This window comes from Gymnoscopelus braueri, assembly GCF_963280865.1.
Source record: "Gymnoscopelus braueri genome assembly, chromosome: 2".
Taxonomy (NCBI): Eukaryota; Metazoa; Chordata; class Actinopteri; order Myctophiformes; family Myctophidae; genus Gymnoscopelus; species Gymnoscopelus braueri.
The window spans coordinates 62,512,798-62,656,976 of NC_137604.1; the positions used below are offsets into that span (position 1 = coordinate 62,512,798).

The following is a 144,179-nucleotide window of genomic DNA, read 5'->3' on the forward strand; positions in this document are numbered from 1 at the left end:
TCATTACTTCATATTACTCCTTTGGTAAAGTAGAAGAGCACAAGAAAAAGCTCTCGCCTGACTTTTATCAGGAGACTTTCGAGGAGCCATTTCTGACACAAATGGGGAAGTTGTACGCACAGGAATCCAATCTGCTACTGCAAATGTCCAACTGTTCACAGTATATGAAAAAGGTCAGAGCCAGGTTGAAAGAAGAGGAGGAGCGATGTCAGAGGTACCTGCAACCCAGCACCACCTTGAAAGTTATCCAGGAATGCCAGCAGAGGATGGTTGGCGCACACCTGGAGTTCCTCCTTGAGGACTGTCAGAACATCATCCGGCAAGAGAAGGCAGACGACATGGCCAACATGTACACCTTACTGCAGACCGTGTCTGGTGGCTTATCCCACATGATCCAGGAGCTGCAGGACCACATCCACAAGGAGGGCCTCCGGGCCACTAGGAACCTCTCCCAGGAAGATCTGCCCACCCGGTTTGTCGAGTCTGTGCTGGACGTTCATGGTAAATTTGTTCAGCTCGTTAACACGGTTCTGAACGGGGATCGCTATTTTATTATTGCACTTGATAAGGCTTTGAATTATGTGGTGAACTACTCCTCTTTGAATTCCGTCAGTTCTGTACCTGCCCCCGAACTGCTGGCCAGGTACTGTGACAAGCTGCTGCGGAAGTCTGCAAAGAGATGGACGGGGAGCAAGGTGGAGGACAAACTGACCAGCTTCAGCATAGTGTTCAAGTACATTGACGACAAGGATATATTTCAGAAGATCTATGCCAGAATGCTAGCAAAGCGGTTAATACATGGCCTTTCGTTGTCAATGGACTCCGAAGAAGCCATGATCAACAAACTAAAGCAAATATGCGGCTATGAGTTCAAATACCAGCTCCACAGAATGTACATGGACATGAGCGCGAGCGCCGAACTCAACAATAACTTCAACAACCTTGTTTTTCATAAAACGACTGTGGTAGACATCAGCTTCAATATCAAAGTATTACGTGCAGGAGCCTGGCCTGTACAATATACCCTAACACGAGTACACTTACCTCAGGAGCTAGAGGAGAAAGTACGTATGTTTGAATCGTTCTATATCCCGCGTTTCAGCGGTAGAAGGTTGACCTGGATGCACAATATCAGCACAGGAGAGGTCAAGATGAACTACCTGTCCAAGCCCTACGTGGCCATCGTGACAACATACCAAATGGCCGTGCTGTTGGCCTTCAACGACAGCCAAACGGTGACCTACAAGGAGCTGCAGGACAGCACACAGATGGAGCTGGTGGAGCTACAGAGGACTATCAAGTCCCTGTTGGACGCCAAGATTCTCAACCATCACTTGCAAAAGGAGGAAATAGATGAAGAGTCTGTGTTTTCATTAAATATGGACTTCACCAGTCTAACAAAACAGTTCAGGGTTCCAGTGTCAATGAAGAGAACCAGAGAAAGTGTGGACCGCAAGTTTTATTTACAAGCTGCCATAGTGAAAATCATGAAGGTCCGCAGGGTGCTGCGACACAACACCCTCATCCAAGAGCTCCGCTACCAGTCCAAAGCCAGCATCAACCCCAGCATCAGATTCAACCCCCAAGTTAGCATGATCAAAAAGTGCATCGAGGTGCTCATCGACAAGGAGTACATCGAGCGCAGCCGGAGCTCGGCAGACGAGTACAACTACGTATTAAATTCTGAGAGTGTATGAATAGAACCAAATGGGTTTCGTTAATAAACTCTCAGAATTACAGACTTGTAGGCGCTCGGGGTGGCACAGTGGTAAAGTCCCCGCCCGCCACCTCGGAGGTTGTGGGCTCGAACACACCCTGGTGCAACCGGCTTTGTCAGGCGTCTATGCCATTGGTTCTCAAAGTGGGGCCCGGGGACCCCCTGAGGTCCTTGGGGGGGCTCCAGGGGGTTCCCAGCTAAATGTGTTAAAATAGCATCACAATAATCTTTGGCTATTCAAAAATAGCGGATATACAAGCTCATAGCGCTGCACCAAGTGCCGCACTATGAGCTTGTAGATCTGCTATTTTTGAAAAATCGTGAAAATGTGTGCAAACCTTTGAATACATAATATTTTTATACCGAACATTTGTGACTCAAATCTTTGCTTCTGGGGGTCCCTGGAACAAAATATTTGGAGATGGGTGTCCGTGGCCAAATACATATCATTTTGGGTGGTCCTTGACATGAAAAAGTTTGAGAACCACTGGTCTATACGAACACAATTGTCCTGTGTTCGGGGGAGGTAAGACGGGCGGGGACGGTGATATTGGTCATTGCACGTACTCCTACAGGCTGGGGCGGCACCTGTCAGATGTCAGCAGGATTAGTCCTTCCGGTGGGGGCTCCTCACTGGCAGGTGAGTCAACAGCACACAACAGCAGTGACAACACAGAAATGTGTGTGAGGAGGAATTAATCGGATGACGACTAAATTGGGGAGAAAAAGGGGGTAAAAATAATTGGCTACTCTAAAAAAAATGTTTAAAAAGGACTGCTGTAAGACCTGTAAGTTGGTATCCAACTATCAATCATTCATCTGGGGATCCCGTGGAACCCCCTCAGGGACCCCTTCTGAGAACCACTGCCCTACAGGTGGCAACCCGGAACCCCTCCTGAAAGATTAGAAATGTAATGTAAGCAAAGATCATATTTTAAATAATACTAATAAGAACCCCACAGCCAAAAATGGAAAAGACACTCATTCAGGTTAAGGATGGTTTATTCCAGCAAGATTCTCTCTGAGAAGGTTACAGTGGAAAAGTCCCCAGGACATTGTTGTGTTATCCTTTTAGCTCAAATGTTTGACTGCTCCTCGTGCTGTTTACATTTATGTCTAATAAAGTATTAAATCAATCAATAAATCAATATTACACTTAGTACAACAAGTAAAAGTACTCATTATGCAGAAGATAAACTATTTTTTTATTTTTTATGTTTTGAAAGGTTTTCAAAATGTGTCTAAATCTCAGAAGGAGCGAGTGCATTCTCCGGCAGCGGCAACAGCCGCGGAACGTCCGCGGAACTTCCGGTGGAGGAGCGGCAGCTCCCGGCAGTGACTGCCGGCGGTGGAGCGTCAGCTGCCGGCGGAGCAGCGGAACTGCCGCGGAAACTGCCGGTGGAGGAGCGGCAGTCGCGGAACTGCCGGTGGAGGAGCGGCAGTCAACTTCTTTTTCCGCCGATAAAGTATAGTTTTGGACCATGACGGAGCCGCGCCGAATCAGCAGACCTTGAGGCCAAGGAGTCGCGCCCGAGCGCCTCCAGGCGCGAGTGCCCGCGACGACCGGCCGATGGTCTGCTATTCGACTAAGCGGCGTCCGAGTTATGTACCGATAGGCACAGAATCGTAAATAATATTAGTGGGGACTGCGTTACACAAACGCAGCACACTCCCAAAGCTGACGCCACCGGCAGCTCCAGCCGCCGCCGCCGCCGCCGCCACCGGCAGCAGCCGCTGCCGGAAAATGCACTCGCTGTCCCTCCTAAATCTTTCGGAAATAGCTGATCTAATAGCAAATCTGTTTGCCTCTTATATATATTATTTGACCAGTTCTAAAATGATTGATGTTGCTTGTTGATGCAGTAATGGTCTTTTTCATTTAATTTCTTTTTTTAGGTATTCAAAAGGTCTTAAACGTCATTACATTTTCACTTTATATAAGTATAATGTGCTAAACACATTGTATTTAAGAAATATAAGCTGTTATTGTGATATATGAAGTTTTTTGCACTTTATACAACAGTTTATTTCTAACAATGTTTCTTTATATAAAGAAGCGCAGCACTTTAATTCAATGTTACTTTATTAAAAGTGAAAGGTTCAAACATGAATTTGCGTTCATTTCTTTTTCAAATCATGTTCATGCAATTTCAAGAAGAATGGGTGTTTGGAGGTTTGTAAGACACACACATACTTTCAGTATCTTGTTGATGTTTGTTCTGAACTGATATGGGATATGGTCCAAAATACTAAACAATTTCAGCCTCTGAATGGAACGCTCCACGTGGATCCTAGCACTGGAGTTGAGTTTGTTTTTGTTCACTTCTTCCTGTGTGAACTGTCCATTGACCAGGGGCCTGTTCCTCGAAAGGTGAATTAAATAAGCCTGGATTTAAGTCAAATCCAGGCTTGACAAAGTTGGGTCCGTATAGCCTGGTTTATTCGGTTCCTGGAACGCCAAGCCAGGTGAGGTATACTTTTCAAACATAAGCACATGTAGTGTAAAGACACATTAATGAATTTAAATGTTGGTTGGGGGTGTTTTCCATTTGCTTAGGCAGGCTGTAATGCGATCGACAATTTGCATTCCAAAGCACTCCAAGAGTTCCGGCCATTGTTTAAGTTATAGAAGCTCAGGTGAAGATGGGAGCCATGTGATCATAATGTAAGCAGTTGCAGGGGTCCGGGAAAATACCCAGGCCCCCCCTTTCAATTAGAATCTGCTATTGATGTGTTGATCAGTCAACCCTTTGAGATCCTGGTCTTTGTCCTGGAGCCGGAGCTCCCAGCTTTAAGTGTGAACCAAAACAAGTCTCTGAGCCAAGCCTTTTGTTACCAAGCGGCTGATTACAATACTATTGTCTTTATGCAAGGGAGATGGCTAGGGTGAATGCTTCTGTTCTATCTCTCTCTCCAGAAAATCTCTGTCCCTAGGAAGTCATGCAGACTCAAATTGAATTCTTGTAATTATTCTTATTTCACAGTAAAAGCTTATTTTGTAGTAAGTACACAAGAATGAACATTGGTGAAATGTGGTTGGAGAAGAAACCAGCTAATTGTATGTAACTTTTCTTCTTGAATCTAAGGAATAATGTCAGGCTATTTAAATCATCTCTTTTTGTCTAAATCACTCATACAAGGTGTAAAACATATATGTGTGGTCTTATATTGAAGCTAATAAGATGTTAAACAATGATTTCATAATATGAGTTTGTGCAAAAGTAAAGTTTGATAAATAGAAACAAGACAAAATTGGTACACTGTAAAGACATGTAAATGTATTTCAATAGAGTGTTGCGGGGGCTCGGCCACGACCCCCAGTATCATGTATTGTTAGGATTGGCTGACAAAGGGAGTAAGGGCGGGACTTAACTCTTTGGCCCTCCCATGTGAACCTGATTTGAAACTGGTATAAAGTAATGTGCTTGACTTGAATACTGTGTGCTGCTAATCAGACCCACCTGGCAGTTGCCAGTCGGGTGGAAATAAAATGATACCTGACTGAAAACCTTGGACTGGATCTTCCCTTCTTAAACCTTTCTCCAGGAAACTGATACAGCCACTCTTGGGATCATAAATATACATCACAGGCTGAAAAGGAGCGACTTTGTCAAGCTAGGCCTTGTCAAGCCAGGCTGTGAGTCCATATACAAACGGGACGGGGGGGGGGGGTTGACCACGACGGGGGCCGTGACGGGATGAGCGGGGGGGACGGGACGGGACGAGACACGCAATAAATAACCCCACATTTGCAAGACCACTTTGGTAGAGGTTTGGGTTGTGTAGTTACCTTGCCATCATGAGGTAACTCCAAAGGTGGACAAGAAATAAAAAATAATTTCTCCATTGACTAGAAATTGATAATTTAAAATATGCTCCTCATTGACTTACAAAGAGGCTCCTTTAAACCCGTAACTAATAATTTATATATATATTAAAATATATGTATTATATATATATATATATATATATATATATATATATATATATATATATATATATATATATATATATATGTATGTATGTATGTATGTATGTATGTATGTATGTATGTATGTGTCAGACATTTTTTATAATATTTATAATAAAATGGTAATATATTATCAAACATCTAACAACAAGATGAACTATAGTGTTAACTATAACAGAGTGACAATTACATATCACATGAGTCATTGTGAAACAATTATGATTATGATTCATGGTCATGCACTATTTCAGTAATATAATTAATTTGATTATATCTTATTGTATTTATTTCATTTTATTTGAATGGAGGGTCATTAAAATGAGTCCATATACAAACACATGTTTTGAATTAACTGTGGAAAAACTTGAAGAACAAGGCACTGGATTAAGTAAGCTTGGCTGTTAGCCTGCTCCTGACCAGGCTAACTTCACAGCTAAATTGCCATGGTAACTAAGGTAGGCTTGCTTAAATTCTCTTTCGTGGAATCGGGTCATGGCTAAACTTAGCCAGGGTGAACTGGCTAAACTAATCTTCAAGATAATTCAGCTTTCTAGGAACCGATTCAGCCCTAATCTTGGCTAAATTAAGCCAGGATAGGGGTTAAAGTCAGGCTTTAGCTCTAATTCACCTTTTGAGGAACAGGCCCCAGGAAATACGGGATGTTGAGCAAAACCCCTTCTGGCAAAATGTCCCGAATTGTGAAGCCCTTGTCTGCCATTACCATATCACCTGGTTGTAGATGATGGAGAACTCCAGAATCTGCCGTTATTGCCTTGTCTGAGGCACTTCCACCATACAGGTCACTGGCAAATGTAATCACTCCATTTAGTTAGGGAATTTTAGCAATATTTGTGGACCATCTGTGAAAAAATGTACTACCAATAGCTTTCTTCACCAATGTGTTCTTATAGGTGTCTAGAATCACCTCTCAATTAGTGCAAACCCAAATCCTCGTGGAAAATCCTGGAGAGCCAATCAAAGTTAAGGAGCCCAGAGGGCTTGGGTGAAAAACATTTAAAAAAAAAAAAAGTCTAAAATGAACTTGTGAGGTGTCTAACTAGGGGTTTTCAGGGGTGCTGAATCCATTCCAACCATTATTTTTGAGTAAAAATGTCTCCCTGGCCATCTAATATTGGTATATTGGTTATTGTTAGTGTATAATCAGTGTATAATCAATGGTAGGGGATTGGGGTGTTGTTGAATTGATTCTATTCTGAAAAATAAAATAAGAAAATATTGCTAAACACTTGATAAGAGTGTACACCTACTGTGCACATGCTCAGTGGGATACATTGTCTGCATGTGGGGAAGGAGCGGGAGTGTTGCATCCTGGCAAATATGTCTGGACGATTTTAAGGTACGGTAGTTTATCTACTTTTTGGCATTTATTTTCCTCTGCTGGCAAAACTTTTGATTACTGTGAATTTACATGTCAATTTTCTCTAGCCTATTGCTTACATTGAACAACCATTAGTTAAACAATCATGACACTTGTCTTTTAGTAGACAACATGGAAGAGGATTCTGTAGCTTGTGGCTTAAAGGTGCTTCATCTGTGGTGGTCCTGAGACTGAGATTCAAAAGCTCTCAAAAGTCACCCAAAAAGACTATGCACAGATTTTGTCTTATTCTGAGAGTGTGGATGATGCAGCATTAATCAGAAGACTTCATGAGGACTGGAAAAACTGAGATGACCCCAAACTAAGATACCATTTGGAATGCAAAACCGAGCTATACAGTTGTGCAAGAAGTTTTTTTTCATTGTGATGAAAGTTGCCACCATTTCAATCCTATTCTATGTTGTGAGTGACATCATAATTTAATAAAAACTTTAAACATAATCTATTCTTTAGAGCAAGATGAGCAAGACCAACGGCCAGACAGGAAGAAAAGACGCAGGGCATTGTCTGGGTCAAGTAGTTCAAGTGCTAGCTGGCACACTTGATCTACCATAATACTTGCATCCTTTGCAATGAAGGTATCAATGTTGGCACATTGAAAAGAAACCCTGGTAAGTCTTTTGTATGTAAGAATCAAATGAATTTTGATAATTGTTTGTCTTGCTCCTCATTGTAGGCTTCCACTCAAAGTCAAATAATTTAATCATGCACATACTGTATGTGGCTACCTTTTATCCAGACAGAGCTTGGCAGTTGTATCGTGCACCTGATAATGTCTACCAGGACCGACTGAAAAGGAGTTTGATGCAGAGAGCAAAGCGACGAGGTGATGACTGGGGACTTGAAGTCGCTGGTCGCCTGTCTGGTATTATAGATTTGGTGGCAGAAGAGGCAGTATATCATATTCGATGAAGAAGAGACTTTGAGAACCCTGTTACAAAGTCTGAGGTAACATTATATGGATACACAATACAGCTGTACAATACAACTCACATTTCTTATCCTTTATTAGTCCCCCTCATTCCTGGACCCATATCAATCTTGCAGAATAAATTATTTTGAAGTCAAAAGTTTCACTATTAAAAATTATATTTCTTCCCTCAGGATAAGAAATGTGAGTTGTATTGTACAGCTGTATTGTGTATCCATATAATGTTACCTCAGACTTTGTAACAGGGTTCTCAAAGTCTCTTCTGCATCGAATATGATATACTGCCTCTTCTGCCACCAGGCGACCAGCGACTTCAAGTCCCCAGTCATCACCTCGTCGCTTTGCTCTCTGCATCAAACTCCTTTTCAGTCGGTCCTGGTAGACATTATCAGGTGCACGATACAACTGCCAAGCTCTGTCTGGATAAAAGGTAGCCACATACAGTACGTGCATGATTAAATTATTTGACTTTGAGTGGAAGCCTACAATGAGGAGCAAGACAAACAATTATCAAAATTCATTTGATTCTTACATACAAAAGACTTACCAGGGTTTCTTTTCAATGTGCCAACATTGATACCTTCATTGCAAAGGATGCAAGTATTATGGTAGATCAAGTGTGCCAGCTAGCACTTGAACTACTTGACCCAGACAATGCCCTGCGTCTTTTCTTCCTGTCTGGCCGTTGGTCTTGCTCATCTTGCTCTAAAGAATAGATTATGTTTAAAGTTTTTATTAAATTATGATGTCACTCACAACATAGAATAGGATTGAAATCTACAAGTGGCAACTTTCATCGCAATGAAAAAAAACTTCTTGCACAACTGTATAGCTCGGTTTTGCATTCCAAATGGTATCTTAGTTTGGGGTCATCTCAGTTTTTCCAGTCCTCATGAAGTCTTCTGATTAATGCTGCATCATCCACACTCTCAGAATAAGACAAAATCTGTGCATAGCCTTTTTGGGTGACTTTTGAGAGCTTTTGAATCTCAGTCTCAGGACCACCACAGATGAAGCACCTTTAAGCCACAAGCTACAGAATCCTCTTCCATGTTGTCTACTAAAAGACAAGTGTCATGATTGTTTAACTAATGGTTGTTCAATGTAAGCAATAGGCTAGAGAAAATTGACATGTAAATTCACAGTAATCAAAAGTTTTGCCAGCAGAGGAAAATAAATGCCAAAAAGTAGATAAACTACCGTACCTTAAAATCGTCCAGACATATTTGCCAGGATGCAACACTCCCGCTCCTTCCCCACATGCAGACAGTGTATCCCACTGAGCATGTGCACAGTAGGTGTACACTCTTATCAAGTGTTTAGCAATATTTTCTTATTTTATTTTTCAGAATAGAATCAATTCAACAACACCCCAATCCCCTACCATTGATTATACACTGATTATACACTAACAATAACCAATATACCAATATTAGATGGCCAGGGAGACATTTTTACTCAAAAATAATGGTTGGAATGGATTCAGCACCCCTGAAAACCCCTAGTTAGACACCTCACAAGTTCATTTTAGACTTTTTTTTTTTTTTAAATGTTTTTCACCCAAGCCCTCTGGGCTCCTTAACTTTGATTGGCTCTCCAGGATTTTCCACGAGGATTTGGGTTTGCACTAATTGAGAGGTGATTCTAGACACCTATAAGAACACATTGGTGAAGAAAGCTATTGGTAGTACATTTTTTCACAGATGGTCCACAAATATTGCTAAAATTCCCTAACTAATTAGGAGCCACACCAATTAGAGTTTTCATTGTGGTCCGTCCTTTGTACTGGCTGTATAAATGACACTGTGTGTCAAGCTTATCTGTCTTGGAGACGGCAACCTCTGTGCAATCCAGCACAATCCTACAGTTAGGAAAGGGCCAGAAACAGTCTGGCAGCGATGTCTGATTCTTGGCTGTGGAGGGTATTTTGTTCTCAAGCATATTTACATACAAAATACGATTTTTGGGGGGTTTGGGCGGATTTTGAATTTTTTTTTGTGTTTTTTGTTACTTTATTTCGGTTCTAGGGTTAGGTTAGGGTTAGGTTACGGTTGTGTTATTTAATTCTTTTGGGGGAGCCAGCCCCCCAAACCCCTGAAATGCGTAGAAATCTATGAAATTTATATTAAAAAAGCCAGTCCCCCAAACCCCTAAAATACATAGAAATCTTTATATTGTTGTCTGAACACTATTTATTTATTTCTGTTTAAGTATTTGTTTATGTATTTATGTATTTATGCATTTATGAATTATATTATTTATGTATTTGTGTTTAAGTATTTAAGTATTTAAATACATTTATGTATTTTTATGAATTATATTATTTATGTATTTATTAGCTGTTATATAATAATCCATTATGAAGAATTCCGTTTTCCAGATGAGCATAACAACAACATAAGAGTTGTTCTTTAAATGTGCACACTATTTAATTATATTGATTAATATATATTAAATACATGTTTATTTATTAGACTTTAAAAACTCAACATTAATAAACAATCAACCATATTAGTCTACTGAAATAGCCTAGACTATGCCCACATCAGCAGCCAATATGTAGCCTGCCAGGGCAGATAAATAGAAATACTGACATCTTGTTAAAAACACAACCAGATAAATAAGATGTAATATCCCATACCGAATCGATCTCAGGAGATGTTTCATTCATGAAGAACTGTGACTTGGGTCTTTTGGGTTCTTATATTTTTGGAATGTTGTTCTCCTGAGGCATGCTGTCTGTCTGATGTCAGCCAGTCCACCATGCGCCACAGAAAACATACGCCGAGATACTTTACAAAGTTTACAGTTTGCTTTGTAAACATTTCCAAACATCACTGACACTGTTAAGCCAAGGCACAGCCGCACAGAACGTATCTTAGCAACGTGAAACGTTTCGGCATAACCTGGACTGGTCACCAGCCCGTCCCATGTCTTAATAGGGAGTGTCTAGATTAAAGTTAAGCACACAGTGTCAGTGATTATTCAGTAAAAAAAATACATTTGAATTAAAGCAGACTATCTGTGAATGGCAAGGGATTACATACTGTACCTCTGTGTCATTCACATCTTGTCAAACCCAATTGGTCATGGGTCTGCAGTATTTAATGTTTGTTTTTAATTACACATTAAATCAATTAAGACACCCCTGGTTCAAATTATGAGAAATTAAACCTTTAACATTGTACAGAATTATTGAGTATGGTGGGATGATTTGACAACCTAGCTGGATTGTCACTGGGGGCCAAATCAAAGTACAAAAGACAGAAGTCCTACCTGAGGTGTTTCTGGACTCAGGATCCACCCCATCCCAGTAAAACGGTAAAGCTGTGACAAGGATGCCACTGTCTATTCCATGACATCCTGGGTTACAGGTCCTTTGATTCTAGCTGAAATAATAGTATACAAAGCATAGTGAAATTAATAATAAACTAAGTGAGACCGTGTCAAGTGAAAATACTAAATCAAATCAAATCACCATCATTAATGGTACACATTTAAGCTTAACATCAATGTTTTAATGCTTCATAAAATCACTGACTGGCCAACTAAGAAAGGACCGTGTGTACACTACAAATGATGCAAATTAACGTTAATTACTTATCTAGTGAGGTGGATGGTGTCATCACAGACACTCTCTTGGCAACAATCTCGTCAGATTTCGGTGTCTTTGCCCTCTTCCACACACATTCCACGTCTGTACGGGACACATTTTTCTCCACCCAAATCAGCAAGGCTGCCATATGATGACATTTGTCTTTGCCGATTGGGCACTGGCAGGTGCTGTACTTCACTTTCTGACTTTCTACATGCACCTGTATTGAAAACAACTTAGACCTCACACCAACCCTAACATTTCTAAGACATCACAGTGCTGTTTATATTAGCCTACCATACATCTGCAACTAGCTAACATTAGCTAACAGCCCAGGGGGTGGCTTTTTCGTTTTATCCAGAACATATGTTCCCTGGCTTATAATGTTATAAACCTGAACATGATATGAAAATTGAACGTGGCATATAACGTTAAAATCCAGATCATGGCACATTTAAAGCTAGCCTTGGATCAAGACTGTCGTAGATTTATTTTATCGAGTCAACCGTCAGATAAAATTAATCTATAGATAAAATAAATCTATGACAGTCTTCATCCAAGGCTAATGAAAAGCCAGGGAACTTGGCATATAACATTAAAAGCCAGAATGCCTAAACATTACCTAGCTATCCTAGCAAACTCACCTCGACCTCGTACATTCTCTTTTTCATGGTTGGACTTTACCTTTTATTATACCCCCTGGGCGAACACTTACGTTAATAACTCTATTGGAGTTAAACGCATTAAGACCCTTTTTAACCCTCAATGGATCCTCTCTAAAAAAGGAGGTTATCGTAAAGAGATTCACACGCTCCGACATGTTTGTTTACAATGAGCAGTGGATGGAGCCTGGTGCCTTATGGACCCGGACGTGACGTTGGACTACAAAATGACGTCAGACTTAACAATCAAATAGGGCTGAAGTGATTAATGTATGTTTTGTAATAAGAATCAAAATCTGTGGACTAGTAACTAAAGTTTTATATATTTGCCACTGAGTTGATAATTGTAAATACTCCAGTTAGGTAAAAAAGACCTAAAAATTGTACAGTACTTGAGTAAATGTTCTTAGTTACTTTACACCACTGATGGTTTGTGTTCCAGGAACAGGAGCGAACTTCTGACCTTCATCCATCAAGCTTCCATCCATCAGAACTTCATCCATCAGAACTTCATCCATCAGAATACCCTGATGAAGATGATGGAACTCTGCGGTTCATCATGACTGGAGTTTTGCATGAACAATAAAGCTGATGCACTTGAAAAGCATAAAACAAGTCTGAATATTTAATGGAATGATGATGTTTTATCAAGCAGTACATCTGCGTGAAAACCTTCCACTGGAAACTATTGAAAACACATGATAACTAGAAATACAATGTCTTAAAAAGTGTGCCTGCAGCTCGTTAAGTCTGTGAAATAAATGAATGTATTATTTTAACCCCCAAGATCGTACAAAGTCGAGACCTACTGTAGCTAATTCCCTAGCTCAGTGAAATTTTATGGACCCAAAATAATGTCACTACAAAGTACCAGCAATCGACTCCAAATGGCCTGAAATGTGCTCCTAACTGTGTTTTTGGGTGGTCATTTTTGGCAGGGTAAAAAAACAAAGCAGAAAAGAAATGAATTCCCGGCCAAGCCGCACGTTTTGATGTTTATATTGCCGGGGTAGTGTAAACCGTGCGGGAGGAGTAGGGAATCTAATTTTGCGGGAATAATTATTAAGTATGGCGGATTACAATAAGTGTTTTGCTATTGCATGGCAGGCACACTTAACTAGTGCTCTTTGTAAATAATGGAAACACAATGTAAAGTCTGGAGACTTTAGTCATCTGTGAAATTACATTTGATATAAATATAAGTGCCATTTTATTTACTTGCTATATACTGATACATACAGTGATGTTGAGGTTTTCAATGTAATGGGTCCTGGGACCCAAGGGTGGTCTTTTAGATGGGTCCCAGGGACATTTTATGAGTCCCACAAAAATTCACACCCTACGTGATGCCAGGTCACGGTGCTTGGACCCATTCGGTGCCCCCCGGGACGGTTTTGTCAAAGGGGGGGGGGGGGGGGGATCAGTGTGGACCTGCTCCTGCTTCTCAAGACCGATACCGATAACCGATAATACAAATATATATATATACATATTAAAAAATCATAAATATTTTTTTTCAAATGTATATGAATCTGTAGTATTAGCACACCTTATGGTAAGAAATACTAGTAGTGGGCAAAGGTGGATTTAACATAGCTTTGACCAATAGAATACATTTAATCATAGAACCTTTTAATCATTATTATTATTTTATTTTGTATTATTTATTAATGTAGAATTTCTTTTTACTATTTATTGTGTAGCAATAAAAGACTGAAAACACTGGCTTACAGTGGAATTATTGGCAACTAAAGAAATAGGAATTCAAGAAATAATGAAGACAAATACTGACAATGCCTATGAACATTGGCTTGCAGTTATTGCACATAGCCAAAATGCAATAATAATAATATTAGGCTTGTCATTGAGAAAGGAAAATAAAGTTGTCTTTTTGAGGAGAAGTGGAACCTTATAAGTCACTTTAAGTTTAGCATGAGGGAGAGGGTCTACCCTCTTCAGGGAATTACTTGATATGATATCTCTAGGCTACAGAAAACATTCAGTTGGCTATTAAACATACACAAGACACAGATGATAGACAACCGGTTACTTACAGCTGCCATTAATTACTGCTTTTGATTGCCTTAGTGGTCAAATCAGGGTCAAATGCATAGGCTCAACGAGCCATCGTTAACCTACTAATGTTACACAGCTGATTGGCAACATGCGTTAAACGCATCACTCTGATCTCCAAGCAAGTTGGAGAACACTCTAAAATCGGGGATTTTACTTTGGCTGGTCAATTTAAGATGACAATAGCAACAAAGGTTAGTAGTAGACCTGTATGTATGATGATCAGTTTATTATTCCAGATAGTGGTCTATCCAAGACGTTTTAACACGTTTGAGACCAGGTCTCAACCAGCTCCTCATGCCGTCTCTCTCTCTCTCTCTCTCTCTCTCTCTCTCTCTCTCTCTCTCTCTCTCTCTCTCTCTCTCTCTCTGTGTGTAGCGTAGCCTAATCTCTCAAGAACAGATTCTGCTCTGCGTTGGAATCTGTCGGGGAGGTTCGTCTTAACATGTACGCAGTAGCCTACAAGTGGTCGTGCCTTCAGATCAGGAAGCAGGCCGCGCTTTACCCAATCAAATGTAGTGGGAGGGATTCATGTGTCCGTCGATCCTTCCCCACTCGAAACAAGCCGAAACTAATTTAACAATAGCGTCCGCGGAGCAGACAAAACCACGGAAAGATATTCACATTTTAACTTGCTCTTTCATCATAGAAACAAGTGGGCTTATAACCAAAACGATCCATGTTCTCTGGGAGAAGTGGTGTTAGTGTTCCGTGTAGAAATATTGTTAGTGGGAATGAAAACATAGTCGCACCACCGGAAGTGGAGCGGTGAAGGCAGACCAAAACCCCGGTTTCCTTGCGCACGGTGCTACGTTTTCTTCCGCCCGGGTGCTACGTTTTCTTCCGCCCAGAGCCAACTGACATAGTAACAAACAGTAGAGGTCGCTGTTTTTCCTTTTCAGTTGGCTTTGGGTTCCCAGATTGAGCGTAGCCTAACAGTGTGTGTGTGTGTGTGTGTGTGTGTGTGTGTGTGTGTGTGTGTGTGTGTGTGTGTGTGTGTGTGTGTGTGTGTGTGTGCGTGCGTGCGTGCGTGCGTGCGTGCGTGCGTGCGTGTGTGTGTGTGTGTGTATGTGTGTGGGGGGGGGGTGTCTAACCGAGAGTTATACTTCTCCAAACAACGGTGTCTAACCGAGAGTCCATGCAGATCACAGCTGACAAATGTTATATATTATCGGAGCTATTATTACCGCAAATTACTTTTATATTTTTCTCTGTTGTTGGTGACAACTCTAGTGCGTCCCATGGACGCCACGACGGTGTCATGAATGCGTCCTTTCACAATATTGTGCGTCAGCGACGCAGGACGCAGGCCTATGAGCATCTCTGTACATATTTCAATCAATCAATCAATTATACTTTAAGTACAAAAAGTAAAAGTATTCATTATGTAGAAGATGCACCAGTTATTTTATTTGAATTTTTTTCAAATGTTTTCAAAATGTGTCTAAATCTTTTGGAAATAGCTGATCTACAAGCTCACAACACGTCGCACCACAAAGCGTTTTGTGCTTGTAAATCTGCTATTTTTTAACAGAAAAATACAATTGTGCAGGTTAACGTATGTCTTTCAAATACAATCTTTGGCTTGTTTACTGTGTAAGCAAAGTTCACCTTGGCCCAGTTTGCTAATCTATTACGTACGAGAAACGGTCATCAAAAGATACGTCCTAGGACAGTGGTTCTCAACCCTTTCAAAATGACCCCCCAAATTAATCAGATTTGAACTGGGGACCCCTCCCCCCACCCTGATAAGCACTTGGAATTGTAGGAGCATTACATTTAGAGTGACTCGGTTCCACAGATAAATATTAAAAATAGCAGATCTACAAGCTCACACCGCCTCGCGACACGCAGCGTTGTGAGCTTGTAGATCGTCTATTTTCAAAATGTTTTCCTCTTATATAATTTGGCCAATGTTTGACCAGTTTTTAAATTATAGTTTGTTGATGCATTAATGTGCATTATGATGCATTAATTTTCTCCATACATTTTTTAGGTATTAAAAAGGTCTTAAAAGTCATTAGATTGTCACTTTATTGTCATCTGGGGACCCAAGAAATCATGTGGGGATCCCCTTGGGGGTCCCGACCCACAGGTTGAGAACCACTGAACCACATAGAGTCTGTAGTTCCAGACCCTATAGCCAGATTCCATTCCCCAAAGCTCGGTCACTCGCTCACTCTCCTCGCTTCCTCCACTCGCGCCTAAGCCCCGCCCCTGCGAGGAGCCGAGGATTATTTGTGAGGACGAGTGGTCGAGTGGTTGCCGTCAAAGGATCGGACTGCACTGGGTCCGTCATTTCAAAGCGACAGAAAATTCCGCGATCACTTATGACGTCTCAAACAGCTGGACCAGAGCCGTGGATGAAAATATACATGCATAGAATAATATGCAGGTATAGAATAATACAGAATATAAGAATAAACAATTCATCAATGTGGATGGCCACATTGTTATCTTTATAGTTAACATTTTGTGCAAAGCCATTTATTCCTGAAATAGTGAACGAAGCGCCAGGATGATTAAACATTTATGAATTAAATCCTGACCCGTCCCTCTTTTTGCTCTTACAGTCCCCAGACCCCCCACCCCCGCAGCAGCCCCGCACGGCACTGCTGCTTATAACAGCCACCGTATATTACAGAGTATGTCTGACTCTGAATTACATCATTCATGCAGGGTGGCCATACGTCCTCTTTTCCCCGGACATGTCCTCTTTTGGGGGGCTGTCTGGGGGGGTTTCATAAAATCCTTCAAATGTCCGGGGTTTTGAGAGCTTGGGTGATATCCCTCCCACTTCTGGGACGAAGAAAAAAGAAAAAGACGATTTTGTGATTTTGCTTGATATTGTTTGATAGCGAAATAAATCATGACTGATAGACATGAAAGAATACCCTTCACAGCTAATAGAGAATTTTAAATTTTAAGAATCGGTTCAGAATTGAATGAATACGGCTATAGTTAAAGCGTAAAGTGTCCTCTCCTATATTCAGTCTATATATAAATACAATACATTATTTTAAACATAATCTTTGTCACAGTAATTTATAGTAGTCCATGCACTGCATTGAGACATGCAAGGAGAGAAATGAACTATCAGCTTTTGAGACAGAATAAGTGTGCACAATATATTACAATGTATATAATTGTATTATACTTTATATCGTATTGTTGCGTCTTTTCAGTCAATTTACACTGTGTGTGTGTGTGTGTGTGTGTGTGTGTGTGTGTGTGTGTGTGTGTGTGTGTGTGCGTGTGAGATGCGCAAGTGATCGGCGGGGGCGAAGGGGGGGGGGGGGGCAGGTTTCAATCATTGTTTTTGTGGCCACATGTGGAGGAGGACCATAATACGTCACGGGAGAAGGGAAAAAACAAAAAAAACGTGTACACGTGATGCGGAAGTCTGCCGCGGAGGAGCTGTGGAGAGTCGTCGAGCCTACACTTGATGTACACTCGCTAAATGCGGAAGTAGAGAGCCGACTCGGCTCCTCCACTCGACTCCACTCGCCTCCTCCAAGAAGCAACTGAGTAATTGGAATTTAGCACATCCGGTTTGGAGTCGAAGTGACCGAGTGGGAGTGAGCGAGTGGCCGAGATTTTCGGGTTTGGAATCTGGCTTATATGACATCCAGGAGGTGTAGTTCCAGACTCTTGCCGTATGTTATCAGTGATAAGGTTGCTGGCCTGCCTTGGAAGAGAGTCTTGAGTCAGAGTTGAAGATACTTTGTAAGTCTTTATTTTCAAGACAGCGATTACAGCAAGGTGTCTGTCCTTGGATCGAATGACACAGAGCACACAAAATCAGATCAATCAATACATTTTATACCTTTCAGTCAAGAGATCATGCCTAATTTTCCAACTCCTCCCCTAGTTCTCATTTGACCAGTCACATTCAACCAAGCTGGAGGCTGGACAACCCAAAACTCAGCACTCCCAGTCAGTGGTTGAACCAATTTGCATTTACACCTGGACCTTCCATCCAACACAACCCTCCCTCTCCCGTCTTCTTCTTGCACTTTGATGTGCTTGAACTCAGTGGTGTGATCTAGTTTTTTTCGGAGGGTATACGATAATTATTCCCTGCGCGACATGCGTGATAAGCTATCGCGTTTTCAATGGATGAAATGGTTATTAGACTGTATATGCTTTCCCCCCAAAAAATCTGCACTGTATACGGCGTATACACCGTACCACGGTAGAACACATCACTGCTTGAACTGTTCCTACCTAAACTGTTGTATAGACCACAGTGGTTCTCAAACTTTTTCATGTCAAGGACCCTCAAAATTATATGTATTTGGCAGCGGACCCCCATCTCAAAATATGTTGTTCCAGGGACCCCCAGAAGTAAAGATTTGAGTTACAAATGTTTGCTTTAAAGAAAAAATATATATTCAAAGATTTGCTTTTTTTTTTCAAAAATAGCAGATCTACAAGCTCATAGTGCGGCACCGAGTACCGCGCTATGAGCTTGATATTAAAGATATTAAATATTAAAGGTAGGGTAAGTGATTTTCTTTGGTAAAAACAAGTGTTAAATAGCTCTATATTGTGATAGAACTCTGAGTTCTATCACAATATAGAGTGTTTGTTTAGTAACAGTCTCCATGTCTTTCCAGCTCTTTATTAAACAGAAAATGCATTTTCAGGTCAGGATACAGATTAAACAAGTGGAATTAGAAGTGTGGCACTAAGAAATGAACTGGAACACTATAAAAATGAAGCTGATAAATGGGTACTCTCTCCTGATTGGCTGAGATTTTGTCACCTACCTGAACATGTATTTTCTATAGTAATCATAGCAATGATTACTATCCGAATATAGAGTTTTAACCTTTTAACAAAAAACTTTTTGTTTTAACCAAAAAATATCACTTACCCTACCTTTAACTAAGGACCCCTGGGGGTCCCCGGACCCCACTTTGATACAAGGAGCACTTTTTATAGTTTATTTTTATTTGTTTGTTATTTGTTTCCTACGTCAGAGTGATTGTGGTGGCTCTCTTGTCAGCAGTGGCGAGGTGGTCGGCTCTCCGGTCAAGTTTAGGAACCCTTGTGGTTCTCAACCTTTGCAGGCCGTGACTCCCCAAAATAATCATATTTGAACTGGGGACCCCCACCCTTATACTCCAAGTACTTGGAATGTAGGAGTTCAGGCATTCAATTTTGTTTGACTCAGTTCCACAGATAAATATTGTGAAAATAGCAGATCTAAAAGCTCACAACACCTCGCATTGCGAGGCGTTGTGAGCTTGTAGATCTGCTGCGGATATTTTGTTACAGACCCCCCCCCCCCCCACCCCCGATATTGAGAGTTGTGTCCTTAAAATGTTTAAAAAATCTTCCAAATTTGTCACTGTGACCTTTTTATTTTTATTTTTTATATTATAGCAGCTTTACAACGTTGTGAGCTTGAAGATGTATATACGTTTAAAGTGGTTAAACTGATTGTTATGCTATACGAAGGCATTTTGCTGGGGTCTCCCTGGAACCCCCTCAATGACCTCTGGGGGTTCCCGCACCTCACTTTGAGGACCATTGATTTATACAGATATATCAAAGTACCTACCCTGATCAAAGATATCATGAGTAATCATTAGATCTGGTGGTCAATGAATGTACAACATGCTGATGTTTTAATACACTTGTATTAAAACATTGCATTGTTAAAAAATCTTTGTCAACTGATTTAAAAGTGCAGTAAGGGATATATTATTCCATTAAATTGAGTGCTGAATATTTCTATCAGTGGTGGAAAAATGTTTTACTTAAGTAAAAGCAATACTGCAGTGCAGAAATACTCCGGAGTCTAGAATTCAACATTTATTTGAGTAAAAGTACAAAAGTATTTGTATCAAAATGTACTTAAAGTACTAAAAGTAAAAGTACTCATTGTGCAGAATGTCCCGTTTCACAAGTTCAACACGTATTAAAAATCTTTTGAAAATAGCAGATCTACAAGCTCACAATGTGTCGCATCGCGACGCATTGTGAGCTTGTAGATCTGCTATTTTCAAATGGCCGAAATGCATATATAGGGCTGAAGTGGTTAATGTATGTTTTGTAATAATAATCTAAATCTGCAAAGTAACTAAAGCTGTCAAATAATTGTAGTGGAGTAGAAGTATAATATTTACCTCTGAGATGTAGTGGAGTAGAAGTATACTCCAGTAAAGTAAAATTCCTCCAAAGTGTACTTAAGTACAGTACTTGAGTAAATGTACTTATGCTACTTTACACCACTGATTTCTATATTCTGATAATAATCATTGCTATGGAGTGTTTGTCCAGCTCTTTAGTAAACAGAAAAGTTGGATATTCAAATCAGGAGAGCAAACTGCTGTGGCGTTTTGGGGGTCCCCAGATGATTAGCTTAATGTGCAACATTGTTTTCTCACTCAACAGTAAACAAATCAACATACAGTATACGTGTATACAGGGTATCTGCACATTTCTAAAGTTACAATTTAATGACTTCTAAGACCTTTTTAATGCCAAATTGGCCAAATTGCCAAGTATGACATAAGAAAGAGGCAAACACTGTGAAAATAGCCGATCTACAAGCTCACAACGCCTCGCAGAGCTTGTATTTTGGCTATTTTCGTCAAACTAAGCGTAATGCCTACAATTCCAAGTGCTTATAAGGGTGGGGGGGTCCCCAGTTCAAATATGATTATATGGGGGGTCGCAGCCTGGAAAGTTTAGGAACCCTTGCTTTAAACCAGTGGTTCTCAACCTTTTCAGGCAGTGACCCCCCAACATAATCATATTTGAACTGGGGACCCCCCACCCTTATAAGCACTTGGAATTGTAGGAGTTTAGGCATTCAATTTAGTTTGACTCAGGTCCACAGATAAATATTGTGAAAATAGCAGATCTATAAGCTCACAATGCCTTGTAGATCTGTTGTTGACACGCAGCAAAGGTCGTCGGGATCGGGATCATAACGCTGTCAGGCTGCATCAGCAGCCTAGGTGCCCGGACCGTTACGCCAGCCGTCCGGGCCACAACTTATTTTTAATCTTTCGAGATCATGATAATAGAAACAAAATTAGGAAACGAAAAAGGGATATTTACTCTTGACCTATAAAAAGAAATCCAACCCAAAAATGGATTCCGACCTATACTGTCTTTAAACTAAATTATATCATGCATAGGGTTGAGACAAGTAAAACAACAGAGTAGAAGCACTCATGGTGGATCCATCATCTTCTCTTTATTGAGGGCAAAATATAATCAATATTATCATAACGTAGAACCAGATAACAATAGGCACAGACGAGATGATCAATAATTACATGATAGGGTCCTTGTGTGAATGGATACCTCAGCTGTAGAGTCGCAGTAAATATGGTTCTCGATTAAGACAAGGAACAGTGCTAGGAATAACGCAACAATATAAAGGATCCTGTGAAAGTATATACTAATGGATAATGCCATAATGAATAACACATAGGCCTATAATAGAGATGCATATGTATTCAGCATGAAAGAGAAGTATGATTATGATAATCCAAACAATTAATAAGTGTTCATGGTATAAGTAGTTGGAGAGACTGAGACAAAAATAGCAACAGTATGAAAACTGGAAAATAATAAAGAAATTATCATGAATAAGGCAACATGCAACACATTTTAAAGTGTGTCTCTATGCCATCACTTGCACAGTTCAAATCCATGACGATGCTTCATTGTGTATCTGTTTGTAATAGTTTTTTAACCTACTTAGTATTTCATTCATATATTTTAGTATCTAGCTTTTTGCAAGCAGCGTTTGATGCTACTGCTGTGTTTTATTTTGTTTGCTAGTTGTCACTGTAAATGAGGGTAACCTCAGTGCCTTTCAAAACATATAGCCTTTGAAATATTCATAATCAGAAAGATTAAAAAATTGCACTGTGCTGGGTGCATAGTGACCATGAGCTAATTGAAACAAAAGGTGAGTGCACTAGAAACTAGGAAGGGCCTCATCTCTGCCAGGCTGGGTTGCCTAGCCAGGTCTGTGTACGTTGTGGGATCATTTGTACCTATTTGGTGGGGAGGACAACCCTCATGTTTCTGCAACAGTGACAAACAGAACAGTCGGTCTCCTGGACCCAGATTCTCCTGATGTGGATGGTGCGTACACTGCCTACTGCAATGTCCTACTGAGGGCAGCAAAGAAAACCATCCCACGAGGCTTCAACGAGAGCTATATCCCGGGTTGGGATGAAGAATGCTGCCACCTCCTGCTCGACCACCAGCAGGCTAGCTCGAGGGAAGAGGTGGATGTGACGGCATCGGCACTTCTCCAGAAGCTGGACGCCACCCGTAAGGCTAGATGGACTGAAACCGCTGAGTCAGTCGATTTCACCCACTCAAGCCGCAAAGCGTGGCAGACCATCAACCAGCTGACTGGTAGAAAAACAACTCCCCCCACATGTCCGGTGACGGCAGATGCCATCGCGTCTCAGCTCCTCAAGAACGGCGAGTGCCCTGGAGCAGACAAGAACTTTGCCCGCCTGACATCACGAGAGGTTTCTTCCCTTTCCAGGGCGGCCAGTGCCAATGCGAACCTTTCAGGAGACTTCATAACAGCTGAGCTCAGAGAGGCCATTAGCAAACTGAAGCAAGGCAAGTCACCAGGACACGATAACATCCACCCAGAGTTTGTGATCCACCAGAGTGCAACTACATCTGCCTGGCTCTGTGCGTTCTTCTCGTCTTGCTTCCGGAGGTCCAAGCTCCCCAAGACCTGGCGGCGTGCGTCTGTCATAGCCCTGCTGAAGCCTAACAAACCTGCAGAAGACCCCAAGGCCTACAGACCCATCTCGCTGCTCTGCGTCCCATTTAAAATCCTGGAGAGGATGATCCACAGCCGCATTGAGCCAGTGGTGGACCCACAACTCCAGAGGGAACAGGCTGGTTTCCGTCGGGGCAGGTCGACAGTGGACCAGGTGACTCTGCTCACGCAGGACATTGAAGACAGCTTCCAGGCCAACGATAAAGCTGGGGTTGTGCTACTGGACCTGACAGCCGCGTATGACACCGTCTGGCACCGTCTGGCACCGTGGACTCCACCTAAAGCTTCTGAGGACAATTCCAGATCGCCCTATGGTGAACTTCATTATGGAGATGCTGTCAAACCGCAGCTTCATCCTACGGACCAGCGATGGTCAGCGAAGCAGGCTCAGAAGGTTGAGAAATGGCGTCCCTCAGGGCTCTGTCCTTTCCCCGATGCTGTTTAACATATACATCTACGACCTACCGGAGACAACATCGGGGAAGTATGGGTATGCAGATGACCTGGCCATTATGCTATGACGACCAACCTGGAAGGCGATGGAAGATGGTCTCAACCAGGACATGGGCATCTTGGTTGCCTACCTCCGCAGGTGGCGCCTACAGCTCAGCACAGGCAAGACAGTGTCGTCGGCATACCACCTCAACAACAGGGAAGCCAAAAGGGAAATTAATGTGTTTGTCGACAACAAGCGCCTAGAGTTCCAACAAGCCCCAAAATACCTCGGGGTACGTTTGGATAGAACACTGTCCTTCAATCAACATCTGGAAGACGTGAGGGCCACGGTAACATCAAGGGTCTCACTCATTCGACGTCTCGCTGGTACGACCTGGGGAGCTTCCGCCATACGCTAAGAATTTCCACCCAAGCCCTGGTTTTCTCTGTAGCTGAATACTGTGCCCCAGCCTGGTGTAGGAGTCCACATGTCAAAAAGGTAGACACCATAATCAACACCTCCCTCCGAATCATAACAGGCTGCCTGAAGCCCACTCCTGTGTCCTATTTGCCAGTCCTTGCAGGAATTGCTCCGGCCTGCCTCCGACGAGAGGCTGCAACCATTAAGCTAGCAAGGAAAGCCCAAATACATGACTGGCACATCCTGCACAACACTACTGTGGAAATAGAGCCTCCAAACAGACTCAAGTCCCGCCACCCTTACAACAAGGCGGCACAAGAGATGCTCCGCTCCATCCCGGAGGACTTGTCCACAAGTGCATGGATGGCGGCATCCTGGAAGCAGGAGTGGGAGTCTGCTGGGCCATCCCGTATCCACAGTTACATCTGGGACCCGGGAGGTGGTGTTGAAGGAGAGGACCTACCGCGCCGGCAATGGACCCTACTGAACCGCCTACGCACTGGAGTCGGCTGCTTCAAATCAGCTATGAAGAAGTGGGGCTTGACAGACAGTGCAGCATGCGAGTGTGGCGAGCCTGAGCAGTCTGCCGAACACATTATTAACACCTGCCCCCTGTATCGACCACCTTCGGAGGCCGGCCTCTTCCAATTGGGACCAGAGACAAGGGCGTGGCTACACGATACTGAGTTGGACATTTGAGGATGATACACGAAAGAAGAAGAAGAAGAAACATTTATAGCATTCGTGGCACCACCTATAGCACCTATAGTTCTAGTTCTGCACAATTGACACTCACAGGCAGACAGGGGTGCAAACATAATCTCCGCCTTCTGGTCTGTTGGACATAATATAACTGAGTGGCATGTTCTTCTGTTGCTCTCTCATTTTCTCTCTCCAACTGCCTTTACAAGAAGTCTGACTGGGTCATGGACAAATACAGAATTAGTATTCCTCCATTAGCCTGTGTCACAGACACAGCTGTACAACAAAGTATTCTTGAAGGTACAATGTGTGATTTGGAATTCAATCAAAAATATATGTTTAAAAAATAAACCACAGATTTTGAAGCAAATGATATTATGTCAATACAATGTCCAGAGACTTTTTTTTTTTTTAAGAAAAGAAAACTTTGGTAGTAGTAGCAGTATAATATTAACACTACTGGTGATATTTTCAGTAATGTCCTGCCATGCTTGAAGGTACATTGTTAATGTGTCCTTATACAAAATACAATTAAAGTCGTATACATACAAATGTAATAATGTCTAAGAAGGCACTGCAGGAGCAGAAAATGTAATATATCAAGGCTATTGGAATGCATGGGTTGCCTGACCATTATGCAAGGAACCAGATTAAAATCTGACACCCGTCTTGTCTTGCATGTCTTTCCTTTCTCAGGAAAACAAGGGCACTTGGTTTCCTGTCCATCTACCCTTTCATGTCTGATATAAATCATGAATTCTCCCCAAAAAAGGTTAAAAAAACAACAACAAAAAAACAAAACAATGCTCATGCCTAGTAGCCTATGTTCCTATATACACCTTTATTATTGACAACAGGCACCATGGCCAACAGTATGCACCTGTGTCAATCATTAAACAGGTTACATCTTGGGAAGTTTCAAACTGTTTAGACCAGTGCAATACTATGTGAAATTATTACCCGATGACCCTCAGTATTAAGCAAGGCAAAGTAACCCTGTTTTGTCTCTGAACAGGTCACACCCCAAGAGGGAAGTGTAGCATAACGATCCTGTTCACCCTCTGTTTTGAACCTGGTTTCCACCACTCCTATATCAACCTCTCCATTCCACTCAACCTCCCAGTAGCAACGCCCAGTAAGCCCTTCCCTGCACAACAACAGACTGAAGTCCCGCCACCCTTACAACAAGGCGGCACAAGAGATGCTCCGCTCCATCCCGGAGGACTTGTCCACAAGTGCATGGATGGCGGCATCCTGGAAGCAGGAGTGGGAGTCTGCTGGGCCATCCCGTATCCACAGTTACATCTGGGACCCGGGAGGTGGTGTTGTCCATCTACCCTTTCATGTCTGATATAAATCATGAATTCTCCCCAAAAAAGGTTAAAAAAACAACAACAAAAAAACAAAACAATGCTCATGCCTAGTAGCCTATGTTCCTATATACACCTTTATTATTGACAACAGGCACCATGGCCAACAGTATGCACCTGTGTCAATCATTAAACAGGTTACATCTTGGGAAGTTTCAAACTGTTTAGACCAGTGCAATACTATGTGACTTAGGATGAAGTTGCTCTTTAATCGTCAATGACACATATTTGATCACAACTCCTGTTTCATTCCACTCAGGCTGTTGCTAATCAACCTGACAAAGTCTCACTTTGGAACCTTTATTCCTGAGTGCAAACCCAGGGTAAAGGGCCCGTGTGAATCTAGAGTGGAACGTGCGAAGATGAGTCATTTTGTCAGAGGACACTCTGTAGAATGACACCGTTCCACCAGGCCAGTCCAAATACACAGCAACTCGGTTGGAGTCGGATGTGGGGACAAATATGACACGGTCGGACTCGGTGGAACAATCAATTATTACCCGATGACCCTCAGTATTAAGCAAGGCAAAGTAACCCTGTTTTGTCTCTGAACAGGTCACACCCCAAGAGGGAAGTGTAGCATAACGATCCTGTTCACCCTCTGTTTTGAACCTGGTTTCCACCACTCCTATATCAACCTCTCCATTCCACTCAACCTCCCAGTAGCAACGCCCAGTAAGCCCTTCCCTGCACAACACCTCTGGTCTAAATTCATAGGGGGTCCAATGCTGTTTTTCCCCCTTGACCACTTTCACTTCCTTATTCGCACTGGACAGAGAGAGGGACTTGGAGGCTTTACTGGTGTCCAGTGTGAGCTCACAGTTGTCTGAAGGAGAGAAGACAGTACAAATGTCAATATTAATTCCTTCATAAACTCAAATTGTTCATGTGGGCTGGTGTGTGTGTGTGTGTGTGTGTGTGTGTGTGTGTGTGTGTGTGTGTGTGTGTGTGTGTGTGTGTGTGTGTGTGTGTGTGTGTGTGTGTGTGTGTGTGAGTGAGTGAGTGAGTGAGTGAGTGAGTGAGTGAGTGAGTGAGTGAGTGAGTGAGTGAGTGAGTGTGTGAGAGAGAGAGAGAGAGAGAGAGAGAGAGAGAGAGAGAGAGAGAGAGAGAGAGAGAGAGAGAGAGAGAGAGAGAGAGAGAGACAGACAGACATTTTATATTATCTGTGAAGTATATAAATGTATGCATTTATGTCGATGGCAGACATTGCAAATATAATAATGTTTAATAGTGTTTAGAGAAGTGTGTGTGTGGGGGGGCTAGAGGTGAGAAAGTTATTCATTACATTATAGTTTTGTTAAAACTTACACTTTTTCAGCCCTGGCTTCAGCCATTGCTTTCCACCTTGGTCAACACTGCAGTGAAAAGAGAAGGCTTTGAGGTTCTTGCAGAATAACAGTCAAATAATAGACATGGGGTCAGGAAGGGATTTTTCTTTTGTTTTCTTTTTTCCCCAAGACCAACTGTTTACATTTTCGATGAGGTTATCAGTTAGTGACTAAATAGTCATCACTGTACCTAAGAATCTCCAATCCACAGTGGGGGTCTTCTAGTCGAACGGAGAGCATCTTTGTTCCGGAGTCTCCTGCGTGGTTGTAGCTTAGGTCAATCTCTCTCAGATGGGACGGGTTGGAGCTCAGAGCTGATGCCAAGAATGCACAGCCCTCCTCTGTGACCAGACAACCTGACAGCCTGCACAAAACGGTATGAATTACTCTCTCTTTTATCACATAAGACTGAACAAAGATCAGAGGAAGAGACTGTCACTACTGCTAGCAGGCAAACTATACAATACATGATTACATCAATGACCACTGACGGACAATATGTACTGAAAAGATACACTTCTGTATGCTGCTGTGGAATTTTGTGTGAACTGTTTGCCCATACACAGTGATGTGATGTAATGTCTCTCCCCTCTGAGAAGCTTAAAAAAAATAAGTGGTCACAAAAAAGGAAGACGGGGGCTTAAGAAATTACAGCTCGTCCCTATTGGTCGTCTAAGTCCACATACCGAATTTCTACTCGGTAGCATGCTACGAACTGGAGTTATGGATGTTTTGTAGATCGGCTATATTCACTTCCTGTTTGGCATTGAAGTTTGACACTTCGCCATGGTCACGCCGTTTTACGAAAACTCAAGCTTTGCGCTGAGCGAATTTGAGGCAATCCGTCTAGGAGGAGTTTGTTAAAGTACAACCCGTGAAAATGGCGTGAAATGCACAAAAATGCCACTATAAATCCAAATGGCACTGGGGGCAGCCAGTAATCTGTTTTGTGTGTTTCAATCACTGACCTTAGAGTCTCCAGTTTGCAGTGTGGACTCCCCAGTCCACCAGAGAGCTTCTTAACTCCTGAATCGTGCAAGTCATTATTACTTAGGTTCAACTCTCTCAGACTAGAGAAGTTGGAGCTGAGAGCTAAGGCGATAGCTGCACAGCATTTCACTGAGAGCATGCAATGATTCAGCCTGTAAATAAAAATCAAGGTTAACTTAAGCATTTTACCTTCAGCAGGTTCAAGGTTCAACTTTGCTATTGCTGTTATGGTCTCTTAAAAGTCACTAAAATAGTTCAATCGACTTCAGGGGTCCCAAACAAAAGTGTGTATAATGCCTATAGGACTGTATCTTTGTTCTCTCTCACACACATTTGGATTGCAAGATCATTAACAAATTAACACGAACAGTAAGACAGAAAATGAGAGATGTCAAAGCATTTTTCATTTTTTGGAAATAAAATCACGAATTATGAACCTGAGAGTCTCCAGCTGACAGTGTGGACTTCCTAGTCCAGCAGAGAGAAACTCCTCTCCTGACTCGTGCAGGTCATTGTTGCTCAACTCCAGCTGTCTCAGTCTACAGGACTCAGAGTTGATAGCTGAGGTCAGTGCTTCACAGCACCTCATGGATAGATTGCAGCCATTCAGCCTGAGGATCAATAGAAGTGTGACCATGCAGGCTTTGCATTAACAGGCAAACAGTATGTCAAGAGCAGAAAAGACATATTGTGTACAAAATGATTTGACAAAGAGTATATGACACACACATTTGCACACACACACACACACACACACACACACACACACACACACACACACACACACACACACACACACACACACACACACACACACACACACACCATTTTGATCTGTGATTGGTGATACTTACAGAGCTGTTTCTGAGACTTTGACCACTGGCAGCAGCCAAATAAGGCAATCCGGAGATCTGGAGTATTCCTCCAGGTTGAACGTATCACTGCATTCCTCTGATGTTAGCAAGTGGAAGCTGAGAGCTGACCACCGAGCAGGGCCTCCAGATCCCAGTTTATACCGCAAATCTTGAAATGCATTGAGCTCTTTCAGACAGTGGAATAGATTGATGCTTCTCTCTAGAGAGGGATTCGCCATGATCTTCTCTCTGATGTACTCAGCTGTTTCATCGCTCTGTAGACTGCCTAAAGTACGTGTCACCAGCCCTCTAAGCAGAATCTGATTGGTCTTCAGCGAGAGGCCCAGGAGGAAGCGAAGGAACAGGTCAAGGTGTCCATTTTTGCTACCCAAGGCCTTGTCCACTGCATTCTCAAAGAAATTGGGCTCAGACCGTGTTGGAATAATCGTGGCTAACGCCTCTGCTTTTTCTTCTGAGTGCTTCAGTTTTCGTGTCAACCAGCTTTTTCTTGAGAATGATTGCTCAGATTTGTGGTGACTTGCACTGGACACAGATTGATCAGGCTGGTCAGCAGTGCCTGCAGATGTTTGCTCAGGCTGTTCACCAGTGGTGTTTGGACTTTGCAATGGTGATAGCAAATTGACACCGGTGTTCATGAACAACAGAAACGCGTAAAGAGCAGCAAGGAACTCCTGTACGCTCAGGTGGATGAAGCAAAACATCCTGTGCTGGTAAAGCCCGCGCTCTTCTCGAAAAATCTGTGCGCACATACCGGAGTATGTCGAGGCTGCACCGACATCAATGCCACACTCTTTGAGGTCTGCTTCATAGAAGATCAGGTTTCCTTTCTCCAGCTGTTCAAAGGCCAGTTTTCCTAGAGACATGATGACTTTCCTACTCTCTGCATCCCAAATCGGCGCTGTCTCAGCTCTCCCACGATACTTGACATTCCCCTGTTTGATCTGTAGCACCAGGAAATGGATGTACATCTCAGTCGAGGTTTTGGGTATCTTGTTGACCGTCTCCAACAGGTGGACACCCCAAGGGTCCTCAGGTATCTTCTCGTTGAAATCCGCCTTCATCACATCGTCTAGAACAGTAGCTGTGATCCAACAGAAGACTGGGATGTGGCACATGATGTGGAGGCTCGTTGACTTCTTGACATGTGAGTAGATTCTGCAAGCCACTGCCTTATCACCGACTGTCTTCATGAAGTATTCCTCTTTTTGTGAATCTGTGAACCCACGTAGCACTGTCACCCGGTCAACACATTCTGGTTGTATTTGATTGGCTGCAGCAGGTCGTGTGGTTATCCAGATGCGAGCAGATGGAAGCAGGTTTCCCTTGATGAGGTTCGTCAGCAGCACATCCACCGAGGTTTGCTCTGCAACGTCTTTCCACACCTCATTGTTCGGGAAGTCCAGCGGAAGCAAACATTCATCTAAACCATCAAAGATGAACAAAACCTGGTTCTTGTTGTAGTCGGAGATTCCTGATTCCTTGACCTCCTCGAAGAAGAACTGGATAAGTTCAACAAAGCTGTATTTCTGCCCTTTCAACACATTCAGCTCTCTGAAGAGGAACATGAATATGAACTGTATATCTTGGTTGGATTTGTGTTCCGCCCAGTCCAGAGCAAACTTCTGCAAAAAGAAGGTTTTACCAATGCCAGCAACTCCTTTTGTTAGCACGGTTCTGATGGGTTTCTCTTGTCCAGGTGTGGGTTTGAAGATGTCCTGGCGTTCGATGCGTCTATCTGGTCTTAGTGGGGTCCTGGACGCGGTTTCAACCTGTCTGATCTCATGTTCATTATTGAGCTCTCTGCTCTCTCCCTCGGTGATGAACAGCTCTGTGTAGATCTCATCCAGCAGTGTTGGGTTTCCCTGTTTTCTGAAGCCCTGCATCACATACTGGGACCTCTTCTTCACATTAGATCTGTGATCATGCCGGCATGCCGTAGGTATCATCTCTGGAGGAAAAACAACATAAACACTGATACTAATTTCACTGTGCAGTATATTGTAATTTATGATGGTGTGTACAGCAGTGGTTTTCAAACTTTTTGTGCCCAAGGCACATCAATGGACAAGTCAAAAGCTCAATCTCACGTTTGTAGATCGGATTTTTCACTACTTCTGAAAATAACAATCAGTGATTGTGAGTTTGCAACCAGAAAAGTGTGCTCCTTGGAGCACAGGTCTCCACCAGGCCGGGTTGCCTACCCAGGGCCTGCAAACTTTGGTCATAGCCACTTGGAATGGTATCTGAAAAATCAAACGTATACATCTTCATCACATGACCCAAGAGATAATGTGTACAGATTTGTGTGAGTTTTGGACACAATCTGTAGGAATAGTAGCAAAAAATGTGTTTAGAAGAAAACACAAGAAATGTATCAGTTGTGTCATGATCCAAGGAATCCATGGGAAACATATGTTGATTGTATGACCTACGGTTCAAGAGTTATAGGTCAAAATGTGAAGTGGGCTTTTGTAGCCCCACCATGAGGAGATTTGAAAAATGTGGGATGGAGGTTCTTCCTCTTCCTTGGCTTAATGGGAATGTACGTGCAAAGTTTCCCGGCAATTGGGTGCTGCATTCATGTGTGGCATTTCGTTCAAAATGGGCCACTCCTGAACATTTTGGAAGCTAATCTTAGCCAATCAGGATGGAATATGAAAAATCTGATCCGTCTTGATCACATGACTATAGAGATAATGGGCCTGATTCACTAAGATTAAATAGATTAAATAGTGTGTAAATAAAGTGACGGGTGTGTAGATTCTCTAAGCACAAACTGACGTGCGATTCACAAAGCGGCGTGTACAGCCCTGATATGTGTGTATAGCAGTTGTTCCTCATTTTTGTCAGAAAGTCAGAGGTGTGTTAACGTGGAGAATCATTTGTATTGCTACAAGCCCCATTTAGGAGGAAGACCTCGACTATGCAGATGACATTGCCATAGCCTCGGACACAGCAGAGAAAGGGAAATAACTAAATGGAGTGCAGGAAGATCGGCCTCAAGCTCAATGTCAAGAAAATAAAAGCAATGGCTTTTAACACAGAGGTGCTCAAGGTAGTCAAGGACTTCAAATATTTCGGTGCCTGGACAGCTTTGACAGAACAGGATTCGAAGGTCCGGAGGGCACTTGCCTGAAATGCCTTGCGCGGGATGAGGAGAGTGTGGAATTCTGACATCGGAGAAAACCACATGAGGCAGCTGTTCATAGCTACAGTGGTGTCCGTGCTGCAGTGTATGGTGCCGCGACATGGACGCTCAACGGCACAGCAGGAAAAAGCCCTGTGTGTACACAAGAATGGTACGAATGGCACTTGGGGTCACATCAGACCTCTACCGGGGCCTGACAAGGTCAGAGAGAGAAGGATGAGGCTGGCTGGGACACTGCGTCAGTTACCCAGAACAATTGTGGCAAGCAAGCTGACACTGTGGGAGCCAACCCAGAGCAAAGCCAGGAAGGAAAAGACGTAGACACACTTATTTTATTTTATTTATTTATTGTATATATATTTTTTTGAAAAAATTAATTGAAAAAACACGGCATGAGTCACCAGAACCAAGGACGGGTGTTTTTGATGAATCTAACATGGTTAAAATGGAGTTTGAAGTTACAATGGGTTTGTATAGGAAGGGGGCGTGTCTGATAAAATGAATATCAAATATCTAAATACTGAATCAAGCAACTTAAAAACTGTCTGGGGGGCTCACAAAGGCCTGAGTAGATGTTAAAGAGTCTCCTTTGTGTCTAAAAATCTCCATGGATTCAAGGCTTGCTTCATGGGGTTTGTAATTGATAGAAAATAAGTAATTTTTTTTGTGTGAACTACTCCTTTAACTCTTTTAACGCCATTGACTCGAACACGCGTCAATTGCTACTTAATCCACCCACGCCATCGACGCGTTAGACGCGTTGATAGCGTTTTCATTGTTTAATCTGTGATCGCGCTGTTCTGTTTAAATTTCACCATCGGATACTGTTTTTGTTTTTTTCACACTCACCCGGATCCGGATTCATGACGCAGATTCCGTTTCCGGTTTCCGGTTTTCTTTTTTAGGCATTTTAGGCGAGAATAGGGAAACACACGGTTTTTCACACGGTATAAAAAACGCACGGAGAGCTCTAGTTCTATTTTCTTTGGTCTGGATGACGAACAGTCATCTGCGTCGTGTATCACATCGTACTGCAGGCCGATCGCCGATCTGAGACAACGTCACAGCCGGATATGACGTATGGACTGTTGATCCTGTTTGGAGGGGGTCAAGTGAGTGAGCGAGTATATCAAGGTGTGGATCTGCTGCTCTCTGGTGGTCGATCTGTGGTGTGTGTTTAAAACTGCAGCAAGAGAAACTTAAATTAATTTAAATAACAAAATAACAAAACAAAAAAACACGAAAATCGCTGGCACTGGGGAGTACTTTATGAAAATACTCTGGCAGTTAAGTGTCTTGTTCAGGGACACTTTGACAGATCTACAAGCTCACAACGCTGGCGATTGCACAGAGCACAACACATGAGCTCCCGGAAACAATCTTTGATTGGACAGGGTTCTGTGACGCAAACCGGAAACCGGTTGGGTTATAAAGCCCCCAGCGTCACCAGGTTCGTCCTCTTCCATAACTCTGCTAGCAGCGAATGCGCACGAGTCCTGAAGACAACACGACTAGCAACCGCGATAAACTTTGACGAATCCCAACAAAACCCATAGCGAGGGCACCCAGTGTCGCTCTACGGGCGTTTTCGTTATCTAATCAGTTTATCGTTGTTAGATTAAAACGCTCCCGCGTTACTTTTCCTGTCCTCTCAGTCTTTCCACGAGCTAAGATGTTAGCTAACGCCGCTAGCCAGACTACAGGCCGCGTTAAGCTAATAGGCGGAAGCTAGGCTGGGTTAGCCTAGCTGCGTTTACCTGCCTCGTGGTGACTGGAGGAAAAGAAGATGGAGGCGCCCCGAGTCTGCGGTCTGCGGCCTACCAGTAGCAGCGGACGACCGCCATCGGCTGTGCATCCTGTGCCTGGGGCCCAACCATGCGTGGCTCGCCCTGCACCACGCAGGCGACGAAGACGCATGCAGACCTTGTGACGACTTCACGGTCCACCAGTTGGAGTGCCGCCTCAGGAGGGCCCAGGGCCTGGCGGCCTCCAGCGGTAGTGCTAACACCGACGCTGGCCTCGCCATGGGCCACACGGCGTCGGTGGGAAGCACGGGCCTCGAGTCAGGCCTACTGCAGGATGCGCCACGATCCAGCGGAGCCAGGAGGAAAGTCCGGGGAGAGGCTTCTTCGTCGCCTACGCCGGACCACGCAGCTCCAGCCGAGGCCAGTGGGCCACCAACCGGGGACTGCGTGCCTCCCTCCTCCCCCTCCTTCTCCGTCCTCGCCTGGGGCAACACTCCGACGCCTGAGGGGGGCTCGGATGGGGAGGACTTCGGGATAGGAGAGGCTTCACAGAACGAGGTGGAGGCCGGACCCTCCCCCCGTCGGGCACAGGAGGTCCCGAGGTCCAGTCCGGGGCCTCCTGTGCCTACGTCAGCGCGAGAGGAGGCAGCACCTCCTAGCCTGGTGAGGGAGCCTCTCGAGCCAATGTCGGCGGTGCTAAGACGGGCTATATCCAGGTGCGGCCTGGAGCAGCCGATGGAGGCGGCGAGGGCTTCAGTCGGGGCCCCCATCCCAGGATTCCAGGGCCTGACGCCCCTCGCTCCCCGGCAGGTCGCCTCAAAACTCCTGCCCGAGGCAGTGGGAGTAATATTAGAGGCGCATCGCACCCCGGTGGGGTGCCCTGTCCTCGAAGTTATGCTATGAGCCCTAAGTGTTCGGTTTGCACCCTGGACGGCATTCCGAACACTGCAGGGACAACTCATGTGCGTGCCATGAACATGATGAATCAATCGCAGGTAGTACCTCTTTCTGCTATGAATCAAATGTCTATAGAGTGTTGTTTTCACAATGTGAAACAGGGGCTTTCTGTGAGTAAAACATTTCCAACTGCGACATTGCAGTTCCCTCTTCCGTCCGGCAGATGGCTGCAAAGTTCATCTGTAGGACGGTCGACAGCCAAAATGGCGGCCTCCCTCAACTGCCCTAAAATGGCGGACGAGGGAGGGCGGAAATGCGTTTTTCAGTCAGCCCCGGTGTTACACCGTCAAAACTCCCCGAGTGGGACGGAAGGTTTGTTCCGTGTCGCAACAACGTCTCCGCACAAGAGGCCCGCCCCAGTTGACCTCCCTAAGATGGCGGTCGTCAAGAGGCGGAAGTTGACGGACCGACGGAACCTGGTGTTACCCCTTCAACTCTCCCCGAGAGGGACGGGAGTTTCGTTCCGGGTAAAACCTCAGCCGCGTAAGGGTTCCGCAGTCTCGTCGAAAGGAGTGTCGACGCCTCCGGTTCCCATGGAAACGGGCTCGTCCTCCGAAGCGGTGAGTTCTTCGCGTCCGTTGAGACACGGACGGAGGAGGCCGCTGCTGCCCCCCGTGGACGCCCTCCCACTGGTTACTCCAGTCGGGCCGGCAGTTTCACCGGTTACCTTGGTAACGAGGCAGCGCTCTTCGGAGCTGATGACGTCATTGACCCCCTCCGGCCCCACGAACCCTCTGGCTCGTTGCCTGGCGCAGTGGGAAGCTTGCAGACCGAATCCTTGGGTACTACGTACCATTACGAGAGGATATAGGTTGCAATTTTCCTGTAGACCTCCCCTGACGGACGAGGTTATTTTCTCCCGAGCGTCAGGCCAGGCGGCTGTGACGCTACGGGAGGAAGTTGTGTCTCTGCTGAGCAAGGGTGCTATCAGAGAATTATCTCCGAATCAGAGCCGGCTAGGTTTCTATTCGGAATATCTCCTGGTGAAAAAGAAAGGGGGGGGGGGGGTGAGACCTATTCTGAACCTAAAAGGTTTAAATAGGTTTCTGACGACCTTCAAATTTCAAATGCTAACAACGGCCAAGTTGTTGCGATCGATACGTCAGGGGGATTGGTGGACGAGTATAGATGTGAAAGATGCCTATTTTCACGTCCCCATCTACCCCGCGCACCGGAAGTTCCTACGGTTTGGCTTTGAAGGCAAAATATACGAATACACGGTGCTCCCGTTCGGCATGTCACTGAGCCTTCGGGTCTTCGTGAAGTGCACGGACGCGGCTATCGCCCCACTACGCCAGCACGGTCTCCGCCTGGCGACGTACATAGATGACTGGCTGCTGGCGGCGGGGTCGAGGGAGGAGGTGGCGCGGCACACAAAGGTAGCCATTGCGCACCTGACGTCCCTGCGGTTTACGATCAATACTCAGAAGAGTGTTCTGATCCCATCCCAGCAGACCACCTTCGTAGGGATTTCCTTGGACTCATCCACGATGGTGGCGCGCCTGTCTCAGGACAGGTTGGCCGGTTTCCTGGCATGTGTGCGCTCTTTCCGTGTGGGGCGCAGAGTCGCGTACAGGACATGCATGCAGGTTGCAGGTCTCATGGCCTCGGCCATACACCTGATCCGGCTGGGCAGATTCCACATGAGACCTTTTCAAAGGTGGATGCGGAGGCTTAGGACACCGCACACCATGAAGTCTCGTAAAGTGGTGATATCTCCCCGGTGCGTGACGACGTTGCAAACGTGGTCACAGGCGTCCTTCCTGTCCGGTGGAGTCAGGATGGGCGAGGTGGTGTCACGAAAGGTGATTACCACAGACGCTAGCCTCTCAGGTTGGGGAGCTGTCCACGACGGCTACTCAGCCAGGGGGGTGTGGACTTCTGCTCAGAAGGTATACCACATCAACTATTTGGAGTTGTTGGCGGTCTTCCTCGCCCTCCGACGGTTCGAGGACCGCATTGTGGGATGTCATGTTCTGGTTAGAACGGATAACACCACAACGATGTGCTATGTCAATAAACAAGGGGGCCTGGGCTCTGTTGTTTTGGACAATTTGGCACGCGAACTGACGCTATGGAGCACATTGCGTCTAGCCTCGTTATGCGCCTCCCATGTGCCGGGTCTCCTCAACAGCGGGGCGGACCTGCTGTCTAGGGGCGAACTTTGGTACGGGGAGTGGTCTCTCAACCCGCAGGTGGCGGGCCTGATCTGGCTCCGGTTCGGTCGGGCTCGGATTGACCTGTTTGCCTCCGGGGGAAACGCAGAGTGTCCACGATTCTTTTCTTTGAATCACAAGGATTCCTCCTTGGGAGTGGACGCGTTGGCACACGTCTGGCCGGACGTTCTGCTGTATGCTTTCCCACCTTTGGAACTGATCCTGTCCGTTCTGGAGCGGGTCAGGGTCCAAGGCAGGACGGTCCTGCTGGTGGCCCCAGCATGGGGAGTGTGGAGGTCGGAGATCGCTCCTCTCCTCTACGCTGAACCCTGGCCTCTCCCGCTTTTCAGAGATCTTCTGAGGCAAGGCGGGGATGAGGTGTTTCACGAGTTCCCCGGGGATTTGGACCTGTGGGTCTGGCCCGCGAGGGGTCGGTGAACGACCGGAGGTGGTTGGACCGGTGATACATGTCCCTTGGGGACACAGTTATTGCCGCTGGCCGTCCGGCGTGGAGTATTGACAGAGGGTTTTACCTCTGTGGCCCTGGCTCGACCGTGATGGCACCTGGGGTGTCATTCGTGGTCGAGATGGGGTGGGACTATGGTCAGGGGAGACCGGCACTGGCTTTGGCTGGTTTTCTCTTCCCTTGACCGGTGGTCTCCTTTCTGTTTCCCTGGGGCCGGCTGGGCCAGGCCTAGAGATGGGAGGTGGGGACAGGAGCCTGACTCTCTTTCAGGGGGAGGTCAGGTTCATCTAATGGGCTCCTGTCTCGTTTCCCTTCCTTATGACCTTTTGGGTCATGCGTCTGGGGGTCGGGGTCTTGCCGGGAGGCATGGCCTTTTGACCTTGGGGCGTACAGGTTGGATAGGGTTGCTCCTGGGACTCCCCAGGGGGTGTTTATATGTCCCATAAGTAAGTTTCTTATGTAGAAACGAAAAGAACAGCTAGGGGTTACGTAGGTAACCCCAGTTTTTTTAGTTTCGTAGTAAGAAACTTACCGGAAACCCCTTCTGTGCGCTTCGACTAGCGTGCAGAGTGAAGGGTATCAGAGGACGAACCTGGTGACGCTGGGGGCTTTATAACCCAACCGGTTTCCGGTTTGTGTCACAGAACCCTGTCCAATCGAAGATTGTTTCCGGGAGCTCATGTGTTGTGCTCTGTGCAATCGCCAGAGGGCGATGATATCCCATAAGTAAGTTTCTTACTACGAAACTAAGAAAACTGGGGTTACCTACTGTACGTAACCCCTAGTTTTCAAATAATTGTAATGGAGTAAAAGTACAATATTTGCCTCTGAGATGTGGTGGAGTCGAGGTAAAAGTATAGACTCTTGGAAAAACTCCAGTAAAGTAAAAGTACCTCAAAATTGTACTTAAGTACAGTACTTGAGTAAATGTACTTAGTTACTTTACACCACTGCTCCTACCGTTCTCCAGAAGGTCAGCCAGGTGATGCTGCTTCATGCTCCTCAGGAAGTGCAGGGTGATCTTCAGAAGGTCCTTTCTGACACCACTCCTCTCCAATGTGTCCTGTACCACGGTTATTACAGTTAACTAAAACTAACAAAATAACCAAAACTAGAATTTGAACTAGAAATAAACTAGAAAAACATTATTAGTTAACTGAAATAAAAAATACAAACTGAGGATTTACAAAAAACGATAACCAACTGACACTGTATTGTGTTTACAAAACTAACTATAATAATTGAAAAGAATTCCTCAGTTTTAGTCTGTCAATATTTCGTACATAAGCATAATATTTTCAAAACCCTTTACAAAAACATCTTTCCGAAATATTGAGAAAATAATTCTCTAAAAGTGTTCTCAATTTATTATTAAAAATAGAGAAAATAGCAGATCTACAAGCTCACAACACGTTGCAATGCCATGGGTTGTGAGCTTGTAGATCAGCTATTTTCTCTATTTTCCACCCCTGACAAACTAAACTAAAGCTAAGCCTTTTGAGGAAAAATACAAATAATCTGAACTAGTAAACCAGCTTTATAAAAAAACTATCTAAATTGAAATTGAAACTAATGATACATGTTCAAGTATAACTAGAAAAAGTGCTCCTCGGAGCACAGGTCTCCGCCAGGTCAGGTAGGTTATTGTGGGCCAGCAATGTTCAGAATTTGCCAGTCAGGATGGAAAATAAAAAATCGTACGGAACCATCTTGATCACTTGACTATAGAGATAATATGTGCTGATTTGCATGATGTTTGGACAACATTTGTAGGAGTAATGTAAAAAAGAAAAATCGGCCTCCTGGTGGCGCTATAATAGGGCAATGTTAAAAGGGTGGCGTTTGTTCTTCAACGTAGTGCGAATATACGTGCAAAGTTCCACCGCAATCGGACGCTGCGTTCATGATTTGCGGCATTTTGTTCAAAACGGGCCACTCCTGCAAACTTTAGATGTCAATGTTAGCCAATCAGGATGGAATATGAAAAATCAAACAGATCCATCTTGATCACATGACTATAGAGATCATGTGTACCGATTTGCGTGACATTTGGATAAAATCTGAAGGCTTAATCTAAAAAAATATGTATTTTACATAAGTCGGCCTCCTGGTGGCGCTATAAAAGGCTAATGTGAAAAATGCAGGGCAGATGTTTTTCCTTGGCCTCTAGGGAGTATGCGTGCAAAGTTTCACGCAGATCGGTGCAGTTACAGTTAAGAACGCAATTTGGCCTTTTATAGCGCCACCATGAGGCTGATTTGAACATTTTCAAGTGGCATTTCCTCCTCGGCCTAGTGGGAATGTGCGTGTGAAATTTCACGGAAATCGCAAGCTGCGTTCATGATTTGAGGCATTTAGTTCAAAATGGACCAATCCTGCAAACTTTGGAAGCCAACCTTAGCCAATCAGGATGGAATATGGAAAATCAGGCAGATTCGTGTTGATCACATGACTATAGAGATACTGTGTAATGATTTGCGTGATGTTTGGATAAAATCTGTAGGAGTAATATAAAAAAAATGATTTTGCACAAATCGGCCTCCTGGTGGCGCTATAACAGGCCAATCTGAAAATTGTGGCCCAGAGGTTCTGAATTGGCATCCAGGGAATATGTGTGCACAGTTTCGCAGCTGTGCACACATTTCGCGGCCGGGCCAACGGTGCCGGAGATTAGCCGCTCGCAGACAGATGGACACACGGACACACGGACACACGGACGGACGGACACACGGACGGACGGACAGGGGGTAAAACATACTCTCTCGCCATGCCTTTCGGCCTGGCGGAGACAATAACCTTGTCCAGCTTCTCCGCCTCCTCCTCCTCCCTGTGACTGACGATCCTCTGGAACCTCCACAGCTCCTCTTTCACAAACCTGATCATGTTCGCCTCAAGAAGCTGGAGGTTTAGCAACAAACATTTCATTTTATTTTGTTTCGCACATGGTAGTGTATTACAGTACATATAGTTCATATCATAGGATATTAATTCATTAAATCAAATACACCCATGAGCGAAAAGGAGCAGGCAGAAGAATACATTCTTATTGATACCTGCCCCCTATCTAGTTTAAAAAAAGATATACTTGATGATCGGCGCATACAACCAGTACAGTACTTGCACTAAATGCAAGTTTAAACAAAAAATCCCAAACAAAACAAGCAAAACAAAACGAGCAACAAAATGTGCAACAAACAACTCCAAAGTCCAATCCTTTCCTATTCATCTTCTTCATATTGTCTAATAATCTTATGTTTATCCCATTTTTAAAATTGATAAATATTTGTACAACCTTTTAAGTCATTGTGGAGAGAATTCCACATTCTGACCTTTGAGTGGTCCGTGCAAACTGATGCTTAAAATCAAATTTCCTCCTACTGTCCCCACTTTCTGAACAACATTCAAACAGCTTTTGCAAATTAACTGGCAGCGTTAATTACGTTACATCAAGTGAATGTCATATTTTTTTTATTATTGTGAACTAAGGATGGGACCATAATCGTTATCGTTTATCACAAGAAAAAAAAACACTTGCAAAAATCATATCACAGAGATTTTAATTTGTTCGAGAAATTGTCATACACTGGTTTGAGTTGGCATTGTACTTGGACCGCTGTTTTCTGTCTACAACAAATCTCTTTGCCAAAAATAGCAGATCTACAAGCAACGAGTTGTGAGCTTGTAGATCGGCAATTTTATGGCTAAAGTTCCACCCGAAAATATGGATGCTAGGGTGGAGGTGGTAAACAAAAGTGTCATATTTTTAAGCATATTTTGATTATTGCGATAATATCGTTAATCACAATTATTTTGCCCACAATAATCGTGACACGACATTTTCATATCGTCCCATCCCTATGACTGTGAAGGCAAATTCACTTTTCAAAAGCAGTGTGTAAACAGACCTTGAATACAGAGTCCGGGTCAGACTGACCACTGAGAACTTCTGGACTGTCTTCATAGACTCTGTGAACAACACAAAAAAAAGCTTTGAGCTTGAACAATGTTGATTCTGCAGAGACCCAGAGATGCATGTTTCCCTTAAAGTTTCCATGCTGTCTAATCTTTCAAAAATACATTTCAAAAAGGCTTTCAGTCTTTTAATTTATCTTAAAACATCACGTCATAGAGGCAATATTCATACATTCTATATTATTCTAGATGTTTAGGCCACTTCATGTTATATTATACTAGATGTTTAGGCCACTTCATGTTATATTATAGATGTTTAGGCCACTTCATGTTATATTATACTAGATGTTTAGGCCACTTCATGTTATATGATATCATACTCGATGTTTAGGCCTGTAAATCTAGTAGCGCTGATCACAGCACTACAGTATGTCACACGATTCGCGTGACATACTGTAGTTCTGTGATCAAGATTTGATTGGCCAAGATTCGTGTGACGAGAATCTTGGCCAATCAAATCCGGATGTTACGTTTGTGACCGTTTAACCACTTTGTTGTATACAAAAATAGCCGATCTACAAGCTCAAGAGCATTGTGAGCTTGTAGATTGCTATTTTCACTATTTTTGAAGGAATGAAAGAAGGACATTTTTGATAATCATAATAATGAAATGATCAAAATGGGGGTGCCAGGGTTAAGGTGCATCTTACTTGTGTTCAGTGCGGTACTTTGTACCCTTGAAGTTGCATGGGAAGTCCATGGAGCGATCACTCTTCATGGACTCACACCTGGGTCCAGGGGAACGTGGTCTGTGTTCTGGAACACGACTAGAAACACATGATAATAATGCTCATCTAGTGAGAATGTATTATTTAAAATGTTATGTCCTGATAGGCTTTATCATTGTACAGTACTGTGTTGCAGAAAAGGAAAGCAAAGTGTCCATCTACTGTATCTATCTATCTATGTATCTATCTATCTATCTATCTATCTATCTATCTATCTATCTATCTATCTATCTATCTATCTATCATCTATCTATCTTTCTATATATTTGCCAGCCTGCCTGCCTGAAAAAGAAAATGTATAAGCAATGCAACTTACATGAGCTAATACAATTATTAATGAGCGTTTGATTCTGAGGCACCAATGCACTGGCATTATAACATTCTAACAATTGTGAGTACTATTGTTCATGCCTGCACCAACGTGGACTAAAGGCCAATACATCTGCCTTCCGACGTGAAAAAAACACAACAAAAGACCAAACAAACAAAAGAACAAACAAACAAACAAACAAAAAAAACACATTTCAGACAGCAAAAGCAGCAAAAATAGCCGATCTACAAGCTCATAACATGTCGTGATGTGGCGCGTTGTGAGCTTGTAATTATTATTTTATTTTTTTTAGTTTTTGCTAAATCAAGCCCTGGCTGCTATCATTTAACTGTTGGGTCTTGTATCCAGGGAGAGTCATAATGAAGTTGTACATTTGTCCATCTTTGAAGTTGTACGGTTGACCCATGGACCAGTCACTCTTCATGGACACACCGCTGGGCACAGGACTCTCTGATGTGTCCCGTTCAACCCTGATGGGAACAAAGTACCTTCACATTACAAATTTTACCTTAGAGATACTATTTGAAAATAGCCAATCTACAAGCTCACAGCTCGTCGCAGTTTTGAGCTTGTAGATCTGCTATGAAAAAAATAAAATAAATATGGAATAGTCACTGGCACAAAATATTTGTCTGCGAACAAATACATATTCATTCGGGGGTTCCTTGACATGAAATATTTGAGAACGACTGGTTTAAACAACATTAAGAGGGACGTCCCAAATAAACAACTACAATTTAGAAACAAGCCCAAAAAAAAAGAAAGAAACGTAACCTGCAACTAGCAATATTTACAAGCGACATTACAGAAAAACAAGCCCAAAGATCCTTATAAAAAGCAGACATGGCAACACCGCTCATGACTCATGAGATGCAATGCATTGGTTCTCAAAGTGGGGTCCGGGCGGGGACCCCCAGGGGTCCCTCGGGGGAGTACCAGGGGGTCCCCAGCTAAATTACTTAATATAGCTTCACAATCATTTTAACCACTTTAAACATTATTTTATACTTTGGCTATTCAAAGATAGCAGATATACAAGCTCACAGCGCGTCAGTTTGTGCCACGCTGTGAGCTTGTAGATCTGCTATTTTTGAAAAAATCTAGAAAATGTGTGCAAATCTTTTTTTTTGCTAAATGAAAAAAGTCATACGTTTGTCCATCTTTAAAGTTGTGTGGTAGACTCATGGACCAGTCACTCTTCATGGACACACCGCTGGGCACAGGACTCTCTGATGTGTGCTGTTCAACCCTGATGGGAACACAGCAACTTTGATTGATTGATTGAATATTTTTAGACAGAAATGTAAAAACAGCACGAGTACAGTCAAACACTTTGTCTAAAAGGATAACACCAAAAAAGTCCTTGCGGTCTTGTTTCCATTGGGGTCCTAGGTATTCAATTCATCAACGTGTAAAATAGCAGCAAAACATTCAATATCATCACACTATAAAAACACTATATGTACAAAGTAGAAAAGGGGGGGTGAGGGAATGGGGGTAAAGAAACTGGAGGGGGCGGGGGTCTTTCAGGGCTGTTTTAAAGGAGGCCAGCGATCCACATTTTTTGAGGGATGGGGTCAGGGCATTCCACACCTGGGTGGCAGTGCTGTAGAAGGAATGTATCCATGTTTGTTTTATGGGTGGGTGGTAGAGCTCTTCACGGGCCCCCCGATTCCGAAAATACCCGAGAGGACCCGAGACCCGTACGGGTCTGATCCGTGTTTTATCATAATCAATCGGGGGCGGGTCGGAATCGGTCAGTATTACCTCGGAACTCGGGTCTGTCTAACATTATGTGTAATACCCGAGTGGATCCGAGAAGACCCGTAGTATGCCTGCTGCGTGTGCGTGCGGCTGCACTTCTTCTTCTTTTGTATATCATCAGATGGCCAACTCAGTGTCCTGCAGCCACGCCCTTGTCTCTGGTCCTAAGTCGAAAAGACCAGCTTCTGAGGGTGGGCTGTATAGGGGGCAGCCGGTGATAATGTGCTCGGCAGTCTGTTCAGGCTCGCCACACTCGCATGCCGCACTGTCCGTTAGGCCCCACTTCTTCATAGAAGATTTGAAGCGCCCGACTCCAGTGCGCAGACGGTTCAGCGAGGTCCATAGATGGCGTGGCATGTCTTCTCCTTTTACACCTCCTCCTGGGTCCTGGATGTATCGCTGGATACGGGAGGGCCCAGCTGTCTCCCATGACCGTTTCCACGATGCTGCCAGCCAGGCGTCTCTGGACAAGTCCTCAGGGATAGACTGTAGCATCTCTTGTGCTGCCTTGTTGTAGGGATGGCGAGACTTGAGCCTGCCTGATGGTGCCGGTGTTGTTGTGGCTTTGTGCAGGATGTGCCAGTCGTATTTCTGGGCCTTTCTTGCCAGGGCGAGGGTAGCCGCATCCCGTCGGAGACTGGCTGGGGCGATTCCAGCTAGGACTGGCAGGTAGGACACAGGGGTGGGTTTCAGACAACCAGTTACTGTCCGGAGAGCGCTGTTGATGACAGTGTCAACCTTGTTGACGTGGGGGCTTCTGCTCCAGACAGGGGCGCAGTATTCTGCTACGGGCAGGACCAGGGCTTGCGTAGATATGCGTAGGGTCTGGGGGGAAGCTCCCCAAGTTGAACCTGCTAGGCGTCGAATGAGCGAGACCCTTGCTGTTGTTTTGGCCTTCACTTCATCCAAATGTTGCTTGTAGGAGAGTGTTCGGTCCAAGCATACGCCGAGGTACTTGGGGGCTTGCTGGAACTCCAGGCGGTGGTTGCCAACATGCACATCCAGTTCCCTTCTTGCTTCCCGGTTGTAGAGGTGGTAAGCTGCAGACACTGTTTTGCCCATGCTGAGCTGAAGATGCCACTTCTGGAGGTAGTTTGCCAGGATGCCCATGTCTCGGTTGAGGCCATCTTCCATCGCCTTCCATGTTGGACGTCGAAGCATGATAGCCAGGTCGTCCGCATAGCCGTACTTAGTGGATGTTGTATCTGGCAGGTCATGAATGTAGATGTTAAACAACATTGGTGAGAGGACGGAGCCTTGCGGGACGCCGTTCCTCAGCCTTCTGAGCCTACTGATCTGGCCATCGCTGGTCTGTAGGATGAAGCTCCGGTTGGATATCATCTCCATGATGAACCTCACCATATGCCGGTCCGGGATTGTCCTCAGCAGTTTCAGATGTAGTCCACGGTGCCACACGGTGTCGTAGGCGGCTGTCAGGTCCAGGAATACAACTCCGGCTTTCTCATTGTCCTGAAAGCTGTCCTCTATGTCCTGAGTGAGTAGCGTAACCTGGTCCACTGTTGACCTGCCTCTGCGAAAGCCGGCTTGTTCCGGGGGGAGTTGTGGGTCCACCACTGGCTCGATACGGCTGTGTATAAGCCTCTCCAGGATCTTATTTGGGACGCAGAGCAGAGAGATGGGCCTATAGGACTTCGGGTCTTCGGGGGGTTTGTTTGGCTTTGGCAAGGCTATGACGGAGGCACGGCGCCAGGTTTTTGGAATCTTGGACCTCCGGAAGCACGATGAGAAGAACGAGCAAAGCCAGTGGGATGTTCTTTCACTTTGGTGTATGACAAACTCTGGATGGATATTGTCTCAGTTTTTTCATTGCTGCCCTTAGTTCCGCTGTCGTGAAGTCTCCCGAAAGGTTAGCATCCACGTTGGCTGCCCTGGAGAGAGATGACACCTCACACGATGTCAGACGAGTGAAGTGTTTGTCTGCCTCAGGGAAGCGGCCATTTTTTAGGAGCTGGGAAGCAATGGCGTCGGCTGACACTGGACACCTACGGGGTGTTGTTTTTCTCCCTGAGAGCAGGTTGATTGTCTGCCATGCCTTCCGGCTGGAGTGGGTGAAGTCGATAGATTCCACTACTTCAGTCCACCTAGCCCTTCGGGTGTTGTCCAGCTTCTGCAGTAGAGTTGTTGCTGTTGCGTCCATTTCTCCCCTGGAGCTCGCCTGCTGGTGTTGACGCAGCAGGTAGCTGCACTCCTCGTCCCAGCCAGGGATATAGTTCTTATTGAATCCACGTGGGATGTTGTGCTTTGCTGCCCTTAGGAGGACTTCACAGTAGGCGGTGTATGCAGCATCAACATCGGCTGCTTCTGGGTCCGGGAGACCAGCAGTTCTTCTCTCCGTTTCAGCCATAAACATCTGCCAGTTCGCTTTCCTGAAGTTCCATCTCCTGACCGGTTTGCCAGCTACTGGCTGTACCAGTGATGGTACTTTGATGACTGATGGTCGATGGTGTGACCGAGGGAACCTGTCCAGGACATGTCTCTCCGATTTCAGGTCGTTATTACGACATACAGCAAAGGCAAGGTCTGGATTGGTGTACGAGTTCCAGCGTGAAGAGAAGAAGCTCGGGGGCTCTTTTGGGTCGAATAGCAGCAGTGCTTCAGTGTTAGAAGCCCACTCACTGAAGCACTGCTGCGGCTGCACTAATCAGGGGAGAAATGCAATGAAGTGCTGTTTAACGTGTGTGTGATGTTTTAGACTGACCTGGGATCAGGTTTAGTGCAGCAGCGACATGAATGGCTGTGCATCTTGCATGATGTTTTAGGCTGGTAGCTCAAAAAAGTTGAGCTACGCAATGCATGCGCACCAGCGGTGTTAACTTAAGTAAAACTATCAATACTGCAATGTAGAAATACTCTATTAAAAGTAAAAGTCCGGAACGACGCGACGCAGTGTGAGCTTGTAGATCGGCTATTAGTACAGTACTTGAGTAAATGTACTTAGTTACTGCGCACCGCACCGTACTGCAAGGCAAGCCAGCTGCCAGCCAGGCTGATTTGAAAACACCGGCGTGCATCCATGAATTCCTCTGACACCATTGTCCTCAATGAACAAGGTGAAAGCAAAGCTTTAATCATAAAATGGTCAGTGGTCAATAGGTCTGCTATTATTTCATAAAGTCCACATTTACAAAGAAAACCTTTTGTCACACATATTACATTAATAGGCTACCTCTGCGCATATTTATTTATTTTTGTATTGTTTCATATGCGCTTTATTGAAGGGGTGTCTGCAGGGTCGGGGTCTGTAAAATCTCGGAAATAATCGGGTTTCGGAACAAATTTCACCAGTCCAATTAGGGTCCGGGTCCGTAAAAAAAAAAAAAGGTCGGAACGGGTCGGACGAAATTGTAATGGGTCCACTCGGGTTTGGTTTTGTTATTGGATTATTTTTTCGGAACGGGTCGGAATTGGATCAGATTTCACATTTCCATTTCGTTTTTTTTGGACCCGTGAAGAGCTCTAGTGGGTGGTGCCAGATCGTTGTTTACGCTCCCTCTAGTATTGTTGCTGTGGGTGTCGCTAACTTTTTGGAGGTATTTAGTCAGATATGCGGGTATTGAGGGCATAGTCGCATTGACTACTTTAAAAGCCAATCCCATTTTTTGTTGTTTAACCCTGTCTTCTATGAGCCATCCTAAGCAAGCAAAATGTGTGGGACAAAGGTGGGTCATGGGCCCCAGGCCGAGAAGCAGTCGAATCAGTTTGTTTTGGGAGGTTTGAAGCATAGTCAAAAAGGGGCTGAACGAGGGCTCCGGAAAGAGTCCTGAGAGCACTTTTGTTGACAAGAGGAAATTCTGCCCAAGAAATCTGGTTCTCTGATTTACTCTTTTTATCACCTATGTTGCCATGCTTTCACCTGTCAGGTGTTTGTCAAGAATAGAGCCCAAATAGGTAATCTCTTCTTTGCTAGAGATTACTGTGTCATCGCCTTTTACATTGAAGTTATTTACATTCATCTTACTGAGGGAATGTTGGTCCCAAAGAGAATGGATTCTGTTTTCCCAAGGTGTAGTGACAGTTTACCGGTAAGCCAAGTATGGATTGTGGTGAGTTCAGAGCTGAGAGCTTCCTCAACTTGCAAAGTACTAAATTATTGACATAAAAATGTACTTAAAAGTATCAACAGTAAAAGTACTCATTATGCAGTACTTTTCAAAGTTTTCAAGTGTATATAAATCCTTTGAAAAATGTGTCACATCGCGACGCATTGTGAGCTTGTAGATCAGCTATTTTCAAATGGCCGAAATGTATATATAGCTGAAATGGTTAATGTATGTTTTGTAATAATAATCAAAATCTACAAAGTAACTAGTAACTAAAGGTTTTGAGATTTTTACCACATATTTTCACATCTTACCTCTGTTCAGTGCGGTAGTTTGTACCCTTGAAGTTGCATGGGAAGTCCATGGAGCGATCACTCTTCATGGACTCCCAGCTGGGTCCAGGGGAACGTGGTCTGTGTTCTGGAACACGACTAGAAACACATGATAACAATGCTCATCTAGTGAGAATGTATTATTTAAAATGTTACGTCACTTTGAGAACCAATGCATTGCATCTCATGAGTCATGAACAGTGTTGCCATGTCTGTATCTATGTAGTTGCTTCCTAATGTTGTTTAAACCAGTAGTTCTCAAATATTTCATGTCAAGGAACCCAACAATACTATGTATTTATCTGTGGACTCCCCATCTCCAAAATGTTTTGTGCCAGGGACCCTCATACAAGATTTGTGTTAACTAATTCAGTTACTGTAAATCTTCAGATAATGATATCTTGCCATTGCGGTAAAACACGTCAATGGCACTCAATGAGTTATGATTAATTCAATTAAAACATATTCCAATTTTATAATGTATTAATAATCAAAATGTACAAAGTAACTAGTAACTGAAGTTTTCAAAGAATTGTAGTGGAGTAAAAAGTACAATATTTGCCTCTGAGTATTAGGTATTGACAATTGGAAATAGTCAAGAAAAATAAAATGTCAAAATTGTACTTTAGTACAGTACCTGAGTACATGTACTTAGTTACTTGACACCCACTGCCTTAGAGTTACAGTAGTAGTGAAGTGAAGCATTTCTTTGTATATCTTTGCTGCCTGTCAGGCAGAAGTACTACATATTATAACTTTTTGAGTTTTTTTGTAAATTAAAATCCTACTTGATCATCCTACAGCGTCATACAAAAGTAGTAGAACTGCAAGTTCTAGAGTTTGTAGATGCTTTTGTTTTTAAATTGAATCCGGAAAAGTAACAGTTTTGGACATATGAGTTTTCCACCTGACATAGACGATATACAGTATAACCAAAGCTCTATGTACTTTTTCGTAGGACAAATAGCGGAAATTAACAAATCTACAAGCTCCGTATGCATCACGACGTCACAATGAAATGTTCACAACGCGTCACAGTGAGCTTGTAGATTTTCTATTTTCTCTATTTCTGAACATTTGAAATGTTTAACATTTGTTAAAACGTTTTTTGAAAATTTGAGGGGGGGAAGTGAAAAACATCATCATACGTTTGTCCATCTTTATAGTTGGGTGGTAGATCCATGGACCAGTCACTCTTCACGGACACAGCGCTGGGCAGAGAGCTCTCTGATGTGTCCCGTTCAACTCTGATGGAACAAAAAACATTACAAATGTTACCTTAGAGCAGGGGTCGGCAACCTTTTTGACACAAAGTGCCACATTTTAATTGTCTTGATAGTCAGTGTGCCGTATCAAGTTTAATTATGACACCACATCAAAATGTAATATTTCCAACTGATTTTGATTGTCCATAGGCTATACATAACATAACAACCTTTATTTTCTTATTTTTCTTCTTTAGAAATATTTTCTTTCACATCAGGATGTAATGACCACATGACACAGAGCAATAACCCACCTATCTAAATATATTAAAAATGAATGAAAAAAGTACAAAAAATGCACAGCCCCCTCACGCATTAGAAGGACATAAATATCCCTTTAATGTAACTGACTAAACTTGTTTTTGAATATTTAATTTTAAAAGAAAAACCTCTCTCTCACACACTTATGCCAGTGTGCCAGTGATCACCCTCCCCTGTGCCAATGTCGGCACCCGTGCCTAAGGTTGCCTCCCACTGCCTTAGAGTTACAGTAGAATTCAAGTGAAGCATTCTTTGAGTGTGTTTTAAAATATCTCTGCTGTCGGGCAGAAACCAACTATGTCCAAAATATTAAGTTGTCAGGAAATGAAAAAGAAAAGCAACGAAACAAAACTTTTTAAAACAACACAATACTGCCTCATCAAAGTTGGTATGGTGACTTTATACATTGTCAGATACTTGAATGTGTCACTTTGTCCAGAGAATGTGGAGATTTGGTTGTTTAGTCCAGTGGTTTTCAACCTTTTTCATGCCACGGACCCCCACATTTCTTTTTGTGCCAGGAACCCCCAGAAGCAAAGATATCAGTAAATTTTTGCTTTTAAAAAATATAGATATTCAAAGATATGCACACTTTTTCAAGGTTTTTCAAAAATAGCAGATCTACAAGCTCATAGCACGGCACTCGGTGCCGCGCTATGAGCTTGTAGATCTGCTATTTTTTTTTACTTTTTGAATTTTGATTTGTTTTTTTTAAATATCAAAAATGTTTGGAAGATTTTGAATAATTTAGATTTTTTTTAACATAAATCTTCTCTTCTGGGGGTCCCTGGCACAAAACTTTTTCAGAAGGCCAAATATCAATTTGGGAGTCCTTGACTTGGACAAGTTTGAAAACCACTGCTTTAAGGGCCATGGACCCCCATAACTATGGGTCTGTAGCTCACACTCTCAGAGATACAGATCTTTGTTATTTAATTTTTTTAATTAGAGGGGGAAGTGAACAAAGTCATACGTTTGCCCATCTTTAAAGTTGGGTGGTAGATCCATGGACCAGTCACTCTTCATGGACACAGCGCTGCTGGGCACAGAGCTCTCTGATGTGTCCCGTTCAACCCTGAAGAAAAAAAACATTATAATGTTACCTTAGAGTTTCAGTAGAATTCAATTTTGAGGTATTTGTACTTTACTTGAGTATTTCCAATTGTCAGTACTTTTACTTCTACTCCACTACATCTCGGAGGCAAACATTGTACTTTTACTCCACTACATTTACTTGAAAACTTTAGTTACTAGTTACTTTACAGATATAAACTATGATATAATGAAACATACATTAACCACTTTAGCCCTATTTTATACATAGGCTATTTGAAAATAGCAGATCTACAAGCTCACAACGCGTCGCATGGCGACACGTTGTGAGCTTGTAGATCTGCTATTTTCAAATATTTAGTACTTTTACTTTTGATACTTTAAGTACATTTTGATGCCAATACTTTTGTACTTTTACTCAAATACATTTTTAATTCTGGACTTTTACTTGTAATAGATTATTTTTATATTGCAGTATCGGTACTTTTACTTAAGTAAAGAATTTGAGTACTTTTCCCACCACTGCCGGGGAAGCATCTGTCATTTTAGATTTTATACTTTGGCTATTCAAAAACAGTGACAAAATAGCAGATCTACAAGCTCACAGCGTGTCACCTAGTGCTGCGCTGCACAAGAATATTGAAAATGTTTGGAAGATTTAGATTTAGATAAATCTTCTCTTCTGGGGGTCCCTGGTACAACACTTTTTCACCGCGGCCAAATACATATCAATTTGGAGGTCCTTGACTTGGACAAGTTTGAGAACAACTGTTTTAGGGCCATGGACCCCCATAACTATGGGTCTGTGGCTCACACTCTCAGAGATACAGATCTTTGTTCAATGTGTTTTTAAATTAGAGGAGGGAAGTGAAAAAAGTCGTACGTTTGTCCATCTTTAAAGTTGGGTGGTAGATCCATGGACCAGTCACTCTTCATGGACACAGCGCTGCTGGGCACAGAGCTCTCTGATGTTTGCTGTTCAACCCTGAAAAAAACCCATTATAATGTAACCTTATAGCATACATGGGTAACAGGCGGCCCGGGGGCCACATGCGGCCCCCACCTTCGTTTAATTTTTAAATCTCTGTGTTGTTGTACATGTCCTCTGTATTGCCTGATTCACTGCCCTTTGCTATTATTTTAATGTGTTTTATGCTTCTGCTTTTCTTATTTGCTTTATTGTTAAATTATTTGTAACTGTAATTGTATTCTTGCTCTGTAAAGCACTTTGAGCTGCATGTCATGTCATGAAAGGTGCTATACAAATAGTTTATTATTATTATTATTATTATTATTATTATTATTATTATTAATGCGGCCCGCAGGTTAATATCAGAATACTGATATATCATTGATTTCAGCTGTTACAATTCCAAACATGCAAACATGACCCGCTTTATGACTAGTATTACAATTCTATTGACTTTTGTTATGTCCAATGTATTTGTTTTTAAGTTCATAAAGTTAACATAACTAAATGCATTTGAAATTAAATACAAATGTTACTTTTCAGGATTCCAATTAAAAAATAGCACAACAGAAATCTGAATTCCAATTCAAAAATAGCAAAAATAGCAGATCTACAAGCTCAAAACGCGTCGCACTGCGACGCGTTTTGAGCTTGTAGATCTGCTATTATTGCTACTTTTGTGTGACATAGAATGGCCCGACAGTATATGCAATGTGAACCTCTGGAGTGAGTGTGTAAATATCTCTGGCCCTCTCCATCATCAAGTTGCCCACCTTTGCCTTAGAGTTACAGTACAATTCAAGTGAAGCATTCTTTGAGTGTGTTTTTAACCCATTAATGCCGGGAAAACATCTGTAATTTTAACCATTATTATTGTATACTTTGGCTATTCAAAAACAGTGAAAATATAGCAGATCTACAAGCTCATCGCGCGACACCCAAAATGTTTCAAAAATAGCAGATCTACAAGCTCATGGCACGGCACTGAGTGCCGTGCCATGAGCTTGTATAAACTTGTACAAACTATACAATATGGTTAAAGTGGTTAAAATGATTGTGACGCTATATTAACACATTTTGCTGGTGACCCCCTGGTACCCCCGCACCCCACTTTCAGAACCAATGGTCTAAACCTTGCGTGTGTGTGTGTGTGTGTGTGTGTGTCACCTCACCATGCATAGAAGTTCGCTACCTGGCATTGCAGAAATGTGCGGTCTGCCCTTTGCAAACGTGGGCCAGTGACACTAACTGCTGCTTTGACGGGTGTATAGCAGTGTTGATTTCGACAGCAAATTTTGATTTCGTTTTAGTCATAGTCTTCTGAATAAAATTCCATTTAGTTTTAGTCATATTTTAGTCATCTGAAATGTTTTAGTTTTAGTCGACTAAATATCATAAGATTACAGTCGACTAAAGCTACAGTTGATTTGGTCGACTAAATTGTATTTTGGCGGTGCCTTGATGGCATCGTAAAGGCTGATTTTACACTTGGTTGCATGCTGAAAATAGCAAATCTACAAGCTTATCTGCTACTTTAAGAGCGCAACACCCGAGCGCAACCAAACATAACATGACTTGTCTTTTAGTTCTACTGGATCTCTTCTCCACTAGTCTTAGTTCTACTGGATCACTTCTCCACTAGTCTTAGTTCTACTGGATCTCTTCTCCACTAGTCTTAGTTCTACTGGATCTCTTCTCCACTAGTCTTAGTTCTACTGGATCTCTTCTCCACTCGTCCCTCCCTAACATTTAGTCTTAGTTTTAGTCAACGTAGAATATTTTTTATTTCATTTTTATTTTGTTCCGTCAGTGAAAAAAGGTAGTCAACGAAAGATTTCCGTAATAGTTTTAGTCGCCGAAATCAACACTGGTCCATGGTTACACCATTGAGAACATCAGCCTTCGTTGGGCGTTATTCTACACACCCTCCTCCCATTCATAAAACAGCCTAGCGTGACAGGGGGGTCGGGGACAACTGTAACCATACGGAAACCGTGCTGCTTGATCTCGCCTTATATATGGTTTAATGGTTGTTGTCCAGTCCACAAAATACAGCTTAACGGCCAGAGCATTCGTTTATTCGACTCTTTATTATTTGTGATTTGTTGTTTTGGGTTTATTTTTGTGTATTTTGTTATTTTGTACTACCGGCAGTGGTGCAAAGTAACTAAGTACATTTACTCAAGTACTGTACTTAAGTACAATTTTGAGGTACTTTTACTTTACTGGAGTATTTCCAATATTCAGTACTTTTACTTATACTCCACTACATCTCAGAGGCAAATATTGTACTTTTACGCCACTACAATTATTTGAAAACTTTAGTTACTAGTTACTTTGCAGATAGATATTACATTATAAAACATACATTAACCACTTTAGCTGTATTTTATACATAGGCTATTTGAAAATAGCCGATCTACAAGCTCACAATGCGACGCGTTGTGAGCTTGTAGATCTGCTATTTTCAAACAATTTAGTACTTTTGCTTTTGGTACTTTAAGTACATTTTGATGCCAATACTTTTGTGCTTTTACTCAAGTACATTTTTAATTCTGGACTTTTACTTTTAACAGAGTATTTCTATATTGCAGTATTGATACTTTTACTTAGGTAAAACATTTGATTACTTTTTCCACCACTGACTACCGGGCACCTGTAGACCTATAACCAACACTATCCTTTAACTATGGTAACTGTTGATTGAAAAGGATGCCATTCTAATATATTTCACTGTGAGTTATTAACCGCTATTCCCATTGCAGGACTGGTGCTGGGGATCCACGTTGCAGGGACCTGATATTGAATAACTGAATATTTTATATTTTATATAAAAACCCAGTCAGTGTGACCTTACCTGTGAGGTTGGACATGGCCATGGACATGGCCATGGTCATCAGACAGGGTGATTTTAGAGGTGAGGGCCTCCTCCTCCTCTCTCGCCACAGACAGACTCATTATTACGAGACATCAACCTTACAAAAACACACAGAATACATTGTGTTATGGGATAGAAAACCATATAGATCTGTGTTTTTTTTTTTTTCTTAAAGGAGTAGTTCACCCCAAAAAATACTTATTTTATATCAATACACACCCCATGAAGCATTGAATTCATGGAGATGTTTTTGTTTTTGTTGCGTTCAATAATTTGATGACTGGTGGAGGAGACTCAGTGCCTCCAATTGACGCGGCCATCAAATTATTGGCATAGGAATGTGACAAAAGCAAACAAAAATCCCTGAATTCGAGGCTTCATTGCTTCATGCAATTGATAGAAAATAAGAATTTGTTTGGGTGAACTACTCCTTTAAGTGTCAGTACACTGAGCCACAATGTGTCCTCAACACCAAAACACTGACACACTATGTGCTGCAATGTCTTGTTTTACCAGCAGATGGCAGGCAAGAAGCCAAATCAGACCAGTATAAATGAATGTCTGTGAGAGAAAGGGCTAGTAAGCACACTCTCTCTCTCGCGCACGCACGCACGCACGCACGCACGCACGCACGCACGCACGCACGCACGCACGCACGCACACACACACACACACACACACACACACACACACACACACACACACACACACACACACACACACACACACACACACACACACACACACACACACACACACACACACACACACACACACACACTTAACCCGTTAAGACCTGAAAAATAGCTGATCTACAAGCTCACAGCGCAGTACAAAGTGATGGCCCTGTGAGCTTTTCTTTGTATATCTGCTATTTTTTAATAGCCAAAGTATAAAATAATGCTTTTTTAGCTCAAATCTAAAATGACATTCCTGATTTTAATGGGAACACACACACACACACACACACACACACACACACACGTGTGCTGTTATAAAAGAAAGACTAGACTTGCAAACTTTGCAACAACTTTGGTTGCATAATTTGCTGTTGAGTGGAAACCTTGTATGTACAAAAACATTCCTTTTTATCATTATTTTAAGCTGTGAAAATAGCAGCTTGTACTTAATCTTGAGTTACGCTACTTGAGTATTTCCAATTTTCAATACCTTTGCTTAGTTACTAGTTACTTAGATTATTATCCATGTATTAACCAATCGAGTGCTATTTATTTTATACTTTGCCTGTTTAAAAATAGCAGATCTACAAGCTTGCAGATCTGAATATGTGGTCCATTGTGAAATGCATGTTTGTTTGTTTTTTGAAAATATGAACATAGAATTAATGGTAGTACTTAACAATTTATGTCTTCACAATCATCACTGCTGTGAAACCGTATACATGTCCACTTGTGGACAGTGAAGTTTATACTTTTTGTAAAATCCACAACTATCAGAATTGTTCTTTCTTTTCCCTCAACATCAGCCCAACAATGAGGAAGTACTTTTCTTTGTGTTCTATAATCCTGTTTACCGTCTACATTTATATCGAAGCAGCTTGGAAGACCAAGTTTGTGAAGCACAAAGAATCGACAAGAACGATACAGTAGACTTCCAGTTTAGTGTCTTCACAATATTCTAAGCAACAATTTTATCTCAATATGAAGAAACCCTTTGAATCCTCTCCACTCATATCATGCAAAGGGTGTGTAGTGGCACAAAGCAACCTTTTCAGGCTGGGACCTGGAAAATAATCATATTTGAACTGCCCCAGAATACAATAAACAACAGGCTAACATCAACACTCGACTGAGAAAGAGACCAATTTTTCCCTGTAACTAACCCAATGTAAACTGAACCCAGCTGCATAGCATCTTGTATTATTAGTTAATATACTCTCCTGAGTTTGAGACTAAAACTATTTTCTCTTTCAATAAAAATGTCAACTTACCCACACAAACAATGTGGCGTAGTAGCACAGGCAATGCTTCCTTTTGGTTCTGCAGTGGTGTGTGTTCACAGGAAAATGAGTCAGGGAATTTCCCTAGTTTGGGCGGGTGTGTGTGTGTGTGTGTGTGCGTGCGCGACACACACACGCGCGTGCAAGATAGAGATCAGTGAATTGAAACTGAAACAAAGTAAATGTGCATAAACAAAGTATGAACAGGAAAAAGCAACTTAATAGAACAAACTTTATTTATTCATATTTTTTTTCTCTCTTTTTACAGTTTTCTCTGCAAAAAACTCTTTTAAGTCAACATGTTTTCACCCAGGACAGATCAAAGCACCACAAAAGAAAAACAAATCAAAAAGTTAAGGATGGACATGAAGCTGACAGATCAAATCGCATGGGGTGAGCCAGGCGTTTACTACCAGTGTATGGTTATTAATGGTAATAGACCAGGTTTATGGCAATTAATGATAATGGTGATAGACCAGGTTTATGGTTATTAATAATGGCGATAGACCAGGTTTATGGTTATTAATGATAATGGTGATTCGACCAATCAGCACTTTACTCTGGAGGATTACAACGATGGTTCTCAAAGTGGGGTCCCGGGACCCCCCAGGGGTCCTTGAGGGGGTTGCAGGGGGTCCCCAGCTAAATTAGATAATACAGCATTAAACTCCAACCACTTAAACCTTATTGGGATGTTTGAAAATAGCAGATCTACAAGTTCACAATTGTGAGCTTGTACTATTTAAAAAAGAATCTTGAATGTTTTGGAACATAATTGCAACATTTGTGAAACATTTTAACAACACACATCTTCAATAGGGGTACTCGGCACAACATATTTTCAGATGGGGGTCTGTGGTCAAATACATATTAATTTGGGGGTCCTTGACATGAAAACGTTATGAGAATTACTGGATTCAGCACAGCAGAGAAAGCAAAGCTTAACCAATTGAACCCTGTCGTCCTATTCTGAGGGCAAACATCTGGTGACCACGACAACAGATTCCATAGCCTGCGGGGACTGTGACTACAGATCCCATAGCCTATGGATACTGTGACTACAGGTGCCATAGCCTGAGGGTACTGTGACTACAGATCCCATAAACTATGGGTATTGTGACTACAGATGCTATAGCATGAGGGTACTGTGACTGAAGATCCCATAGCCTATGGATACTGTGACTACATATCCCATATATGGATACTGTGAGTGTGGAGATGCCATAGCTTGAGGGTATTACTACAGATGTCATTGCCTATGGGCAAGGGTTCCCAAACTTTTCAGGCCACGACCCCCCAAAATAACCATATTTGCACCCTGAGAAGCACTTGGAATTGTAGGAATTGTAGGCATTACATTTAGTCTGACTCGCTTCCACAGATAAATATTGTGAAAATAGCTGAACTATAAGCTCACAACGTCTCGCAATTGCAATCGCAATGGTCGATGTCCATGTGCAAGTTCAGATAGTTCAACCCACTGAGGAGAGAAACGGGTTAGAATGGACTGACAGTTTTGTTCATTAAATAGTAGGATAGGATGGTAGAGCTGGCATTCTACATTAGCTTACATTATATTGAAATGTCTATCTAATAAAAACATCTGGCTAAGGATCGCAAAATCTAGTGCATGGAATTAATCCATTATCATGCCCTGACGAAGACCTTTCTGTCAAAACATTGGTTAATTTAACAAATTATATTACATAATAATAATAATAATAATAATTATACGTTTGTTGTGGCCAGCACCTCAACTACCTCATTCATTTAAATACACTGCTCTCACACGGTCCTTGTTGGGTGTGTTTTTTCCTGTACAGCTTTCTTAAAGAGAAAAGCAGGGAAGATAGTAGACTCGACTAGGGCTGGGTGTTACATGAGACCATATTTTGGATATCGTAATATGGCATACTTTAAGTGTCGTCTTTCCCTGGTTTTAATCGCTACAATTGTGAAATTTGCAGATGTACAAGTTCCCAACTTGTATGTTATATTATCCTCACAATATATTATCGTCGCAATATTGATTATTATGTACCCGGTCAAAAATAGTGACCATTTCGTCCATATCGCCCAGCCCTAGACTCGACCGCTTTACTAATTGAATGCTGAAGAAAAAAGAAAAAAGAAAAAAGAAAATGTCCATCCCTGGTGGTGACAATGTGTAACATGTTTAGCAACAACAGCGTGTGGAACTTTGAACGGGTGACAACAGTAACAACAATAACAACAGTGTTTAAATAGAGGAATGACTCGTTTCTTGTCAGTCAGCTTCTCATCGTTTTAATGTTCAGCTACGGTTTGTTCGTCTTCTTGGTCTTCAGGAATTTCTGTCAAAGAAGGAACAAGAGCCAGAATTATCAAACAGACCAACAATGCTTTGCCATAGCTTCTTATAGACGCCTTAACAAACAACGTCACACTGATAAGAACCAGTATGCGTGCGCAGGCCGGCACCAAATGAACCTCACCGCTCATAAGATGCAATGTAAAAGTGGTCACAGCCTCACATGTAAAAATGCATCCCATCAAACTTTCAGATGCTGTTTTTCTCCCAGTGTGGAGGAAGAATGCTTAGGATTTGTACTGTGATCTCTCGCTCTTGAAATATATAATCCTTGGTTTCTGTTGTGTGTAAACAATAATAGCAAACCCCATAATTACCAAAACCCTCCTCCAGTGGCTGTCATAAGAACGGAGGGAGCGCTCTATGATCATGGCACCAGAACCCGTCAAGCCTAATTTATGCTCCGTCCCGCGCGCAGAGAACGGCCGAGAATAGCAGACCTCCAAGCTCACAACGGTCTCATCCGCGACGCGGTTGTGAGCTTGTATGTCAGCTGTTCTTGCGTTGCGGGTTCCAGGTTGGTACGTACCTCCAGGCTCTCATAGTGCTTCAGGCTCTTGCAGTGGCTGAGCTGAACCTCCTGTCCTCCGGTGAAGAAGCGGTTGCACACTTTACAGAAGAACCCCGTCTTGGGAACCAGGAACTCCATGCCTGCAGAGGAAGTGTAAGCGACCACCACACACACATTAACCACTTAATCCATTAAGGGCGGGAACGCATCTGTGTCATTTTTAGATTTCTTTGGTTATTAAAAAATAGCAGATATACAAGCTCATAGCGCTGCACTCAATCTGCTATTTTTGAAAACATCTTGAAAGTTTGTGCAAATCCTTTGAATATATATAACATTTTTAACTCAAATCTTTGCTTCTGGGGATTCTACAAATGTCTTCTAAATCTTTTTTTTTTTTTAACGTATGTTTCTATATCAGTGGTTCTCAAACTTTTTCATGTCAAGGACTCCCAAAATTATATTTATTTGGCCGCGGACCCCCATCTCAAAATATTTAGTAAGGGACCCACAGAAGCAAAGATTTGAGTCGAAAATGTTCCCTTTTTCACAATAATATAAAAAAAATTGCAGATCTACAAGTAGATCTTGTAGTATCTACTTGTAGATCTAGAATTTTTTAATAGCCAAATAAATCTAAAATGACAGATGCGTCATTGAAAGATTTAATCTATATATATATTTAAAAAAATGATAATTCAAAATATGCTCCTCATTGACTTACATTGTACGGTAAAACAGCTCTCAGAGTCACTCTTTTAGCACATAAATGAACCAAAACATAGCTGATTCAGACAATATAGAGCATCACCAAACCCAGTACTGTTTTTTTTTTTAAATAAAAATGTCAACTTCCTGTTGATTTTACTATTTGAAGATCTGGATCCGGATCCACGGATCCAGTCCAGGTTTTCTACTTATTAAAAATGGCAAAATCAACAGGAAGTTGATTGCGTTCGTTTATGTGCTAAAAGAGTGACTTTGAGAGCTGTTTTACCGTACAATGTAAGTCAATGAGGAGCATATTTTGAATTATCAATTACTAATCAATGGAGCAATTATTTTTTATTTCTTGCCCACCTTTGGAGTTACATCACGGCAAGGTAACTACACAACCCAAACCTCTACCAAAGTGGTCTTACCCTTTAAAAGCATTGTATTATTCTTTGACATAATATGGCAGTGTCGCGTGTCGAATAGAGCAGATCTACAAATGAGATGCTACGCATGATGCTAATGTTTCTAAGAGAACATCCCATGTACCTATGTATCATCAATAGCGTAAAAGACACATACAGGCCCAACACCAGAAGCAGCCCCACCGATCTCACTGAACCCAGTTTCGGCACAAAAATTGGGTCAAATTCGTTCTACTGCAATGCCGTTAGAATGTGGATGATTCTTTTTGAAAAATCGTGAAAATGTGTGCAAATCTTTGAATATGTTTTTTTAAAGCGAACATTTGTAACACAAATCTTTGCTTCTGGGGGATTCTACAAATGTCTTCTGAATCCTAACAGTTTTTTGAAAAAACGTACGTTGCTATAATATCAGTGGTTCTCAAACGTTTTCATGTGAAAGACCACCAAACTGATATGTATTTGTTGGACCCCCATCTCAAAATATGTCGTTCCACAGAGCCCCCAGAAGCAAAGATTTGAGGGTCAAATGAGGGGGTGGGTTCTCACCAACTGCATTGGTAGGGTCAAATGGAGGGAGGTCCTCCGCAGTGTCCTCTTGGTTCTTCTGCGTAGGTTCTTCCTCCTCTTCCTCCCTTCTCTCGTCTTCAGTCGTCGGGCGTGTCGCTGAAACAAACAGCATTGAGTGTTCATTTTTGGATGGTTAAATACAACGTTAAATATGCAATGTTTAATAAAACAAACATCTCTTATTACAACAAAACAAAAAACACTTTTGATAAATACCATGATATTACCATGATATAATGTCATATTTGTGTCTATGGTAGTTGAGACCGAAGCATATGGTACCGCGATGCTTACTTGGAACCTTTCATTCTTTTGGTTGTATGACTTTAGCCCATTTAGGGAGGGAACCCCTATTTGTAACTATACCTTTCAAGACGGGAACCCCTTTTGGGGTTCCTGTTGCTATGTACAGTATATAGAGCAACATAATTTTTTTGCAATTTTTGGATAAATATTTGAAGTTTTTCAGAAAAGGATTTAGAAGGCGTTTTTAGAATGGGCCTCAGGTCTAAATGGGGTTAGGTACCAGGTTCAACTTTTAAATGAGGTGCAAAAGTTTGTTTTATCTTTTATCAAATCATGATCTAAGAAACTTTTAACCCTTTCAATCCGGGAACGCATCTCTGTCATTTTTTCTTTGGCTATTCAAAAATAGCAGATATACAAGCTCATAGCGCGGCACCGAGTGCCACGCTATGAGCTCGTAGATCTGCATTTGTGCAGAATCTTTGTGTATATACTGTATTATATATTTTTAAAGCGAACATTTGTAACTCAAATCTTTGCTTCTGGAACAAAATATTTCACAAATATTCCCTTTAAAAATATATATATTCAAATATTTGCAAAAATGTCCAAGATTTTTCAAAAATAGCAGATCTACAAGCTCATAGCGCGGCACTCGGTGCCGCGCTACGAGCTTGTAGATCTGCTATTTTTGAATAGCCGAAGTAATCTAATTTTCCCGTGAAGGAGGTGTGTTTTAGAAAAGATTACAAAAAAAGTGTGCATCATTTCTAAACAACACCACAACTGAATTCCCCCTACCACAGGCAGAGGGCGCTGTGGTCTCTTTCTCCTGTGTCTCCTCTGCTTTCTGTGTGCTGCTGCTGTCCTCCTCCTGGCCCTCCTGCGTCTCCTTCACCTCCTCAGCACCCTTGGGTGGGCTGGATGCCGCTGAAGCAGATGCAGGGAGAGAGTCATCTGCCAGGACAGAGTCAAACGGGCTGTACTTAATCCATTAAGACCGGGAAAGCATCTTTGTGTCATTTTAAGATTTCTTTGGGCTATTCAAAAATAGCAGATCTACAAGCTCATAGCGTGGCACATGAGCTTGTAGATCTGCTATTTTCTTTTTCTTGAACATTTTTGCAAATCTTTGAATATATATACATTTTTAACCCATTAAGATCTGTGTCACTTTTTGATTTGAGCTAAAAAGCATTATTTTACACGTTGGCTATTCAAAAATAACAGATATACAAGTTCATAGCCGCGCTATGAACTTGTAGATCTGCGATTTTTGTAAAATCGTGAAAATGTGTGCAAATCTTTGAATATGTGTTGTTTTCAAGCAAACATTTTTAACTAAAATCTTTGCTTCTGGGGGGTCCCTGGAACAAAATATCTTAGATGGGGGTCCGCGGCCAAATACATATCATTTTGGGGGTCCTAGGCATGAAAAAGTTTGAGAATCACTGATATAGAAACATACGTTTTTCAGAATACTGTTGGGATTTAGAAGACATTTGTAGAATCTGCATCAGGTCTTAATGGGTTAAGCAAACATTTTTTAACTCAATCTTTGCTTCTGGGGGGGTCCCTGGAACAAAATATTTTTAGATGGGGGTCCGCGGCCAAATACATATAATGTTGGGGGTCCTTGACAAGTTGGAACACCCCTGATATAGCAACATACTTGTTAGGATTTAGAAATCATTTTTAGATATGTATTTGGCTAATACTTTGCCCATTAAAAAATCGTGAACATTTGAGGAAATCTTTGAATATAAGATTTTTTCACATCATGACACTTTTTAACTCAAATCTTTGCGTCTGAGGGGTCCCTGGCACTAAACATTTTCAGACGGGGGAGTCCGCTGCCAAATACATATCAATGTGGGGGTCCTTGGCACTAGGTGCTACCTGCTAGAGGTGGAGCCACAGGTGTAGTGGGCGGGGCCTCCGGCGTATGGACCAGGTCCGACGTGGACCCCACAGACTGCTGGGGAGCCGCCGTGGTGCTCTTCTCCGCCTCAGCAACGGCGGCGGTGGGGGGCCGAGGTGAACTGGAGGGGAGGTCGGCCGTGTCTCCCACCTCGTCCACCGTCACTGTGGTTTTCCATAGCGTAGTGTTAATTTCATCGACTAAAACCAAGCTATGAATGATGACTAAAACTATGACTAAATATGTTGACAATTCCATCAACAACTACAAACTAGACTAAAATGTTAGGGAGGGACTAGGCATGTAACGATGTACCGTAAATCGATTAAAATCAATTAAAACTGGTGACAATTTAAATCAATGTAATAAACAATGTATCGCTATGCAAAAAATAGCCAAAAAAATAATAAGAAAATAAAGGATCTTTGTAAGAGAATTGATAAAAATATAGTTTTCAGTGATTTGCTCATGTATTGAAAAGAGGATAAGAGAAAACACAGTATTGGTCAGTATTTTTGTCTGGAAAATGTTTAAAAATTCGTGAAAAATCGTATCGTGAACCTAGTATCGTGATTTGAATGGTATCGTGAGTTGAGTGAATGGTTACATTCCTATGAGGGACTAGTGGGACTAGTTTGGTTGTGCTCGGGTGTCGCACTCCAAAAATAGCTGATCTACATGATCGGCTATTTTAGGCACACGGATTGATTGATTGAATATTCTATTAGGCAGAAATGTAAAAACAACACAAGTACAAGTTAAAAACACTTTATTTAAGGACAAAGGTCCTTAAATAAATATAAATCAGGCATTATGACTCCATCACGGCCCGCCAAAATACATTTGTCAACTAATAGATTCAATCAACTGTAGATTTATTGAATAAAATCTTATGCTATTTAGTCAACTAAAACTTGACTAAAACTAAATGTAATTTCATTCAAAAGACTAAAACTAAATGGAATTTTATTCAAAAGACTGACTAAAACTAAATACATATTTGTTGTCAAGAGAGTAACGATGTCCATAGCAACCGTACCGGAGCTGGGGAGGTCGCTCATGTCTCCCGCCTCCGCTCCTCCCATCACCGTGGTGGTCTCCATGGCAACGGACACAGGTGGAGGAGAGCTGGGAAGGCCGGTGACGTCTCCCACCTCGTCTACCACCGTCGTAGCAACCGCACCGGTGACGTCTACCATCGGCGTAGCAACCGTACCGGTGCCGGGGAGGCCAGTGACGTCGCCCACCTTGTCCACCATCGCCGTAGCAACCGTACCAGTACCGGGGAGGCCGGTGACGTCTCCCACCTCGTCTACCATCGCCGTAGCAACTGTACCGGTGCCGGGGAGGCCGGTGACGTCTCCCACTTCTTCAACCGTCTAGAGATGATGTCACCGTAGAGATGATGATGTCACCGCAGAGATGATGATGTCACCGCAGAGATGATGATGTCACCGTAGAGATGACGTCACCGGACAAATAATTGTGATCAATGATTGAAGTTAGTTTCTGGTATGGAACATTGTTACATCCCTTTAACGACAATGGTGGAAATACCCGATCTACAAGCTCACAACGTGACACATTGTGACGTGTTGTGAGCTTGTATATCGGTTATTTGCAGTATTATGAAAATATTTGAAAATTGAAGATTTTCATACAGATGAATGAAAACAATTCCTACAATTTTGCAAGGAGTGGGAACCAATATTATTATTATTATTATTATTATTATTATTATGATGATGTCAAATAGTCACTTTCGGGCGATTGTGTAAATAATAATGATGACAAGCCTCCTACCGTCGCTGTGGTCTCCATGGGAACGGAGGAGGCGGCGTCTCCCTTCGCTGTGGTTACCATGGTAACGTCAGCAGGAGGAGCAGGAGAAGTGGGGAGGTCGGTGGTGTCTCCCACCTCGTCTACCTCCTGCGTGGTATCGGTGGTCTCCATAGTAACGGCAGTGGGGGGAGGGGGGGTAGTGGGAGGAGGAGGAGGGGGGGACCCGGGGAGGTCGGTGACGTACCCGACCTCGTCCACCGTCACGAACCCCGCCATGTCGAACGGGTAGTCTGCCGTCTGGTCCTCAGCCACCTGAGGATGAGGACGAAAAAGATTAACCCATTAAGACCGGGAGAAGCATCTGTGTCATTTTTAGATTTGAGCCAAAAAAGCATTATTTTACACTTTGGCTATTCAAAAATAGCAGATATACAAGCTCATAACGCGGCACCGAGTGCCGCGCTATGAGCTTGTAGATCTGCTATTTCTGAAAAATCATGAAAATGTGTGCAAATCTTTGAACATCTATTCTTTTAAAGCGAACATTTTTAATTGAAATCTTTGCTTCTGGGGGGTCCCTGAAACAAAATATTTTTAGATGGGGGTCCGTGGCCAAATGCATATGATTTTGGGGGTCCTTGACATGAAAAAGTTTGAGAACCACTGACATGGAAACAATAAAAAAAAAAGGATTTAGAAGACATTTTGTAGAATCGGCCTCAGGTCTTACAGGTCAGAGTGAGTTAGTTTTTTTTTATTTCTCCGGACCCCCATCTCAAAATGTTTTGTCTCAGGGACAAAGATTTGAGTTACAAATGTTTGCTTTAAAATATATATATATATATATATATATATATATATACACATTCAAAGATTTGCACCAAATACATATCTAAATCCTAACAGTATGTTGCTATATCAGTGGTGCTCCACCTTTTTCCATGTCAAGGACCCCCACATTTATATGTAATTGGCCGCGGACCCCCCCCATCTCAAAATATGTTGTTCCAGGGACCCCCCCAAAAGCACAGATTGGAGTTCAAAATGTTTGCTTTAAAAAATATATACATATTCCAAGATTTTGCACAAATTGTGAAGATTTTTCAAAAATAGCAGATCTACAAGCTCATATCGCGGCACTCTGTGCCGTGCTATGAGCTTGTAGATCTGCTATTTTTTTTAAACCGGTGCTGAGGATGGGGATGAAATGGATTAAAACAAGTGACGGGTCGCATTCAAGAGTGACAAAAGTGAGTTAAGCTTATATTATTTCTCCATGTCTTTACAAGAAAGTACAAACGCTTTGGCTATCCAGACCAGGTGTGACACAGAGCAAGACCCGATAGCGCACCAGGAGTCAGAGAGCGCGGTGGGAACAAAACGTTTATCTATCTATGAAATAGATTAAAACAGAGCAACTTGCAATAGTGTAGTACATAAGATGTTAATCAGACTAATCGATTTAGCCAATTATAAAAGTCTGTTCAATATTTTTTGGGGAGCAATTTAATGATATATTCGATTAACCTTCATGAGCAAGGTTAAGTTGGTTATTGGTTCTACTTCTAAATGTCGGTTTCGGATATATTTTGGGTTCATTTCTCTGGACTAAGCTGAGGTATTGATATATTTTGGGTTCATTTCTATGGACTAAGCTGAGGTATGGATATATTTTGGGTTCATTTCTCTGGACTAAGCTGAGGTATGGATATATTTTGGGTTCATTTCTCTGGACTAAGCTGAGGTATTGATATATTTTGGGTTCATTTCTCTGGACTAAGCTGAGGTATGATATATTTTGGGTTCCTTGCTCCCAGCTCTAAGCTGAGGTATGGATATATTTTGGGTTCCTTGCTCCCAGCTCTAAGCTGAGGTATGATATATTTTGGGTTCCTTGCTCCCCAGCTCTAAGCTGAGGTATGATATATTTTGGGTTCCTTGCTCCCAGCTCTAAGCTGAGGTATGATATATTTTGGGTTCCTTGCTCCCAACTCTAAGCTGAGGTATGATATATTTTGGGTTCCTTAACCTGGACTAAGCTAAGGTATGATATATTTTGGGTTCCTTGCTCCCAGCCCTAAGCTGAGGTATGGACATATTTGGGGTTCATTGCCCTAAACTGAGGTAAGGGGGAACTGACCTTTTTGACCTCACTGGGCGGCCTGTCCGGTCCGTCTCTCCTGGAGCTGCGTCTGTTGCCCTCTGACCTCGACCCGGAGGAAGAACCTTCCTGGTGGTTCCTCCTCCTGTCCCTCCTCTCTGCCTCCCTCCTCTCCGATTCCTTCCTCTCCGACTCCTTCCTCTCCTTATCCCATCTCTCCCGTCTCTCCCTGCAGGGGTTTGAAAGATTTGGAAAAAATCATTTTAGTTTACTGAAATGTTTTAATAAAAAACAAATAAAAAAATACTGAAGCTATTTAGAACTGAACTAAAATCATAAAGAAAGGCCCCGTTTAGACGACGACGGTCTCTACTAGTGCCGTTGCGTTCTCACTTTTTATTTTGGGTTTAAACGGAGACACAACAGTGATTGAAAACGCTGCAGTGTGCATGCCAGGTGGCTAGGTGGCGGTGACGTGTCTACTTCCTATCACAGCTGTTTGTTTGGTTGCCATGTCCGCTTATTATAAGCGACTTTGGTCTTGTTTCTAAAGTGTTGTTGCTTATTTTAGCTTGTTTCCTAATGTTGTTTAACCAGTGGTTCTTAAACACCTTCATGTCAAATTATGTATTAGTCCACAAAGCCCCCTTCTGAAAATATTTTGTGCCAGGGACCCCCATACAAGATTTGAGTTGTTAAAATGTTTTAAAAAATGTTCCAAAATTTATTTTCTCAAGATAGTTTTTTCTTTTTATGAAAATATGAAAATAGCATATCTACAAGCTCACAACGCGTCACAACACGTCGCATCGCAACGCGTTGTGAGCTTGTACATTTTCAAATAGCCGCATGCTGGTCGCTTCTTTGGACTTGGACTTTTCATATACCTGGTTGCTTATTTCTATCGCAGAATCTGGCACACATTTCCAAAATATGTTAATCGCTAATTCTTCTGACTTTCTGAATCTCAACCCTGACAATACCCCTAAAGATAACACTAAACCCTATACAAACTAAACTCCTACTTTTTTTTTGTTTAAGTGAAAAACGAAAAGAAAACAAATATATATAGTAACCTTGTCTCTCGGTCCTTCTTGGTTCTCTCTCTCCTCTCCCGCTCCCGGAGCTCTCTCTTGGCGTCGCTTTCTTTCTTCTTCTGGCTCGCTTCCTCCTCTTCCTCTTCCTGCGTTTTCACCCGTTTCACCGCCGCTTCCTTCTTCTTCTCCTCCTCCGCTTTCACGGCGCTGTCGCCTCCCTGTGCGCCGGAGGAGGAGGTCTCCTCTGCTGCTCCTGACGCTCCTTCGCCGCTGGGGGGCGAAGTTGTGGCGACGGCGGGTCGGCTGGCCGTGCTGGTTCGGCATTCCACGAGCAGCGCGTCCACCATGTCTGATGTAACCTAAAGCAACAGGACAGGACAACATTAGCTTTCAGAATCAGGATTTTATTTGGTGTAAAACAGTGGGTGAAATTAGTTTTTGTGCAAGCTAAGGTGCGTTAAGTACCTGAGGTAAGACATAACATGCGTTGTGCTTTTTCCTGAGATTAAAATGCATTAGAGATGCAACCGTTTGGGAAATTAGCACTGATTCATAAACAATATGTAAAATGATTTATGTTATTATTTATTTATTTTAAGCGATATATATATATATATATATATATATATATATATATATATATATATATATATATATATATATACACACACACACACACACACACACACACACACAGTGTATATATACACACATACACACATTTTCGAGATTTTTCTAAAATAGGAGATCTACAAGCTCATAGCGTGGCACTCGGTGCCGCGCTATGAGCTTGTATATCTGCTATTTTTGAATAGCCAAATGCATACCTTAGGAATCTCCACGTCGTCAGGCTTGCTGGACGAGACGTCTCCATCAACAGAGCTGGATGCCGCCTGGGTCTCCTTTGGTCCGGAGTTGGTCTTGTCCGATCGCTCTCCCTTGTCCGATCGCTCTCCCTTGTCCGATCGCTCTCCTGAAGCCTCCTTCTCACTGGGTTTGCTCTCTTCGGGTTCTTTGGCGATCGCCGCTTCGGTTTCACCGGCCGCCTTAGCGTCCGCCTCGGTGTTGCAGACCTGCGTGGGAACGCCGGTAGGAAGCTGCTCTCCAACCTTCACATCCTCCGGGTGTTTGCTCGGTTCTTTCCCAGCAGCTACACCATGTGTCAACAGTCAGGATGACATTTTAGTCGATGGTTAATTGTTAGGCATGTAACGATTTATCGTAAATCGATTAAAATTGATTCAAACTGATGACAATTTAAATCGATTTAATAAAACAATGTATCGGGATGCAAAAACCAGATGATGCGTAAAAGAAAACAGAAGAAAATACAGGATCTTTGTAAGAGACTTGATTAAAAAAAATAGTTTTCAGACATTTGCTACTGTATTGAAAAGAGGATAAGAGAAAACAAAGTATTGTAAAAAAAAAAAAAAAAAAAATGAAGAAGAAAATACTGGATTTGTGTAAGAGAAATATATTTATTATCAAATATTTATTCAAAAATGACAAAAATGTATGTTGCTATATACTGTACATAGCAACAACAACCCCAAAAGGGGTTCCCAGATTGAAAAGTACCACTGATATTACAGCAACATAGGTTTATATAAAAGAAAAACTGATTTTGAAGACATTAGTAGAATCCCCCAGAAGCAAAGATTTGAGTTAAAACAAAGATTATATTCAAAGATTTGCAAAAAATAGCAGATCTACAAGCTCTTAAATAAATGCACTCAGCGACAGGTCCTTACCGGCGGTTTGGTCCTTCTTGCCGCTGCTCTCTGCGTCGACGTTGTCTCTCGACTTCCCCTCCTCCTCCTTCAGCTCCTTGGCGTCGAATAAACTATTGAGTTTTGCTCTTCTCGCCACGGCTTCTTCGTGCGGTTTCCCGCTCACGTGTTGCGATATAAAACGGGCGGAGTCATCGACGACGCCGTCGTGGCGCCACTCACACAGCTCACAGCGCAGAAGGACGCGCTTGCCGCAGTCGCTACGGACCTCCTTGATGAATTCTGTCTTATTATCGCCACCCTCTGCGTTTCCGTTGTCCACGATGAGGGCAACGTCTTTTTGTTTTTGTTTTTGCGTCCCTCCCCCGGGGACGACCGTCGTGTGGTTCTCTGGAGGCGCCGCCGTGTCCTCCTGGTGTGCGGTGGTGGTGGCCGCCGGGTGGCTGTCCGTATCGTTGGCGGGTGACTCCTGGGGGACAGATAGAATAAAAAGGACAAGCTCAGTGTTGCCATGTCTGCTTATTATCAGCGACTTTGGGCTTGTTTTTTCTGTTAAGTTGCGGGTTGCGTTTTTTTTGACTTGTTTTTAAAGTGTAGTTGCTTATTTGGTACTTATTATGTTTGTACCAATTTGTGTACTACAAGCTCACAACGCGTTGCGAGTACATCTGTTATTTTCATTCAAATAGCCGACGTATTTAGGTTTGAAGTGATCATGTGGCCTATAGTCGCTTCTTGTGGGCTTGTTTTCATCGACCGGGGGGGGGCAATAGCCAAAGATATCTGAAAATGGTGCAGATGCGTTCCCGGTCTTGAAGGAGTAGTTCACCCAAAAGATTACGTATTTTCTATTGATTAGTCATCCCATGGAGACTTGAATTCATGGATATTTTTTTATTTTTCTCACATTCCTAAGCCAACAATCTGAGCGGTTCCGGTAGGAGACACAAAGGAGACTCTTTGAGTCTCCTACCGGAACCGCTGCTGGTCATCAAATTACTGTCTTAGGAATGAGACAAAAACAAAAAAATATCCATGAATTCAAGTCTCCACAAGGTGACTAATCAATAGATAAAAAGTCATTTTGGAGGTGAACAATCCCTTTAATATGTTAATAAGCAGAACATACATGTTCAGGTTGCTGCTTATGTTAGGGTAGCAACCGGTACCTTGGGTGTGTCCAGGTAGGTGGTGATGACCTTGCCCTGGGTGCTGGGCTTGGGGTCCGCCTTACGGCTGAAGGACAGGGGACAGCTCTGGATGATGCAGGGTCGCATATGGAAGCGCTTAGTGACGGACAGAGCCAGGGTGGCCGTGGCCATCTCACAGATCATCTGACATGAGGCGGAAAGAATGAGGGCAGATACATGAACAGATACAAGGGTGCATGAACAAATGTCTGACGATCATATGCAGTGTGAGTGTTTGTGGTCTATCCTTTTGACAGATACTGAATGCATGGATTAAAGCAGAAATGAAATCTCACGACTTATTTATTTCTTTGTCTGTTGTTTCATTAACAATTAGCACACTTTGTAGAATTATGATGTTTTGGTAGCCATACAGCCAAACAGTTGGAAGAAATTGCAGATTGATGCTTAAGTCGGCCATACCAGCACTGACAACAACAAACTAGACGCGTCGCAATTCAGGGCAATTGCAGAGTGTGGTTGCGCCGACGCGAGTCGCGGGTCGCTGCCGCCGGGACTCGAGGAATACGCTGGGAGAAATACCGTCGGAGGCTGCGCCAATTACATTGTCACGCAACTCCTGAGATCACTTGCGTTTCATTTTGAGAGGATTGATCCCCCCAACATAAGGTTTTTGCATCAAACGGTTACATTTTGAGCATTTGTGGCGCCCCCTATGGATCAAAGTGGAAATGCTTTTGGGGATTTGTTGAGTAAACCACCCTTGACATGTGATTCAAATTTGGGATTGACTGGACGTTTCGTTCGTGATTTGTGGCCTTTTTTGTAAAACGGGCCCCTTCCGCTAACTTTGGAAGCCATTTACGGACGAACGGTATGGACTATCAAAATTCTGTTTCGGTCCAGATTATCGCATGGGTCCCGAGATCATGTGTACCGATTTTTGTGAAATTTGACCAAAATATGTGGGAGGAGGAGCTAAAAGTGTGTTTTGAAGAAAATTCAAAATGGCGGAAAATCTATCATGACGCAAATGGGCGTGGCCTATATAGGGAGATGCGATTTTTATTCTAGGACCTACGGTTCAAGAGTTATAGGCCAAAACGTAAAGGGGGCTGTTATAGCGCCACCATGTGGCCGCATGATATAATTTTTATTTTAATAATTTCTCACTAAATTATGAACCTCCCCTCCAAGTCTCCAAAAGAATACTTGAATTTGAGTTTTTTCACTTTTCCATCAAAGTGGATGGGGACATTTAATGCACTAATAAATCAATATCAATTAAACTATGTAACCAATCTCTTAGCAAAGTACAAGCGCACGATTCCCGGTGAGGCCGGTCATTTTGACATATGGCACTAAATTGGGAAAAATTAACTGTGGGAGGAGTAGCAGCCTGAAATAAAGTTTATCTAGAATAAAGAAGAATAAAGTCAGTAGAGTACTATAGTCTGGTTGCCCATTCGGGCAACCACACTAAAAAGGAAAGGACAGTCATTTTGTATTTTAAAACAAAATGCCAGAGGGTTAACCTTTGCTTTTATGAAAAATCTGAGATCATTAGGATTTTATGGAAGATTGAACATGCATTCTATTGCTAGTTTGACCACTTCAAATAGTCTCCATCTTAAAAAGACGAATAAGCGAAAACAGACCGTCTACAAGCTTACAACGCGTCACGCTGCAACATGTTGTACGCTTGTAGAAGGCCTGTTTTCGGAGCATGGCACGCTTCCATAGAAGACATGCTGACCTCTGTGGAATCCAAATGACTTGAAATCAGTCATGGCGACGGAGAACGTTAATGCGTGTGTGTGTGTGTGTGTGTGTGTGTGTGCGATGTGTTGAGTCTCACCATGTTGTGGTTGAGGACCAGGCTGTTGTGCACCGTTCCGAAGCGCTGCACCAGTTTCTGGACCTCGGGCGGGCCGGTGGGCGTGTTCGGAACGTTGCCGATCACCAGCAGGCTGCTCCAGCCTACGGTCGCTAGCGCCCCCTAAAGGGCAGAGGGGGAGAAGAACACCATTCCATCACTAATTAAGCCTATGTAGTCAACCAAGTTCAAGTTCACCAATTATATCAGTGGAATCTGGACACCACTTAAGCCCTTACATACTACGTCATACAACAGATCTACACAGCAGGCAAGGAGGACTACTGTGGAAAATAACGCTTTTGACTTCATCTGTGCCCATAATACATGGAAAAGGCATGGAAAAGGCTGAATACTTACTAATGGGTCTTGCGATACCTTCAGAAGATTGTACAGCGCCACCTGCAGGGACAGTTAAGCATTCTTTTCAGGACAACAGGAGTAATCTTAGGCAGAAAACTGCATGGGGTTTAAGTTATGTCCAAAAAAAAACTAAAAACGTTATGCAATGTGTGTATATGTCACAGTACGATTGGGGAACCAGGACGATTGAAGACAGAGCGCTTGTTTTTAGGCGCGGGGCTTCGGCGCGAGGCGGTGCTTTTCGAGAGGCGGGGCTTTGATTACGACGACAACAACAACATAGGAACCAGGAAGCTACACCAGGGGAACGCTGAGGAGCGCTGAAAATAAAATGGATAATATGAGAGAAATATTCTATGACAGGTTGGATAATGAAGCGGTTGGCCAAACTAAGCAGAGTAACGCTGTCTTTTTAACTCGCGAGACGGAGAAAGACATTATCGCTACGCTCGAGAGACCGCAGAAAACATGCCCGAAGGACTATAGGTTGGGGAAAAAATACCATTTAATTGACTTTGGCGGCACAAAGAAGATAGCCAGGCACGGTGCGGACACTGTACTAATACACGAAGCCCACATCAGCCCACATCAGAACTGGACACAGTGGTCGTGACATTCTGTACAAAGAGCTGCGTCGGTCATTCTACAATGTCACGTGAGGAGTGTCGGTGTTTATTTGCGATTGTGTGAGGCATGTCAACTAAAACAAAAAAAAGTTAAAAAGTGGTCAAGCCTATCATTTCCAACTACATGAACTCGCGCTGTCAGGTAATAGACATGCAGAGCAATGCTGACCGGGAGTATCGTTTCATCATGGTCTATCAGGATCATCTGACCAAGTTTGTCTGTCTCCGACCTCTGAAAACAAAGCGAGCAGAAGAGGTGGCCGACCATTTACTTCACATCTTTAGTGACAAAGGAGCGCCACTAATTCTTCAAAGTGATAACGGCCGTGAGTTCGCTAACAAACTGGTTGAAAGGGTTGTCAGTATGTGGCCAGAATGTAAACTTGTACATGGCAAGCCCCGTCACTCTCAAAGCCAGGGCTCTGTAGAGCGTGCAAACCGTGATCTCGAGGACATTCTCGCAATGTGGCAACGGGACAACCACACGTCTAAGTGGGCTGACGGGCTGTGGTTTGTCCAGTACGCCAAGAACAGATGCTTTCACTCTGGAATAGGAAGGAGTCCATATGAGGTTTGTTGATGTTTCATCTTCTGCTATTCTTTTTCAGAATGTTGCCATTGTAGTTCTATGTTTTATCTAATAAAGTTTTCAATCAATCAAGGCCATGTATGGGAGGCCCATTGCAGTGGGACTAGAGGGGCTACCAAAGGAGGTCACTTCTAACATCACCACAGAGGAGGAACTTATCTCAGTTTTTGCTGATGGGGAAGAAGAAAATAAAGACCCCTGCTTGTGTGTGTCCTGTCAGCAAACGACCTCTGGTGGACATAAGTGCGCCATCTGTGGCCAGGTCAGTGTAACATGTCTTTAATGTCCATGAGGTGCATTATATTCATGATTGTGCAGAACATTTTACATTTCAAAGACGCCTGATTATGGAACCCACATGAGTTCTAGGACAGAACAGTCTCCCATTGTGTCTTGATTGGCTCCCTGGCAGGCATAGCTTTACTGAGGTTAGGTTTAGGGTTAGGCTTAGGCATAGTTTTACTGAGGTTAGGGTTGAAAGAAAGTCTTTTTGGGATCTTGCTATTTTTTTATTTTAATGCCCTTATCATTTCACATTCTGTTTAACTAAATCTTTGCCCTAAGTTCTTTTTAGCTGTTTTACCTTTCCTAGAGTTTTTTTTAGGATTCCCAATTAGGGTTAACCATTTTACTTTTATGTTTTAGGCATGTTTACAAACTATAAAATAAAATTGCCAGTGAACTTTGTGAGACATGTTCACTGGGGGCTGTGCATGGCAGGTACGTCCAACCACCCTGAGTCCCACCTTAATTGGGCCGCATACCAAAAATCATCCATAGTCTCATTATAAGAATGTACAGGACTAGGACTCAATAAATAATTAAGAATTTAAAGTATAGTTTTGGACCAGACCGCGACGGAGGGGCGCAGTCTCAAGCGAACTTGAGCCACGAGAGGCACCACCGAGCGCGCTAAGGCGCGCGAGTTGCCGTGCCGAACATTGCGAAGTTCGCTTTGAGCCTACTCAGCCCCGTCCGAATTATGTAATTATTACTGTAATTTTATTCTGTAGGTATGTCATGCGATTCAGCCCTTCAGTACTGCCAGGGGTGATGAGGAGGAAGGCTATGGGGCAGCTGTTGTGTGCTGTCACTGCCACACAGCTGAAAAACAGAAGGAGCACCGCACAGCAGCCAAGAGGAGGCAGGAGAAGCAAGCCGAGAGGATGTTGGAGATGTCGGCCAAGCGCTTTAAAGCGGCTGAGCTTGGGCAGTCTGTCAGGGTCTCAGTTCCTGATGTGGACCGGGCAAAAAATGACCCACGCAACGTGTTGGCTGTTGTGCTCAACATGTCTGAAGATGGGTTCTACAGATTGGGCACAAAAAGTGGGGTCCTTAAACAACTATATGCACGCAACCAATTTGACCCGTGTTTAGAGTCCTTTATAAGCATTGCAGATGTGCCCACAGATAAAGAAGTGTCTTTGCGTCAGGCAGCCACTGCCCAGTCAGAGGGTAATGGACAAGGTTTCCAGAAGCGTAACTGCAGGCAAACCAATTGTTGCACCACTAACAGATGCAAATGCAAAGCAAAGGGCCTGCTGTGCAATAGCAAATGCCATGAAGCAACCTCCTGCTCCAATAAGTAGGTTATGACATAGCGTAGCATCACTGAACATGTAGGCCTACCTGTATTAATGAATATTTATTTTGGACTGTTTGCACTTGTTTTGCACAATGATTTTGCTTTATTTATTTAGTTGATGAGTTATTTAATTTAAAGGATGAATTATTACATTTATGCAATTGTTTACAGCATGGATGACTTTTATTTATTTAGTTGATGAATTATTTGATTTAATGTATGAATTTGGTGGTATTCCAATAAATGAGCAGCATGGATCTGGTGTTGCTGTACTTTACTTACTTTAATGGAGTAATTCTTTGAATGCTCATTAATGAGCTATTGCAAAAATCTTATTATATGTTATATATGTTGTGATTGATGAATTAATTTGTGTGGGGGAAATAATTAATAACATTAAAACGAAATGAAGACCGGGGAATTTAATTTAATTCATGTGTGGGGAAAACATTTGACGGCGTCACCGGCTCGCCAGCTCTAGAGCAATATAATGGAGACAGTATGACACTAGAGTCGACTCCCCATAGTCGTATAATATAACTCCCATGGTAAGCATATGCAGTCCGGAAGTCCGCTACTCTCTCCATTATAGTGCTGTAGCCAGCTCCCAGTTTACATTAGCTGCTAGCTTTGAATAATAGCTAGCGATTTTCATTCATGTGTGAGTGTGTGTGGGGAACATTATTGCTACGGGACTACTTCTCGGCCGGCGGGGACTCGATCGATCGCCGAGAAGACCTCCTTCTTTCCTCAGCGTTTCCTAGTTAAGTCACGATAGGAACAGAATAGTAAATATTGTTTCCGGGGAGGCTGCTTGTTGTCGCACTAGCTTCCGGAGGGAGGGTGCGCACGAGCGCGTGTGTGCACACATGTGCGTGCGTGCGTGCACGTTTGAGCATGCGTGTGTGCGCGGGCGTGTGCATGCGCGCGCGCGCAAGTGTGTGCGCGCGCGCATCACTGTGTGTGTGTGCGTGTGTGTGTGTGTGTGTCAGGGAGAAAGTAAAACAAAAGCCAGAACACAATAAAAGTATCTTAACAGTCCTGCTTTCAATAAACCAAATTGAAAGCATGAGCGCGTGCGCATGTGCGCGCGTGCACGCTTGAGCATGCATGTGTGCGCAGTTGCGTGCGTGCGCGTTTGTGTGCATGCACGCACGCACGCATGCACACAAACGCGCACGCACACACACACACACACACACACACACACACACAAACACCACACACACACACACACACACACACCCTCCCTCTAGTCTGGCTTGCATTGCCCTCTAGCATTGGTTTTACAGAATTGCATGAAAACAAGCGCTCCTTCTTCAATCGTCCTGGTTCTCCAATCATACTGTAACATATACACACGTGTGAAACACAAAAAGACAAAAAACGAGATTAGGGCAGTGGTTCTCAAGCTGTGGCCCAGGGGGGTCCACAAGTGATTTTGGTGGGGTCCCCATATGACAGTGAAGTGACAATTTAAGGACTTTTAAGACCTTTTTAATACTTTAAAAAAAAAAGGGAAAAAAAGAAAAGACCATTGGTGCATAAAAAGTAATCAACAAACTGCAACATTGGCCTGACAATTATAATAAGAGGCAAAACAACATTAAAATAGCAGATCTACAAGCTCACAACGATGAGCTTGTAGATCTGCTATTTTCACAATATTTATTTCTGGAGTCACACTAAATGTAATGCCTCAACTCCAACAATTCCAAGTGCTTGTCAGGGTGGGGGTGTCCCGAGTTCAATATGATTTTTTGGGGGGTCCCCAGTTTGGGGAGTCGCGGCCTGAAAAGGTTGAGAAGCACTGTATTAGGCGAGTGGAGACAGAGAGAGGATGACAGATTGGAGTAAGAAGTGTACCGGTGTGTTGCGACTGACGGCCTGTTTAAAGTTGGTCAGGGTCAACGGAGAGTCGTTGATCTTGGCCGGGATGAAGCTGTGGACCTTCACCATCTCCTCTGCCGTCTCTGCATCTGGCATCAACAGCAGCGCCTGACCCACAAAACATACTACCTTTCAACTTCCACGGTGTCCCAACATTCTCACTTTTTAAACCACATGAACCCAAGCGTCCCTATTCTGGTCATGTCTTAACTCATACATGGGCAACTGGCGGCCCGGGGGCGACATGCGGTCCCCACCTTCACTTAATGCGGCCCGCAGGTTAATATCAGAATACTGATATATTATTTCAGCTGTTACAATTGCAAACATGACCTGCTTTAATTATTATCTATATTAGTAGTAGCTTAGTGACTAGTATTACAATTATGTTGTCTTTTTTATGTCCAATGTATGTGTATTTAAGTTCATAAAGTTAACATAAGTATAAGTAAATGCATTTGAAATTAAATTAAATTAAATTTTACTTTTCAGGTTTACAATTCAAAAATAGCAAATATAGCAGATCTACAAGCTCAAAATGTGTCGCAGTTTGAGCTTGTAGATTGGCTATTTTTGCTACTTTTGTGTGACATAGAATGGCCCGACAGTATACGCAATGTGAACCTCTGGAGTGAGTGTGGAAATATAGTGGCCCTCTCCATCATCAAAGTTGCATCACCCCTGTCTTAACTGCCATTGACTGAAAAACAAATTAAATTGTTTCTTTCTCATTTTAAATTATGTGAAAGACGGTGCACAATTAGAGACATTTCTTTTAACACATTGAGTGCCAAAACCGTATATATACTTTTTTTCAAAAAGTGACGTGGAGTGCCAAAAAGGTATATATGTTTTTTTTTTATCTTTTTGTTTTTTTCGTTTCTTTCCACGCGGGAGGGGCTAGAGCAGCTCTGGAATCACCCTAGGCGATTCTGAGAAGGAAGGGCCAGATGGATCACCGTGTCAAAAACTTGGCTCCCCATCCGCTTCCGTTCTATTTCCTTCTCAAAAACCCCTATAACTCCGAAACTTTTTACGCTGGGGAAAAAAACTCATTTTGTATCTGCGATCGCTCCGCCATTGTTACTCGCGTGAGAGATGTTATCGTTCCAGCCGTTAGCTGTATTCTGTTATTATAACATTCTGGCAACCAATGTGTTTAATGCAAATTGTGTATTTTCAAGTCAAATCTTTCACCCATACTTTTGAAAATTAAAACATAATTCGTGTTAATTTCATTTAATGTGCTTTTCCATTTGTATTGTGATGACAGGTTTTCCTGACCACACCCACCTTCCCTAGCTGTGTGGCCACGATGAGGTCAGTGGGCGCTCCATATGGCTGGGCCAGTTTGATGACATCACTCTCAGTCCAGCCGGTCTCAGGAAGTCCAGTGATCAACACCGTGCCGTTCTGAAACAAAACAAGATACACATTAACTGATTCACTGCCAATCACGTAGATCTACGCGAACCTATTTAAAGCCGCCACGTGCCAATCGCGTAGATCTACGTGAAGTAATTTTTTTTTTTCCCAATTTGACCAAGGAGATATGATTTTTCGAAGATCTAGACTCCTATCCACTTCCTTGTTAACCTGAAATTTAAAAATTCTGTATCTCGGCTCCTGAGTACCGGTACTTTTTTATTTTCAATGAAAAACTCTGGCACTGGCTAAAAAAATATGAAAATACCTCTGGCAGTTAACACATTAACTGCCAAGACCGTAGTCCTACGGGCCGTTAAATCCAACTGTTAAGCGCCGAGACCGTAGCCCTACGGGCTGCGGTCTTTTCGCGCATGCGCGGTCCGGGTGCACTTTCGGAATTTTTTTGATCCACTTCCGTTTCCGGTTTGATGACAGGAAATAGAATTATTTGGGATCCGGTTTTGACGCTCACGCCCGCTCCCATTCTACAGACGAAACTGAAACTCAATTCTCTTCCTGTAGTTTTTTCTCCTCGCATTTCACTGTTTAACGTAATCCGCTCTAACTCAAACATGGATGCCCCGTTTGACACGTGGTTTTCACTGGGAGATACAGGGAGATCGCGCGGATGTAAACAGACCGTGTAGCGCTCAATCTTAAGGATTTTAACAAGATCTATGGCGACATGAAAAAAACAAAAAAACAACAAAAACACCTTGGCACTGGTGAGTACATTATGAGATTAGCCCTTGGCAGTGGATGTGTTAATGGGTTAAAGCAGCACTATGCATCTGTACCATACCAGATTGGACACAGCGCTATGCATCTGTACCATACAGATTGGACACAGTGCTATGCATCTGTACCATACAGATTGGACAAAGTAGCATTTTAATCACATAAAAAGTTGCAACTTGATACAAAACGATACAACTTGAAGTCCTATTTTTTACTTTGTCACACAACAGTGTGTACATCACAACGTATCCCATCGCGTTGTGAGCATAAGAGTAATGGCAAATCATAAATTAGACATACATACCTCTTCTGTGCTCTTGGCAAGTTTGGGCCCATTTCCTGTATGGGGGAAAACAAACAATCAGAACTGGAGACAGAATGAGGATGACTGGCTTAACCCATTAAAACCGGGAACACATCTGTGTAACCATTTAAACCATTATTTTATACTTTGGCTATTCAAAAATAGCAGATATACAAGCTCATAGCGCGGCACCGAGCGCCAATTAATTTTCAGTGGAAACACTCTGAACTGGTTCAAAATTAGGCGGGGAAAAAAGAATGGAACCTGGTTCAATCCCAGTAGGAAAGCTCAGACAGAAATAATTACCTGAATCCTCACCATCTGCGGTAGACTTCTCCGGGGTAGATTTCCTGTGAAGACACAAACACAAGTAGTATTTTTACCTCTGATGTGTATGTGTTAGAGACAAGGGTCTTCCAACGTTTTTCAGCCCAAGGACCCCCTAGCTGAGAGAGAGATGAAGCAGGGACCCCCCAACTACATTGCATACAATTGTGTTGCAGATGAAACGTGTTCATAGATTTCATAGATAGCTTCATTGACTGTCATCAGTGTAAATTCATGTTTTTTGTTCATTTCAGACATTTAACCACATAAACCTTCAATACTTAGTACTTGATTTGCTCCTCCCCCTTACACCAAACCTCTTTGCCAAAAGTAGCAGATCTACAAGCGCACAACGCCTCGCAGCGAGATTGTAGATCTGCTATCTAGTACTCAGAATAGAGATGGTGGTTAATGTAAAAAAATAAAAATAATAATCCTATCACGAAAATTGGCCGGACCCTCTGGAGTAACTCTGAGGACCCCCCTAGGGATCCCGGACCCCCTGTTGAAGACCCCTGTGTTAGAGACGGGGGTCAGTGAGAGGGTAGGTACGTAGGCCTTGAAGAGAAGGGAGAGAAAACATCTAACGTACCCTTTGCTGAAGGTTGATTTGTCTGCCTCTGGTTTCTGAAAGAAAGGAGACAACGCCATGAATAAAATGCTTTAACAACAAGACTATGCATAAACTATATGTAACTATCACATGAAGCAGGGTTCTTCCAACGTTTTTTCAGGCCATGGACCCCTTAGCTGAGAAAGAGATGAAGCAGGGACCCCCCCCCCCACTACATATTGTATAATATTGCCATAATGTTGCCAATTAAACCTTTTCATAGATTTCATAGATGGCTTCACAGGGGGGTCTTCACAGAGAGACCAACTGAGAAGCAACTGGCGTAATCAAACGGTGTGCATTGGCACTGCCCTCACCATTCAATTAGATTACAAATTCACCAGGTAATAATTTGATTCGATTCGATGATGCATTGTGATGCATCCCACTTTTCTGTATTACTGCACAACATGGCAACTTTTTCATCATTCAATACAAGCAGTCAGATATACTGAACAACATATAAATCTGGCTGCTGCTCTGTGCAATTTAGCCTGAATTTTCATTTGGTTTCACTCCATTATTCAGTCTGAAAGCCCTCTCAGTGCAGCCGATTTCTGAGGTGGGGGCGTGGCCAAAATTGGACTCTTTGGCGATTGGTTCATACTGGATTATCCCGATCCCGATTCGTCGTACAGATTTTCAACCGAGAAACCCCCGCCTTCGACACAGTCACCAGACCCTGAATGCGAGGCAAGCGATTCAGGGGGTGGAGCCAGGCTATGTGCAATTAGCAATATGATCAAAATAAATAAATTATAATAATAATGATTTTTGACAATTGTGAATCGATTCATAATCGTCCATGTCCGCATCACGATTAATCTATGAATTTGACACCAATAACATACATACCTTGGCTAAGGTGGCAGTAATGGTCTGGTCTCTAATGGACAGGCTGGTAGAACGGGCCAGAGCCTGAGCATCTTCTGCCCATGTCATGCACACTGACGCCTAGCAACACAACACAATCACATCCCGTTATTGGACTGGTACGTTCATCAAGGGATTTGAACAATGTTGTCAAATTTAACCCATTCAATCTGGGAACGCATCTGTGTAATTTTTTAGATTTCTATTAAAAAAATAGCAGATATACAAGCTCATAACGCGGCACTGGGTGCCACGCTATGAGCTTGTATATCTGCAAAAAAAAAATCTTGAAAATCTAAAAAAAGCAGGGAGCACCCACCGTCTGTGCGATGTTCTTCTCCCCGTCGGCCTGGCTGCCGGACAACGAGGACAACAGAACCACGTTGTTGATCTTGCCGAAGCCTCCCACCAGGTCCTTGACCTGGTCCTCCGTGGCGGCGGGGTGGATGCCCGTCAGGTAGACCAGACGGGACTCCACAGTGGTCACTTTCATTTTCTTCTTGGCCGGTGGACCTTTGGCAGGCTGCAAAACACACAAGACTTTTAGATCGTTGAAAGAAGTACTAATTGTAGTTAATTAACCCATTAACCCCTTTAAGACCGGGAACGCATATGTATGTCATTTTAAGATTTCTTTAGCTATTCAAAAATAGCAAAGAAAGTTCATAGCATCTGCTATTTTAGAAGAATCGTGAACATTAAGTGCAAATCTTTGACTATATATATTTTTAACTCTGTTACAACTTCTGTGGGGTCCCTGGAACCACATATTTTGAGATGGGGGTCCACGGCCAAATACATTACATTTTTTTGAGCGCCACTGATATCATAGCAACATAACAATTTTTTCTTTTAACTGTTAGGATTTAGAAGACATTTGTAGAATCCCCCAGAAGCAAAGATTTGAGTTAAAAATGTTCGCTTTAAAGATATATATATATATATATATATATATATCCACACCCACGACAAAAAATAGCAGATCTACACGCTATGAGCTTGTAGATCTGCAATTTTTTTATAGCCAAAGAAATCTTAAAATGATGACACAGATGCGTTCCTGGATTGAATGGGTTAATAAATCAAATTGTATAATGTAGCATTTAAACAAAAACAAACAAAAAGACCCACCGTGTATAAAGGCTTGGAGCTCGCTGGCTTCGTTATCTTGGTCCCAGGCTTGGCTGCCGTCGTCGTCGTCACAGGGGACTTGCTTGACGACGGTAGTTTGCGTTTCGCCGAGTCGCCGCGTTTCGCCGAGTTGTCGTTTGTGGCCGAGTCGTCGCGCCGCGCGGAGCCGTCGCGTCTGGCAGAGTCATCGCGGGGACGCTTTAAGGCGTCGCGGGAAGAACTTCCTGTAGTGGTAGATTGAGGGCAGGAGAGGGAAAAAGGAAGGAATTAACACAGTGCCTGCCAAGGACGTATATTTACGTCCTTTAACTAAGTGGTTTTCAACCTTTTTCATGACAAGGACCCCCCTAAATTGATATACATTTGGCCACGGACCCCCCATCTAAAAATGTTGTGCGCCAGGGATCCCCAGAAGAGAAGATTTGTGTTAAAAAATGCAAAATTCTACAAAATTCTTCTAACACTTTCAAGATTTTACGAAAATGTAAAAAAATAGCAGATCTACAAGCTCGCAGTGCGGCACGAATATTCACAGGTTTCTGGACTGTCCACAGCCCTCCTATGAGACACAGACCGAGTAGGAAAAAAAGTACCATTTTGAGTGAGGACCAATTATGTGAAGATAGGTTGAAAATGGGTGAAGTCGTCCTTTAACTCCACAGTAAGTTGAGTTACTGTGGAACAGGTCCATTGCTTTATAGTGAACAATACACAAACAATAACATGTGTAGCATTAAATTACTTTTAAATCCGAATTTTTCAAGTCCCTCAATATTTGAATACAATTTGCCAGGACAGTAGAATGCTAAAAAGAGCTAAAGATTGGCTTACCGAACACCCCCCTTCTGTGACACACGCGAAAGCTTGCCTCCTCTAAAATGGCGGCCCAGATACGAACGCCTCAGAGCCGAAGGAGGCGTCTACCTTTATATGTCTATGTGTATAATACCATCAAATGAACAGAGTGTAGGGAGGAAGTGAAAGGAGAGAGGAGGAGGAGAAGAAGACATGCTGACCTGGTGATTGGCTGGCTCTCCTCTCCGGCCGATGACCGCCGGAGGAGGAGGAGCCTCCTCTGTGAGAGTGGGAGGGGCTGTGGACGCCGCCGGGCCGCGGCTCCATGCGACGCACATGCTCCTCTGCTACACCATGAACACAAGGAAACAATACTCAAACCTTTAACCCATTAAGACCGGGGAAAGCATCTGTGTCATTTGAAAGTTTAGCTATATACTATATAGCATTGATTTTGACAAATTTAGCAAATTTAGATTTAGTTTTAGACAGTCTTTTGAATTAAATTCTATTTAGCTTTGGTCATATTAGTCATCTGAAATGTTTTACTGTTTTAGTCGACTAAATACCAAGTCGACTAAATCTACAGTCCTACTAATATGTATTTTGGAGGTGCCGTGATGGCGTCGTAATGGCTGATTTTACACTTGGTTGCATGCTGAAAATAGACGATCTACAAGGGCTTGTAGATCTGCTATTTTCAGAGCACAACACCCGAGCGCAAGCAGATTTGTCTTTTAGTCAGTGAAAATCTGTGAAAAAAGGTAGTCGACGAACATTTTTCGTCATAGTTTTAGTGGACGAAATCAACACTGCTAGGTAGCACATTGGTTCTTTAAGTTGGGTCCGGGGACCCCCAGGGATCCTTGGGGGGGTGCCAGGGGGTCCCCAGCAAAATGAGTTAATATAACGTCACAATCATTTTAACCACTTTAACCATATTTTATACGTTGGCTATTCAAAATTAGAAGATATCTGCTATTTTATTTTTTTATCATGAACATTTGTGCAAATCTTTAAATATATTTTTCAAAGTTAATATTTGTAACTCAAATCTTTACTTATGGGGGTCCCTGGAACAAAATATTTTGATACGGGGGTCCGCAGCTAAATACATATAATTTTGGGGGTTCATGACATGAAAAGCTTTGGAAACCACTGATATAGCTGAGATTTGATGTCTCCCAGGGACCCAAACTAGTGAAAATAGCCAATCTGCAAGCTCACAACATGTCGTGATGACGTGTTGTGAGCTTTTAGATCTTCTATTTTCACTATTTCTTAAAAGTTTTTATTAATAACACATTGACTGCCAATCACGTAGATCTACGCAAACCTATTTAAAGCCGCCACGTGCCAGTCGCGTAGATCTACGTGAACTAAAAAAAAAATATATATATATATATATTTATATATATGTTTTTCAATTTGACCCAAAGACCAAGGAGATATGATTTTTCGAAGATCTAGACTCCTATCCACTTCCTTGTTAACTTAAAACTTAAAAATTCTGTATCTCGGCTCCTGGGTACTTTTTTTTTTTCCAATTGGCACTGGCCAAAACAATATGAAAATACCTCTGGCAGTTAATGGGTTAACGATTATAATCTTTTTGTTTTTTATGGAATACTTTTGAAAAAATATAAATAAATCTTGAAATAATTAAAAACAAAATGTAGGAAACAAAAAATTAGTCCCGACACTATAGCATGTTTGATGTACCTTGGTGGTGAGGACGGTGGGTGTGATGGTGGGCCTGTTGGTAGGGTCTCCTGTACTGCCTGTGAGGGTGGGGACCCGCACCCCCTCCTCTGGGTTTGCCAGAGGGCGGAGGACTGGGAGACCAGGACAGAGAGCGGGAGACGGAGCGAGAGGGAGAGCGCTGCTCCTGCTTGGCTCCTCCTTGGTGCCAAGGAGCGGGTCGGCCGTCATCCTGGACCGCAGGAGAGTGCTCCCTCCTGCAGGAGGAGAGGAACAGGGAACGGGATCAAAGGTTATGCATCCAGTGAATGTAGTAGTAGATCTGCTATGTGTTCTGAAAAATCGGGGGAAATGTGAGCAAATCTTTGAATATATATATTTTAACCCATTAAGACCTGAGGTTCCGATTCTACAAAAATCCTAACAGTTTTTTGAAAAAAACTTATTTTGCTATATCAGTGCTTCTCAAACTTTTTCATGTCAAGGACCCCCATAATTATATGTATTTGACCCCCATCTCAAAATGTTTTGTTCCAGGGACCCCCCAAATCCCCCAAGATTTGTGTTACAAATGTTTGCTTTAAAAAAATAAACATTCAAAGAGTTGCACACATGTTATAGATTTTTCAAAAATAGCAGATCTACAAGCTCATAGCGCGGCACTCGGTGCCGCGCTATGAGCTTGTATATCTGCTATTTTTGAATAGCCAAAGTGTAAAATAATGCTTTTTAGCTCAAATCAAGAAATGACACAGATGCTTCTCTCGGTCTTAAAGGGCTTTTGCAGGAGGAGAGGAACAGAGAACGGGATCAAAGGTTATACATCCAGTGAATGTAGTAGTTTTAAAAAGGGACATCGGATCCCAAATTAACACATAAGTCGTGTACACAGCAGTGGTTCTCAAAGGGGAAAATAGCCGATCTGCAAGCTCACAACACGTCGCATCGCAACGTGTTGTGAGCTTGCAGATCGGCTATTGTAGATCTGGAGCCATCGTAAATCTGATCTTGTAGATCTGGATCCTTGTAGGTTCCCAACAAGGGGTCCTTGTAGGTTCCAGGGGGTCCTCAGCTGAATTAGTTAACATAACATCACAATTATTTTAACCACTTTATCCATATTTTATACTTTGGCTATTAAAAAGAGTAGCAGATGACGTGCTGCGAGCTTATACATCTGCTATTTTTCAAAATATCGAATATATTAAAGATTTTATCATTTTCCTTTTTTTCTTTCACAGAAATCTTCTCTTTTGGGGGTCCCTGGCACAAAACATTTTCAGATGGGGGACCGCAGTCAAATACATATCATGTTGGGGGTCCCTGACATGAAAAAGTTTTGAGAACCACTCAAAACTTTGAAGAAAATTACTTTGTCTTTGGAAATACAAGTCATACTGACCTCGGTAGCTTGGGTTTCCAGTCTGGGTACCTACACAGACAGACACACAGACACACACACAGACACACACACACACAGACACACAGACACACAGACACACACACACACACACACACACACACACACACACACACACACACACACACACACACACACACACACACACACACACACACACACACACACACAGTTAAGACACACACAAGTTAAACAAAGTGGGGCTTAAACAAAACAAATAACCAAACATCTCAAACATGGCCTCTCTGGAATTCTGTGTGTGACTGTAGGAATGGAGAACTGCGTAATTTCTGGGATTCTATGGTTGAATATTTTACACTATAGATTCGATGTGTGAACACAGTTTGACCGGAGCCGCACCCCGCACCCCGCACCTTCCCCCCCAGAGCTCTCTCCTTTCCCTCTACACCAAATCTCGTCGCCAAAAAATTGCAGATCTACAAGCTCAAGCTACAGGCTGGTAGATCGGCTATTTTCGCTTCATATTCCACTGTTCACTCCCAAAATAGGGGCGCTAGGGTTCATGTGGTTATGCCTCCTCACTTGTTGCGTAGGTCACGGCAGGCCGCTGTGTGCCCAACGGTATTTAGGTGGTCAGTCCAATCCTAGAGAGAGCGAGAGAGACAGCGAGACAGAGAGAGAGAGAGAATGAGAGAGAGAGAGAGAGATGTCAGGAGAGAAAATGGCAAATTATCCTCAAGATATTCAGGCACAAAGCAAACCGCATACATAGTAAAATGCAGATAGAAATCAAATGTAAACAAGAGAAAGCGTATTTTTTGTGGCGATGTTAATAATGCTATGGCTTAGGCCCACCTACCATCTTAGAAGGCAGTGTACTGTTAAGTGAGACAAAACATTCATTCCAGCTTGCCCTCTAAGACCTTGACTCGTCACATTCTCTACAAACACTACTTTACATTTCTAGTGGCTGGTGGCTGAACATTTCAAGCTTGAACATGTTAAATATGCACGTATTCAAACATCATATATATACAGTACTTTTTGCTGGTGTGTGGAGGTCTTTTTTTTCTCTGTCTTTGTTCACGATAAATCCACACCACAATTAGCTTACAACAAACAATACTTTCCAAATGTTTTCACTAGTACTATGTATTGTCGCTGTCGGACAGAAACCATGTATGTCTTGTGACTCTTGTCCATATTTAATCTTCTGGTTTTTTTTTTTTTATAATTCATAATTGAATGCCCTATTTTACAATTTGCCGTATGAGGTCTAGGACAATTTTTGTAAATACCTGATCAGATAATGACATGCCCAAAATAGGGACGCCAGATTTAAAGTGCTTAAGTCTGTCGCTTGTTTTATTACTAAATAATAACTATATTGTCACAGAAAATATTGATATAAAGTTGTTCTCTTTTCTTCCCATTTTCTGTAAAGTGACAGTTTTGGACACAAGAGGTCTCCACCCCGACAGCCAATATATCGTTGCTGTCGGGCAGAAACCTCTTATCTCCACATTTTAACTTTTTGTGTTTTTTCGTAAATTAACGCCCTACTTGATCATACTACAGCTGCTGCGTCACACAAAAGCATCAAAAGCAGCAGATCTACAAGCTCAAAACGTGTCGCTTTGCGCCACGTTTTGAGCTTGTAGATCTTCTACTTTTGCATTAAAAAAAAGAAATGTGAATCCTGAAAAGTTACTGTTTTGGACATATGAGGTTTCCACCCGACAGAGACGATATGCAAACATGATGCTTTTAGCACAAGGCTTTGACATGACATGTTACAAATAAAGCTCTGTCTTACAAGTCGGCTGAGTGCCAAACAGAACTGACCAATGGAGAGCATGGATTTTGTCACAGAAATATTTCTTGGTTGCGCTTCAATCTTTTTTTGTCCTCTACACTTCAAATCATTCAGTGCAACTCATCTTTGGTAATTGAGTAATTACAAAGAAAGTATCAGTTTTAACCGTTTTATAAAAAAGGAAAATAATAAAAAAGGGGGAAATACATTTTAAACAGTTTTATTTTAATTAGGTGAAAATGGCAATTTGGTTTAGTCAAGCTAGTTCTAGAGAAAAGATACATAGCATGTACAGTAATGTCCCCCGACAGATAATAATAGATCCATCCAAGATCGGGGACATGCCACAATATCCAATTGGCTGAATGGAGATTAAAACGGGGAAATCTTACATTAATTAGTGGATGGACGTTCTTATAATTATAATTAATATAATTTAGTCAATTTACTAGGCATGTAACGATTAATCATAAATCAATTAAAATCGATTCAAACTGGTGACAATTTAAATGGATTTAATAAAAAGATTATTGCGATGCAAACAGCAGAGGGCGCGTAAAAAAAATGAAAATACAGGATTTTTGTAAGAGAATTGATTAAAAAAATAGTTTTCGGTCATTTGCAACTGTATTGAAAAGAGGATAAGAGATTAAAAAAAAGAAAATACTGGATTTGTGTAAGAGAAATTAAAAAATATATATTTAAAAATAATTGGTAATTTGTGTGGAAAATGCTTTTGTGTTTAAAATTGTGAAAAATCGCATATCGTGAACCTAGTATCGTGATTCGAATAGTATCGTGAGTAGAGCGAATCATTACATGCCTACCATTTACACACACGTGTATGCTGCTATTAGGAGCAGGGAGCACTATTAAAGTAGCGCCCAGGGAGCAGTCAGGAGGAGTTAAGTGTCTCTTGCTCAGGGGCACTTCCACACATAGACTGGGCAGACAGGGAGGCAAAGCAGGGACCTTCCGGTTCCCAGACTGCCTCTCTACCGACTCAGCTACTGCTGACCTAAGTATAGACCCCAGCTAAATGATTGCTAGTTCATTTTCATTATTGCATTAGGAATTCTGAAACAAATGGCAGACCATATCAGATCAAAACAATACAAATATTCTTCGATTGGGATCCAAGAGATTAAAAAAATGTACATAACATCAAATGGGGGGTCCATGGCTTAATGCATATCAAATTGGGGGTCCTTGTAATTAAAAGGACACTGATTTACTGTAAGCGACTCAGTAACAGCAAGATGTTCGTCCTAAATTGCAATAGAAAAAAAATGTATACACTATGTAATTCAACTAAACAAAATAAATGTATTGTAATACATTCGGTATAGGCTTACGAGTACGATCGATTTTGATATTGCATTATCATTTGATGGACCCTACATGTATTAAGACCATTTCATGACTCCTACAGTAAGATGTGTTAATAACATAATTATATTAAAGAAACAGTACACCCAAAAGTGATGGAATTAAACTGAGATTATTCCGTAACAAACTCAAACTATGCAAGCGGACAGTATAATTCAAGTATCAGAAATGTTTATGATTTGTCGAATTCATGTTCTCTGTGAAAGCATGTGAATTTTCATGTCATTGACACAAATTATAAAATTTTATGTTTGGGTGTAGTGTTTTCTTTAATCAAAAAGAATATTGTATTTAGTTATTCAATTTGTATTTTGGTTGGAGTAAATGTAACAGGACAAATGAAGAACAATTTGTTTTCACTTTTTGATTAACATAAATCTCATAACTGCTAATCTTAATTCCTATTAAAAACAGGGTCTGATTTCCAACAGCATCTGAAGACACAGGTGCTCATTTGTCTTTTTACACTGTAATCTCTTCAAGTAAATAAAGGAACATCAGGTTAATGTTGTTACTAGAAATAAGATACCTTGTCATTGGTATGATGACACGATACAATGTCTTTACAATTTAATTTAATGTATTTATTGGTTCTAATTTATGTGTAAACATGGACCCTCACAGGTGCATTTTTACTCAAACTCCCACACAACATCTTCAAAAGTAAAACATCAGGGATTCTAATCTGTTCAGATTAGAGCTCGACCGATTTTTCGAGTCCGATCTCAATTTTGGAGTCAGACCACCGATTAATACTGATAGTCAAAAAGTGCAATTTTTTTCATCAATTTGAAAAACTTAGATTAGATTAAAGTTTCTGTTTGACAACATTTAACTTTAATTTAGTTTTAAGCCCTATTCAAAGACTTTCAAAAGTAGCCGATACACAACCTTGTAGAGCTTGTAGATCTGCTATTTTTGAAAATGTTTGGAAGATTTTATGGAGAATGACATGCCCAAAAGATGGCGATAGAAAGATTTCAAGTGGTTAAAAATCGGGACATATCGGCTGCATAACTGCCGATACCTTTGTCGTCAAAAAAGTCAAATTATGACCGATATATTGGCCAGACCGTTAGATGGTCGGGGTCAGATCACCTTCATCAGATCTCCTGGTGAAGGTCTCAGGACTGAAACGGTGTGTTTCCCAATAAAGAATCCCTGATTTGTTTGCATCTGAAGACAGTGTGTGGGATTTTTAAATGTTTTTATTTTTTCCTGCTTTGTAAACTATGAAACGTCTTGGCTCATCAGGCCTTTAAAAGAGTCCCTTGTTTATTCCCTTCAAAAGGCAGTTATCACAATGTTGGGTAAATGATCTGATTCTGCACTTTATCAAACATTCAAACTAATAGGAATGGTAGCCACTAGTCCAGTGGTTTTCACACCAATGGGAAGTCAAAATCCCAAGGCACACCTGGACTCGTCTTAGAAACACAACTAGGGATGGGGCGATAGTCGTTATTTTCGTTTATCGTGGTAAATAAACGCTCACAATAATCATATCACGGCGATTTTACGTTATCGTGAAATTGTCCTCCATCATACACTAGGATGAATTTGCTTTTGTTGAGCTGCAAATTCAGTACAACTTCCAAAAATAGCAGATGTACAAGCTCACAACGCGTTGTGACTGTGAGCTTGTAGATCGTCTATTTTTGGTGAACGTTCCCCCCCAGAATGGGAATGCTGGGGGTTCAAGTGGCTAACAAAAGTGGCATTTTAAGTTGTAAGCGTATTTTGATCGCAATATTGTTTGCCACAATTATCCTGACATGTTATTTTCATATCGTCCCATCCCTACTTACAACGCACCAGTGTGCCTCGTGTGAAAACCACTGATCTAGTCAGCATGGTCGTTTGGAACAAATAACAATTGATTTCAATGAAGAACATTGAACCGAATCTGATTCTAAATGGCAAAGGGGACGACCAACATATCTGACAACTGCGTTGCAAAGGAAAATAGAAGACTTAAAATTCAAAGAGTGCAGGTATTCCTTTAAGGAGCAGTCCAGGTGGTGCACTCACAGCTCAATATTACCACGGGTGCTGGATACGAAAAAACACATAAAACTAAAGAGAAAAATAACCGCACTCCGTCTTCTTACGATGCCAAAACTTTACTGAAGGCGGAAGAACACAATATTTCCACCTGCTCGATGTCTTCCGTCAGGTGCTACGAACCAAAAACCTCGAGCAGGTCGAAGACGTTGTATTCTTCCGTCTTTGATAAAGTTTTGGGAGCATAAGAAGACGAGGTGCGGACGTTTTTCTCCTCAGTTTATTCCTTCAAGGAGACCCCCTAGACAATGACACGATGACACGTTGGCACTCACCTTAGCCTGATCACACTGTGTCTCACACAGGGAGCAGGTGTGGGGGAACACCTTTGGAGACTCTGCTGAGAAATCACATATCATGGTGGGCGTGGGCAACCTCTTGGTGCTGCCGTGTGATTTTGAAACTGAGGACGACGATGACGACGCAGGACGTCTGGATGACGAGGATGTAGAGTCGTTCCGTGGCGTAGTGTCGTTCCGTGGCGTAGAGTCGTTCCGCGGCGTGGAGTCGTTCCGCGACGTGGAGTTGTTCCGCGACGTAGAGTTGTTCCGTGGCGTAGAGTCGGTCCGCGCCGTCGAGTCGTTCCGCGACGTTGAGTCGTTCCGCATTTCCATCGACGACGACATGCCCGGTTTGGGGCCGTCCCTCCTGTAGTCTCGGTCTCGATCTGGACGACGAGATTTGGCCGGCGGGGGAAATTCTCCCGGCGGCGACCGCCGTTTGCTTTTGTGAACTTCACCAGTTGGCCTGCGGTAGTCCAGGTCTCCGTGCTTGTTTGGTTCAGCCGTGGGCTGCAGACGAACCTGCCGCCTTTCAGGCATGTCCATTTTGTGTTTAGTAGCCGAGGATGAAGGTGGCGGATGAGGAAATACCATTTTAACCTTCCTTTCACTAGACAGCTGCTCTCGTTTGAAAGTTTCTCTGCCGCCGCCACTGTTGTCGTCAGCTGCTCGACTGGCGTGACCATAGTCGATGACCTTTCCTGCAGTCTGGGTAACGCTAAGGAGACTGGGCACGTCCGGGGACCGCGAACGCCCTGCCGCCCTTGGCGGGGGGCGGGAGGCAGGCGGCAGTATTTCGTGGACGGCGCGTGAAGCACTTTGTGAATACGAAGAGGACGAGGGAGCCGCACTGTTCTGGGTGCTTGATTTATTGATCTGGATGTCCCGAAGGATGAAGGGTAAAGTGTCAGGGGTTAGCTGGTCATCGGGGTAGTGACTCAGGACCTCGAGGTCCTCATTGGAGAGCCCGAAGCTAGCCAAGATACTACCTGCACTTTCTGGGGTGTACAAACCCAGCACATCCACACCTCCACCACCGCTATTTCCACCACTACGGGGACCTCTAGTCTGAGGGGAAAGTGGACCATGGACCGGTGCATTCCACCCCTGCATACCTATTGCAGAGTGGCTGCTCTGGGGCTGCTGCGGTGGAGGCCCTTGATGGTGTTGCTGGGGCTCGTGGGTCACGGCGGACGGAGGAGGATTGTTAAACAGTTTGCCGGGGTGTTGGTAGTTTGACCATTCAATCCCTTGCTGGTGGCCCGGCGGCGGTTGGCTCTCGGAGTGAGGCGGCGGGCCGGAGCCGTAGCCTCCGGACCCCGGTCCTTGGTTTGGGTTCGGCCGGTTCATGAGGTCCATGAGACGATGGTCCATGTCCCTGGAGCCCCTGATAGCCAGGGCTGACTCCAGCTCGTCGGGCAGCTGGGTGTGAGGAGGGTACTGGAAGCGACTCTGCTGCTGTTGGTGTTGGTGGTGAGAAGGACTGGGCCTGTTGGAGAAAGGCTGTGGTGGCCCCTGTTGCTGGCCATGGTGGTGATACATTGCGCTGCACTGATACGGCAACGTTCTGCAGTTTTTCCTGTTTGTTGCAACGAGATTCAGGATAGCGAGGTGTGGAGACAACGCAGCCGTTAAGCGGTTGCTGCGATCACGCTGGCTGCCGAAAGTTACAGCTGCTAGAGCGCTGAGTTGCTGAAGGGCGAGCTGGGCCTGAGCTTCGATGTGGACCAACTGCAGAGCTGCCGCTGCCGCTACAGCACCAGCTGCGGGTCCAAAGAGGCAATGGGCCCCTCTGGTGCCGGTGTTGGCGGCGCCAAATGTTCCGCTCGGGCCCAAACGGAGGGAGTGAACAAGAGGCGATTGACTGTCTGTGAGCACAGCGAAGCTGGGAGATGAAAAGCAGAAATATATTAAAGATGAACAAGCGTTTTCCTTTTTTTTTTTATCTTGAAAATGTTTTGAGCTTAAGTCCTTGTCTGTTTTCACTGCTTCACTAAATGTTGTCAGTCTTCCTGTGTGATTGAGGACATTTTACACAAAAGACATCTGTTAGGCTACATCGCAGAAAAATGCAGTGAGATTTGAGATATCCTCCGTGTCCAATGGATCCACCATGGTTGTCTTTGCAGGACGGGAAAGCAAAGCAATGTTATGCAACAACAGTGAATCAATGCAGAAGCATTTTCATCTCCAGGTAGCTTAAATGAGCTTGACATGGACAAAAAACAAACAAACACACATCTAGGCCTGACCCTACAGACCAGAGACAATACCGGCACACCACACTTAAACTATGAATGCAATTCCCGATCCCGACCTCCAGTCTACATGTGTCATGTGTGTCATGTGTTACCACTAAAGCCTACTTTTAAAAAGTAACCATGGAAAATGGTAGTTAAAGATTCAATGAGCATAATTTTTCAGGCAGAATTAAACAAAAATCTGCTATATTTTAAACCAGTCACCAAACAATAACGGGTTCCAGGCAGTACCCCACAATGTTGCAATTTAGGGACACAGACTGGGATTTTGACCAACACCCAAAAACAAGGACAGGTGTTGTACACATTTAGCCTTTCAAGGGAAAGATAGTTAAAAGGTGTTGCTCAAATAAAACTTTACTTTACGGGTTCTGCAGGCTTGGTAACCCATGCTTTGTAAAAGCCAATATAACATATCATGTGTTAGTTAATAAGAGACAGTTAAGACAAAATTAATTATCGAAAAACCGTAACAAGCAGCATGTCATCTATAAAAACAGACCTCTATTTAACTGTTTTAGTTGACAAAGAGATCCATTCACGGGTTAAGATCCATGTAGGCCACATAATGGGCATTTGTTTCCGTACAAAGAAAAACATTATAATAATGACGCATTGTCATAAAAGTCACCGTAAGCCAGAGGCAGAGAGATACTTTACTTTAAGTCTAAGTCCTCCAATGTAGTAAGATCACTCGGGGCAGCTGTAGCTCACTAGGGAATATTTCACGACTACTTAAAGATCTGAGGTGAAAGAAACGTCCCGTGCCTCCAACCACCTCAACAGAACACCAGACTTACATCCTACATCGGGGTGTCTCCAGACCTGGAGCAGGTACATTTACCATGAAGTTTCACAACACAGACCAGGCGAAAATAAAACCATATTAAACAGACAGGAAAATCCTTATTGAAACTTAAACAATAATAAGCCTGTCTATAGACGCTGACTGATGTTGCCTATGTGAATTCAGTTGTTATAAAACGTTATCAGACAGTATAATGATGAAAATATCTGCCACAGCATTTCTACTGGCTTTCCTGCAGGCTGGTGTTCCACAAGCCTTTTTGGGGACCCTAGTTGTTGCCAATGGACAAGATTATCTCAAATAATTGCGATTAGGCGATGATGTAATAATTGTGACAGACCTAACTGAGTGAAGGCAAAACAAGCGCTCCCTACGTGCATCTCAGCCAATCACAGAGCAGCAGAGCTCAACTTGCTCGGGAGCGCCAAGACACTGACATATATTAAAGGCAGTGTATGTGACTTTGCCCTGTCTTGTTTACATAATAAAACAAATACATTTTTACCAATCATTTCCATCTAGTGGTGTGCTGTATTTTGGCGTTTTCACCATTTGTTTTGGTTGACCGGGATGTTCTTGGGCTACCAAAACAAACAGTGAAGCAATACACCAAAATGTTTGTTTTGGCAGACGTCCCCGTCTACCAAAGTGAGAGGGCAATGTGTTTCTGCAGGTAAACACCACCACGCTACTCCAGTGGCTGATGATGACTCCAGGTAATGAGTGAAATGATGAGTAAATAATAGATATGTTGTTTTGTAAACACAGGGTAAAGTTACATACTATGCCTTTAATATGTTATGACCTGTTCTGAATTTATTTTCTCCCCAATTTAGTCGCTTCCTCCCCACACACATTTCTGTGTTGTCACTGCTGTTATATCAACACCTACCAGTGAGGAGCCCCCTCCGGGAGGACGTAAAGCCTTCGTCCTACTCCTCCCGCCCAACACTCCCTGCTGACCGGTGCCACCCGCCCAGCCTGTACAAATACACAATAACAATTGTAACCCTCCGCTCCCGGCTTTCCTTCCCCATTGGCCAAAGCCGGATGCACCACGGTGGATTCGAACCCACAACCTCTGTGGTGGTGGGCAGGCACTCTAGCACTGTGCCAGCCGAGCTCTGAGACTTTTAGTGAAACAGAACGAGCGCCCGCCCCTGTCATCAACATAGATGACCGGGGGCTCTGGAACTGCAGCCCACTAACACTTCTAATGGGCGGGGGGGTGGCAGGGGTATAGGACCACAGTGGAAACAAGCCCTCAGGGATTTTTTAGTTATCCTTCTAGCATTGCTTGCATAACGGTACTACGGTTTGCAATTTGTTAATAAAAGTATTCAATCAATCAAAACTCAGGAGGTCGGAATGGCCATCTTGGAATCATAGTAAAGTTCCTGGTTCGATCCCCGATTACGTGTTGGAAGTGTCCTTGAGCACTACAAGTGTACAAATGGAACCAAATGGTCCATCTGGTTCCATTTGTACACTCTCAGAGTTAAATGAACACTGATGATGATACAACTGTGTAGATGGGAACCCCCAAGAAATCAAAATGGTTGAGTCACTGGCATATCTTTTGAAATGGGGGTCCCTGGGCTAATATGTGTCAATGTGGGGGTCCTTGACGCAAAAAAGGTTGAAAACCACTGTTGTAGAGCGTTGTGGCTTCTATATAAATGCACCTTTTACCGGTCTGACGTATAGGCCTACAACTTCGTCGTAGGACCTGGTGGTGCCGCAGCTATTTTCGACAACTCGCGACACCGTTGTACGGCGAGGCATGGGGGGGGGGGGGGCATCCTGTGAGCCTCAGCTGGGTGGAGAAACTGACCCCCCCTCCCCCCTTAGGGCGAGCTCAAGCTAATACTAACGTTACAACTAAACACAACCAGGTTAACACACACCGCTGTGTTGGCGGTCCCACATTATATAATAAGACAACAAACGTATAATAATCGTTTATGTTGTTATAAAACTCCACCAGCCCTGGACGTCACATATAGACGCCATGAATGCGACGTTTTATATTCACTGCTAACAGGCTAACAGGCTAGCAGCCATTTTGTTAGGTTTCATGTATTTAACACACGTTAGGAGCTGTTTGTTTGAATCACTACGTAGAGGTTTTTATAACAACACGGAGACTTAAAGTACCTTTTAATGTGAGCTGTAGTTGTTTATATGGTAGTTTGTTATTGTTCCTCCTCGGAGTCTGCTCCAACGGTTTGCTCTGATCAGCATAGGCAGTGTTGCCAGATTGTGTGAGAGAAGTAAGCAACTTGGTGTATGAAAGCAAGCCCCCCAAAAAACATTAGCCCTTTATTTTATTTATTCCACTGCGCCCCCTACAGATCTGGTCAATGGTAATTCACATTGACCAGATATGTAGGGGGCGCAGTGGAGCGAATGAAATAATTTCCGTCTGGAGGACATATTTTATTTTCTGCCCATAAAGTGTATTTTACAGAGAAGGTGGGGTGCTGAGAGGCTTCAAAACAGCCTGAGTGGTTTGGTTTATTTTTACTACAGTTGGAGCCCTCGCAGGGCAGTGGAATTATCTGTCTATGAGCAGAGCCGAGCGCCTGGCAGAGCGTTACTGAGAACTCACTAACGCCATGGACCAGGGCTATTTAAACATAATACCTATAGCCTACACCATGTTTGAAAATATTGTCTAAATGTTTTCTAAATGTTTACATTTTAACAACCCAAATCTGGTACGAGGGTCCCTGGAACAAAATATTTTCAGATGGGGTCCGTGAAGAAATACATTATTATTATCCTTGACATGAAAATGGTTGAGATTGAGAACCACTGGTTTCAACCATAATGGTGGAAAAAATGAAACAAGCCCAAATAAGGGACTTTACAGGAAAAACAAGCCCAAAGTCGCTTATAATAATCAGACATGTCAACACTGAGTACTGGTTCAGGATGCTTAATCGAAAGCAAAATGAATTAAATGAACGACAGGAAGACTAAATGGAGTACCGAGAAGATGGGGGATCAAACAGTATGGGAAAAAATGTAATAAAATAATGTATTGTAATTTAACCACGTTTATTTACCAGGACACTAAGCAATATAATGATATATATTTTAATAATAATGTCCTTGTATCTACATGGAAATCTACCAGGAAACACGGTGATCAGATATATAGTTATTTGGAAGTATTTAGTAGTTTGAAATTCTATCATAATAATACAATATGGAACCCTAGGAAACTACACGACAAAAATACAATTACTGGGAAAGTAATTACCCAAATAAATGGATAGTGTGAATAAGTAATTACCCCAAATAAACGAATAGAGTGAATAAGTAATTACTCAAATAAATAGTGAATAAGTAATTACCCAAATAAATGAATAGTGTGAATAAGTAATTACCCAAATAAATGAATAGTGTGAATAAGTTTACCTAAATACATGGATAGTGTGAATAAGTAATTACCTAAATAGGTACTCAGTAGCCTACTTAAAAATAAGAGTAGGCTTTATATTGGTTTAGATTTACCCACATATAAAGTTTATTCCCAGAGCTACGCTGCCCTCTACAGGTTGAAAACCACAACTACACTGCTCTCTGCACTACAGGTTGACACACACTATGGCCCCTATTCTAGGTGAGATTTGAACAAACCACTAATTACGGATTTCGGACTAGGCAAGAGGCGTTTCCCCGCAAAATTCGGTATTCTGTGGCACCCCCCTCACCCGCCAAACACCTGAGCTACCCGTTACATTATGCATAGGTGTGGTTTGGGCGTTACAATGATAAAACCAATCACCGTGCCAGAAGCCATTGCCTTTAAGAGAAGACTGCGCTAGCCGTCATCCCCGATCCAATATATGCTCTAGCCTCTCTCCCTGTCTGCACTGTTGCCTGGTCTGATTATTATAAGCCACATTGGGCTTGTTTTCCTTCTTTTATTTTATTTTATCCAAATAAAATTTTATATTAATTTGTAGCCTATTGTGTTCACAATAAGCTTGTCATATTAGTCAGATCCGGAATAGTATATGAAAGCCATTTAAAATATTTATACTATTGGTACACACCGGCTGCTCCCAAATAATTAATTACATCATGTTGCGATAATATACATCATGTTGCTCCTACGTGGTACACAGACAAACAGTAGCACATGGGTATAATAAATTGGACAGTTTTAGGAAAGGTCTATAGCCTATGTACTCACGTTGGCTGTATTGTTCTATTTCCACCATTCTAATGGATTCCAGGGGTGTGTAAACATCTCTGTAGTAGCTCCATAGTTTCCTCTGAAGTGACGCAGTTAAAGTTAACTTACATCCATATTGTCCCCGTTACCTTTCATCATCCACCTTTGTTCAGTAATCCCGAACAGAGCTAAACTTTAAGTTTACATCAATCAAAGCCTCTCAAACCCAGACACATTGCTGCGATGCGTATGTGCGTCGCCTACCTACCCAAAATAACAGACAAACAAGCTATCAACGGCGCTGCGTCATGTCTGTCGACAGCTTACAGATCTGTTATTTTGGACAGCATAAACAATGAGGCGCGCGCGCCACAGAGAAGCCTAACACTAAACCAAAAACATTACATTACGTGGTCAACAACATACTAGACATGTAACTTGCTTGGAGCTTTTAATGCAGTGGTTCTCAACCTGTGGGTCGAGACCACAATGGAGCACCCAACGCCTGGCGAGCTTGTAGATCTGCTATTTTCACCATATTTATCTGTGGAACCGAGTCAAACAAAATGGGGGGGTCCCCAGTTCAAATATGGTTATTTTGGGGGGTCGATGGCCTGAAAAGATTGAGAACCTTTAATGCAGTAAACATGAACGTAGCGTTTAAGTGGGGAATATAATAATAATATAATATATATAATATATAATATAATATTCACCCGCAGCATGGGTTTAAGGAGACAGCGGCCAAAATGAAAATCACACTAGATGATCCGATCATCTTATAAAAAATGTAAGTGCTTAAGATTTTAGCCCAAACCCAACGGGACCCGACCCGGCCCGTCGGCACCGGCTGGGCCGGGTCGACGTTTTTTTTAATCCAAATAAATTCACATATTAATTAATTTGTAGCGTATTGTGTTCACAATAAGCAACTTGTTATATTAGTCAGATCCCCAAGAGTATATGAAAGCCATTTAAAATAGTTATATATTACACAGCTGATGCCAAATAATTAATCAACAGGGCAGCGCACCGCAAAAGTAGGTCAAATCAATCAGCTGTCTTGTCATGACGGCAGCAGCAGAGAGCCCCCTTTAAAGTTTAAACCATAACATGACATATAGAATGGATCTTCATACTATTGAGCTTTCTTCATGTCTTTTTCACCTCAAAGTAAATGTTGGATTATTTCTTCAAATGAGAGCACAGGCAGCGGGCAGTAGAAGGTAACATTGGATGTGATTTCTCCATCGCAAAAATGATTCCGGTTATTCTATGAAACATATATTTCATAGAATAACCATAATCATTTTTAAAATGGTTATGGGGCAGTGTATATATTTATATAGCCCTATTTGCTCCAGCTGTTTTTTTAATAAAATATAGACTGTTGGAATAGGGTAGAATGACTCCTGTTCTTAACGAATTATGAGAAATAAGGCTTTTTTAGAAAAATGACTGACGGGCTGGGCTGGGCCTAATTTGTCAATTATTAGTCGAGCCGGGCTGAAATATTTAGGGGATATGAAAGCTCTAGTTAGTAGTTTGAAGTGCTCATGGTTGCTTCTTTTTGTTTTCATAGACCTGCGGTTGCTTATTTCTCGCCAAGGCTGGCAACACAGCTCATGGTCCAACGCACAAAGCCATTGCAGTGTCTGTGTGCACTTGGCGGGTGCTTTTAGAAACCGGCGGGTGCTTTTAGAAAGCACTATCCCCCCTCCCTAAGCCGTACCCATGTGTGTCTGCAGAATGGCAATGTGGGGGATATAGCAACAACACGCCCACGGGCACACCTCCACGCGCAAATAACGGCGTCGGCATAATGGTGACGGGTAGAGCAGGTGCTAGAATAACCTATTGGGGTGGCGCAGTTCCATTATCGGTATTTAACGTGGTTTAGGGGGGGGGAAAGTGCTCGAGAATAGAGCCGATATGTGTGTCTGTCAACGTGTTGTTTTGTAGATGATTACAATGAGGCTAGGCTAAACCCACCTGAAGACGTTAACCACTCTGACTTTGGGTCAAATCGGAAGGCTTCGACAATCAAACCCAAGTTATGTTTTATTTCTACACCTCTATGATTATATACATTTTCAATTTTAATAACATTAAGCATTTCCTTAGACAAAAGAACAATCTCTACCCCGGTGAAGATGACACTGACGCGCACGTCTTGCCAAAACCAACGCCAAAATCTAAGCCAGGAAAGACGTAAGAATAATTGAAAAAGAGAAGTCGCCATTCATTTGTTGAGTTTGCTCTTCTATCGGTATGCAACATGTTGATGCTATATTTGGTTTGCTATGTCACTGCAGTCAAGCTGAACTGCCTAGTGTGCCGAAGATTTTGCATGGATTTGGTCCTGATCCCCAAAATAAAGATTATGGCGAGGAAGCTGTCCTACGTAAAACAACACCACGGTAACTCAAGATACTGTTAATTTGTGTTTGATTAGCTGTTAATTTAATCTCTAAAATATCTTTACTGCTTTGCTCTGTCTCTTTGTGTTCAGGATGGACTGTCTAATGCACCAGCCATTTATTTCTAATTCCAGAAACGGTGCATCTCCTGGCCATGCACTGCGACAGAGAAACGGTGAATCTCCTCCTGGACTTTTCCACACAAGCCGTACATCTACTCCTGACCTGCACCCCAGAAGCCCTACATCTACTCCTGACCTGCACCCCAGAAGCCGTACAGCTACTCCTGACCTGCACCCCAGAAGCCGGACAGCTACTCCTGACCTGCACCCCAGAAGCCCTACAGCTACTCCTGACCTGCACCCCAGAAGCCGTGCAGCTACTCCTGACCTGCACCCCAGAAGCCCTACAGCTACTCCTGACCTGCACCCCAGAAGCCCTACAGCTACTCCTGACCTGCACCCCAGAAGCCGTACAGCTACTCCTGACCTGCACCCCAGAAGCCGTACAGCTATTCCTGACCTGCACCCCAGAAGCCCTACAGCTACTCCTGACCTGCACCCCAGAAGCCGTACAGCTACTACTGACCTGCACCCCAGAAGCCCTACAGCTACTCCTGACCTGCACCCCAGAAGCCGTACAGCTATTCCTGACCTGCACCCCAGAAGCCCTACAGCTACTACTGACCTGCACCCCAGAAGCCGGACATCTACTCCTGACCTGCACCCCAGAAGCCGTACAGCTACTACTGACCTGCACCCCAGAAGCCGTACAGCTAACTCCTGACCGGCACCCCAGAAGCCGGACATCTACTCCTGACCGGCACCCCAGAAGCCCTACTGTACATCTCGTCCTGACCGGCACCCCAGAAGCCGTACATCTCCTCCTGGCCTGTACCCCAGAAGCCCTACATCTCGTCCTGGCCTGCACCAGAGAAGCCGTACTTCACCTGAGCTGCAACGGAGAAGCCTTTCTTCCCCTGACAACCTGAGACGTTCAGAGCCACTAAGGAGACCATCACCCGGTCTTTGTTTATGTGAGAATATTTGATTGTATTTATGGTCTGACTGTGATCTGCTGTCTGCTCTACTGCGCACATTTTTGTAGGATCAGTTGTTTAAATACTAAAACCCTTTTTCGTCTTAGCACTCCTGCAAAATATCCTTACAAATCAAGAGATGATGAAGGACCAGATGAAGATGATTTTTAGAACTGTCCAGGGATTAAAATCTATAACCGAAGAAGAGATAGGTGATTTTCTTTTTGTTTTCCACATTCATTCATGCTTAACACCCATATCATGTACAGTATATCTGCTGTTATGCTCACCTTTATGTCTGACCTCAGTATATCTCCGGTGCGATATGTATGTATACATATGTATGTGTAAATATGTAGATGCATTGTTGTTTTTTAAAATGTATCTTCTCTCTCTTCCCCTTGCTCCATCTTCTTCCCTTTCTTTATGGAAATACACCCACTGTTTTACACCTGCAAACCTGTGATGTGACAAAGCTTTTCTCATTCTCATAGGTGTTGAACCAAATCTGCTGCTATTAGCTGATACCCAATCCCTTGAAAACCTGGAGGAGCGGCTACAAAATAGCCCGACCTCAAAAAATCCAACTGGTAAGAATTTCAGTTCTACTCGGGGAAGACACGCACACAAAACCCTTTTTGTTTGTCGTTTAATGCTAACCCTTATCTTAAATTGGCTTCTAACAACTTTGCTGGGACATACAATATAGAATTGAGAAGCTAATTTAGTCAATCATGAGGAAACACATTTGGATTTAGGTCTACGGATAATCTAACAGCCGGTTTGTCAGGTGCCACAAATAACTACTATGAAAGTAATTGAGACCATGGAAACTGTACAGCCATGTGAAGTCAGACTTGATACTTCAATATTACACTTCACTTTACTCTGTTGTTTTACTTTACTGATTATATCCTTTTGCTAGTCTGATCTGTACATACAAGCACTGTATGTAAGTTTCATTTACTTGGTATTAACAGCAAACACGCTAAAGCTACAGAGAAAATGCTGTAGTTATAGTTATGTTTATTTGTAACGTAGGACTTAAAAACATGTATTTTTACAGGGTCAGTGTTTTGTTTTACACATTGTCTTTGCAAATGTGATGGATTCATCTGTATTTTCAGACCAGCTTTTTGAAAAATCCTAACACACAAGTGCTCATGATGTAAGGGAAATGTTTCCACTGTTGAATAAAAAGGCATTTTATAATTGCAGATCACCGTTGTTGAGGCTTGTATTTTTACTTTATCTGAGGCAAATACGGCATGTGTGGCTATTGATGGCTTGATTAAGGATGTGTGGATATTGTATGGCTTGATTAAGGTATAACTGCTCTGGGCCAGAACAGTGTCCACAGCTGGCCCTGGGCTGGCCAATTTATGCACAGAAATAGGGGTATGGTTTCTGTACCCTAAAGGTGCATTTGTCATAAAAGTACCCTGTGGATTGGTAAAGGGTACTTAAAAGGCCCTTATGGGGACAACTGTGGACTTTTACCTAATTTTAAAGGTACAAAATCGTTGTTGGCCACTTGGTACATAGTTGTACTTTTTGACCAGGAGGAGGAGCTACAGTTTATGGGGGGAAAGTGCATCTGGCAGATGAAGTTTGTGAGGGAAAAGACAGAGAGAGATTTAACAGTGTATCTTTTGTTTTGAGCAAACGTGTTTAGCCTACCTTGTGATTAGTAATAAAATACACTCATTGGAGTAAGAACTTAACACTTAAAACTAGAAGTTGTTGTGAGTTGTGACTGACTGAACATCAATCTGCTGCCAGCCTGCATTGGTCAGAGGCTGGACTGGAGTCTGGAGCCAAGAGCAAAGACAAGCTACATGGCCTGAGGTGGAACATTTTAATTTTCTATCCTGTCTCAAAGTCCTGTGATATCTGAGGTGTGGAAGACTGCAAAGCAGAGGTAAGAAAGACTCGCTGTGTTTTCTTTTCTTCCAAATTGGTAAAAACATTAATCTCAGTTGTTTGGTGCTAGCTGTTAGCCGCTAACGTTAGCCGCTAATGTTGCTATGTAAGGGAATCTTGGCATACATTTTTCATGATTTGACATGAGGAGTAATTAGTTGTACGCAAAAATAGCTGATCTACAAGCTCACGATAGCGACATGAGCTTGTATATCGGCTATTTTCAGCTTGCTACACTGTCACACAACTGTAGTGTAAGTATAAGTATAATTCAGGCTTAACTTTATGTGGTTCACATTTTGGCAGAATTGTACCTTATTGTTCTGTGTACCTCTAAAGGAGCATTTATGTACCTCAATTGGCAACATCGTACCTTATTGTTACGTGTACCTCTAAAAGAGCATGTCTGTACCCCAAGTGGCAACTTTGTACCTTATTGGGTTAAATGTAATGGAGTGGAAGTATAAAGTAGCATAACATGGAATTACAAGTATAACATTTGTTTAAAAAAAAAAGTTATATTAATGCTAGCCGGCTAATGTGTTTGTTATTTTGTCATATCTCAGGGCTTGTGCAAAGGTGAAGCAGGAGATTCTTGGATGACTTGAATGGAATGCTGCACTGCACTGAGTTTGTTAGTAAGTATTAAGTGCATCTCTCTCTCTCTCTCTCTCTCTCTCTCTCACACTCTTAAAATGTTTTCTCAGTTATTCAACTATTCCATTTTAAGCGGTGTAGCCACTTCTATGTGTGATATGTCCATCTGTTTTGCTTATTTTCTACCATCTTTCCTTCTACCCAGGTGGATACCATGTTGCTTCCACAATCATCATAACAAAATTCCAGTAATCAAGATTTTGAAACTTCCAAGTCAAAGACCATGCATCTGAGAACCAACTCTGCAACCTCAGTGATATCCATGGCCAGCCCTACTTTTAGTAGAACAGGTAAGGTTAGACACTTACAGAACAAGTAGACAACATAAAAATAGTTTATTTCTATAGCGCCTTTCTCCAAAGCGCTTTACAATGTTTATTGAATTCACCCATTTTCACACACCGACGGTGGAGGCAACCATGCAAGGCACCAACCTGCACGTCGGGAGCAGTTATGGGTTCAGTGTCTTGCTCAAGGACACTTCATCACAGCCAGGCAGAGCGGGGGATCGAAATAGTCATTAGTTTTCCAAATAGTCATTAGTTATATTTCCTGATTAGCATTCCACATATTGATCTTGAGCTCTGTCCTGCCAGTAGTAGATTTTTTCAATGATATAAGAAAACATGCAGAGTTGTGCAAAATTGTTTTGTCAAATTCTAACGCATGTTCCTTGTATGCAGAGCACAGATGCAGCCATGCACAGAAAGGCGGTGGCACTATGAGACCAGACCTGCTCTGAAGACTTGTCAGGTAAATAAACATTTCAGGCATCAGGGAAAACACTTGTCTCTCATTGCCATTCAGGGATATTTCTTAATGTTTATTTGTTAATGTGCTTCAATCTAGAGAGATGATCTGGAGACTCACACCAGTGGAGTCCATGTGGGTATGCCAGAGATAGGCCCAGATTCAGCACTGCAAAGTACAGTCATGTTGGAGGATTAAGTAGCTGTTGATGGCCTTCCAGACATCCCAACTGCATTTACAGGTGACTTTAGCCTGCTTTATGCACTCTTATGCATGTTAAAATAGTTCTGCTTGAATTCAGACTCTAAGAACCAGACTGTCCATGTTCCTCATGGATGTACTGTTCTGAACTTCAAAGTGCACACCATTTCTGCCTGTATTATATAGTTTTATTTTATTTGTAAGTAAATAGGTAGGAGTGACTTAATATTGAGTCTGATTTTATTTGTATTCCGATATATTCTGTATGTTTAAAAAAATATATATTTGCACTAAGAGAAAAAATGTACATAGAAATACAAGACCTAGACAATAAAATCAATGACAGTCTGTGACTGTGACAGATGTGTAGAACTGTTTTAGCGTTTGCGATCCAACACTGACTAATGAACGGCTCAACAGGCTCGATGCTTCAGTGTTGTGTTTCAGCACTGAAAGAATTGTACACATGCTGCATGTTTGTTTTGTTGTTATATAAAGTTTACAGCATTTCAAATGTTTTTCTTTTTTTTAAAATATATTTGCACTAAGAGTTGCACTGTGTTGCACTGAAGTACATGTTGCACTTGCAAGCATTGCACAACCACCCATTTGGGGGAGAAAATAAAAGTTATTGAATCTTGATCTTGTTTTTGTTTCTGAATCCATATTTGCATTGCGACATAAGGTACAATGTTGCCACTAGGGTACATTAATGTTCTTTTAAAGGTACAAACAAAAAGGTACAATAATGTACCAAATGTTAAAGGTACAATTCTGTACTCTGCTAGGGTACATTAATGTTCTTTAAGGGGTACAACCAAGAAGGTACAATAATGTACCAATGTTAAAGGTACAATTCTGTACTTGCTAGGGTACATAAATGTTCTTTAAGGGTACAACCAAGAAGGTACAATAATGTACCAATGTTAAAGGTACAATTCTGTACTTGCTAGGGTACATAAATGTTCTTTAAGGGTAAAACCAAGAAGGTACAGTAATGCACCAATGTTAAAGGTACAATTCTGTACCCTGCTAGGGTACTGCTGGGGCGACGAAGCCTTTGTACCTTTTAAGGTACAAAACTGCCCTTTGATTTCTCTGTGTGTTGTCGCTTTTATTGCTGTTTTTGTGCCATTTTGTCATGCTGAGTTAACAGGGAAATGTTTACTTGTATTTCAAATCTAACTCTTTGACTTTTGCTAGTCTGTTGTTATGTACATACAAGTACTGGCCTATATTTGATAGTTTTGTTATGCTTTCATTGCTACTGTTGTCACTTTTATTGCTGTTGTCACCTTTTGACATTTTGTGCCATTTTGTCATGCTGAGTTAACAGGGAAATGTTTACTTGTATTTCAAATCTACCTCTTTGACTTTTGCTAGTCTGATCTGTACATACAAGCACTGTATGTAAGTTTCATTTACTTGGTATTAACAGCAAACACGCTAAAGCTACAGAGAAAATGCTGTAGTTATAGTTATGTTTATTTGTAACGTAGGACTTAAAAACATGTATATTATTTATTTCTATAGATAAGATGTTAAGTCCATCACATGGCAGTTAAAGATGTGGGACCGCAGGGGAAAAGTGACCCCTGGCCTCTACATAGATAATGTAAAGGTATTTATATATAATTTTTTTTACAGGGTCAGTGTTTTGTTTTACACATTGTCTTTGCAAATGTGATGGATTCATCTGTATTTTCAGACCAGCTTTTTGAAAAATCCTAACACACAAGTGCTCATGATGTAAGGGAAATGTTTCCACTGTTGAATAAAAAGGCATTTTATAATTGCAGATCACCGTTGTTGAGGCTTGTATTTTTACTTTATCTGAGGCAAATACGGCATGTGTGGCTATTGATGGCTTGATTAAGGATGTGTGGATATTGTATGGCTTGATTAAGGTATAACTGCTCTGGGCCAGAACAGTGTCCACTGCTGGCCCTGGGCTGGCCAATTTATGGGCCAGCTGTGGACACACTGTTCTGGCCCAGTCCTGGCCCAGAACAGCATGTCCACAGTTGGCCCTGTGCTGGCCTACGTATGGGCCAGCTGTGGACACACTGTTCTGGCCCAGCACTGGGTCAGAGCAGTGTGTCCACATCTGGCAAGCCAGATCTGTGCCGTAAAAGGGCCGTAATTCATTTCTGAATGTGGGCCGACTGTAAGTGGATTTTGTGGGCCATAACTGGGCCAGACCAATTTTGCAATGTGGGTACACGTGTACACGTACAGAACAGAACTCCTGGGCCTGGGTATCTCCTCTTTCAAATAACCAGACCCCCCCCCCCCCTCACATTGTCAGAGGCACCCCCCGTCATCCGTGCTCCCAATACACCCCTCCAGACACTCTGTTATTCTAATGGTTATTTACTGAGCCTCAAGGGGACTCAGCCAGTCTGTCACTGAGGCTGGCTGGCTGGGCCAGGAGGAAATGGAGACGGCTGAGCTGCACCGCATGCCAAATGACAGCCAGGCATGGAGAATAAATGGGGGAGAGAATGTGTGCGAGGGTGACTGGTGAGGGAAATATCCACGGACAAATCTGTGAATGTGCATGTTTGGAAGAGAGATGGAAGATGCGTATTCCAGGGATCTGCATAAGAGAAAGATTTGTCAACATGTGTCAGCATTTGTCAACATGTCTCAAACACAGCAGATCAACGTACAAGCGTCACAACCGTTCCAAGGAACCTTGGGTTGAACCCAACTTTGAGAACCGATGGCCTACGCTACAGTAAATCATGGTGTCCTGATACCTATTCTTAAGAAAACCTGGAGATTGGCATTTCAATAATTGGCTTGTTATCAGTATACTGTCAGTGCTTTGATCACACATTACATGAACAAAATAAGAACATTATGTTTTGCTACAAACATTCAAAAATATTTAAAGTAACTGATAACTGATTTCTCTATGGAGAATAACATTGGGTCATCTTAGAATCGTCTCATATAAGAATTGTGGTCCAAAAATAAACACCGCGTGTCGGCGTTATTGTCAGGGAGGAGGTTCTGTATAGTTTATGATAGTCAGTCACTTATATTTGATACAGTCTGTTTCTGGCGAAAATGTAACTAATTTGGCGGAAGTAACATTAGCGTTTTCTCACCGTCAGTTGATGCTTCATATCCATAAGAGTCAACCCGCCGTGGTCATTTGTTTATTTTTGGAACACAGTTCTTATTTGACGCGATATTAAATACGTCTATGGGATTCAGAACGGGGGTGGAAAACTGCGAACCAGGTAGACAAACAAAGGATGTGTAAATGACGTCAGACTTTGGCGGTCTATTGGGAAAACCAGCGTTAAAGTGGTTAATTGGCGTGTGTGGTTGACATGTCTGATACAGCTAGTGCTATCATATCTTAGCCTGGCATGGCCAGAGTAAAATCACTGCGTAGATATTAGTCTGGAATCTGTGTGGAACCTGCATTTCCAAGGGGCAAATAAAAAAAATGCCACTGGTGATAAACCTACCCCATATTTGCATACTGGGCCCTGATTGGTCCCTCACAACTTCGGCGGGAGAGAAATCCAATCTCTATTGAGAGGGGCCAGAGCTAATCTGCTGAGGGCTTTTTTTTTTGCAATGGCAGATTCGTCTGGAACCAGGCTAATCATATCTCACCAGCACGTGAGACAAGGATCCATGTTGATGTTTCTGTTTCTGTATCTGTTGCTATTTTATTGTCACTATTCACACAGTATTATTTTACTATGCACCTTATGTACAGTATCTGTTACTATATCTGCCTCATTTCATTGCAATTATTTCATCTTATGTAGATATTTTACGCTACTCATAGGACTATCTGACATTTCTGACCTGTGTTCCTTGTTTCCTCCTATTTCTAAATGTTTTCCCCGTTCTTTTTTATTGTTTTAAACCAGTAAACCTGTGATGTGCCAATAAAGAGGAAGTTAAAGTTGAGTTGTATGGAGTCACCAAGTCAGTAGGGGTAACTTTTGCTTTACATTTAACATTTGGTGAACATCTGCTTAGCAGAAATGTAAATTCACAAATATATTGTCAAGACATTTTAGAATACAACTTTTCCAAAGCGCAGTTACAGACTCAGTACAGCATTTGAAGATCGTGGGAGAGTTGTCTGGCGTGAGGTTAAACTAGCTGTCAGGAACCCGGGTGTTTTTGGGCCCATATGCAGCAACTCAACCTCAAAGTAAAGGCAGGAAACCAAGGTGGACAGTTTATCGACGACTTTACTTAGATAATTAATAATAAAGCAAACCTAGGTAAACTCACAGGGCGATATACAGAACACAGGGGAAAGACACGGAAACAAGCAACATGACAATACATAATGAATCACAGAGAGCAGTCACCGACAGTCTTAAATAGTCTCTGTGGCTCGTTAGCCAACTAGCCACGGCTGACACCCGCACGTGAGTCCACTCAAGGGAATCAGAGACCAAAGAAGAGAGGGGAGGGGCTGGGGACAGACCCAGGACGTGACACTAACATACATCAAGTGTTTATAATATAGCACTTCACCCGCGTTGAACTCAAAGCTCAGGAAGTGAAGAAGATCAGATGAAGGTTACATGGACAGAACATAATATTGTGATGTCAAATGGCCAGCTGCCACTGTCACATCTCTTCAAACACTCCCCTCTAGTTACCGCCATGCCAAGCCTTAACCTATACAAGGCATCAGCATGCAACAAATGGGCCTGGTCTACAAGATACGTTACACCCACCCATGTTACATGTACCGGTCAAAGTACTTCCAAAACGTCAATAGCGTCCACGATCACAACACCAGAGGGACTTCCACTAATCATGTTCAATCCAGATTTGGCTCAAACAAGGGGTTAAATTTGTTCTCCTGCTATTCACCTGTTTCCTAGGCTGTGTGTTTTCCACTTCTTGTCGATTTCATTGGATATCATTGGTCACCTGACCAGTTTCATTGGATTTCATTGGATCAAATCGACAGGAAGTGGAAAACACATAGCCTAGGAAACAGGTGAATACCCCCCCTACATATTTTTCTTTTTGATTTCCAACTGTTTCCATTATCTTTTGCATGGTATTGTATATTTGTCTGTCATTAAATGTTTCGATGAATTGAGTACAAAGGACCCCAATGGAAACGCCATAGGCTTTCTTGGGTTTAAGATCCTCTTTATAGCAGAACTTGTATTGAACTGTACTTTCCTGTGTTTTTTTTTGCAAACTGCTAATCAATTAATCAATCAATCAATCAATGCATACATGCTGTTTATGGTTGTATGTGCATGCGTGTGTCAATTATTCAAGTATTCAATTATGTTAGATTAATAATCAATACAGTGACAGACACACACTTAGCTAATAGTGTATCATCTCTGGTGAAAAAAACATGCCAGTTTTGTACTGTATATCAAAGCAGAAAAAAGTTGTGACTGACGTGACTTATTAGGATATCCATGCACTTATGTTACACTTATGTTTCTAAACAGTAAACTTATGTTTAATAAAACTTATAACGTAAAACCTATATGTTTACCAAACTTATGTTTCTATATCAATGGTTCTAAAACCTTTTAATGTCAAGGAACACCCAAGATTACATGGATTTGGCCGCGGACCACCATCTCAAAATATTTTTGTTCCAGGGACCCCCAGAAGTATATATTTGAGTGAAAAATGTTTGCTTGAACAAATATACATATTCAAGGATTTGCACACATTTTCAAGATTAAAAAGAAAATAGCCAAAGAAATCTTAAAATGACAGAGGACTCAAACCCCTAGACTAGAGTCTCCACAGGGCTGCATGGGCAGGAACCTTATAGCCTTGTGTCGTGTGCCACCCGAGCCCCTAATCTGGGTCAGTTTGAAACCTGTACAGTTCCCTCTGACTCAGCGTGCTAGCATCCAGGAAAAACATTCCAGTGAGTCGTGCGGACGGCTTCATTAGAGATCGAATGTTGCACTGAAAGGTCACATGCAGTCACAGCCCAACGCTTACACAGGGGTTCCTGCAAGTAACATGTCAGCTCCAGACCCAGACTTACACGAATACTTCATTGATTAAAGGGAAAGTTCACCCATTCTTTTCCCTATCGATTAGTCACTTGAATTCATGGATATGTTTTAGATTTGTCGCATTCCTAAGCCAGTAATTTGATGACCAGCGGACCGGTAGGCGATACAAAGGAGACTATGTGTATATCCCCTTTAAGCCCTATTTAATCAAGAAAAATGGCCGATCTACAAGCTCACTCACAACGCGTCGACACTCTCTGCAGACTGCGTCTGATGATGATGATGATGATGATGATGATGAAAATTGCGTGAGCAGGACTGGATCTGCTAGGGGGGGAGGAAATCCATGCCTCTGCTTTTTGAAATCCCCCTTCTATTCATTTGTAAGTGTGGCAATGTGTCAACCCTGCTTCATGGTCAGACCGAATTAAATACACGACAACAGACTGCCTTATATGTTTGATAGTACTTGGAGGCCAGTCTACGACGTCAGTACTATGACATCATAGTGATGACATTAGAGATATCCATACATGGGCATAACATAAGCATATCATACAATGATAAACTAAAACTAAAAAGCCTGCTTTTAACAGGCATACAAACGGCAAACAAGCAAAATATATGTCATTCTATCAAGACAATAAAAGAAAAATAAAGAATGAAAGCACAATCTATAGCTGTCCATTCATAGTTAAAAGCCGTTATATAGTGTATAGTGGATAATCCAGTATGAACCAATCGCCAAAGGGTTAGGATCTATGTTTGTACACACACACACACACAGTAAACCACGGCCTCTTGTGGCTTAATTATTGCTTCATTAGAATCCTCTGTTGTTATCCTGAACGCTCTCCAAGTGGGAGGAGGTGACTGGTCCTTCTGGTCAAATTACCGTTCTGTTAGAGAGCGTGAACAAGATGACACCGAGGCAGCATCACACATGTTCTATCGTTTATTAGAGGATATATTTATATATATATGTTCGCACTAGTCATATTATGTGACCGGGAGATATTATACGAGTTGTGACTGATACAGAAGCAGGCAAGAACATTTTAACAAGCAGATGACAGGTGTACTTTGGACATCCCGTACACGTGGGCCTGCAGTGCACTAATACAGGGCCACATGGTGTCAGAAACACAAAAATGTGGCCACATAAACGTTATTTTCAACATTTTTCAGAAAGGTTTAAAAAATTGTCAACATATTTCAGAAAAGTTAAGAAGTCTGATATTGGAATAAAACAGGAATTTCCTCAAATTCAAAATAATCATTATAATTTATTAATTTTACTTTTCGAAAATGCCGAAAACAGCAGATCCACAAGTTCACAACGTGAGGTTATTTTCCGCTGCGCGTGGTACGGCGAAGCATACAGGGCTCATGTGGTTAAGAGTGATTAAGTATAGATGCTGGGATGAGAGTCAAGCCTGGTGTGTGTTACCACCAACACCACAGACGTCTTCGGGGAAAAATAAATAACTGTCGTAAAAAAGAAACTACCGGCGCTACCACTGGAAGCGATACTTCTAGTTAAGCGGCGGGCAAAAGAAACACAACGATGCCTATGTCAGCGGGTGTTCCCTTTCTAGCCAAGGAAAAGAGAGCGTGCGATCACCCAACCCACGGCTCGGCTGCAAATAAATAATGTCAGTTTTTACGATGAGCCACCATTCTCAGGGTTCCCCCATGTGGTGGTGGGGGTCATGGGACCATGGGGTGTAAAGTCCGTATCACCTGTCACACTCCAAGCTCCCTTAGGAAGACACCCCGGCCTTGGATTTGTTCTTAGATCGATAGAAAGATAGATAGATAGCTAGGTAGATCGGTAGTTGATAGGTAGGTAGGTAGGTAGGTAGGTAGGTAGGTAGGTAGGTAGGTAGGTAGGTAGATAGAACCCATCCTAACTATTAGCAGCAGTGGGCACTATTAATCCATTAAGACCGAGAAAGCATCTGTGTCATTTTTAAAATGTATTTGGCTATTCAAAAATAGCAGATATACAAGCTCATAGCTATGAGCTATGAGCTTGTAGATTTTGAAAAATCTTAACAATTTGCGCAAATCTTTGAATATATATATAATCTTTTTAAAGTAAACATTTTTAACTCCAATATTTGCTTCTGGGGGTCCCTGGAACAAAACATTTTGAGATGGGGGTCTGGGAGCTCATAGCACGCTATGAGCTTGTAAATCTGCTATTTTCAAATAGCCTAAAGTATAAAATAATGGTTTAAGTGCTTACACAGATGCGTTCCCGGTTAACTTTATACTTCCCAGGGGCTGTACCTCTGCCAAAAAAAATAAGGCTGATGAATGCCAGCCGTAGCATAAGTTACATGAAGTCACAAGCTTTGACTTATAGATCAAAGTTGTTCTCAGTGCATTCGAGGACAACATGACCTATATGTCAAGGTTTCAGTGACCCTGTTACTTAAATTGCCAGATACAAGCTTGGAGAATTGGAGAGGCATAACCTGGTGGTGTTGTCAACACCATGCCTCCTCACACGTGTGTGTGTGTGTGTGTGTGTGTGTGTGTGTGTGTGTGTGTGTGCGTGTGTGTGTGTGTGTGTGTGTGTGTGTGTGTGTGGGGGTGTGTGTGTGTGTGTGTGTGTGTGTGTGTGAGAGGATTTGGATGGTGTTTGGTCTAATCCACCGTGAGTGTGTACTGTGTAGTAAACCCACTGTAAAGCTATCTGCACACAGAGCACAGAGAGCTTCTCCAGTAACGTGTGTGTTACTGGAGAAGTATGTCCGCTGTATACAGAACTATATAAATCTTTAAGACCTGGTTGAACTATATAAATATTAAGGTAGACAACACGCTGAAGGCATTTGACAGCTCGTTAACCAGTGATGGAATGAACTGAGTTACATTTACTCAGTAACCAAGTACTTAGTAAGTAGTTTTTCCATTTTAAAACACTTCTGGGGTCCTGTTAACGTCTACTCTGGCTTTTGTGTTTCACCCCAGACAGTTTTTTTAAGTTGCTTGATTCCATATTTATATATGTGATATTCATTGAATCAAACGCCCCTGTATGTGCCCTTTGTACTAACTGAACAAACTCCATGTTAGACTCATTGAAAACACGTCACTGCTTCTGGTGACCGATGTTGGACCTAATGCATGAGGGGCCCGTCATATGTTTTTGTTTTTAATATTAAGTTGACATTACATTTTGGCATTTCAAGGCTCTACAATTTATGTTATGTTAGGTCACAATCATTGTTTAATCTGTCCACGTTGTTCCTTCATATCGGCTCACACATGTTATTCACTAACAGAGGTTTTAAGGTACAGTGTTGCTTGGAGTTTATCAGGGAACAATGATCCTCAAGTCAACCTTCGCTGAAGAGAGTATATAAGGGTGTTTGGTGAACCTCTACGGAGCAAATAAAGGTTAAAAATAACAGGTGGATTAAAAGGACCCCACAACAACCCCAATAAAGTGGCCTGTAAAATTCACAGTAAACAACCTTGAGCTGTCACTGCTGAGTGATTGATAGAGTCTACTAGACTGGTGAGTTAGTTACTGCCTTAAAAAGGAACTGAACACCTAGGCATCAGGCGGGCCTAACTTTACAAGGCATACCGCCATAAAGTCTGTGTTGCGACATTTCATTTAACGATGGACAATGGTGTATTAATGCGTGGCACCATGTGATTGCGCCGGTTTAGTGTGTCCGAGTAGGAAACCAAGTCAAGTGTCACGCTCCACAAGTGTCACCAGTTGCTGTGTTTCTTACTTAATCATTAAGACCGGGAACGCATCGTGTCATTTTAAGATTTCTTTGGCTATTCAAAAATAGCAGATATACAAGCTCGTACCTGCTTGTAGATCTGCTATTTATTTTTTTCAATCGTGGAACATTTGTGCAAATCTTTGAATATGTTTTAAAGCAAAAAAGATTTACTCCGATCTGTGCTTCTTCTGGGGGTCCCTGGAACAACATATTTTGAGATGGGGGTCCGTGGCCAAATACATATAATTTTGGGGGTCCTTGACATGGAAAGGTTGGAGCACCACTGAACATATTGTTAGGATTTAGATAACATTTTTAGATATGTATTTGGCCGCGGACCCCCATCTAAAAATGTTTTGTTCCGGGGACCCCTGGAAGCAAATATTTACAAATGTTCACTTTAAAAAGTATATATTCAAAGATTTGCACAAATTACAAGAATTACAGTACAAGCTCGTAGTGCGGCACTCGGTGCCAATCTCAGGCCTAAACGGGGCCTAAGAAGAAGCTAAAAACAGCAAAGTCATGCAGGGCAAACTGGTGGCTGAATGAATGTACATGGTTGCAACTATAGAGAGTTTTGATATTTCCATAGACTTCCAGAATGTTCATAATATCCAATATTCAATTGTTCGTTACCAAAACCAACTTACGGTTGATTGGAATTTGTTTAGATGTGCTCAGAGATAACAACGAGAACAATTAGATTGCAGCGGTAACACTTGCCATTGATCCTCATAATGGGTGTTAGTGAGTTTATAACGACTTTGAGTATGTAGAAAAGCGCTATATAAATCGTATGTATTATTATCATTATAAAGCGCCCACTGCTCCTAATAATTAGGATGGGTAAATGCAGAGGACAAATTTGTGCAAATGTACAGTGTCTAAACTATGACGTGAGCCACATGATCGCATTGCGGCGAGATCAAAAACGTGCCATAACTCTCTCTCTCTTTCAACAGGTCTGGTTTCAACGTCTCCGGTCTGATTCCAGAAGGAGCCATGTGTTTGCACGTCTCTCTCACTCTTTCCAGTCTAAAGAAAGCTTTGAATACATCGATCATCATCATCCGTTTTTTACATCTGCAGACTCCCGTCCAGGACAAGCTTCAGAAGCGCCTCCTCAGGAGACTTGATCTGAACCCATTTGATTTGGCGTTAGGAACCCATTACGACCCAGTGTTGATTTTGTCGACTAATACTATGTAAAATGTTCGTCGACTACCTTTTTTCAGTGAGGAAAACTAAATAAAAACTCAGTAAAAACTATAAGCTATGATGACTAAAACTAAACTAAATATATTTACAATTTCGTCAACAAATAAAAACTAGACAAAAATGTTAGGGAGGGACTAGTGAGAAGAGATTGAGTAGAACTAAAAGACAACTCCTTTTATGTTTGATTGCGCTCGGGTGTTGCGCTCTGAAAATAGCAGAGCTACAAGCTCACATCGCGTCACTTTGTGACGTGTTGTGAGCTTGTAGCTCGGCTATTTTCAACACGCAACTAAGTGTAAAATCAGCCATTACGACGCCATCAAGGTACCGCCAAAATACATTATCGACTAAATCAACTGTAGATTTAGTCGACTATAATCTTATGATATTTAGTCGACTACAACTAGACCCTGGAGGACAGTTTATAATTCATTGCAGAGCCAGACCGATGCCAGAATTTAGAATTTTGAGTCCGTTGTCGAACAATTTTGGAGAGTCATAGACCACCGATCACCGATTTTGATCGATATTTTTGTCAAAAACATTTAACTTGAAATAAATGTTATTTAAACGATCAGATCAGATCTGCAATTTTCGAAACTATGAAATGTTTTGAAAACTTTTGAATTTTTTTTATGTAGAATGACATGCTCAAAAGATAGCGACAGACAAAATATATGTGGTCAAACATCGGGACACATCGGCTGCATAACTGCCGATACCGATGCCAGTGTCAAATTATCACCGATATATCGGTCAAGCTCTAATTAATCGTTCATGTTAAAGGGATAGTTCACCCCCAAAAAATATTTTTTTCTATGGATTAGTCACTCCATGGAGACTTGAATTAAAGGATATTTTTTAGTTTTTGTCGCATTCCCTAAGCCAATAATTTGATGACCAGCGGACGGTAGGCAGCGGTTCCGGTAGGAGACACAAAGGAGATTATTTCTGTCTCCTACCTGAACCACTGCCGGTTCAATCAAATTATTGGCTAAGGAATGCGACAAAAACTAAATATATCCATGAATTCAAGTCTCCATGGGGTGACTAATCCATAGAAAAAAAGTCAGAAGTATTCTAAATATTAATGTTAGAACGCATACCTAATCACACGCACATCCACAGCGGGTGTTAGGCCAAATAAACTCAAGGCCAGTATGACCTGATAAAGATCCTGTGAGGATAAAAAAAAGTGATCCATTGCCTTGAAGACGGTTTTGCAGTTAGTTTTCCAGTTCAGGTTTAAAAAAAAACTACAGAATGGCAAACCACATGGCAGTCTAGTAAGCAACAGCTTCAGCTACAGCTTCAAATGCATAATGGCTGTGTTAGATTTATAGATGTACCCAGAGAAATGGGTGTATCAGTGTGCAAGCAGAGATCTGTATCCTTTTATATTATAGCGTTGGCTATTCGAAAATAGCAGATCCACAAGCTCACAGCGCGTCACTTCGTGCCGCACTGCAAGCTTGTACATCTGCAAATCTTGAAAGTGTGAGGCATTTTGTAGAATCGGCCCTCAGATCTTAATGGGTCAATACAGTGATGCGGTCAGGAACGATATGTTTCACTGAAGCATCACTGAAACATCACTGACGCACCTCTGAAGTGCCGATAAAAAAATCATGGTATAAAGCACGCCACTCTCTCCAGTCGAGTGGTCACATTTTCAGAAACGCGTCAGATTTTTCCTGCAGTGTGAACAGGGTCTTATGGAGACGTTGTTACTCACTGATGTGAGGGTCTGCCGCCCACCACGGTGCTCCCCTGCAGTGTAGTCTTCTGAGCCTGTCTCTTCCGGTTGCCTTTCTGCATGTCCAGGCTGCTGTACCAGCAGAGAGAACAGCTCTGCTCGCCAACACAGACTGTGGCGGGAGGATGAAATAATAATAATACAAAAAATAAGAAATCCAGAGATGACTGTATATAGGTTGTATAGCCAGAGGAAGGGATGTGAACGTTAGGTGGTCTTCATGCCCGTGCTGTACGTGTCTCTTCCACTGCTGATAAGATTCACACTGAAGATCAGTTGAACCCTACTGACAGCACTCTAAAATCAAACCCTAAACTCTGAGCTCCAAAATCCAAACACTAAAGTCAGAGCTCCAAACTCTAAACTGTTAAATCTGAACTCTAAACTTTATAAATTCTAAACTCTAAGCCAGCGAGCTGTGATTGCAAATGCTTCTTCCATGTGCTAATAGTCCAGTTCAAATGGGAAGTGTACACGGTTTGCCGTTGCCCCCCCCCCCCTCTTTTCTCTCTCTCTCTCTCTCTCTCTCTCTGGATTCCTCAACACCCTACACTCGGGGTCATGAAGACACACGCGCATGCACCCCCCCCCCCTTACACACACACACACACACACACACACACACACACACACACACACACACACACACACACACACACACACCAGCCGACTCATCCTCTGCAACTTGATCAGCCCCCCCCCCTCCCCTGTAATCAGAAGGTCACCGGTTTGACCCCCTGGCCCACCCAGTCTACGTGACGAGGTGCTTTTATGCCATGTAGAACAGGGGTCGTCAACGTTTTTCAGGTCAAGGACCCCCTAGCTGAGAGAGAGAAGAAGCAGGAGGGACCCCCCACTACATATTGTAAAAACAAATTGCATTGCATATTAAACTTTTTTTCATAGATTTCATGGATAGCTTCATGGAATTCACTCTTTCACTCTGGTACTTGGTCTGCTCTTTTTCCCCCCCCTACACCAAACCTCTTCGCCAAAAATAGCCGATCTACAAGCTCACAATGCCTTGCATTGCGAGGCATTGTGAGCTTGTAGATCTGCTATGTTTGGCTAAATAATTATTATTATCCACCAGTCTGCTTTGTTACATGATTGTGAAACATTTTTGTAACTATTTAGGTCAGTAGTGAAACAAAAATCTGAGCTCCGGAAAAAAAAAGATCCCTGCTATGTGTTGTGTGACAAAGTAAATAGGCTTCAGTGGTTAAGAAGTTCTACACAAATGCAAAAAAAACTACAACAAAAACCAGACAAGAGCTATCACTGATACGCAGAGCATGTTTACAGAAAGTGGCATATCTAAACATAGGGGCTGCTCAGGGGCGTAGCACCAAATTCTGGGCCCTGGGGACAAAGATTCACTGTGGGCCCCCCTATGATTTATTTTCTTTAAAAAAGACCACAAAAAAAAAAAAAATATATATATATTTTTTTTTTGGGCCCTAGTAACTCAGTCCCACTTACACCCCCCCTGTGACGCCTGCGTGCTTTCATTTTTCAAGGTGTATCAAGGTTCGATCCCGGGCACCGGCAAATCATCAATGAGTAGTGTAACCCATGTGAACCATAGGGCTACTAATAGTGGGCCTATTTATGTAATTTAGAGGTGTAGTTGCATTCCGTTTCCACTGGAGGGCGCATTACACTCTGTCCTTGCAAGTTGAGGTGTAGAGGTAGGATTACATCCTGGTTACTTCCTCATTCCTTCTTGCTAGAGAGGTCTGAGAAGCTGCTGAGACAACTCATGGTATGATTACAACACAAAATAACCATTCATTGTTGATTATGTCAATAATATATGATAGCTAATAAGCACTTTTCTTATTAGAGCCCACTCCTGAAGGAGAAAGAATTCAGTCAAGTATTGTTTGAGAACCCTGGTGAGTGAAAAGCTTGTATTCACTAGGCCTAGGGTTAGCTTCAAGCCTGTTGTTAGCTTGTCCAGCTACATACTTTGCTTACTATTTGAGCCCAGATACCTTTCTTAAAAACCAATCAGGGGTTTATGACCATTGTGTCTAATGTTTAACATGCTTTGGTGCACTCTGTATCATTGTAGTGATGTATTAGAAGCTAACTATGCTAATCACGATTAGCATTAAGCTAACTGCATAACGGGACCGTACCTATGTTCCCCAGGTTCTATGTTCCCCAGGTTCTATGTTCCCCTCCCCCCCCACAAAAGGTTCTATGTTCCCCAGGTTCTATGTTCCCCGCTCAACCAAAAAAGGGTTCTATGTTCCCCACTCATCCAAAAAAAGGTTCTATGTTCCCCACTCAACCAAAAAAGGTTCTAAAAAAGGATCTATGTTCCCCACTCAACCAAAAAAAGGTTCTATGTTCCCCGCTCACCCAAAAAGGCAGGAAATGGTGAGACATTTAAAAAGGTTTAAATACATGTATACCCATTAGTTATTTGTAATTTTTCAGTTTTTAAAGTGTCAAAATATCATGTTTTGAACATTTCTTTGACATGACTCAAAATCTATTTAGGGGTGTCACGATACATTAATTTCACGGTACATATGATACGATACACGATATTGGGCTCACGATATCGATACGATATTATTATCATTTTTACTATCATCAACATTGGCCATCATCTTCAGTTTCAAAGTGCTTAATTTATAAAGTATATAAAAAAAGTTACAAAGTTTTTTACACACAAAAATAAATACAACTAGAAAAAGTGCTCCTCGGTGGCGGTATAATAGGCCAATGTGAAAAGGGTGCCATTTCCTCCTAGGCCTTTCACGGCAATCGGACACTGCATTTATGATTTGTGGCATTTTGTTCAAAAAATTTGTTTTGCTAAATTAGACCTGCTGGTGGCGCTATAACAGGCCAATGTGAAATGGGTGGCATTTCTTCCTCGGCCTAGTGGGAATGTGCGTGTGAAATTTCACGGAAATTGCAAGCTGCGTTCATGATTCGAGGCATTTTGTTCAAAACGGACCAATCCTGCAAACTTTGGAAGCCAACCTTAGCCAATCAGGATGGAATATGGGAAATCGGACAGATCCGGGTTGATCACATGACTATAGAGATACTGTGTAACGATTTGCATGACGTTTGGATAAAATCTGTAGGAGTAATGTAAAAAAATGGGTTTTGCACAAATCGGCCTCCTGGTGGCGCTATAACAGGCCCATGTGAAAAATTTGGGGCAGAGGTTCTGAATTGGTATCGAGGGAGTGTGTGTGCACAGTTTCGCAGCGAGTGGGCCAATGGTGCCGGAGATTAGCTGGTAACACACGGACAGGACACACACACGGACGGACGGACGGACGGACAGGGGGTAAAACATACTCTCTCGCCATGCCTTTCGGCCTGGTGGAGACAGTTATGCAAGCTTAAAGGGAATAGGGAATCCATGCTAATAGAAACTGCAGGCTTTCTATTCATGGAAAGTTAGCATGCTATAATGAAAGGCATTGTTCTCACGTTAATAAAAATATATATATATGTTTAAACAAAATCTTGTTAAAATAAAAACTGACGATGATGTCACTGGTAGGTGGTTTTCTGAAGTGTCCACAGCCGTCCTCTATATCACCAAGATGGCCGCCAGGGTAAAGGGGCGTGCAAGTTTCTGATAGTAATTTCTCCCCATTATGTTCAGTTGTGTGTGTTCAGAGATGTTATTAATAATTGGAAATTAAAAATGTATTTTTCCTGCATTTTTGGGTGAGCGGGGAACATAGAACCTTTTTTTTGTTAATGGGGAACATAGAACCATTTTTGGGGTAAACGGGGAACATAGAACCTTTTTTTTAGGTAAAAGGGGAACATAGAACCCAGGGAACATAGAACCTTTTTTGGTAAGTGGGGAACATAGAACCTTTTTTGTGGGGAACATAGAACCTGGGGAACATAGAACCTGGGGAACATAGGTACGGTCCCCTGCATAACATGTGGTGATGCCAGGTTACATGGTTAAACACCAGGGGTGCATTCTACATGTTGTGTTTACATCAAAACCATTCAGTTTGAATGGATTAAGTCACTTTAATGCTTTGTAGTAGCTACAACTACAAGGTCATTGTAACAAGGTTGAATGATAAATGCACTTATTGAATAAGTTCATGATAAAATTCATGGTTAAAGGGGAATATACATAACATTAATGCCAAAGTATTAAAAAGGTTAAAAAGCCTAAAAAGAATTACATTACACCTAAAAGGTTGATAAGAAATTCATTTTAAATAATTAATGTGTCATGCTGTTAATATGTTTTGTGCATTATATGCTGATTCATTTCATGTAATGGATGTATTTCCTTTGTTAATGGTTATACATGATTGCACTGTATTTGAAATATATCCTTAATTATTGGTTATATGTTAAAAGAGATTAAGAAGAAAATAAATTAATGAGGTTTCATTCATTTATAAGAACACAGAGTAATTTACTATTCTGCACGTTGTGTAGATAGTTTTTTTGACAACCCCAGAACCCCAGAGAAGTCTTTTGGAGACCCCAGAAGAGATCTGAAATCTGTGATGGCGAGCCAAGCCCAGTAGAGTCTGTGGATGGTCGTGGAAGCGGTGTGGCCAACCGTGGGACCTGCCACAGAGGATCGTACTTGATTTACCGACAGATAACAGATAAGATCCAAACTGCTTTCTCTGCCGAGAAGCAGTCCTTTCTCCCATTCTCCCTACACTGCTGTCTCTGCCCGAGTAGCAGTGCCCCTCCACCCACGTATACTGAAACCTCTGCCCGAGGTCTTACCCTGTTCACCCACGTATACTGATCACCTCTGCCCGAGGTCTCCTTTTCCCTAATCTCTCAAGAACAGATATTGCACTGCGTTGGACTCTGTCGGGGAGGTTCGTCATAACGTGTGCGCATTGGCTACAAGTGGGCGTGCCTTCAGATCAGGAAGCAGGCCGCGCTTTACCCAATCAAATGTAGTGGGAGGGATTCACATGTCCGTCGATCTTTCCCCCTCGAAACAAACCCAAACTAATTTAACAATAGCGTCCGCGGAGCAGACAAAACCACGGAAAGATATTCACATTTTAACTTACTCTTTCATCATAGAAACAAGTGGGCTTATAACCAAAACGATCCATGTTCTCTGGGAGAAGTGGTGTTAGTGTTCCGTGTAGAAATATTGTTAGTGGGAATGAAAACATAGTGGCACCCACCGGAAGTGAAAGCTGAAGGCAGACCTAAACCCCGGTTTCCTTGCGCACTGGTGTTACGTTTTCTTCCGCCCAGAGCCAACAGACATAGAACAAACAGCAGAGGTCGCTGTTTTTCATTTTCAGTTGGATCTGGGTTCCCAGATTGCCTTTTCCCTACACCCACACACACACACCCCCTCAAAGGAAAGAACTGAACTTAAGGAACAGAACACTCACTCTCTTTGGATCCCAAATCCTTAACACAAGGGAACATTCAGGGAAAGGGTTTTAACACCCTATAAGGACATATTCTATTATTATTTTATAAGAGCTCTCTTTGTTATTTTTCATACTGCAGCGCTGTATATTGTGTTGTATATGTATGTTCAGACTGCTGTTGCTGAGGCAATAAAAGATAAGTCAATACTGTTCAACTAAATTCTAACTCTTGGTGAGTTATTCAAAGGTAACCACTAACGAACCTAGGTAGATGTCTAGTGCCTCTTGTTCTCTGTCATCGGGGCGGGAGAGGGGGCGCTACAGTAGCACGGCTGATGGTAGGTGTTTGGCGTTCCACCTCAGCAATCCATCTCCCAGGGTTCCTGTGCATTATGAAACGGGTACAGACTCTCATGCTCTGGCTGATACCGACAGTAAGCCTCTCCGACCTACTTACTTGAAAAGACAAACATTAAAACAAATGTATCTATTAGTCGCACTTTTGGGTTTGGGGGTATTTGTATAATTACTTAGCATAAATCTGACAGAGGGACTTAAGGAGGCAGTGTTGTGTGCCATCTCTTGCTGTGGTTGTGAATTAGACAGAAGTGCATGTGTTACCACCCGGTCCCCAAACAGCCAGACCACACAGGTTTAAAATCCCAAGTATTAAGCATTTATTCCATAAATTAGGAATACAAATCATGACAAACACATTACCTCAGGGTGGGATCATAAAAGCAGAACAAACTAATAACACAAAAGACCTCACCCACCCCTACACACACAGATCTTTAAACCAAAAACATTACAACACAATACAGAAAACTGGTGTTTGGAGGCTGGCTATAGGAGGAAGACATCTGAGGGACAGGTGCCTAGCCTGGGACCAGATGAATCTGCCAGTGCAAAAAAAAATTGCCTTCTGCGATTTGGGTCTGGCACCGCTCCGTTGTGAATCCATTTCCTGCTCCCGAAGTCTGGGTTGACCAATCAGGGCCCGGTATTCAAATATGGGAGACTGTAATTGGTAGTTGGTTGTAGGTCTAACCAATTGCGTCGAGAGCCATTGCGTTGATCCCGCCCCCTTGGGAAAAAAAAGTCCTCATAGAAGCACCAGACTCATATCCACGCAGTGATATAGTCTGGCTAGGTGCCAGTCAGCTTCATAGTTGAGGCCATCATCACAGGAGCCAATCACCAGCCTGGCTCCACCTACTAGTTAGCCATAGCCTGATTATTGCGAACGCGGAAGGAGGCGCCTCCGACCAAGTGGAGCTTACTATGTAACCCTGCTCAGGTTGTGTGTGTGTCTGTCTGTCTGTGATTCTGTCTGTGTTCATGCTCTCATTGGCTCACGCCCCCATGTGACTCACATGCGTGCACTGCCTGTAAGCAGCCTCCAGAGTGCGCCAGAGTGCAGGAATTTAGACAATGCACACCAGCCTGCCACACACACACACGCGCACACACACACACACACACACACACACACACACACACACAGTCAATGTTCTCTCCCCATCACGGTGAAATAGCACGGATTACAAGTCCGTAAATACACAATATTTTCGAGCTGCGTTCGCTTCCGGCGTTCGCGCGTCTTACTTGTCATACTGAAACTGTGTGGAGCTTCAGTCTGACATTGGCTGCAGTGTAGGCGATTACAAGGGGGAGGGGATTCAAATTCCCTAAACCACTCACAAGAGATCCACGGATCCGCCTACATCTGACGTCATCGCACAGCTTGTTTTAGTAGATATTCGCTGATTGGCTTGTCGTTAGACCCACCCCCACCTCCGACTCTCATTGGACGGTACTTTTTGTATAGTTTTTGACCTATACTGGCCAATCACAGCGCGTCTAACTGACTAGTGGCTGGGTTACGAAAAGACCCGCCCCCACCTGCTTCTGATTGGCCTACCGAACGTCCCCTAGCTGTGACGCAAGCGGAAACTTCTCGAGGGAGGGCGGAAACTGGTGCGCGCCCGAGATACAGACGCCTCAGAGCCGGAGGAGGTGTCTACCTTTATATGTCTATGGCTCACATTACAACACCAGACCAAGAGGGGCAGTTCTATGGTTTGGAACCAGGCTAAGTTAGCCACTCACTCAGCCACCACTCAGTCACCATTCACACCAGCTGGTACTCAATCAGTCACTCCTCACCACTCATTCACAAACACACCAATGAGGAGGAAAACAATACACAGGGCAACACACACAGGAAACAAGAGCAGGAGACCTGGTTCTGCCAGACCCAGAATGAAGTCCTAGTATGTAACACACCTACAAACCACTTTATAACTGAAGTTCATGATGTCATGAATAGTTCGTGACGAAAGGGGACGTCACAAACTTTTCTTGGGCTGGGGCCGGAGGACAAATGGCCCCTGCCCATGTATGGACGAAACAGGTACAAAGCCTCATGTAAGCCCGACCCCTTGGGTCTGGCAAATACATAATATGACCCTAGGGGTCATAACAGCATGTTTGCTGAGAACCAGCAAGTTGGCATTGGCAATACCTCATCTAAATGTAGAGTTGAATATTACAGCATAATGCAGAATGTGAGCTGTGTGATTTTGGTGTCTTAAGTTCTTATATGGTTCACATGGGAAACTGTCAATTCACTGGCATTAGAATGGTGCATTTCTTTTTACACAATTTGAAATGAACAATGGAAACTTTCATTGTTATTTCATAGTTTTTGTCTATTATTTAGTTTATATTAGTTTATTGATTGTAGAATTTGGTTTGCAGCTTATTGTATATTTGTTTCACCGTACCGTACCTGAAAATAAGACAAAAAGAAAGAAAGAAAGAAAGAAAAAGCTCACAGAACAGGTCCCATACATACACTGGACACCAAATAAGTCTTTTGTTCTTTCAGTCCATCTATATATTTCTTTTCTCCACCATCGTGTTGGCAGATAGCCTACTGACAAAGTATCTGTATGACCTAAATGAAAGTAATTATATAATCGTCAGCTCACACATCAGTAGCTCAATAAGTATGCATTAAGGAACTGTGCACTAAACCTGGTGATAGCCCTGAGCATTACAAAGACTTAATCCGAACCCTGACAGCGACAAGATTCCTCAACATTGTGGATAACAATAAAATAATAATACATGAATATAAATAAAATAAAGTTGAAATAGCGTACCTCAGTGCTTATCAAGTGACAGGTTTTATACGAATACTTTTGACAGTTTAGTATAGTTATTACATTTGATGATTCTGAGGAAGGCCTAAGGGCCGAAACGTCAAATCAAATAAATTACTGCATATGGAGCCAGTGTGCAACTTTTTCCCACCAAGGAATTGTGCAGAATGCACATTAGCTATGGCAATGATGTGTCCGGCCCTGTCCGGACATTTTCTGCTGCCTCAAACACTCATTCACGCGTTCATTGCATCCTGGCTTGACCTGAGGTTCCAGCTGACATCAGTTTCCTGTCTCTCTACACTCTTTAGTATACTATTTAGCTCTTTGACTGCTAAGGTGCAGCCTGCCAATGACGAGAATTACATTTTTATTTTTTTTTCAGTGGTTTTCCACTAGATGGCGCTGCCCGCTCGCCTATTGGTCACCATTTGGCTCCCAGAGAAGCAAAGAAGCAGAGAAGCAGCGGGTCATGTGATAAAAAAAAAACATCCTTGTTCACATCCTTGTTATTTGATATGGAAGAATGGCTTTTTCTCTGTTTCTGCGAAAACAGCCTACATTCAACTGCCCATATCTATGGAACGGATGATCGCAGCGGCACGCCTCCCACCCGAGACTCGGATGCGACTTTTAAAGTGATTCGGGGATCGATCATACTGGAGATGAATATTCTATGATTTTTCAGGTTAGTGAAAACAACCGTTGGCAGTGGCGTAGCAAATTATGTTTTATTTCTGGCAGTCAAAGAGTTAGTAATGAAAAAGAATAAAGACAAAATTTACATATTTGTTTTAGTTTTTTTCTCGCCTTTTAAAATATTGCTCTAGCTGGAGGTCGTATAATCCTGTCCTAACTTTGCATCTTCCACATGACCATACGCATTTTACTTTCCAGTTTTATCATAACGATCATGCAGATGATAATTTCTGATGTCCTCAGCATGGTAGTCTGCCGTCCGGGAAAGTTGCTTTAGTTCCTTCTGGAGGCAATGCAATTTGTCCTTGAGCTGCTTATTCTCCTCTGTCATGTGAGTTACTTTTGTGTGCTCCTCCTTATATATATCTGTAAGGTGCTCTACATCCTTCTCAAGGTGCTCTATATCTTTCTCCTTCTGTGCCAACAGCGTTTGGACTTGTAGGAGGGCCTTGTCCCGTTGCTTGAACTCTTCTTTGGTTCTCAGTTCTTCCTGGTTGAGGAAGAACCAATTTCTCTGATGCAAAGCTTTGGTTCTTGGTTCTTTCTGGAGGAGGTCCAGTTGTTTCTGGAGTTGCCCGTTCTTCTCGAGCAAAGACTCATTTTCTCTTGCAAGCTCCTGTCTATCATACTGCCATTTCTTCTTATCCATGCACCAATTAGCATCTTTGATTCTCAGTTCTACCTGGATGACATCAAGTTGGTTCTGGAGTTGCTCATTTGTCTCAGCCAGAGCCTCCTTTTCTCTAGCACGGCCCTGTCGCTCCTCCTCCCATTTATCCTTCTCCTGGCACCAATGAGACTCTTTGCTTCTAAGTTTTTCCTGGATGAGGTGCACCTGGTTTTGAAGTTGCCCGATCTTCTCAACCAAAGCAGGAGAACCTCTAGCTTGTCCCGGTCTCTCCCCCTCCTGATTCTGGAGTTGCACATTCTTCCCAGCTAAAGCCTCTGTTCCTCTTGCTTGTCCCAGTCTCCCAGCCACCCATTTCTGCTTCTGCTCCCACCAATCAGTATGCTTTGTCCTGAGTTTTTCCTGGATGATGTCTAGTTGTTTCTGGAGTATCCCACCCGTCTCAACTAAATTGTCATTTTCTTCAGCTTTCTCCTGTCGCTCATCATTCGTATCTAAGCTCCAATTATTATATTTGATTTTCTGGTCTGTCTGGATGTGGTCCAGTTGGTTCTGGAGTTGCCCTTTCTTATCAGACAAAGCCTCAATTTCTCTGGCTTGTTCCTGTCTCTCCTCCTCCCATTTCAACTTCTCTATGCCCCAACAATTGTCTTTGGTTTTCAGTTCTTCCTGGAACAGGTCCAGTTGATTCTGAAGTTTTCCATTATCCTTAGCCAAATCTTCCTTTTCTCTACCATATCCCTGTCTCTCAGCCTCCCATTTCTCCTTCTCCATGTCCCAATCAGTGTCCTTAGATCTCAGTTCTTCCTGGATGAGGACAAGTTGTTGCTGGAGTTTGCCATTCCTCTCAACCAATGCTTCCCTTTCTCTAGCTCGTCCCTCTGTCTCCTTCTCCCATTTCTCCTCCTGCGTCTTCCAATCAGTGTCCTTAGATCTCAGTTCTCTCTGGATGAGGTCCACTTGGTTCTGGAGTTGCCTGCTTTTTTTAACCAAAGCCTCATTTTGTCTGGATTGGTCTTGTTTCTCTTCTTCCCATTTCTCCTTCTCTGCGCACCAATGAGAATCTTTGGTTCTCAGATCATGGATGAGCTGTATATTCTTCTCAGAAAAAGCCTCCTTTACTCCCGCTTGTATCTGTCTCTCCTCTTCCCATTTCCCCTTCTCTATGGACCAATGAGTATCTTTGTTTCTCATGTCTTCCTGGACATGGTCCAGCTGGTCCTGGAGTTGCCTATTTCTCTCAGCCAAAGCATCATTTTCTCTACCATGTCTCCGTCTCTCAGCCTCCCATTTCTCCTTCTCCATGTACAAATCGGTGTCCTTGGATCTCAGTTCTTCCTGGTTGAGGTTCAGTTGGTGCTGGAGTTTGCCAATCCTCTCAGCCAAAGCCTCCTTTTCTCTAGTTTGTCCCTCTGTCTCCTTCTCCCATTTCTCATTCTGCATGTACACATCAGTGTCCTTGGATCTCAGTTCTTTCTGGCTGAGGTCCAGTTGGTTCTGGAGTTGCCTGTTTTTTTGAACCACAGCCTCATTTTGTCTGGATTGTTCTCGTTTCTCCTCTTCCCATTTCTCCTTCTCTGCGCACCAATAGCAATGTTTGGTTCTTAGTTCATCCTGGATGAGGTCGAGTTGGTTCTGGAGTTTACGATTATTCACAGTCAAAGTCGTACTTTCTCTAGCTAGTCCATGTCCTTCAGTCTCCCATTTGTCCTTCTCCACCCGCCAATCAGTGTCTTTGGTACTCAATTCCTTCTGGATGAGATCCAGTTCTTTCTTTACTTGTCCATTTTTCTCAGTCAATGCCTCCTTTTCCCTAGCTTTACTCTGTCTCTCCTCCTCCCATTTTTGCTTCTCCATGCGCCAAAGATTATGTTTTGTTTTAATGTCTTCCTGGATTACGTCCAGTTGTTTTTGGAGTTGCCAAATCTTCTCATCCAACGCCTCCTTTTCTCTAGCATGTCCCTGTCTCTCCCCCTCCCACTTGTCCATCTCCATGCACCAATTCATATTTTTGGTTTTCAGTTCTTCCTGATTGAGTTCCAGTTGGTTCTTGAGTTGCCCATTCTGCTTAGCCAAAGCATCTATTTGTCTAGCGTGTCCCTGTCGCTCAGCCTCCCATTGCTCAATCTTCTCATCCGAAGCTTCTTTTTCTCTAGTTTGTCTCTCCTCCCCCCATTTTTCCTTCTCCATGTACCAATAAGCTTGTTTGGCTTTACGTTCTTCCTGGATGATGTCTAGTTGGTTCCTTAGTTGCAAATTTTTCCCCACCAAAGCCTCCTTTTCTCTACCTTGTCCCCATCTCTCCTCCTCCCAGGTGCCCCTCATCATGTACCCATTCATATTTTTGGTTTTCAAATCATCCTGGATGAGGTCCAGTTGGTTCTGCAGTTGCCCATTCTTCTTAGCCAAAGCGTCAATCTTTCTAGCTTTTATCTGTCTATCCGCGTCCCATGTATCTTTCTCCACACGCCAATCACAATCTTTTGTTCTCAGTTCTTCCTGGATGAGTTCCAGTTGGTTCTGGAGTTGCCCATTCTTCTTAGCCAATGCATCAAGTTTTCTAGCGTGTCCCTGTTGCTCAGTTTCCAATTTCTCCTTTTCCACATGACAATCAGACATTTTCTTTCTCAGTTCTTCCTGGATGAGTTCGAGTTGGTTCTGGAGTTGACCATTCATTTTAGCCAAAGCGTCTATTTGTCTACCTTGTCCCTGTCTCTCAGCCTCCCATTTCTCCTTCTCCACAAATGAAACAGTATCTTTCTTTCTCAGTTCTTCCTGGATTAGTTCCAGTTGTTCCTGATGTTGCCCGATCTTCCCATCCAAAGCCTCCTTTTCTCTAGCTTGTACCTGTCTCTTCTCCTCCCATTTTCCCCTCTCCAGGCACCAATGATTATGTTTGGTTCTAAGTTCCTCCTGGATGAGGTTGAGTTGGGTCCTCAGTTGCACATTCTTCTCAACCAAAATCTCATTTTCTTGAGCTTGTGCCTGTCTCTCCTTCGCAAAATGTTCCTTTTCTATACACCAATTCATATCTTTGGTTTTCAGTTCATCCTGGATGATATCCAGTTGGTTCTGGAGTTGCAAATTCTTCTTAGCTAAATTGTCGATTTTTTCAGATTGTCCCTGTCTCTCAGTATCCTGTGTATCCTTCTCCACACGCCAAATAGTATCTTTGGTTCTTAACTCTTCTTGAATGAGATCCAGTTGTTTCTGGAGTTGTCTATTCTTCTCAGCCAAAGAATCCTTTTCTCTAGCCTGTCCTAGTCTCTCAGACTCCCAATTCTCTTGGGTGAGATCCAGTTGGTTCTGGAGTTGCCAATTCCTGTTGGCCAATGCCTCTTTTTCTCTACCTTGTCTCTGCCTGTCTTCCTCCCATTTCTCCCTATCAAGGCACCAATGAGTATCTTTGTTTATCAGTTCATCCTGGATGATGTCTAGTTGGTTCTGGAGTTGCCCATTCTTCTTAACCAAAGTGTCAATTTTTCCTGCTTGTCCCTGTCTCTCAGCATCCCCTGTATCCTTCTCCACACGCCAATTAGTATCTTTGGTTCTCAATTCTTCCTGGGTGAGATCCAGTTGGTTCTGGAGTTGCCAATTCCTGTTGGCCAAAGCCTCTTTTTCTCTAGATTGTCTCTGTCTGTCTTCCTCCCATTTCTCCTTATCAAGACACCAATGAGTAATCTTGGTTCTCAGTTCATCCTGGATGATGTCCAGTTGGTTCTGGAGTTGCCCATTCTTCTTAACCAAAGCGTCCATTTTCCTAGCTTGTCCCTGTCTCTCAGCATCCCCTGTATCCTTCTCAACACGCCAATTAGTATCTTTGGTTCTCAGTTCTTCCTGGATGAGATCCAGTTGGTTTTGGAGTTTTCTATTGTTCTCAGCCAAAGAACCATTTTCTCTAGCTTGTCCTAGTCTCTCTGACTCCCATTTCTCCTTCTCTAGGCACCAATGAGTATCTTTGGTTTTCAATTTGTCCCGGGTGAGATCCAGTTGGTTCTGGAGTTGCCAATTCCCGTTGGCCAAAGCCTCTTTTTCTCTAGCTTGTCTGTGTCTGTCCTCCTCCCATTTCTCCTTATCAAGACACCACTGAGTATCTTTGGTTCTCAGTTCATCCTGGATGATGTCCAATTGGTTCTGGAGTTGCCCATTCTTCTTATCCAAAGCGTCCATTTTTCCAGCTTGTCCCTGTCTCTCAGCATCCCCTGTATCCTTCTCCACACGCCAATTAGTATCTTTGGTTCTCAGTTCTTCCTGGAGGAGATTCAGTTGGTTCTGGAGTTTTCTATTGTTCTCAGCCAAAGAATCATTTTCTCTAACCTGTACTAGTCTCTCTGACTCCCATTTCTCCTTCTCTAGGCACCAATGAGTATCTTTGGTTTTCAATTCGTCCCGGGTGAGATCCAGTTGGTTCTGGAGTTGCCAATTCCTGTTGGCCAAAGCCTCTTTTTCTCTAGCGTGTCTCTGTCTGTCCTCCTCCCATTTCTCCTTATCAAGGCACCACTGAGTATCTTTGGTTCTCAGTTCATCCCGGATGACGTCCAGTTGGTTTTGGAGTTGCCAATTTGTCTTAGCTAAAGCGTCCATTTTTCCAGTTTGTCCGTGTTTCTCAGCATCCCATGTATCCTTCTCCACACGCCAATTAGCATCTTTGGTTCTCAGTTCTTCCTGTATGAGATCAAATTGTTTCTGGAATGTTCTATTCTTCTCAGACAAAGAATCATTTTCTCGAGCTTGTCCTAGTCTCTCAGCCTCCCGTTCATCCTTATGCATGGACAATAGAGTGTCTTTTCTTCTCAGTTGGTCCTGAGTTAAATCCAGTTGGTCCTGGAGTGTTCTATTCTTCTCAGCTAAAGCCTCATTTTCTCTAGCTTGCCCCTGTCTCTCCTCCTCCCACTTTTGCTTCTCAATGCACCAATTTATATTGTTGGTTCTCAGTTCATCCTTGATGAGATCCATTTGATTCTGGAGTTGCCTAATCTGCTTAGCCAAAGCCTCATTTTTCCCTGCTTGTCCCAGTATTTCCTCACATTTCTCCTTCTCCACACACCAAAGACTATCTTTGGTTTTCAGTTCTTCCATTTGTTTCTGGAGTTGCTCATTCCTATTGGCTAAAGCATCAATTTGTCCAGTTTGTCTCTGTCTCTCCGCCTCCCATTTCTCCTTCTCCATGCGCCATTGAGCATCTTTGATTCCCAGTTCTACCTGGATGAGATCTAGTCGGTTCTGGAGTTCCCCATTCTTCTGAATCAAAGTGTCCTTTTCTCTAGCTTGTCCCTGTCTCTCCATCTCCCATTTCTGCTTCTCCGTGCACCAATAACTATCGTTGGTTCTCAGTTCATCTTGGATTAGATCCAGTTGTTTCCGAAGTTGCCTATTCTTTTCAGCCAAAGAATCATTCTCCCTACCTTGTCCTCGTCTCTCATTTTCCCATTTCTCCTTCTCTATAAACCAATGAGTATCTTTGGTTCTGAATTCGTCCCGGGTGAGATCCAGTTGGTTTTGGAGTTGCCAATTCCTGTTGGCCGAAGCCTCTTTTTCTCTAGCTTGTCTCTGTCTGTCTTCCTCCCATTTCTCCTTCTCAAGAAACCAAAGAGTATCTTTAGTTCTCAGTTCTTCCTGGATGAAATCCAATTGGTTCTGCAGTTGCCCATTCTTCATGGTCAAAGCCTCCCTTTCTCTATTTTGTCCTTGTCTCTCATCCTCCGATTTATCCTTCTCCTTGCACCATTGAGTATCTTTGATTCTCATTTGTACTTGGATGAGATCCAGTTGATTCTGAAGTTCCCCATTCTTCTTAGCCAAAACTTCCTTTTCTCCAGATTGTCCTTGGCTCTCAGCCTCCCATTTCTCCTTATCCCTGCTCCATTGAGTGTTGTTGATTCTCAGTTGTTCCTGGATGAGATCTAGGTGGTTCTGGAGTTTGCCATTTTCCTTAGCTAATGCCTCCTTTTCGCTCACACGTCCTTGTCTCTCCTCCTCCCATTTCTCCTTCTCCATACACCAATTAGTATCTTTGGTTCTCAGTCCATCCTGGATGAGATCCACTTTGTTCTGGAGGTGCCTAATCTGCTCGGCCCAAGCCTCCCCTTTTCCAGCTTGTCGTATCTCCTCCCCACATTTCTGCATATGCCAATTCCTCTCGGTCAAAGCCTCCTTATCTCTAGCTTGTCGCTGTCTCTCCTCCAATTTCACCTCCATACAATGATGATCTTTCTTTTTCAGTTCTTCCTGGATGAGATCCAGTTGGTTCTGGAGTTTCTCCATGCACCAATTAGTATCTTTGGTTCTCAGTTCTTCCTGGATGAGATCCAATTGGTTCTGGAGGTTCTCATTATTCATGACCAAAGTGTCCTTTTCTCTTAAATGTGCTTGTCTTTCATTCTCCCATGTCTCCTTTTCCACACACATATTAGAATCTTTAATTCTCAGTTCTACCTGGATGACATCCAGATGTTTCTGGAGTTCTCCATTCTTCCCCATCAAAGCATAATTTTCTTTAACTTGTCCCTGTCTCTCACCCTCCCATTTATCCTTCTCCAGGCACCAATGAGCATCTTTTGTTCTCAGTTCTTCCTGGATGGTGTCCAGTTGGTTTCTGAGTTTTTCATTTGCCTCAGCAAAAGCCGCCTTTTCTATAGCGTGTGCCTGTCTCAGTTCCTCCAAATGCTCCTTTTCCATGCACCAATAACTACTTTTGGTTCCCAGTTCATCCTGGATTATATCTTGTTGGTTTAGGAGTTGCCTAAACTGCTTAGCCAAAGCCTCCATTTTCCCAGCTTGTCCCTCTATCTCTTCTCCCCATTTCTGGAGCTGACAATTTTTCTCAGCCAAAGCATCCTTTTCTCTAGTGTGACGCTGTGTCTCCTCCCATTGCTCGTCCACACGCCACTGAGTGTCTTTGGTTCTCAGTACTAATTGGATGAGATCCAGTTGGTTTTGGAGTTTCACAGTCTTCTCAGTCAATGCTTGTACCGTTCTGAAAGCATCCTTTTCTCTACCATGTCGCAGTGTCTCCTCCATTTTTTCTTCCAGACTCCACTGAGTATCTTTGCTTCTCAGTACTATCTGGACGAGGTCCAGTTGGTTTTGGAGTTTCCCATTTTCCTCAGCCAATGCCTCCTTTTCTCGATCTTGTCCCTGTCTCTCGTCCTCCCATTTATTATTATCCACGCAACAATGAGTATGTTCCTGAATCAGTTCCAGTTCGTTCTTGAGATGCAAATTCTTCTCAGTCAACGCTTCCTTTTCTCGATCTTGTCTCCGTCTCTCCTCCTCCCATTTCTCCTTCTCCACACACCAATCAGCATCTTTGGTTCTGAATTCTTCCTGAATGAGGTCCAAATGATTCTGAAGTTTACCATATTTCTCAGCCAATACATCCTTTTCTCTAGTTTTTCTCTGTCTCTCCTCCTCTAACTTGTGTTTCTCTGTGCACCAATGTGTATGTTTTGTTCTCATTTCTTCCTGGTTGATGTCCAGTTGTTTCTGGAGTTGCCCAATCTTCTCAATCAAAGCCTCCTTTTCTCTGGCTTGTCCATGTCTGTCCTTGTTCCATTTATCCCTCTCCAGACACCAGTGAGTATGTTTGGTTCTCAATTCTTCTTGGATGATAACCAGTTGTTTCTGGAATTGCCCAGTTTTCTCATCCAAAGCTTCCATTTCTCTAGCTAGTACCAGTCTCTCCTCCTCCCATTTTTCCTTCTCCTCGCACCAATGAGAATGTTTGGTTCTAAGTTCGTCCTGGATGACAAGCAGTTGGTTCCTTAGTTGCCCATTCTTCTCATCCAAGGCCTCATTTTCTCTAGCTTGTCCATGTCTCTCCTTGTTCCATTTCTCCCTCTCCGTGCACCAATGTGTATCTTTGGTTCTCAGTTCTTCCTGGATGATGTCCAATTGTTTCTGGAGTTGCTCAATTTTCATATCCAAAGCCTCACTTTCTCTAGCTTGTCCCTGTATCTCTTCCTCCCATTTCTTCTTCTCCATGCAGCAATTGGCCTGTTTTGTTCTCAGTTCTTCTTGGATTTGGTCCAGTTGGTTTAGGAGTTGCCCATTCTTCTCCACCAAAGCCTCCTTGTCTCTATTTTGTCCCTGTCTCTCCTTTTCCCATTTATCAATTTCCAAGCACCAATGAGATGCTTTACTTCTAATTTCTTCATCAAGTATTTCTATTTTTTTCTGTAGTTGCCCATTTTTCTTATTCAAAGCCTCCTTTTCTCGTTTTAGCCCCTGTTTCTCCTCTTCCCATTTGTCTTTCTCTGTGCACCAATGATAATTTCTGGTACTCAGGTCTTCCTGGATGAAATCCATTTTTTTCTGGAGTTGCCTGATTTTCTCATCCGAATCTTCTTTTTCTCTAGCCTGTCCTTGTCTCTCCATTTCCCACTTGTCCTTCTCCATGCACCAATGAGTATCTTTAATTCTCATTTCTACCTGTATGATATCCAGTTGGTTTTGGAGTTTGCCATTCTTCTCAGCCAATGCCTCCTTTTCTCTTTTATGTCCCTGTCTCTCCTCCTGCCATTTCTCTTTCTCAGTGCACAAATGAGAATTCGTCATTCTCAGTTCTTCCTGGACGAGGTCCAGATGGTTCTGGAGTTGCCCATTCTTCTTAGCCAAAGCCTCTTTTTCTCTAGATAGCCCCTGTTTCTCCCCTTCCCATTTGACCTTCTCCGTGCTCCAATGAGAATTTCCCATTCTCAGTTCTTCCTGGATGAGGCCATGTTGTTTCTGGAGTTGCCCAATCTTCTGAGCCAAAGTCCCCTTTTCTCTTGCTAGCCCCTTTCTCTCCTCCTCCCATTTCTCCTTCACCATGCACCAATCCATATTCTTTGTCCTCAGTTCATTCTCAATGAGTTCCACTTGGTTCAGCAGTTTCCCATTCTTCTCAGTCAATGCCTCGCTTTCCCTTATTTGTCCCTGTAGTTTATCTTCCCATTTATCCTTCTCCACACCCCAAAGGTTATGATTCCTTCTTAATTCTTCCTGGCTGAGGTCCAGTTCATTCTGCAGTTGCCAATTGTTCTCATCCAAAGCCATATTTTTTCTAGCTTGTTCCTGTCTATCAACATCCCATTTCTCCTTCTCTGTGCACCAACGACGATCTTTGGTTTTCAGTTCTTCCTGGAAGCGCTCAAGTTGGTTCTGGAGTTGCCCATTCTTCTTTGCCAAAGCCTCTTTCACTTCTCCTTGTCCCTCTCTCTCTGCCTCCCATTTCTGCTTCTCCTGGGACCAATTAGTATCTTTGGTTTTCAGTTCGTCTTGGATGAGATCCAGTTGGTTCTGGAGTTGTCTATTCTTCTCAGCCGAAGCCTCCTTATCCCTTGCTTGTCTTTGTCTCCCATTCTCCCATTTCTCCTTCTCAAGGCACCAATGAGTATCTTTAGTTCTCAGTTCTTCCTGGAAGAGATCCAGTTGTTTCTGGAGCTGTCTATTCTTCTCACTATTCTTCTCAGCCAAAGCCTCATTTTCTCTAGCTTGTCGTTGTTTCCCAGCCTCCCATTTCTCCTTCTCAAGGCACCAATGAGTATCTTTGGTTCTTAATTTGTCCTGTGTGAGATCCAGTTGTTTCTGGAGCTTTCTATTGTTCTCAGCCAAAGACTCATTTTCTCTAGCTTGTCCTAGTCTTCCAGCCTCCAATTTTTCCTTCTCAAGGCACCAACTAGTATCTTTGGTTCTCAATTCTTCCTGGATGAGATCCAGTTGTTTCTGGAGTTGTGTATTCTTCTCAGCCAAAGTCTCCTTTTCTCTAGCTTGTCCCTGTCTCTCCGCCTCCCATTTTTGCTTTTCCAGGCACCAATCACTATCTTTGGTTCTTAGTTCTTCCTGGAAGAGATCCAGTTGTTTCTGGAGCTGTCTATTCTTCTCACTATTCTTCTCAGCCAAAGCCTCATTTTCTCTAGCTTGTCGTTGTGTCCCAGCCTCCCATTTCTCCTTCTCAAGGCACCAATGAGTATCTTTGGTTCTCAATTTGTCCTGTGTGAGATCCAGTTGTTTCTGGAGCTTTCTATTGTTCTCAGCCAAAGACTCATTTTCTCTAGCTTGTCCTAGTCTTCCAGCCTCCAATTTTTCCTTCTCAAGGCACCAACTAGTATCTTTGGTTCTCAATTCTTCCTGGATGAGATCCAGTTGTTTCTGGAGTTGTGTATTCTTCTCAGCCAAAGCCTCCTTTTCTCTAGCTTGTCCCTGTCTCTCCGCCTCCCATTTTTGCTTTTCCAGGCACCAATCACTATCTTTGGTTCTTAGTTCTTCCTGGAAGAGATCCAGTTGTTTCTGGAGCTGTCTATTCTTCTCACTATTCTTCTCAGCCAAAGCCTCATTATCTCTAGCTTGTCGTTGTTTCCCAGCCTCCCATTTCTCCTTCTCAAGGCACCAATGAGTATCTTTGGTTCTCAATTTGTCCTGTGTGAGATCCAGTTGTTTCTGGAGCTTTCTATTGTTCTCAGCCAAAGACTCATTTTCTCTACCTTGTCCTAGTCTTCCAGCCTCCAATTTTTCCTTCTCAAGGCACCAACTAGTATCTTTGGTTCTCAATTCTTCCTGGATGAGATCCAGTTTGTTCTGGAGTTGCAAATTCCTTTTGGCCAAAGTCTCTTTTTCTTTAGCTTGTCCCTGTCTCTCATTTTCCCATTTGTCCTTCTCCATACACCAATGAGTATACTTAGTTTTCAGTTCGTTCCCAAGTTGACCATTCGTCTCAGCCAAAGCGTCCTTTTCTCTAGATAGTCTATGTCTCTCATCAACCCATTTCTCCTTCTCCATGCACCAGTTTTTGTCTTTAGCTGCCACTTCTTCCTGGATGAGGTTAAATTTGCTCTGGAGTTCTCTATTCTTCTCAGCAAAAGTACCCCTTTCTCTAGCTTGTTCTTGTAATTCATCCATCAACTTGTCCTTCTCCACGCGCCACTTAGTATTTTTGGTTCTCATTTCTTTTAGGACGAGGTCCAGTTGGTCCTGGAGTTGCTCATGCTGCTCAGCTAAAGCCTTTTTTTCTCTAACTTGCCCATGTCTTTCCTGCTCCCATTTATCTTTCTCTGTGCACCAATGAGCATGTTTGGTTCTCAGTTCTTCCTGGATGAGATCCAGTCTTTTCTGGAGCTGCTGGACCTTTTCATCCAAAGCCTCCTTCTCGCTAGCTTGTCCATGTCTCTCACTCTCCAATTTCACCTTCTCAGTGTCCCAATAACTGTCTTTTTTTCTCAGTGTTTCCGTGATGAGGTCTAGTTGGTTCTGAAGTTGCACATTATTCTCAGTCAAAGCGTCCTTTTCTCTAGCTTGTCCATGTATCTCCTGCTCCAATTTATCCTTCTCTGTACACCTATGAGTATCTTTGGTTCTCATTTCTTTGTCAAGTTGCACAACCTTCTCAGCCAAAGCATCCTTTTGAGTATTTGTTGTTTTAACTTCTTCCTGGATGAGTTTCAGTTGCTTCTGGAGTACCTCATTCTTTTCAATCAAAGTGTCCTTTATTCTAGCATGTCCTTGTCTCTCTACCTCCCATTTCTCCTTCTCTGTGCACCAAAGAGTGTCTTTTGTTTTCAGTTCTTCCTGGATGAGTTTGAGTTGCTTCTGGAGTCCCTCATTCTTCTCAATCAAAGTATCCTTTATTCTAGCTTGTCCTTGTCTCTCTACCTCCCATTTCTCCTTCTCCGTGCACCAAAAAGTGTCTTTTGTTTTCAGTTCTTCCTGGATGAGATCTAGTTTGTTCTGGAGTTGCCCATTTTTCTCACCCAAAACATTATTTTCTTGGGCTAATCCCTCTCTCCCTTCCTCCCATGTATCCTTCTCCATGCGCCATTGAGTTTCTTTCATTTTCAGTTCTACCTGTATTCTAGCTTGTCCCTGTCTCTCCACCTCCCATTCCTCCTTATCCCTGCACCAAATAGTTTCTTTATTGTTCAGCTCTTCCTGGATGAGATCTAGTTTGTTCTGAAGTTGCTGATTCTTCTCACCCAAGGCATTTTTTTCTTGGGCTAATCCCTCTCTCCCCTCCTCCCATGTATCCTTCTCCATGCGCCATTGAGTTTCTTTCATTCTCAGTTCTACCTGGATGAGATCGAGTTGTTTCTGGAGTTCCCCATTCTTTTCAATCAAAGTTTCCTTTTCTCTAGCTTGTCCCAGTTCCTCCGCCTCCCATTTTTCCTTCTCCATGCACCAATGAGTTTCTTTTATTCCCAGTTCTTCCTTGGTGAGGTTCAGTTGGTTCTGAAGCTGCCCATTCTTCTCAACCAAAGCATCCCAATCTCCAGCTTGTTTCTTCAACCCCAAGTTCTGGAGTTGGTCATAGTTCTCAGCCAAAAACTCATTTTGTCTAGGTTGACCCTGTCTCTCCTCCTCCTCCCATTGCTCACTGTCCATGCACAAATTAGTATCTCTGTCTGGCAGTTCTTCATGGACAATTTCCTGTTGGTTCTGGAGTTGCCCAATCTGGTTAACCAAAGCCTCCTTTTCTCTAGCATGGCCCTGTCTCTCCTCATCCCATTTTTCCTTCTCCATGACCCAATTAGTATCTTTGGTTCTCAGTTCCTCCTGGATGAGGTCCAGTTGTTTCTCTAGTCGCATATTCTTCTCAGCCAACGCCTCATTTTCTCTCTCTTGACTCTTCCTCTCCTCCTCCCATTTCTCCTTCTCCACATACCAATGATTATCTTTGGTTGTCGCTTCCTCTAGGTCCAGATGGTTCTGGAGTTGATCATTCAGTTGACCAGGGTGTCTCTCTTCAACCCTTTTCTGGAGGGGCTGCCTATACTTAAAGGTTTTCTCCTCTCTATCATCTAGCTTCCCTCCAGCTGGTCCCTGTGTCTCCTCTTCCCATGTATCCGTCTCTTTGGTTGTCAAGTCTTCCTGGATGTGTGAATTATTCTCAGCCAAACACTCATCTTCTTTAGCTTGTTGCAGTCTTTCATCCTCTGATGTCTCCTTCTCCATACATAAATCAGTTTCTTTTGTACAAAGTTTTTCCTGGATGAGGTCCAGTTGTTTCTGGTGTTGCCCATTGAAATTAGGCAACGCCTCCTTTTCTCCAGCTTGTCTCTGTCTATCCATTCCCAATTTCGGAAGTTGTGCATCCTTGTTTTCCAAAGCTTCCTTTTCTCTAGCTTGTACTTGTTCCCATTTCTGCTTCTCTGCTTTCCAATGAGTATTTGTCTTGATCAGTTCTTCTTGTATGAGGTCCAATTGGTTCTGGAGTTGACGATTTTTCTCAGCCAAAGCCTCCTTTTCTCTAGCTTGTTGATGTTTCTCCTCCTCCCATTTCTCCTTCTCCATGATCCAGTAAGTATCTTTGTTCCTCGGTTCTTCCTGGATGAGGTGCAGTTGGTTCTGGACTTGGAGCGAAGCCTCAATTTCTCCAGGTTGTGCCCGTCTTCCTTCCCCCCATTTCTGGAGCTGCATATAATTCCTATCCAAAGCCTCAATGTCTTTTTCTTTCTGTCTCTCTGCCTCCCATGTTTTCCCCTCCATGCACAAATTAGTATCTTTGGTTTTCTGTTCTTGGATGAGGTCTAATTGGTTCTGGAGTCGCCCATTATTTTCAGGCAAAGCATAATTTTCCTGGGCTAATAGCAGTGTCTCCTCCTTCTCCAAATTCAAATGAGTATCTTTGTTTCTTAGTTCTTTCTGGAGGAGGTTCGGATGGTTCTGGAGCTGGAGACTTTGCATAAACAAATCCTCCTTTTCCCCTCCAGTTTTTCCCTGCCTCTCTTCCCCCCATTTCTGGAGCTGCTCA

The 144,179-nt window shown here is 42.7% G+C and overlaps 3 protein-coding genes across 8 annotated transcripts in view; 1 reads left to right on the forward strand and 2 right to left on the reverse strand.

Annotated features, from left to right (window-relative positions):
* Window positions 1–1,697, forward strand: part of LOC308073877 (cullin-2-like) — a gene marked incomplete at both ends in the record, with an annotated part of 2,139 nt that extends 442 nt beyond the window's left edge. The window contains one exon of the mRNA XM_080413105.1: window positions 1–1,697. This exon is cut by the window's left edge and continues 442 nt beyond it. Coding sequence (XP_080269231.1) covers window positions 1–1,697 — 1,697 coding nt within the window.
* A 24,625-nt stretch (window positions 1,698–26,322) lies between these two features.
* LOC308102180 (uncharacterized protein) lies at window positions 26,323–57,352 on the reverse strand. 3 transcript variants are annotated; one of them, XM_080451782.1, is made up of 18 exons: window positions 57,289–57,352; window positions 55,317–55,434; window positions 52,373–52,474; window positions 51,410–51,511; window positions 50,059–50,157; window positions 48,893–49,009; window positions 43,904–44,002; window positions 43,125–43,223; window positions 42,345–42,461; window positions 41,628–41,688; window positions 40,519–40,620; window positions 38,683–38,785; window positions 29,230–31,198; window positions 28,813–28,986; window positions 28,354–28,527; window positions 27,576–27,749; window positions 27,366–27,412; window positions 26,323–26,883 (listed from the first exon to the last, which is right to left on the reverse strand). In XM_080451782.1, the coding sequence occupies exons 2-18, from the start codon at window positions 55,415–55,417 to the stop codon at window positions 26,324–26,326; spliced, it is 4,200 nt and encodes a 1,399-aa protein (XP_080307908.1). In that variant the 5' UTR covers window positions 55,418–55,434; window positions 57,289–57,352; the 3' UTR covers window position 26,323. The 3 variants fall into 3 exon arrangements, with proteins under 3 accessions (XP_080307908.1, XP_080307906.1, XP_080307907.1); XM_080451780.1 differs by having other exon boundaries at window positions 43,083–43,223; XM_080451781.1 differs by lacking the exon at window positions 57,289–57,352 and adding an exon at window positions 57,181–57,249 and having other exon boundaries at window positions 43,083–43,223.
* Window positions 57,353–57,515: 163 nt separating this feature from the next.
* On the reverse strand, window positions 57,516–98,942 carry LOC308099275 (uncharacterized protein). 4 transcript variants are annotated; one of them, XM_080447970.1, is made up of 29 exons: window positions 98,835–98,942; window positions 97,570–97,658; window positions 93,603–95,493; window positions 88,641–88,702; window positions 88,080–88,109; window positions 86,699–86,934; window positions 85,198–85,323; window positions 84,182–84,405; window positions 83,370–83,573; window positions 83,033–83,131; window positions 82,157–82,191; window positions 81,544–81,587; window positions 81,238–81,272; window positions 80,061–80,180; window positions 78,744–78,875; window positions 74,075–74,116; window positions 73,697–73,837; window positions 71,857–72,021; window positions 70,709–71,156; window positions 69,782–70,104; window positions 68,994–69,313; window positions 67,957–68,146; window positions 65,838–66,128; window positions 65,074–65,413; window positions 64,013–64,198; window positions 62,915–63,070; window positions 61,847–61,963; window positions 60,177–60,298; window positions 57,516–59,630 (listed from the first exon to the last, which is right to left on the reverse strand). In XM_080447970.1, the coding sequence occupies exons 3-29, from the start codon at window positions 95,148–95,150 to the stop codon at window positions 59,595–59,597; spliced, it is 5,772 nt and encodes a 1,923-aa protein (XP_080304096.1). In that variant the 5' UTR covers window positions 95,151–95,493; window positions 97,570–97,658; window positions 98,835–98,942; the 3' UTR covers window positions 57,516–59,594. The 4 variants fall into 4 exon arrangements, with proteins under 4 accessions (XP_080304096.1, XP_080304098.1, XP_080304095.1 ...); XM_080447972.1 differs by lacking the exon at window positions 97,570–97,658 and having other exon boundaries at window positions 62,915–63,043; window positions 98,835–98,936; XM_080447969.1 differs by lacking the exon at window positions 97,570–97,658 and having other exon boundaries at window positions 98,835–98,936.
* Between the last annotated feature and the right edge of the window lie 45,237 nt (window positions 98,943–144,179).

Excerpts from the sequence above, each read along its gene's own strand:
- LOC308102180 (XM_080451780.1), bottom strand. The coding sequence starts at position 55,417 with ATGAGTCTGTCTGTGGCGAGAGAGGAGGAGGAGGCCCTCACCTCTAAA. Across the intron at positions 38,786-40,518 it reads AGGCGGAGAAGCTGGACAAG|GACACATTGGAGAGGAGTGG; the intron begins GTTATTGTCTCC and ends ACCGTGGTACAG. Across the intron at positions 27,413-27,575 it reads TGTGGATTGGAGATTCTTAG|TGTTGACCAAGGTGGAAAGC; the intron begins GTACAGTGATGA and ends TTTTCACTGCAG.
- LOC308099275 (XM_080447970.1), bottom strand. The coding sequence starts at position 95,150 with ATGTATCACCACCATGGCCAGCAACAGGGGCCACCACAGCCTTTCTCC. Across the intron at positions 84,406-85,197 it reads GAGAGCCAGCCAATCACCAG|GAAGTTCTTCCCGCGACGCC; the intron begins GTCAGCATGTCT and ends CTACCACTACAG. Across the intron at positions 66,129-67,956 it reads CGCCCAGTGAGGTCAAAAAG|GTGGCTGAGGACCAGACGGC; the intron begins GTCAGTTCCCCC and ends CCTCATCCTCAG.